Genomic DNA, 133,475 nt, shown 5'->3' with positions numbered 1-133,475 from the left:
CACCCAGTGACCTCCAAACACCTACAGAGGACATTATGGAGGCCATTTACATTCCTCCTCTGGAGGAGAGGGTACCGCTCATTGCAGAACTACACCAAAGCTTTTGCCAGTGTCACACTGGATGCAGTTCTGTATCTCCCTGGATTTCTATTAGAGCAAGGTGAGCACAATGGACCAGTTTACAGCCTCTGCATCTACTTCAGCACAAATCTACTTCAGCGGTGAATACCCCTACTCCCATGTCAAGCTGGAATTTTATTTTTAACGTAGCAGAGAATTTGGATTGTACCAGTCCCTCACAACACATCAGAAATGTTATGTTACAGTTCTCATTGCTCATGTTCTCATGGGCAAGCAAGGTGGAAAAATTCCTAAGTCAGATCCATCAATTATATTTTCAGTTCTTTTATCACAGGTGGATATACAAGTTGAGTTTCAGGAAAATTAGTAAAAACCCGCTTCCTGCAATTATGGCCTTGAGTTTAAAATTAAATTGTAAAAGTATTGCAGACATCTTCTGAGCTCTATAGCTCTTGCGGCTTCAACAGTATTATTGCAGATATAAAGAAATATTTTTCATCCAAATAGAAACCAACCATCTAAAAATTAATATAGAGCTTTCAGCTCTGGGGTCTTCCTGAGGCCATGAAAAAATATATACATAGTGCAGTATACAGATTAGATTGGATTAATTTCTTCCCTTGCCTAGGGATAACCCAGAAGCCAAAATATCTATTCCTCTTTTGGATTTATAACATAAAAATTGTCAAAATAAATCATTTGAAGGTTATTTTGAAATTATACGAGATATTTTCATAGGACCTGGAAAACGGACAAGCTGAATTCAAGAGGCTTAAGCAAAAGAATAGCAGCAAGGAAGAAAAAAAAAATAGGAATGGATCTGGAATTAAGGCTGAGCAATCTGTTTTTGGTTGTTCCATGTCTTTTTTCCAGACTACTAATCAACCATTGAATATTGGTCACTTCCCTGTTTACATTGGTCACTTCCCTGTTTATAACTTTCCTAGACTTGATAAAACACTTTATCTCAATCCCTACAAGAAACAATGTATTGGAGAACAGATTCTTTACATATGTTAAACAAAGTTTTATTTTATGTTATAATTAATTCAGTGCCCTAAAACATGTAAATATAATTTTCCCCAGTGTAACATCAATATGCTCAGTGCCAGTAAAATCCTTCTGGCTTGAATAACGAGTTTTTATTCCTTTGTGTTACTGTTATAATTCTTAAGCCAGATTTTCAAGGGTATTCATGTGCCAAAAAGCTGCAAACAGAGACCTAGTGGGATTTTCAAAATATCTAAGCAACCTAAGCATTCAGCTCCTATGGAAATCAATTTCTGGCTTTGAACCTAATGCAAAGAGATTTTCTCTAATAAACACAGTATAATATGAAAGTCTCTGCCAATGATGCAATTTTATTAAATGCACCTTCTAAAATTAACAGGATTTCCATATCCCAGATGAGTGAATTACTTACTCTCCTACAATATTATACCATAATATTTTTGACAGTACCACAGAAAGTAGAACATGCATTAGAGAGAAAGCAAATACAACAGAGAAAAGGCATGTCTCTTATTTATGACAAAGGAAAAGTATACTTCTACCTGAGCCATGGCACCACATATGATTCATGGCCTAAAAACACTGAAACTTGCAGAAATGTTCCATCTCAATCCAGCCTCATGGAGTTCAGAGTATTTCACATTCCTTGAGGGAAATCTGAACGAACTTCTATGTTCTTGCTATGGACCACTATTGAACACTATCAAAGGCAAAGATTAAGAATTCGACACAAATACTGATGGCCATTTAAGCAAACATTTTTCATCACTTGTGATGTGGGTGCCAACAACAGCATCCCAAACTCCTCTGAGGAGAAGAGTACTGATCAACTTCAAAGGGAGGTTCTTTGAGAGGAAGGAGTGCTGCAAAGTACAGCTCCACTGAATTTCACTATTCACGCTTTCATTGCACATTCTTGATTATTGTCAGTCTTTCAGTGCCCTGATATCATGTGAGCTGCATTGTAAATATTTTATAAAATAGTACTTGTCCATTCATGTCGCTTTCATGAGGAGAATTGTGAAATTTTCTTTTAACACATAGCTACAATTTGCTAACCTTCAGAGAAAACATCTCTCAAATACCAACAGTAAAAATGAGAGAAGTGACTGGATGCTTTCTTATTTCACATAGGCTTAACTACATCTCACACAGTATTGTTACACAATGATTAATTTTCCCTAGCTTTTTAATTTAGTAATTTTTCTTCCGTAATTCAGTATTTTCCAATTAACCAATTCATGGAAATTTTTTAATACTTCTCACATTTGTTTTTGTCTAGACATTCCCATTACTGTTATTCTGTTTGAATTCTGGCTTTCTTGGTTGCTAAGCATTTCCTTTGTCATTTACACCCATTATACCAATCTTTCAGTGCCTAAAAACCATACAGCAGGTGTTTTTCCTGTTTTAAAAATTGATTCTCCCACATTCTCCCACATTCCTTTTTATAGCCTCAATCTGCAGCTGGGGAGATTCAGGTTAGACATTAGGAGGAATTTCTTCACAGAAAGGGTGATTAGGCATAGGAATGAGAGCACAGGGAGGTGGTGGAGTCACCATCCCTAGAGGTGTTTAAGGAAACACTGGATGTGGCACTAGGTTGACAAGGTGGTGCTCAGTCAAAGGTGGGACTCAACGTTAGAGGTATTTTCCAGCCTAACTGATTCTGTGATGTTTTTATTCTTTGAACCACTGGAATATTTTTAGGGGGCAGTTCTGAGCTATACGTGCTTGAATTATTCCCATCAAAGGTGATAAACTCCATAAGAAGCCATATGACCAAGAATTTCAAGAAAACTTATTAAATGATGACATGCTTTGAATGTGCTTGCTTGGCTGTATGATGCTATTTGGCATATAAAGTAAAGTAGACTTAGAGAGGACACAAAATTCTGCAGCTGTTGTCACCAAATGTACAATATTACTGATATATATGGTCAATATATGGTCAAAAGAGCTGGTTGTCTTTTTTTTTGCTACCTAATTAAAATGAAAATCTGAATAAAAAGAATTTCTTTGACAACATCTCTCAAATCATATCAAGAGGTAACCGCTTGTTTAATTTACTGCATACATAGGGATTCTAGAAAGGTTGAGGTTTTTTTCTGAGCCCTTTCTGAAGAAACTAGGGAACAGCAATATCATAGCTCTGAATAATTAAATAGAGCAATAGGGTTCTCCCTTACAGCATAGAGAAAATGTAATTGGTGACAAATCCTGGCAGGAGCTGTTTCCTACTCACATCAATATTCCTATATTCCCTGGAAACTATTATTTTCACTCATCCTTCAGTCTCTCTGTTCAGTAACAAGGTTTACAATTGTTCTCTTTAGTTACTCTGCCTATCATAGTTGCTTCTCCTTGTTGTGATTGTTATTGGACTATTCTTTGATTTTTGTGCTGGTACATCAATGGTTTTCTTTATACTTTAGTCTCATGAGAGCCTTGTGAACCTTTAGCAACAAGCAGAGACGTATCTGCATAATCCCATCCCTATACATGGCCAGGCAGATCCTTTGACAGTTACACATCTCTTCCAAGCATAGTTTACAAAGGTAAATCTGCATGGATTTTGAGCAGGATTTAGCTGGTACCATTTATCTCACTGCTAGTGTTAAAGATATTTCCATTAGCTAAGAAATACCAAGCAACCTTCCAGAGATGAGGAGCTTCACAAACAGGGTTAACCAGTCTAAATTTAGGCAGCTGTAAATATTACTTACCTCAGCAATGTGGACATTTCAGAAACTTATATAACCATATAAGACTAGAAATAAACATTGTTAAATTATAATAAAATGATAACGCTGTTATAATAACAACTCCTATCATTTTTTATCTATAAAGAATATTTATGTCCTCTAGTAGGACTCTGCAAAACACCTAAATTGTTAATTTATCTTCTTTTAATTAGTTGTTGTAACAGTTACCAGGTGGTAGAATTGATGCACCTTGCAGTGACACTGCAGCATTTCCAGACCTACTTACATTACAGAACATACAAACAGCAGTATGTGTGAGATTTATGCCTTCTATATTTACAGGTAATAAAGTATGATGCATTTAATAAAGATAGATGTACCTAAGCCAAAGTAATGAAAACTGGGAAAAGGCTATTGCCATGATTCACAGAAATCTTTCAACTACATGTTCAATTTTTAGTAGTACAGGAAAGCTCCCACACCATCAAGCTGAGGAGATAATGTGATCAATTAATATAAAAGAGAGAATTAAGTAAGAATAAGTACCATAGGGAAAGGGAAGAAAAACTTATGAATAATATTATACAAAATGCCCCTCTCTTAAGAGTTTATGCAAGTCAAACCAAGATAAAATTTGGCTCTTGAGCAAAAGCAACAGGTACCACCTAACAGCACAGTGAGTCCTGACAGGGCTCCTTCTGCACACTCCACTGAAATTAACTGCAGGAAAAAGAGCCAGCATCAGAGAAGCTGAAGGAATTGCTGATGAGGATTACACACATCTTTGTGTTATCTACTGAGAGAAAACAAAGCAGATATTCATCCAAGTGATGTGTTGTTAATTTTGCAGGTGAAGGAAAAATCAATTAGAAGCCTTTATTTTAATCCTAGAAATCTGAACTGAAGGAAGCTGAAAAGCAGGGTGGAATGGAACAGAATTCTCACCTTTTTCATTTATTTAGGTGCAGCGTGCCACTAATGCAGAACTAATTACAGCAGAAGTGACCTAGCTGAGTAATTAATTCATAGCAGAAAATTTTAGAATCAGGCAGCAGGAATTTTTTAACACAAAATAGATTTTGACAGTTTCCACATAAAAGCATACTTTCCATTTCTTACTGACTTCACCTAATAATTTGGCAGCTGCCTGGAGTATCACAAAATATTTACACAGTTTTTATTTTGCAATGTGGATTTAATGGCTCTACCTTTAACTACAAAGAAGGTTAATTTATTCCCAACTGCATAAAAAATATTTCTCCAAGCTATGAGCCATTTTTCTTCCAGGCTATCTCAAGGTTTGCTTCCATTGTTTCATCTTGCAGAAAACTCAATATTACTGTCATTTTAAAGTTGCAGTAGCCCTTAGAAACTGTGCCCCAGTGTAGCACTCCATGTTTATTTAGCAGTGAGCATGTGCTGGTCAATCTTTATTAAAAAAGCACTATTTGTAGAACACTTTTGAAAAGGCAGCCCTTAGAGTCATCTGACTCTTTAAATGGCAGGTACAAGTCTCTTGCCATTATTTTATGATGCACACCTGCTTATTAGAAAATTCCATCACAAGCTACGACACATTTTTTATACTTTTCAAAGACACAGTACAATTGCACCTAGCTGACATAGTTACATTATGAGCTTTACTCCTCTTTCCTGTGTTTTCTGCTGCAGAGTGGATTCAGTTTTAAGAAACTGAAATTAATTTTCTTCCACATAAAAAGACTCAATATACTATCACTTCACTATTAATCAAGCTTGTAATTCAATATTTAAGTGACAAATCAAAAGAACACACCATAATAAAGAATTTCACCAGAAAACTTCCATGTCGTTCTTCCCATAAGGTTTCCTATGTCCTTCTGCTTTTTCTGCTCCGGTGCTAAACCAATTATTGTTATGTATTATGAAGTAGGACAGCAGGAAGGATATAAAGCAGGTAAGCATATTTGCAAATGCTGCTCTGTTACAATTTACTCAAATTTTACTAAAAGTACATGCTATTTTTAGTCACCTTGTACTTCGTGATGTTATTAAGGACACAATTCAATATCATAGTCCTCTTTTGCTGTTGGCAGATCATTATGAGGTTTGCAATGCACTAGAATTCAAAATGTCATCCATTTCAACATGAAAAACAAAATAGGGGCTAAATTTGTCTGCATAACAAAGATGTAAAATCAGGACAAGTTAGAGGAGAGAAAGGCCTAAATCCTGAGACTGTGCTGTGGTTATGGACAGCAGGTACCAGTAGATCCCAAAATTATTATATAGCCGAGAAATAATATTTTGACAAGTACATTCATGTTTTCAAAAAACAGCCCGCTCATTTCCTGATACTCTGGGCTGCTCTTCTGCAAGCTTGAGTCAAACACCAGAGCAATCACACCAACCTACCACTCAAGCTTTCCCTCTCCAAAGGAAATGAGTAAAATAGGAGAATTTTGAAATAATCTCCTGTATATATTTAGGGCAAACCACCAAGTAACTCACATGAGGCACTGAGGAAAATACTGCTTTTTTCTCTCTTATGATCTTACCCAACAATCTGTGCTCTACAGACTCATTACACAGAACACCTGAATATCTCAACATAATATTCACAGCTACAATGACCTTCAAAGAGCAAGGAAGCCAGAAGAACGTACACAGACTACACAGAGTGAATGTATATCAAAATCATGTCAAGAAGTCTGCAGAGGAAGATACTCAATACTACTGAACTACTAAAATAACAAAATGTAGTCATGATTTTTAATGTATGGGAAAGTAACCCAAGATGTCTCTTCTGAGTAATGAAATGTTATGTAAACAAAATGGGACATGATAAAGAAACTGTATAAGAAGTTTAATTAAAGAACTGTAAAGGGGGGGGTGTATGCATGTAAGTATCATAATCTGAACCATGCAGTTAACATCGATAAAATTATATTTTGCTAAGAGTATGGGTTTGAATCTACAGAAAATCTGACCATTCCATTATCTTGTGTAGGCATCTAATAAAGTACAAAATGTGCCATATTGCACAACCTGCAAAGGGAAAAGTCCATGCATACTTTCTTACTTCAATAAATCCAGAAAGTTCTTTGTCACAAGTAATTCTATGTATGCTGTATCTTTCCTTGTATACTGACTCAGTGGCTTCCTGGCTCCTTGTTTCACTTGTCTACAGGTTATGGAGTTAAAATGTCCTCTTGATCCCTTCCTACACATGGTACAAGTGTTAAAAACAAGGAGAGAGGGTCAGATATGAGACAACCAGGTGACAGGGGACAGAGAAGGCACACAATTGTGGGCAATTATGCTCAGCTTAGATAGCTGGGGAAAAAAGTTCAGATCAATTTTTCAAGAGCTGTGACTGCTCTGGTTTTCAACAGTGTGGTGAAAGGAACCAGACATAAACATTTTTTGATGAATAAGGGCAAAGGGATGTTAAAGAAACTACCTAAGAAGACTGTAAGAGTGGATGTCTCTGAGAGGGAATAAAAATAAACTCACATTTCAGGGAGAAAATATTACAGGAAGTAATATTCTTCAGTTTTAGCAACCATTTAAGACATATTCTCATCACTGCTCACTGGTCAAAATCATGAGACAACAAAACACAAACCCAGCAGCCTTTGTGGTATGATAGGAAGCCATCACACATGCTCCCTCTGCTTCACAGCAAACCACATCAGGATCACCTCACATTACCTCCACAGCTGCACTACCCACAAGCAGGTTACAGCACAACACCAGTGCAAACAAGCAGCAGCACAACTCAAAAGGGTAAAGGTGAGGGGCAGAAATTAAGGAAGACTCTTTCACAGGACTAAGCAGTAGACAATTGGCAATACTTCTTTAGACCAGTTCTACTTTATGTATTTGCATTCACAATGTGTTCTCAAAGCTATGTTAAACAGCTTGGCACAGGAATATAACACATTCATTAGGTAAAATCATTAGGAAAATAATGGAAAAGAAACTTGTAAAATAAAACTACTAAATACACAGTACACAACAGGTGGAGTTACAATTTATTACTACCTTTTCAGTCATGGTATTGTACATTTGACATCAAAACTTACAACTCAGCCCCTCTCCAAAATGTCTGAGCCAAAAGAAGTAAACTGATGCACCCGACTCTTTAAATCACCCAAGAAAATTTGAAAAACCTGCCCTTGCAAAGCCTGAGCAACCTGAGGTTAGGAGATCCAGCTGAGAAGACATTTCATATATAGTAGAGGCAGTCAATTTATTATTCACTTGTAAGAAAGGCTGTAGTGTCTCCTCAATTAACTCCAGAGCAAGCAAGAATGATCATTGTTTTCATGTATTGCGAAAATCTCTCAGGTTCTCTTCTTGTCAAGTTTGAGAGTATTTTTTCCTTACAGCAATGACCAAAGCTTTGTCCATTGCTGTATTTCCCAAGAAGCCACATTTAATTGACATCTATTTGAATGGATACATTAAAAACAGTCAACTTTGTTAAGATTGCTTCAGTAACACAAATAAACAAGACATACCTGAACAGTTATATATCACTTTGCACCGTTACTCATGCTGAACATGCCTGAAAAGCAGTCAATACCATTCCCTTCCCCCACATTTCAAAATAGGCACTTGTGTAAGCTTAAGCAGTGTACTTGGTGCTCTTCAGGCTTTTTATTTTCATAAGTGACTAGAAGCTCCAAACTTATCCACCTTCCATTTAGATCACTGCTTTTCAATCTTCTGCTGTGCGACACAAGATATCCATATTAACAATTAGACTAGGATAATCATTAGGGTCAAAGGAAACAAAGCTCATTTGTGTGTCTTTTAGACTAAGGCTAGGAATGAGAAAATTGACTGAGCACAGATGTGAGGAAGGGTCTGAAAACTGTGCTTAGATTTTGGCTAAAAGGAATCATTTTTGAACATTAATGAACAAGATAAATCTTTAGAGCTCCAAGTTCACTAGTGCTAAGCACTGAATTCAATAGGATCCTATGGCCTAAAAGTACTACAGGGCCAGCAATTTCAGGCCAATGGACAATGTCAGGGTAGCAGTGGTCAGGATTGCTGGGATTATAGATCCACATTACCCAATGAGTTTATGATCAATTAATTCCTGGGCAAGAAAAGAAACTTCCCTGTTCATAGAAGGGTGTTAGGTGTGGGGAGGCAACAGCTGGGTTTGGGCTGACAGTATTCAACAGACTGGAGTCAGACCTGATTCAGAGAAGCCACCTGGCCTGGGTTTGTGGTCGTACAGGAAATAATTTCCCTCTGCAGAACTCTAAGCCCAGCTTTTGCACCTTTTTTTCCACTTAATCTTCTCTCTATCCTATAAAGTGATCATACAAGGACCCTAATTGAATATAGTTCCTGGGCAATTTAGTGAACTCATGTGGGCAAGTGCTTCATACTGAATGCAGAGAAGCACACGGAGTAGGAGTGTGAGCAGGTAAACAAAGTGGACTTGGTTCATTTGCTGAACAATTGTTGAAAGGAATACTTGTTTGATTGGAAAAGGGAGGACACTGACAATAAAATGAAACCAAAATGTTTCTCTATGATTAAAAGTGTTCATTCAACCAAAAGTGAAACTCCTTGTATCAATTATCCAAAAACAGTCCACATTCAACTTAGGTTGAATAATGTGTTTCACTTGATGTGAAGTCAGGCAACATAAAACAATTTCAAAATACTTGTCATCTTAATTCCTTATTTTATTTTTAAATTTAGGGTTATTTTTATTTTAAATATCATTTTTGAATGAGAAGTGGAAAAAAAAAAGCCACCTTATTCTGCTGGTGACATTTACTGGTTTATCTAAGTTCTGTAAACACTGAGTCCTGTATGAGCATAAGCAAAATGAATCCCAGAGCAATCAGTTTAATATCTTATGTGTTGGATCTCTATCTTTTGTTAGATTTTGGTAACAGCACTGAACAATGTTTGGGGTGGGGGTTGACTATGGTTTGGGTTTTTTAAAATATATGCTCTTCTTTAAATAAGTTGCAGACGTTCCTTTAACTATGATCTTGGTTTTTAATAGTCATATTTTGACACATCAGGACAAGCCTAATGAGATATACTCAGACTTAGATATATTTAGACTGATACGATGCAACATGCAGCTATCTTGATATATTCAGGCTCTCACCAGAAACACATGGCAAATGTGATCCATTCACCTTCATCTATTTCTGTGCAGATACAATGGTGGCAAATTTTCAAACACCAGAAACTCCTCATCAAAACTGAATATTTTTATGAAGTATATTCTTTACTGCAATCACAGTCACAGGATATAAAACAGGCAGGTTTTCTTTCTCAATTTCTGTTAAGCTAAAGGTCACACTCTCTAAAGACTGTTAGTAATTTCCAACCTTAACACCTATGAATTTACAAATTTGTTTGAAGACTTCACAAAAAAGAAGACCAAAATGAGTGCTGTGATTTCTACACTGAGAAATAATTTCATTTTCATTCCCAGTTTAAGGCCAACTTCTGGATATTATTTCTGCTTCAGCTAGTATGACTGAAACCTGAATAGATGGCAAGAAAGAACTTGTGTTTCAATAACAGACTCTTCTGAGGTGTTCAGAAGCCTAAATAAGTAAACAAGTGTTCAGTAGGATCTAGGGAAGAGTGGTGCACTTTACAACTGGTGCAGAAGAAATGTGCTTTTAACTTGCATACTGGTGCATTCACACATACACAATTTTCACTTCTATGAATGTTAAAAACATTTTGTCTGTGTTGGGTAGGTCAAATGCTCAAAGTTGAAAACATTTATCATTCAGTTGGTACGACTCCATTGGGGACAGCAGTCATATATCAACAAAGATTCAGGACAGTGACTTTTCCTGAGGGATTCAGGGAGTGAGGGAATACATTAACCACAGGCACATTTTCTTGCTATTCAACTGCTTATTACTGTGCCATCCAGGAGAGCACATTATATCATAATATTTTGCATAATAGCTGAATATGATACAAGCCTTTTTAAGACATGACAAGTCCAGTCTCACTGCACATATGACCCTTATGACCCCTCACATAAACTTTGGTTCTATCCATAGAGGTTTAATTTCTTTCTTCATGTGATTTGTTCCAAATATAAATTCTTCTAACCTAATCTCATAAATTTAATTGAAACTTGTAAGCGGATAATACTGTCCATAAAATGGAAATTAATCATTTTTAAAGCCAGATTCCAGTGTTACATCCAGGAATATTTTATCCAGAAATATTTGAACAGGAAACTAAAATGGAGAAATTATACCTTAAGTTTTAGCTTTCATATTTTCCAGATTCTGTACTGCTATAGTATATAACTCTGTTCAAATTCCCTTCACAGTTTAGTTAGACAAAGCAATCCTTTTCCAGCCAGACAACCAAGGACACCATTGCAGCTTCAGGCCCAAAAACGTAAACAACAGCGAATTGAGGAGAGCAATCTGGGAGGATGGCACTTCATAACCTGGAGCTGTAATTGGACAGTTAACCCCAATATGTAAATGGACCAAAGTTTATGAAAATGTTAAAAACTTGTGACCAATTGTCCATCTTGGGTCCATCTTGGGTGGAGCCACAGTTGGGCTCTGCCAAGGTGTATCCTTTGAAAGCCTTTTTAATAAAAACCTACCTTATTCCTTTAACACTATCTAGTCTCTGTTCTAGGTAGCCTCAAAAGGCATCAGAAAGAATTGTTCAGTGAATAATTTAGATTAATTTCTTCAAAACAAAGGGATGATATTGCTACATGAGGACAATTCTATGCTGAGAACAGGTCAGCTAAAATTCCTTTTCCTGTGATCACTGTTTTTGCTGGGGAAAGGAAGGAACATCAAATACTTAAATAGTTCACCTGAAAAAGGAGCAGTAACTACTGCTCCAGAGTGAGAACACATTCCTTGTTTCCTCTAAACACAAACTTATTTCAAGTAAAAGTAATCCTTTCAAAAAATGAAACCATTATCTCTGGCTCATTAAGACAAATTTCAGTATTTTTGTCCATTTTCAGAGATGGTTTGATAAAGGTATTGTTTCCAATTACTGTTGACATATTTCTTGAACTTGGCTTACAAAAGCATAAAGGCATATGTGAAATGTCTGTGTTCAATATCACTTATTCCCATATGCCTAACTCAGAAATCACTGTTTAATCAATCCACAAGTGGAGACAAAATCCATTAGGCTTACAATCAATGACTGTAGATCATCTTCAAATAAAGTCTTCACTAAAGAGCTCTTTTCAAACTGAGCAAACATTAAGTCCTGAAGTTATATAATGAGCAAACATCTACTCACCAGAAAGTGTATCAAAGTCAGAACTTGGCATATCATAACACAGCTTTGATTTACAAGGTGATGTATGTTCATGGCAGACAAAAAAGAATCAGCCCTGGCAGACAAAAAAGAAGGTGAAACTTTAACACTTATCTCCTTTTCATATGCTAGTCACAATAAAAATGAATTTGAAAATGTTTTCTGGAGTTAGAACAATATTTTGCTTATGAAGGTTCAGTGAGAGGCTGTTGCACACTCATACAGTGCAAAATTCTGTATTCATTGTATTTTCACTGCTGACAAATAAGGAAACATTAAGAATTCCATCTAACTTTGGTAATTATGAATTACTTAGATTGTGTAAATATCATTTAACAAGAACATAGAGATTCGGAAACAAAAGGCAAAGTATAGCATTTTCTTTCCAAAGCATGGCTTTACTCTATTGTCTTGCACACAAAATTTCCAGGATAAATTAATAGTCAACTGTCATGTTAAGCCCCCTTGATACCAAGTGTCAGTTATCAAAAAAAAATATATATCCTATATCTTGTCATTAATCTGCACTGGGTTTTATCCACAGATCTCAAAACAAGCCAACGAGCTGCCAACCCTGACAGCCGCAAATGTCTCCTGCATAAACGTGTACTGTGGGCTAGATTCCTATCTCAGTTACAGCAGTAACAATAAAAGCTCCTTTTGTAAGCAACATGAAAGAAGTACATCAATTATCTATGGTAAAATTACAGGTAGAACCTGCATGAATATGGGAAAGAAAATGAAACAGTAATTTTGTATGTATAAATATTACAAATTTAACTCTTAATAAATTAACCATTCGATCAAATAAATGAGGAAACTACTCCAAGCAACAAAAAACTTCCCCCCCCTCCATTTTTGAAAATTGATTATACTGGTTCTGCACCAGTAAGACATTTGCTATTTGATTTTATGCTTACATGGGGTGAAAACTATTTCAAGTCTAAAGAACTGACAAACTCTTTTAGGATATTATTTTTTATTGTCAAGAGGAGATCAACCACCTTGCATTAGATCTCCCTCTTACTCTGCTCCTGAACTCTAAGGATTCAATGCAGTTGAATGCTCCCCCTTATGGGCTGCTACAACATGACATTATCGTGCTCTGTATTTCTCTGAACTAAATGCTACCACCTCCAACAGAGTTAAGATAGGTCTAGAGTGATACAGCCCATAGGAACTCTTTCATTTCACTACATCCCTGAAAGCAGATTTTTGCAGCTGTGAATTGTCATTCTTTGTTTTGCTTTTAAATGTGGTTTTGCTCATCATTATTAAATTTCAGAATAAATATATAGGAAGAGAATTTATTAAGTCAGGCTCTGCTGACTAGTGTTTTGTTCTTATTGGAATTTACCCTGGACAATAAATACAGCTAAGCATTGTTGTTAGCAGATTTGCCACTCCAGTGACTTGTTTGAAACCACGTTTATTAATCCGGTAGGAACGAAATGTAGAATAGTGAAACAAAATCTAATTAAAATGGCATTTACTATATTTTCCTGAAGAAGTGGAAAAAACTACAGTATATGTATGTAGCCACTAGCATCTACTCTCTGTGTAGATTTGGTGAGAATAACTTCCACCTCCAAGTTCACTACTCGTTCTTCAAATCAAGCAGTCTATTTCAAAATGGATTTGCAATTTCATTGTGCTAATCCTTTAGAAGAAAACTTTACTAGTTAGATCTTATATAAGATCTGCTGTCCTAGATTATAATTCACTCAACTTGAAATGCCTTAAAATTCAGAAAGTCTTTCCTGGGTTCTGTTTTCACCCTATTACTGACTGAAAACACACAGGGTCTCTCACCTGCTATATCTGACTGTAATAGCTCATTCCTCAGGGCAGTTTGTGTCAGTACACGTTCCCTGTTCTACTATGTCCTCACATGCTTGAGGAGGGGAAAGTGTGTTGATATTTTTAACCTGAAATGTTATTCAAACAGTAAAACACATAACTACATTGATCCTCTTCACTTCTTTTTAACACCAATTCATCTCCTCAAAATGTGCTGAAAAACATTCATTAACAGTGATATAATTTCACCTCCTTTGTGCTGAGTCAGTCCAGCAAAGTGCTCTGTTCTCTTGCAAAGTCTTCAAAATTCAGCTGGTAACTTCAAAGAACAGCAAGCCCCCAGCAGATCCTGAAACATAAAGCAAAGCACATTAAGGATTAAGATCCTCTCTGGAAATAAACAGAACTTCATTTGATTCAAATTCTTCTCCCTGAACTTTAACTGAGTGGTTTTGGGGTCATTCTAATAAAACAGTTCACTAAAAGGCATCCTTTCTGAAAGTGCTTTTATCTTTGCTTGTTCCGCTCATAAAAATAAAAATGAATGGGTTTATCTGCAATAGATTTGCAATTTAGATATCTAAACAAAATAATCAGATTAACAATGTTCTGCAGCATATTAATTCTGTAGGAGTTAATATTTTTAAAAAATTGTTTAGAACATTTATTAGAACACTCAAAGTGTACAAACAATACAAAGGATAAAAGCAACAACAGAACTTGGCAAAAACCTCCTAAAATCCCTCTAAAAAAAAAATAAGCTTCAATACTGGAACTCAGTATAACATTTGACAAATAGTTCCCAGTACTATTTTCATCTCCTCCTCTGTGAACAGCGGGGGTGGTGTCATCTCCATTCAAGAAGTTCACTTGATTCTGCTTTTCAAGTTTCCAAATAATATTAAATTCAAAAACCAAAATTCCTCTATTAGGCAAAAATTTTACAAGTCTTAAAGTCTTACCTTCTGAAACATGGAAAGTATTCAACATTTCTCCTAAATTCTATTATGAAGCTATCAAAAAGCACTGAAATTTTACATGAAATGTTAAATTTCAACTTTGCTCTTTCTGAGATTGATTGTATTTGAAAAAAATCTTCTTTTGGCTCTAGGATTCTTCTATATGCAGTTGCACAAAAAAGTTTTGAGGTTTTAAAACTGGAGTTCATAGTGAGAACTAATTGTAAATGTATTTTCTTACTAGTCATAGGTAGTAGAGGTAAGGATATTTTTCTTAGAAAACTAAACATCATAAATATGAAAGGTCTGTCTTTCAGACAGAGTGAACAGATACAGAAAGCTGCTTTTCCAAAACAGAATCACCTTGATTTTGAGATGCTTCTTTCAATCTTTCAAGAAGGGGGGAAACATCCCACTCCCACAGGCAGTTTGTAATCTAAAAGCACACACATTGACAGAAACTCACGGGGGAAAAAACAGGAGTCAGGAAGGAAATCCTTATGAATTAATAGATTGGCTCCCATCAAACAGAGGGGTCTGGTCTCCTCTTCAGTCTGATTTGAATCAGTAGCAGGGTGAAAGCCAGACTTTCAGACACACAGACAAAGTTGGTCACCATGTCCTTCCCAGGACCTTCTCAGAGATTCTTAACCACACTTCTGCAGGAGAGGAGTTTCAGCTTATTTAGTTTAACAAGCAAGTATCTTGTTTGTCACCAAAGGAGCTCTCAGGTTTCCTGAGATACAGATAAAAAATCTGAAGGAGATTGATAGAAGAAAACCCTCACAAAAATATTGCATTCTTTCTGGCCTTTTTCTCCTGCTGTTCTGCTCTTACACAAGGTGTTGACTCACAGGGCTTTGCATGCTGTGAGAAACAGCAAGAGTTAAGAGAGCTGAGTGCAATTCATCTGTTATAAGAACAAAAAGGAAAATGAAGATAATTATTTAGAGTATCATGAAGTTCCTGAGTTCAGTTCATCCAGGGCAGAACCTCAGTTCTTAAGACACTGAAATCATTCAATACCTCAATTCAAGCTTCCTTTTGGATCTGCAATTATTTATGAAGTCTTGATAGATAATTATGGAGGAAAGAGGTGAGCAAGATTCTCAGTAAAAAAATTCATTAATTAATGAGTCAGTGATTGTGAGGCTTTCCGGGTGCAACATGAAAATTACTTGATGGTTACTGTCCCTCACATGTTATTGATCTTACTTTAACGTCAGAAACAAAGACATGGCTGAGGCTGATGTAAGCACCCTGCAAACTGGCAGTAGAAATTCAAAAGCTGGACTGGCCAGTGGAGCAGCACTGATGGCCTCATGTCAGTGATGTGACAGGGACACTGGATCAGAGTGCGCGCAGCACACACTGTGACAAAATATTAACTCTAAACAATACAATTATTTCTGTGCCTGAAATTCCAGCTACAGGTCAGCCACCCAAATCAACAGGAAAGAGTGGAGATGAATACAGTTAAAAGCAACTTTTTTTTTAATAACTTCTAATCTGTTATAAGCTATGGGCCATTCCAATTCATTCTGATACAGATGTACCAGGGCCAGTGTCTGTTCCCACAGCTTTTGCACTCATATGTGCCAATCACAGATACAGCACAGTGTATGAAGCGTTATGAACTGGGGCACAGCTGACCAAAAGGAGAGAATTGCCAGGGAATTCAATGGTCTGCTGTAGTCTGCCAACAATGGAGAGATGCAAAATTACAAGCAGAAATAATAGATCATGCTCTGGACAGTGGAGAAGAGGTGACAAATGAGGCATGGGATATTATGCAGAACATGTACGTTCCAGAGGATGAAAGTCATCACTGCATCATCTGATTTCAAACTTCTGGCCTCAGTGGATAACCATAGCATAGTCAAATCTCATTGTTTTGAAGGTCACTGCTGAGGTTTTTATCAGCCTGACATTTGTTGTCAACTTTTTTTTTCCTAAGTTCTCATTTCATTTTAATAACAAAGGAATGAGGACATGAAGGTTATGCGCAAAAAAACTCCCACTGATTTTTCATAAAATACTTGAATCTAAACAGACTTCAATTTATCAGGAATGTAGGTAACATTACCAAGTCTTTATTCACATTATACCTCCAATCAGCTTTTGAAAACAGGCATGGAATTCTAAGGTAGGACTGCTTTTGAGGTGTTCAAAAACCTAAAAGAAGCATAAGAAAAACACCATACAGAGTTAACTTAGTGTTTGAGTTAACTTAATCTCTTTCTAACTTCCTATGGTTTATGGTTCACTTCTCTAGAAGTGCAGTTAATATTCACCGGTTCTAAAGAAAAGAATATTTCTAGAGAAGTGAAGCATTCATCACTGAGGGAAAACAGGAAGCTTCTGTTTCTACTACTGTTGAGTTTATTGTCTGGCAAATGCAGGTTTGCCCAATGCAGTGCAAGACAAAACAAAAGCAAGGGGAAATCTGCTTAACACCATAATTAAGACACTTCTTATCCCCCCAAACAGTAGCCTATTCTCCTTTACACTATCTGATAAAACAGCAATGTTAAATACATCAACATTAGGTAAATAATTTACACTGTACGCTGAAGTGGGAATTTTACAATAAAAATTCTTCTTGCAAATGCAGTTTAGCCAGTGTGTTTATTCCCCACATTGCTTCAAAGTATATTCATCATTTGAGATATATCATTCCCATGACAATGGGATCACAAGGAATCGTGGTATAACAATGCTAGACCAAACAGACAGAATGTCAGCAGTGTCAAACTGGCAAATACATCATTTAACCAGAGATCAAAAGAGAAAATCTGAAGGTCAGAAATGCAATATTTATAACGCTGTCAACAGATGGATGCATACCAAACACCTCATATCCAGACCCCTAAAAAGCTTAGCAGAGGAATGTTTACAACACACAAGAGAAGTGCTACTGGAGTGTCCTCCATTAGTTTCCAATATGAATGAACTCTGAGGCAAACATTTCCTAATACGCTCCTCAGGAACAGCAAAAAATCTTGAGATACACTTTCATGCCACCAACATAAGCAGCAGCCAACTACTACCCTCATTCCCACTAATTCCACCTGGTACAACAAAACCCGCCCAGCATTTTTCCAATAAGCAACACATTTCCTTGGAAAGAAACCAACATGATTAGGATGGCTGCTGGCTTTAGAAAAGAGGAGAGAATAAACAGAACCAACTCTGTATTGTCACTGATTCATACAAAGCACTTTGAACAGTGCAAAGAAAATACCTGTGAGAAAATTCATGGTTTGTCTTGAGTATCTCTGTGGCAATGGAACTGGAGATGCTAAAGCTATGGGAGGAAGGTTGACAAAAGCAAGCTCACAAAAAAAATGGAAAGGGAATTGTCATAAGCTCACCAAACTCTGGCTTTATTCAGCATATAACGATACAAGAATGCTCCGCATTCGGTGTGGGAAAAAATCTATCACTGTTTTTTCCTTTCATACCTCTACTGTAATCATGAGAGCATTTTACTCAGATGTAATTTCACTTAATACCATGGTGATAGATGTTCAACAACATTACCATTACCTAATGATAACCAAAATCAAGCTAATAAAAAGGATCCAGAATAAAAAGTTATGAAATTACTGAGTTTAAGTTTGTGAGTCAAATGAGAAAAAAATCAAAAGCTGTTTGTCATTTTCTTCTTGATAGCTTTTTCATTTACAATTTATTATCATAAACACAGTATCTCTTGAAATATCTTTTTGATATCTCCTCAAATACAGTCAGAATTCTAAAAAAATTAGATCTCTCAGTTTTCACGGTCCTTCTTATTGAGATTTTATCATATTCTCTGTGGACTGTCAAACTCTGCTCATTAAATTTTATCTATGTCAGCAAGCTAAGGACATAAGAAATGTAAAAGCCCTATTTATGAATCCAAAAACCTTGAGAAACATTCTCTATTTATACAGCTTGTCTCTTCTTTCCTTTTCTTTACTTTTTGTACCCTTCCACTTCTAAAACCCTCTCCCTTTTTCAATCTCTTCAATTTCTCTATCTTCGATTTCTCAATCTATCTTCAAGCTCTTTGGAATTCCTCCTTTTGTCTGCCTTTATTTAAGAGGCTTAGAAGTTCATTTTCCCAACTTCATTTTCAGGGATCTGCTGAGTGGAAGTAGAGAGGAGGTTTGCTTGTTTTTGGTCCAAACAATATCTGGATGCTGGCCAGCTGCCATGGACGCTCCGCCCCGTCCCTCTTGAATAGTGAATAGCATGCTTCCCTGAACCCTTTGGTCCTCCCAAAACAATCACTTCTTGCTCCTTTCCTTCCTTCCTTCCACATGCTGTCTTTGTGACAATAAGCAATAAATACCTTGCCCAAACAACTTTATATTGCAGCTTCTGTTCTCAGACTCTCCCTTCTCTCTCTAATATTTAGCCAGTTTCCCTCAGAACTCCTTCTCTCCCACAGAAAGGTCTTGGATTCTGAAGTGCCCTGTTCCCCTCACCCTGTTATTTATCCTTTCCAGTTTTATCTCAGTTGTTCTAAATAAGTAGAGGAACTGAAGTTCTGACCTTCAGAATTCACCTGGTACAAGTTTTTGAAGGAAACCTCCATGTCAGAATCACAGACACACTATAATGCAGTACCATAACATACCATGGCACTGGATGCACCAACAGGGTCAACTTTGCTGAGATCTTCCACTGTAAAATATCTGATGCCCACTGAGAGCTGAGGTATTACTTTGACATTTTTCCATTTATTTCATAGCAAGAGTCATGGGCATGGTAAAATACTTTCTACATACATCAGTGCTCAAGCCTCAAAAAGATCAATAGTGGTTGAAGAAGAATGCATTACACTAACAAAACCCATCAGAGAACATTTTAAAAAAATTAAAGCAAGCATCAGCCACAGCATTTCAAATTTAAGTTGCCTTATTTAAATAAAATTTCTAGGCAAGACCCTGAAATAATACTGAATTTCTGTTTTTAAATTTACTCACTTGGTTTTAGTGCATAAAAACGTTGCCAGATGGAAAGCTGTTTGTACACATTTTTCCATATATTATCAGAAGAGTCAACACAGACGAATTTCAAAAGAGAGGTTTTATAAAGAAACTATATGAAGTCTAAGCGCAAACTATACAAGGCAGCACATAAATCTAGAGAAACAGACAGCAAGTTTTACCAACATGTTCAAAAGAATAATAATCAAAAAAGTGGCTCAGTTAAACAGCAAAGAATACTGAGTACTGGCAAAGGATATCACAACCAAGCACTACAGCATCAATTCCAACCTTCAAAAAAATCAAAGAGAATTTTTAATGAACATTGTCATTTTTGTAGCAGGTTGTGATTTTATTACTGATATATTTTATTGTACTAGTTGAAAGCATGATTTTTTGAAAAGATAAAGAAAACTAGGTGCAAAATCCAGGCTACAAAGAAATACCTATGAGAATAAGTACATTTTTAATGCATGGTTCGTTGTAGTGAAGCTCTCTAGAATAACAGCTGAATGTATTGCTAGATCCAAAGAGAAGGTCAAACTAACAAAGAAAAGCCATATCAAAAGATTTCAGAAGGTTGAGTGAGAACACAAAGAGCAATTGTCCTTGAGACAATGGGGTTTATGTCATGTATCCAGCCTCTCTGACAAAACTTGCAAACAAAATCCCTCAGCATTCGGCAGTAATTAACATTCAGTTGAAACTACATGCCCCAGAAATGGATTAAAGAATTACTGAAATAAAGAAAAAGGGCATATTTATGCAGCAAATTGTATGTAGTGGAAGTGATTTAAAGGTTTCAAATCAGTGAATAGCCTTGAACGGTACTACCATTCTCAGCAAATTTTTGGGGATCTGAGGTTTGTCTTTGTATTTTTTCCATTTGAGGCTTCTTTGGCTTTCAGTCTTTTGTGATCCCAAGAAAAGCCATACACCAAAACTAGAACAATAGACATGGAAAAAACCCAGGTGCCCATTTCATAACATGAAGATTTTCATAACTTTTGGACAAACATGGATATATTATGTCCTGTGATTCTCCTTGCTACAGCACTGAATGCTCTCACAGAAACAAGGATGGAGGAAAACACTGTGACAGCAAACAAGGAGATTGGCAAAGATCCATGAAGTTCTTAGGCAGGTGTAGGTCTCTTTGGCCTCTGAAAAACTCCTTAATTGACTTATCAAAATCATTAAAAACAATCTACTTCAGTCACAAAGGGAACTCGAGACTCTGGAATGGGGTTTTCATACCTCCTATATCTACAGGGCAAATATCTCACCTTGAACATCACGGGGAAGGAGGAGAGCAAACTAGAGAGCAGTCCGCCCAACTTCAAACCTCACAAATATACAAAGCAAATGTTGGGCCTCAATATAGCTATAAATTTTTTCTGCAGTAAAAACTGACTTTTCAGGAACAAACTGTGTCAAACCAGTCTCATTTCCTTCCCCATTATGATAGCTACCTAGATAAGGGGCACAAAGCTCATATTAAAACTGATGCTTTTTATTAGGGTCCCACATAAAAATTATCACATACAAACTAGAGAAACATAATTAAAGCACTGTTTTTTGTAAGACAAACAGTGTCTGTCTGACTCTCATTGAGAATATATCCTGTGAATCACTACCAAACTCAAGGAGTATTTCAAGTAGAGTTACACAGAGGTTTGTCCTGGTCTTAACGGTACTCAGGATTTTGTTAATACCATGGGTGCTGCACAGTAAGCATTCCTAAAGTCTATCAGGATATTACTGAGCCAAAGTGGTTTCCATGAGCTAAAGAGTATACTGGGACCAGTTTAGACACCTCATTTTTCAGAAAGAGACAGCCAAATTGAAGAGTGTGCTGAAAGGGAAAAGACTTAAGAGTTTCCCACACCACTGCTTATGAACAAATGCTCCTGAAACTGGGTTGGCTCCTTCAGAATCAGCAGGATGTCTCAGTCAAGCCCATCTGGTGCTTAGACAGCAATTATCCTTACAAACAGACATTTCCTTTTGCTCCCTCCAGCAGCAGAGCAGAAAATTTATTCTAGATCTCCTTCATGCTGTTCCACTTAAGGACATGGTCAATCTGATGCATCCCCAACAACTCAGTTAAAAAAATGGGTTACTGAACTGTTTTCCAAGACTGACCCAGTTTCCTCTAGTTGTGTTTGATCCTGCCTCTCTGCTGAAGCCCTGCCAAGATCTCTCCAGGTCCCTTTCAGACTCTGTGATTTCTGTTGATTATGTTGCTTTTGTTATTTCCCGTTAAATGAAAAAAAATAAAACAAAACCAATTAGCAAGACTTTTATCAAACTTCTAGACAGATAACTGTAAGCAAGACTTCATTTTCCAACGTTCTTTATAGACTTATTTAGACTATGAGTATAATCTAGCCTTTTACTTTAAGAATGTTTTTCTCCCACCCACCATGAATGCCAAGCCTGTCAATCACACTAACAACAAGAAGATACATATGGGACAGTTTAGGAGGAAGAGCAGACATGAGAAACTGCTCCTTTAACTTACTTGGAATCAACTCCAACATGTGTGCCTGGGAGAAAAAAAAAAAAAAAGAGTATGTGGTAAGTCACGTTACTTTCATTATTTTTATATAAATTTGGGGAAAAAAAACAGGGACAACAGTTCATATTTTCTGTACTGTAATATTCCATTTGCTCAAGTGTATTTTCCTGGGGCAGTATTCCAATGTTACATCCAGTAAAACAAGTTGCTTGCTGCTGCTGAGGGGTTTTGCAAAGCCGAACTTTACTGTGGAAGTTTTGAGATACTTTTAACACATTTAGTGCTCATGCTCATGAATATACAGAGCAGTAAGAAATGCCAGTGGTATGACCTAGGAAACAGTTTTATACTGCTTTTTAGCTATGAAATCACAAATCTAGAACTTCATTTACAAAAAGCCAAGGAGTTGGAACCTGCAAAAACTTGGTTTTTATGTTGCTTGCACATTTCAGACTCTAGGAAATGAACTTTAGGCAATATAGAGTGTAAAGATGTGTTAACTCTGCTTGATACACACGTACTGTATGGGAATGAATTTCTCTTTAAAGAACAAAATACCTGGTGTATAAAATGCTCACAATTAGATTCCTCTGAAATTTGGTAGTTCTCAAGCACTAGATGTCCTTTTTTATTAGGAATCAGAAAACGAAATTTCTTAATATATAGAATCAGATTTCTACCTTTTTTTGGAGGAATAAAATTGTAAAACAGTGCAGATTAAAATTGTTAATGTCTCCAGTAAGACACAAGTTTCTAAAATAGCAGATTACTCTCTGCACACATACCAAATACATTTTTAAGCCTAACAGAGTTCACAGCAGATCAGGAGGCTCCAGGGAATTTTCAAGTAGCAAGCGAGCCTGATCTGCCCTAGGCTAGTACTGTTTCACATTCAGGTATCTAAATTCTGCTTCAAAATTTTATGTAAGCACCTGAAAGTTAGGAAAGAAACCATTTCGGTGGCCTGTCTTTATCTGGGGAACTCTGGAAGCCTCGGTATTCTGCTCAAGAACTCCTCCCTCTAGAGCCCTCACAGCCAACATGCGTCCAAGTGCACATATTTATTTGGGTTTATAACACCATGGAGGTGTGATACATTACACAGAGGAACTAGAAGTATGAGGGTACTAGGTAGAATCAGTAATGGAATTTGGGGTTCCCCAGACAACAATTCTTGAAATAATCCTCTTGAGGGTAATGGAAAGCAAGTGGAAGTGCATGACAATATTCTCCATTTCTGTCACACACGCTGAAGGACAGAGAACTACAGCACCAATTGAGCCAAGGGCAAAACCAGCATCAAGAGAGGAGATGCAGGAACCCAGATGAGCCTCCCCACGTCTCTGGTCTTTTTTTTTTTTTCTTTTTTTTTCCCTCTTGTCATTATGTTTAATCTGACTAAAACACTAATGGAAAAATATTTCCTGCAAGTCTTACAAGTCTCTTTGGTTGAAGCAAAGCCCCTTTGGGAGCAGAAAACTGAGCAGGACCTTCCCAAACAGATTCCTGCCTCATTCCGTGGACAGAGGCAGACTGCACTAACCCTGGCCTTTTAAGAGACTGTCCTAAGAGCCTAGAACACAAATTAAGGCAATGTCAACACAGAAGAACTAGCCACAATCTAGTGTTGAGGGAGAGCAGAGAGAAACAGGTAAGACAAGGAGGACACCTGGGCACAGCAAGGTGGGGCAGCTGGCAGGGCAGAGCTGCAGCTCACCCTGCACTGCAGGAAGGAGACAGCAACTGGCAACCAGGAGCAGTTCTCAGCACCTCAGTACTTCCAAAAACGCTCCCTGCCTGATGGGGAGGAGGAGGAGGAGCAGGTACCGCTGGCAGCACACACTGAACTGCAAAATTCTTAACGCACTATTTTTAATTGGCCTTTGAGATTTTCTGAACTAGGACTGCTAACACCTACTCGGTAAGCAAACAGCCTGCACTTCACATTATTAATGTTCCACACCTGATGCCATCTGTTATTTGGTTGTTTCGTGTAAGCAGCCATTAAACCTGTAACTCACACATCTCCTACCGAGCTGCTTCCCACCTTCACAACTCATGACAACTCTACAACAGACAAAATCACTCCTGCACTCAAACTAGGCAAGCAAACTGTCTTGTAAGGAATACATACACCTCTCTCTTCTGGTTCTGCATATAATGGAAGGAGTATTGCTGCCTCCTGACATCCAGGAAGATGGCACCCCCCTTGGAAAAACTCACAGCCAACTTTCTGAAACACTGAACAACAAAAAGCACTATGAAATTCAACATCATTTTTTCATAATATGCCAGCCAAGTACCTCTAAGGTTTTTCTGAGGAGGCCAAATTTAAGATGCAAGAGCTTCAATCATATTCCTGCAACTCTGGGAATGGAGTTCTGCCAAATTCAGTGTTCTGCCAAGTCAGAAAATAGGAAAAAGGTATTCACTGGCAACACCTGACCTGTCAGTCACTCTAACAGTAAAAAAACATGCAGGAAAATTTTAAGGATAGCAGATGAGACACTTGCACTTTTTCAGTAATGACAGGTATGTGCATATGTTGATATAACAACCAGTTCCTTATACTGGAGTCCCTCACATAAGAACATTGGGACTTCCTAAATCACCCTTTACAGGCGTTCACTTTAAGGGACCAAACAGGAAAAAAGTTGCAAAAAGGACTTCCCCTTCAGATTTCTACATCAGTAAAAAAAGAGTAAAGCAAGAGTTCAGTAGTACTCATGCAGATCAAGTTTTTTCTCCCTGGAGAGAAGAATGACCACAAAACTACCATCTCAAGAGGAGTGTGAGAACTGGACAGCTTTTCAAGTTGCAGATCTCTTAAGACAGGTACTGAATCTGTATGTAAGACTTTAGAGAGTTCAGTCTATATTCAGCTAGCAGAAACACTGGACTTATACTTGAAAACCAGATATCTTATCCTACATCTACCACAAATATTTAAAAGTGCTAAAAATAGTTTAGTCACCACTTATATTAATATATAACTTCAGTTTTCTGTAGAAATCTAATTCATGGTAGAAGCAAAGATCTCCAACATTACAAACCATACAAAAATGTTTTCTCACAGGAGTATTGCTTATAAGAGAAAAGACATTTCATGCCCAAATTTATTTCCTGCTGGGAAAAAATAATTATTTCAGAGAAAGTATGTCTAGTTTTATATGTGACTATAGCTTTAAAATTTACAGCATGTCAATAAGAATCTGCTCTTCATATTTTCTTCTCAATACATATATACACACAGTAGTTGCTAGATGTTGTTTAAGTTGTACTTGAACTTTTGGGGGGGGAATTGAGTCAGTCCTTTGTTGGCTTATATATTTCTTTGTTCTACAAGGTTGTTTCTAGTATATCAAAAATAACCTGAATTGCACAAAATATTCCAAGCTCATTTTCAGACATCTTTCACTATCTTACTCATCTCCTCTCAGATATATAAAATATATCCTCCATGATACAGCCTTTTTAAATCACATTTTTCCTTTTAACCTACTGAATACTATTATTCAGGTTTTAGATTTCTACCTGTAATTTCTAAAGCCCATTCATGAAATTGGATATATAACCTCATTTTATCTCTCTTTTGTTTGTTTCTATGCCAGTTACTCTATGTAATTTTATATATAGGAGGTTTTTTTCTTGTGTTAATTCTAATTCTACCTGTAAGAGCACCAGTCTTTTCCAGTACCTTCTTTACACCAACAGTGAGAATTCATGGTCATTAAGGTTTCTCATTTCTGTTCACAAAACTTGCCAATGCAGAGAAACCAGCACGTCTCTGTGTTATTCTATGCCATTACAGAAATTTTGAGGTGCTCAAAGCCAGGCCTGGCTGAAAACTAGAAAACAAATACATTGATTTAATTCTGCCTTGAAATATCAGATCCTGTTACTACCCCAGCACAACACTTTCACCTGAAGATATGCAAGTCACCCAGGAAAACATGACATTTCCCAAGTGTTTCACTTGCAGCAGTGGGAGGCAAGAGCTACAACCACAGTGGCAGCTCTGCTTAGAAGGTAAAAATGGCAAAATATTTACTATGCAGATATAAATGTATATCTCTTAGATCTAAGCAGTTGTAGTACCCAGTGGATATCGTGTGAATTTTATTTCTCATGCACATCAACTCCCCTTGCAAATGAAATTATCATGTCAGAGAGTGGTCTCAGAATAAAGAGTTATTAGTGAATCTGAAGCACTTGGACAATAAAGAGCGCTGTAGAACAGTTCAATTTTGAAAAAAGTCATTCTGAGTTCAGAGAAGGTTTTGAGTACAGTGCAGGACAGGTACACAAGATGGACAAGCAGCGAGCACTGAACAGAAAATAATACATTAACCTTCAGGAAAATAATATCAGCTTCCATGGTCTGTGACTGAGGCTGGGTTTTCTAGAAGAGGTATACTCATGTTGATGCCACAATACATACATATAATGGGTATGTACATGTGTACCATGCAATTTTAGAATCTTCTGAAATTTAAGCCTTAATGACATAGATTTTCCTGTGTCATAAATACAGAAGTTCTTGACTAGCCATTCTGCAAAGTGTTTCCAGCCTCATGAAAGGAATTTTGTATAAAATCAATACCTTAACTACTAAATAATAATTAACCACACAGATTTTGCATTTTCCCTCATAAGTAAGTGAAGATAGTAATGGAGACCTGTTAGCCATGTGGATGTACCTCAACGTCATCTTGCACCTATGCTGTAGTTGCAACACTGAAATATTCCATGTTGTGTTCAGAGATTATCTACTTGGCCTCCATTTGCCATATAGTCTGGTTCCTCTCCTAGTACTGATCTTAATGTACTTGTAAGAAAAGTTAATGCAATCTCAAGAAAATTAAAGGTTCCATGGTCATCACTAAACACCAGCAGCAATACACCCACTTGCCTAATGCATTAACCATGTAAAATGAACAAATTTTCCCTCACACATAAGCTTGATTAATAGCATAAGGCAAAGCTCAAAAGCAGCTCATCAAGCCAGTAACTGAAGATATTGGTAGAAACTAGAAATAGATGAGCAGCAGCCAAGAGAAGCAGAAAGTCCATAGCCTTGATTATTTGTCTCTCACCAACACCTATTCAACAGATGGCAAATTAACACAATGCACAAATGACACTAGTCCAACAACCACAGCAACCCTCTCCTTTGAATTGTGATCTATTCTGCATTGCAAACAAGCAGGACTCTCCCAATCATAGTAGAAAAAAATTTATAAACCAAGGCCTATCAGCTAACAGACAAAAAAAAAGAATATATATCTGAACAGGACATTTTCATATCAAAAAGTAGAAAAAATACACACTGAATATTTAAGTATGATCAGTTTTAAGTAGTCTAGAAATACAGAATTATCTTAGGAAGGCCACATAACTCTGTCTGTAAGAACTTATAGCCCTAATATTTCTCTGTTAGCATCTGATTTGGTCACTACTGATACTGACATTTACATCTAAGCATTACAAATACTAAAACTCAATTTGAGAGTGGTACATTCTTAAAGAAAATATTCCCAAATATTTTGCCACTTTCTATGCATAACAGTTAATTTCTTTCAAAAGCCACACTAAGCCATCTAACACACCATGAGATTTTTTTAGGACATCTTCAGCCTTGATGCATTCTTTTCCTCTCCTTAATAGAAAATCCAATGTGTCCATTTTTTCCAAACTACTATTCAGTAGTTAGTTCTATTTCAAGATGTAATATTTCTGGACATTCTGGTTTCATTTGAATTTATAATTAACATCAACTTTGTTAAAAAACACGATTACCACAGCCAAGCTACAGAAAAAAAACCCTGTTTCTGAGCCTGAGTTCTTTCCAGCAATGCCCATCAGCATGGTAAGTGCAAGACACAGCCCAAATAGCTGGTACCAAAGTCAAGCAGAGCAAACAGAGGCTGGTAAACAGCCATGTGGGATGATGGCATGGCTACTGCTTAGCTTTTTCCTCAGGTTACCTTTTAACCTGTTTCTAATTCTGGCTTCTTATCCCACAGCAATCCACAGTACTCCTGTTGGGCTCCTTGTTCCACTTATATGATATTTGCTGCTTGGAAATCTCTTTTTGTCTACTCCATCCACAATTTCATTAGCCCTTATCCCCTGTAATCTTTCTTCCTAAGAAAGAGGTAAAACTGTGTCTTATCTCTTACATGAAAGTCACTGCCTGAGCATTACAGTTACTCAATACTCTATTTCTAATTATCCTTGTCAAGTAGTATAACAATTTCCACAACCCTGAGTATTTGAGCATGGAAATATTAATTAGTTTGTTTACAAATGCCAAGTTTCACACTATTGTAATCTTGTCTTTTTCTCACCTCAGTTTGGAATGCCTGAATCTGCTGTGGTTGTAGAAAAACTGTGCATGAGTGGATCTCATTTCTTGGTAAGCAAATATTCCATAAGATCTCTCACTCAGGTGTATTTCAGCTTGGGGACTGTACTCCTTACAGCGCCAGGAAATAATGTGAAATGTTTCCTTCTCTATACACACTTCATCAATTGCTTTGATTTCGCATTTGAGTGGGTTGATTTCCACCTCTGACTCAAGGAATCCCTGTACACAAAAGAAATCCCAGTCAGCCTTCCCCCCTCCAGAGAAAGAGCAGATATAATCAGCCATCAGCACACAGGTGTGGCAGGGGACAGCTCATGAAATATGAGGAGGTTGTGGGGTTTTTTAACAATACAGATATTTTAAAGCCATCATTTATGTAAAAGCTTTTTGATAAAATTTGCATTATCAAGAACATTTACCAGCACAGAATTGTATATAAATTTTGTAGAAAAAGTTTAAAGAAACAATGCCTGAAAAATCTGATAATGTCCTTTCCTGACCTCTGTAGAATTTTTTGTATGAGCATGTTTAATTGATTGCAACTAATAAGGAGAGAAGACTAAAGTAACTCCTTGAACTGCAGCAATTCCTCTATCAATAATACCATCTGTGTAACTACTGAAGAAAGTTCCTTAAAATCTATTTAAAGGTAAAATTATTGTTATGGTGCATTTACGCACTGCAGAGATAATATATTTGCTTGGCAATTCATTGCTAAACAGAACTGTTTCCTGGGTGCATCAGGAGTTATATCTGCTGTTTACTCTAACAAGAGCTTCAGTGCTGCAACATGATTCATGAGACTGCAGGTGCTCCACGGCCACAGAGTAAAACTGGCTTTTACCAGCTCACACCAATGCAGTGGGGCTGACAAAGCTGCCAAGTCCACACTGATGCCTGTCCCATCCATCCATTACAAACTGGATCACTGAAGGTGCTGCAGTCCCCATCACTGGATGAGAGGCAGTGAAGTTAAAGTTAAGGGTGGATGTGGCAGCTTCCTGTGACTCTGTAAATAAAGCTGTAGAACAGCAGTGGACTGAGAAGTAATTTCAGATGTTAGTGGCAACCTATTCAAAACACAAGTGAAAAAAGCAAGGAGAACAATGGATGACCTTTGGACAGTCTACAATAGAAAAGTAGTATGAGTAAAAACAAAAGTATTTGCTAGTATGTTCTCCAAACTATGCAGTGTCTTCAAAATAGCTTTAAAGACTATTTTGCACTGCCGAAAACACGGCATCATACATGCAACACAATAAGCAACATACATTTTTTATGTCTGTATAGAAAAATTGAGACAGGTCTCACACACTGGTAGAAACTTTCTTCCACATTTTATATATTCTTTAATTGAATTGCTCAGTAGCATTGTCAACGTGATAAATCTGCATGCTTGAAACAGAATTAATTATGACAATACTAAAAAAATTCAAATACCTATATTTTTCTATCATTAACAGCCTTATTTGACTAATTGTAAGATGCTGTTCTTCTACGTACAAGCTAACACTTATATCAACTTAAAAGTAATTAAATCAACAGCCAAGATTTTATTCCAAGCTCCTAGCCCAATATACGAGAAATCTGTACTACACCAGAAATTAAATGTTCCTTATCTGCTACAAGGTGTGTTTAGAAAGCACAGTATCCAATGGAATAACCACATGTTGGTCATTGCCACTCAGAAAATCTGAGGTTTTCTACATAACATATAGCATGATTCCTTAACTGCATTTACTGTTCTGTAGAGATGTTCAGAATTCAAAAATCCTACAAGTCCTGAGGCTGTTATGTGCCTGTTAACTGTCTTTTGCAAGAACCTGAGGGTTTGCACTTCAGTTTATCCTTCAGTTATCAGAAGAATATTATTTCTTTCTACTCCTGTCTGCAAAGTCTAAACAGAAGCTCAATATCACCTTTAGACATTGAGATTAGAATCATTAGAGAAAAGCTGGCCATTTATCACTACACAGCAATGAACCAAAAAAACTAAGCCCAAAACCCTAAAAACACTTGAACAAGCCTGATGACACCTAGTAAATAGAAGTGACAGGTTTACCTTTGCATAATAATTTTTAAAAAGCAAATACAGGTTTGCTGCTGTGTGTGCATAGACACCCTGTGCACACATGGAGATCTCAAAATACACGTGCAGTGTTTCTGTGTGTCTAGCAAAAGTTAGATGAACATTTAGATACAGATCGGGTTTTGCTATGAGATCTGTTAGGAATCACTAAAAGTGAAAGTTCCTTTTAGCCTGGCAGATAAAGAAGAAAGCAACTCTGTGGTATCTGACATGAGAACACAGTGAGCACATTCAGAGGGGCCCAAGTTGCTGTTTTACCTTTGCATCAGCTGGAAGATTGTCTTCCATCCCAGCTGCAGAAGGCACATCCGAGTGCCTGGGAAGGCAGGCAGGGCACCCCAAGGGGAGCCACCCCAACACCAACCCATCCCAGCCTTCACAACTCCCAGCCAACCCCCTCTTCTCACAGTGTCACTCCTCCAGCCTGCCCCAAAGCCCTGCTATGGCACTGACCCCTAAGAACATGCTGTGCAGGGGTTTTGTGCCAGTGAGATATGCCAAAATCCAGAGGTCGTGCCAGCCCACTTCTGGGCAGCACTGGAGGGAAGCTTTCCTGGAAAGAAAGATCTGCAGCCAGCATACTGCACTTTTAGCAAAGATATAAACACCAACCCACCAGATGTGCCCTTATTTCCTGGTTTCCCAGTGAGGACACCCATCTTTTCAATTTTTCCAAAGAGGAATATTGTCAAATGTTGGGAGAATGCTGCAGAAAGTAATTATCCTATAGCCTGCCACTGAACTAACACGAAACAACTTAGGGAGCACAAAATCTTTCATGTCAAATGCAAACTGCATTTAATTTGAAAGTGAATCAAACATTTATCAACAGTAAGGTCTTTTTGAACTTTAAAGTGTTCAGAGTCATGCAGGCATTATAGCCACAAAATCTATGATGAGTTGGCCACAACACCTTAAATCAATTTGGCTGCCTTCAGAATAAAAATAATCAACCTTTATATGGTCATTTCTTTGAATATTTCTTCCCTTTGAGAGGCTAAAAAACAATCATTTTTATGGTAATATCATATTCTATTTTATAAACATACTGAGCATCCAACTGAACTTTTCTAGGAAAATAAATTACATGCGTTTCATAAAAATTTAGAAGTAATAGGTCTTCTTTTACACTTCTGTAGAATCTAAAAACACAAAAGATTGGTATATTAGATCTGAAGTGTACCATGCAGTTTCATTTTTCATCAATAGTACCATACTTTTGATAGTTACTCAATATGCAGGTCACATCTGAGTGATGCTAATCTAGTCCTAATGTGCAAATCAGCATTAAGCCACAGCTGCATTGCACAGAGCATATTATATTCTCTCTCTTGCTTTTTAATGTCTGAACTTGCTACAGTGTGCTCCTGGCTTTTCAGTTCCCTCTAAGTGTAGGTTGTTTGCTTGATTTTTTTTTTTAAATTCTGTTTTGAATTCCCAGTGACAGATTGAAAAATATATAAAAACAGGGAAGTTTTACTTGAACTTCAGAACTAAAAATAGGAGACTTTCTTATTAGATTTGTATATAGAAATTCACTAAAAGAAATCTAAACACAGCAAAAATGGTCAGGCATTGATTCTAAACTACTTTTATGTATTTCTCATCTTTTTTGCTCTTTCAAAATGTGTTTTGAATTGCATGGCTGGAATAGGAATGCCCTGGAGAAAACCAGAGTCATGTTATTCACAAATACTCTACTGGGGATTTTTGAATAATATTTTAAAAATGGAACTGGTGTCTTCCTGTGGGAGATTCCTGACTCCCTGCCGGTGCAAAACACTGCCAGAGCTTGTCAGGTTCAACTCACCGAGCCTGTCCTTTGACATCCATTTCTGTCAGCATTGCTACTGAGAAAAAGCAGCTCTTGTCCAGAAAAAGCAGCCCTGGTCTCACTTGGGTGCTCCCTCCCATCCCTGCAATGCAGAAGCAGCAGACAGGAAAGCACAGGAACCACATCTGCTTTCAATGGTGACCACAACAACCAAACACACCACACCTAGAGCTCCTCTGCTGCTATTTGAAATCTCCCACCTTCCCCAGTTTCAGCTAAAAGAGTATTTCCCAATGATGGGAGTGATATTTTCACAGCATGAGATATGGGAATAGGTAGAAAGACATTAAAATTGGTTTAGGTGACTTGGATATCTGCTTGGAAAAAAGATAATCAGCATCAGGTACTTTTCAGATTGATCTGACATCCACCCCTGTATACTTAGTTTTACAAATAAAATTCAGACCATGAATGCCTTGAGTTTCCAGAGAGGAGGGAAAGCTCTTTTCTAAGTCCTATATAAACAAAAGAAATTGAAGACTTACTAAGTACATTCTTATAAGTTAATTCTTCTGGGAAAGAGCGAAGAGTCTTGCAGTGTTTTCCCTGGGTGTCAAGCAAGCATGGCAAGCTTAGGTAAGGTTAGAGAAGCATGGTCCCAGGTGCAGGTACTGTTGAGTCCCACCCATGGGCTGGCTATTGACACCTTAATGCCCCAAGTGCACATCCAGGGTTTAATAATACACTGCATATCTCAGAAAGCCATAAAATAAGATTTTTGCAATGACACAAAACTTTAATATTAAAGTTTTGGCACACCCAATTGTTTTGGAAGTAGAAGTGATGTAGGCATTGTTTGTCCTGCCTTTGGCAAGCACACAAGGTTACCATGGCAAAAAAAAAAAAAAAGGATTGCTCACCACAGAAAACTGATGTTACAAAAATACACATCTTCAGCTACAAAACTAAATTAGACCAAATAACCGCATTAATTTAGTTGCATTTTTACACTATTTTTATTGCTCTGATGTTGCTTTCTCCTATTTATCTACCATCTGCCACCTTCCCCTTTGCATTTCACCACAACTGAGCCCCTCTTCACCCACTCCCTTTTAAACCTCCTTGCCTCCAGTGCCTTCCAACACCCAGTGCTTTGTTTCTGCTCCTCTTTTAGCCAGGGCCCTCCTTCCCTTTGCTCCTTTATTAGTTTCTATTGGTCATGGATTGAAATTTCTCCTACTGACATTCCTCATGGATTTACACTCCTTCAGGCTTGCCTCATTTCCATTCTTCACAGACGTAAAGGTTTCCTGTCAGAGGCAGCAGAAGTGCCTTAGATATCAAAAGTATTTTTTTCAGAAACACCTTAATTTCCAGGTATTTCTACAGGCTGTGATCACTTTCTCAGTGAAGAGTGGATAGTAGTAGGAGCTGTGCACCTTAAGAGCTGCATCTGTTTTGTGCAAAGAGAAGTGATCTTAGCACCTATCCCTTTAGCAAGTACCTCACAGACTTTGAAAACACATTTAAAATGAAGCTGTTCAAAATGCAAGTTTTCAGGGCAGGAAGAAACTGAAAATAGTTCCTTCTCCGGGGAGACAGATGCAAAGCATTAAAAGAGAAAGCAGAAAACATAACAAAGAGTAGAGCAGCGCAAGCTTTGCCCCCGAGCAGTTCTTACAGGGATGCAGTGGGGGGCAGAGCAAAGGGCCAGGTGAGAACAGCTCCCTGGGTCCCCTGAACATCAGCAGCTGCCAAGTCCAGAGGGCTTTGGTTCTGTTTCTTGCTGTTTCTAACCAAATAGGAAACTGTTTCTGAAAGCAGAATCAGTTACTCAGAGTCATTTCAAAAATAAGAAAATGGTAAGAGCATGTCCTAGAAAGAAGACAAATGTTGTTTAACTTATCCCATAACAAGAAGCAAAGAGTCACCTTAAAGAGGCATGGGCTAAAAGAAAGATATTTTACAGCTAAGCACCTCTGCTGCTTATCAATCATCTTCAACCAGATCACAAGGTACAAGGGTACTGCATAAGACAATTGTAAAGTAAAAGTAAAATCTGCATATTTATCCTTATTCTCAAAAGAAAAAAAAAAAAAGGCAAAAGAAATATGAAGCTGGATTACTGAATGTAGATACAATTTCTGAAATCCGGGGCACTGGGAAAATACACATCATTCTTGGCACACAAGAACACATGTCATTTTAGCAATCAAGTTATTAGTTAAACATATATGAATATTAGCAAATAAAACACTTAAAAGAAATTATTAGACTGAGATACAAAGTCAAACATCATTATTGCTGGATTCCCATGATAGTTAGCTTAGAAACTGAATTTTATCCAATAATTTTGAATTCTTTTTCTGCCAAGTATTTTCAAATATATCAAAAGCAACTTAATAAAACTGTCTAATGTCATAACCCAGCAATGGAATCCTGCAGTAAAAAATCCTGAGCCCATGCAAAAGTATTTATTGCAGGAGTGGCCCCTTATTTTTTTTCTGTGACAGAAGAGTATTTCTATTCATATTCCAAATGCTGCTGCCAGAAATTATTTTAACTTTTTTTGTTTGTTTTATGTAGTAGTTGCAAAGGATGTAAAGTGCTTGTCTGCTTTCCAGTCTTTAAGCTCCAGCCATAACAATTCAATTGAATTCTAAATGTCATGATAGTCATAATTACATTAAATATGGATTAAAGGAATATCTTTTGACACAGAATTCTTTGTTCTTAAAGTTTGCTGATAATTTTAAATGTTGAGCTTTGTGTACCTTTCAAGTTCAGGGAACATGAAAAAGAATGTGAGAAGTTGTAGAAATTAAGCCCCTGTGTCATAGTTTCTAACGTGGACTTTGTAAGCCCTTCACTGAAAAATAGGAAAACTCCAGAGAGTCTTGGGCTTTGTAATTTTCAATCTCCTCCTGTTTCTGGTTTTGTTCAAGCATCCTAGTTATAAAAGTGCACTCCTTCTTTAGAGAATTTGTGATTAGAAGAACCTTTATTTTGGTTGCTTTTGTACTTGTTCCTTCACGAAAGATCAGGAGATTTGACAATACACGTAAGTTGCTTCACAATACCAATGTGCAAAATCATTAGTAACAATTAAAAATTGAGCCAGAAACCATAGTCACTACCCCATTGTTAAATACCAGCTGCTAACCATTTCAGAAATCTTCTAGCATGCCTAATCAGAATTTAGTCCTTCTGCTTTCCTATTATCTGTTTCCAATACAATTCTTCATTCTCCACTCCTTACTTCATCCTTAAAGGGGTGGCTGAAGAGGGGCACCATAGTGCTCTTAACCTGAGAGATATTTCAAAAGGCTTCTGGCAAAGTACACTTTTCTGCATTAAAGACTAAAGCCAGCTGAATATTAGCAATTCTCATAAGAAAGCATGAACAAAGTTAAAAATTTATGTTGTAGAGGAGTTTTTCCAAGAAAGGGCCGACTCTTAGGGCTCTGTTGGTTTGGAAAGGCGAACACATGTACAATTCCATGGAAAACAAGAAAACCCTGTGAGAACCAGACAATAGAGCAGGAAGAAGGGACTCCTTGGGAATAGGCTGGAGAGAGTCTGAAGTTTTAAGTTGTCTGTTTCTACTGAGTTCAGAAAGAGAGAAATTCATCAGCCTTCTATGTCAAAACAGGATTGCATTATGTACAGATGACTTTAGTCTAAGTTTCTATTGCAAACAGAGGGAACCTGGCAAGGCCTTGAATATCAACATTTTATTTGAGGCAGTGGGTGATGTTAGTGCCAAAATGAGATAAATTTCCAAGGAGATACATTTCAAGCTGCTATTCTTAATCAAGGAACTAACTGGAGTCCTAAGTTCAGAAATTAAAAATAACTAGAAATTATTAAAAAAAAATATTAAAAGAACTTCAATTAAAAAAAAAAAGGCAGGAAAAGGAATACTCTTTTGTTGAAACCTGTCTGGATATTGCAACTACAAAGCTACTAATTGCAAAGTAACATGAATGAACCTAAAACAAGTACACTGTTACCCCCACAGGACATCCACATGATTATGCCAGGACAGTTCTGATGGTAGATTTTCACTTAGAAACCCTTGCAGCCTAAGATTTAGGTATAACCCACAATAACCTGAGCACTTTTTGCTAATGCTGACTGAGCTATTATGGCTGTATGAAAAAGCCTAAGGCATCTAAAATGAAAGTACATGAAGTCTGCAATGCAAAGTTAAAGAAACTAGAAGCATTGAGGAAGTTACCAAGAGTCAGGGAGTTTCCCTTAGTAAAAAGAAGCCATCCTGGGGTTTTTTTGCTTGATGACATCTGCTCTGAATAAGCATGATGATAAGGGGAAGGGGGAAAAAAAGCAAACACAACAGGAACACCAAGCCTATAGATTGCTACTAACGTAATGACTTCTGAATTTCAATGTAATATTGTCTTTAACTTAAAAAGATCAGCAGATGTCTTGCAAAAGCTGTCAGTTTTCAATATAGTGCTAAGAGCAAAAGCTTCCAGCCATTCTTAGAAGGTCTCAAAAGACACTATTAAATATTTATCAATCTTTCCAGATCTAAAAACTCATGGAATTTGCCTATATTAAAAAATAAAAACAGAACATACACAAATGCAATTGCAGAGATCTTTCATGAGTTTTCGCAGTGCCAATTTTGTGCAAAAGCACAGACCTTACCATTAGGGAATCTGGCCTGGAGTTTGGGTTGGACTGCTGGGAAACCACATCACACACTGGGGCTCAGGAGGAGGCATGCTGGAAAGAATTTAGAATTCCCAGAGGTCCTACAAAACCAGTGTTTGGAAGAATAAGAATTTCGATCATTTCATGTATTTTAGGCCCCAGGAATACTGAAGAGTAAATTCTATTCAAAATTCACATTAGTGTGTCAAATGCAGTAACACAGATTCTACTTGTAGGGTATTTGACTTTTTTTAGGCAGCATAGGAATTTGACTCCTACCTGCAGCATTTTACTTCACTTTAATAAGCAGATAGGCACAAAATTCCTACAAAATATATTTTAATTGTTTATTAATATTCTTTCAATATGCTATAGAAGTTTTTTACTTTGCTTTTCTATTTTTTTCTTCCAATGTTCCTGTGTAGCTGGGCTTTTTCCCTTAACAGTTAAACTATTTTGTCCCCTGCTACTTGAATGCAATTTACACTTTTAAAAGGTGTTATTATCTGCATCCATTGCAACAGAGTCCTTGAAAAGCATAAGACAGATGCCATGGGGTTCATTTCTCATGGTATGACCCTGATAGAGTAAAACTTGATTTTCTATCAAACTTACTTAAATGTCCCATTAGACATCTAGAACATCTAATCAGCATAATATGAGCAGGCAGGGTGCTTAACCTGAATGTAGGATGAGATAAAAACCACTTGAACAAGTCATACAATTTTTTGGTCAAAAAAAAAAAAAAAAAAAAAGAGGCATTAGACTACAAACATATGTTATCTATTTATAGCTGATGACCTATTTTACTCACTCAGAACCACTCAAGGCAAATGCTGACATTTGCCCTTAACCCCTAGTTTCCTGTGAAGGGGAAAATGCAACATTTCATTTGTGTTTTAGACTGTCTGGGTCCCACAGTACATAAAAAGCAGATTATAGAAATGTCTGTGCGCACCAGCATCACACTGTAAGTGAAAGAGACTCTTCACTGGAACAAACAAACAAACCAACCTCAAAACTTCACTCTTTTACCTGAATGTTTTTGATTCAGGTTATATCAGAGTATTGGAAATGCATCTGTACAAACACAGCACTGGATTTTAAAGAGGCAGCAGGAAAAAAGGGCAAATAAATTCTGTAATAGTATAATCCCCAAAGCCTGGAGTTTATTTGGTCATATATACACTTTCCAAACAGAAAGTCCTCCACTGACAAAATTTCAGTGTTTTTTAGAACTGTACCATGCATTATTTATGGTGTTATCGTTTCTTCCTTTTCCCTGTCCAATTAAGTATTCTTGAACTTTACAATGCAGAGCTACATTTTCTGTTGGGTCTTGAAGGACTTTTGTGACTCTGCTCATGAATAAATTCAGAAATATATAAAACTGAGGAACTCAACAATTAGGTCATAGGAGGTTTTTTATGTTGTCCTATGTTTTTCATGACAACACAAACCACCACTAGTTCCAAATGTGATAAATATCCATTTGGTCAGCACAGATAAAACTGGTATAATTTCATATTGGCAGACAATAGCTGAATTTCCACAATACAACTTTGCAACATCAAGAGTTTCTTGGATATGATTTTGCCTTTGTTGAGCTTCAGCTTGAAGTAACCTCAACTTGTGAATTTTAATCACCTAAAGCCAAATAGAGCCACTTTTATCATGTTAAGCAGCACCCAGATTCACTGACACTCTGCTAAAGCCTGGCTCTCAGTCAGGTCAACAACTCTTCCCACATCCAGCTCCTGTGCACCTCACACACATCTGAATGAGCTGCAGGTTCCCTCTCTCACACATGGATAATAGTGAGAAGCCATACTCATTTTACAAACATATTACAGTGGGAAATGCCAGGGTCACTTACTTGGCATATGATGCAAAAAAAAGGAAAAAAATATTTTGGTTTTCCTTATTTAAGTGTTCTAGAAGACATCTGGTAATACTATGCAACTATATTATTTGGCTGGGTAACTACAGTCACATGTAAAAAGCAGTAGAAAGTACTAAGTAAATAAAGTTTTACTTTTATTACTCAATGTTTTATTTTTCTGGACTAAAAACACAACGCTTCTGTTTAGTTTTATGTAAGAGGTACACACCACTATGGGTAATTTCTTTAAGTTATATGGACAAGTCTCTTAATTGATTTTGTTTTCTAAGTCTGCATGTCTGAAGTTTTAAATCTGTGCTTCCCTCCCCCCCCTCCAGAAAAATAAGTGATGGTAAAATACAGATTTAGCAACAGCACCCATCCATTTCATCACTATCTCACATTATTAGAGAGTTTGATTTTTTTTTTATTTTTTACTTTTATTGCATCAGAAATGGCTACAAGTAATTGGAACCTATAATTGAAGTAATATGGTCATGGCTAGCATCTTTGCTCACTAGAATGAATGTGGAAAGCCATGCTAAAAAATAGTACTTAGAGTATTTCTTGAACTATGAAGAAACTTAAGTAATCAAAATTGCCTAGTTTTATCCAAAAAAGTTTCTATTTTGCACGTGATCAATAAAAAAAAACTGATTCACATTGATATTGAACTCATTACAAACCTTTTGACACAGTGGGAGATTAACTTCTAATAAACAATTTGCCAGCAATTGATAATTGATGTATCAAAATTCAAATGCTCTCTCTTTTTGTTCTTCTCCTATTTTACAAGTGTATATGCCCAATTGTAAGGATGGTTGTTATGTGATATAATCATCCATTATTGCCTCTTGACTTTCACAAATCATCAAATCATTTAGAGAACAGCATATATGTTTTTGTAAATATTTAGTGTTCATACAATTCCTAGTTTGCCTCTGCATGCAAACACTACGTGATAGTCACCCTGCACAATAAAATTCTTTAAAACCTCACTTAAAGCATTTAAATGTAAGAAATGTAAATAGTCACTCCAAGCTAAATTTCAGTATTAGTCAATGGTTTGAGGGTGAGAAAGGGAGAGATAAAATTAACCAACAGTGACTTTTTCCTAAAAAGAAACTACTCCCACACACAAGGAAACTGGGGTTAAGAGAGTAATTTGAAGTTAACATGTTGGTCGCAGTCATCCCAGCATAAATATCACTGGCTTCCAGATACCATTATAAGGACAGGCTAATATTAGAACTGTTCAAAATATGTGTATTGTTTTCCTGGAACAAGCTTATTTTGGAAGCCATGTGAATCTTCAGAAATTACTAGGATGTGAAAGGACATTTGCATGCACAGTTCTGACCTCTTCTCTTGCTCTTTGCCTGTTAATATATCTCAGCAGGTTTGTCTTTTAACATCCCAAAACTTCCAGTAGCTTTCAAAGTGCAACCTTTCTAAAGAAAACATGCTGCTTTTCCTTTCTCCCCACACTCTGAACTCTGCACAAACTTGGTAATAGATTTAAAGACATATTGCTTCAAAATGGTGCAATGGCAGCATCCTGAAACTCAAGTGCTGCTTTATGAACTGCCAGGAAAAGAAAGAGTGTCTGTATGTCAGTGGAAATTTGGAATTTCTTGTAAGCATTTAACCTTGGCTGTCAACAACATGTTGGGTCATTGACTTATAAAGCTTTGAAGCAAAAATATTTATTTTTAGACACTTTAAATATATTTTCTGGTATTTATATCACTTCAGGAGCCATGCTTGCTAATGACTGTAATTTAAATTTCAAAAATTGGTAGAAGTAGTTTTTTTTTAAGAGGATTCATGTATATTTATATGCAGTGGAAGAGTCACTTCAATGACATTTGGCATCATTTTTAGAACCCATACAAATCGCCTTCCTCTCAAATTAACTTGGGTCACTTCAAGAATGGGCCAAAAGGAAGTCTGTTACACATGCATTCCTGAACAGTATCTAATGCTATAAAATATGAATATACTAGGAGCAAGATTATAAAATCTGAATACTTTGAAGGTTTGAGAACTTCAGATGTAGACAGACTTCACTGGCTACCGTGAAGTGTCAAAGAGAAAAAGATTGATATTTACATTTATGAAGATTCATCATGCTGAAAGGGAAGGGAAAGATTCACACGCTGGGTACCCCAGGACCTTGAGTAAATATGCAGATCCAGCATGAAATCCAAATAAATAAATGTTTGTGTGTACAGACCAAGCAGCTATTCAGAAGTATAAAAAACACAGATCACTTACATACTTGGCATGTGTGCTTCACAGTCTGTAGAGCAATATAAATATACACAGGAAGACCAAAACTTTCACCTAATATATTGAGTGAGAGTTTTCCTATACTTTTTCCTTTTGAAATCATCTAACAGTCTAACATCTGTTAGATAGACATGTCACTTCACAAGCAGGTCATTGTACTATTAAATTTCCACACAAAAACCAAGGAGGTGAAAAACTTTCAAAACACCTTTTCCTTTGCTTCTTTCTAACTGACACTAACTGTTCAGGTCTTGACAGCTAAAGTAAAAGGAAATCAAACCTCTCAAATTAAGTTACTCTCTACTTTGATAGCTATTCCACAACATCTATCATCCAGAAGCATCATTAGCACTAAACGTGTTGCACTGACAAAAGACATTGTTGATTGCATTAATTGCAGAAAATACTTTAATGAAACCATTTAAATACACTAACAAATCTATTGGCATGTCAGAAAGATGAGATAGTGGGGTATGAGGAAGGGAATGGTCTATCTACAGGCTGTCTTCAAATTTCCAAACTAAGAAAAATAAAGCAGATGTTTAAACCAAATACCCTTAAACACTTTGTAGCCAAGTACTTAAAAAGTTTGCAAAGCTCTTTGTGTCACTGGTACACATGGAGTAATACTGTACTAGCCTTTGGCTTTGCCCCTTCAAGATGTGGATCTCAAAATCTGGAGCTGTCCTAGCCATAAACCACTAAACAGCAACCTGTTCTCTATCACAGACCAGGGGAGAGGTGTCTAATCTGTGCTACAGCTGTCCTCCTCCCCACCTCAGAAGTCCTCATCCAGACTCACTTCAGCAATCCAACACAGATTTTGTTCATACTTTGAAGATATTTACAGACACAAGCATGTTTAGTTGTTTTTTCCAGGGGCAGAAACAGTTTCTCCTGTTTGAGCCAGGGCCACATATTGCATTCACTGTTGGCAGACAGTCTTTTCCACACACAAGAGTTGTTAAGGCTGAGTTTGTGCAGCAGCTTAGACCGGGCATAAGGTCTAACCTGTGTGTGCTTCACAGCAACAGGTCTTAATCATGCTCAGTCCTGATACCTCTGCTGCTTACCTAAATTATCACTATTTTGTGGTGTTTTGTCCTACTTGCAATGACTGCCAGCCAGCACTTAAGGCTGAACTTTTCACAAAGTTATTTCAGCCATTGAAATGCAGCAGTCGTGATCTTGCTGTTGAAGTCAGTGATTACTCACTATTAATGATGTTGCTTGCTGTGGCTGAGGTAATGTGAATCAAGCAAATCTGGTTCTCATTTTCAAGATGCCTACAGATATAAATACATGACATACTCATGACTGTGTGAATTAAAGAGTATCTATACAGGACAGCTGTAACCATTGTGATTATATATACATATACAGCTATAACCATATACAGCTATAACCGTTGCAATTATTCAAATCTAAACAGTGGAACTCAAGTACTACCTCAAAAACCTAAACCGGTATCAAAGTAGGTACAGCAAATCTATTCCACTATCCAGGGAATACTTTCCAAGTCAAATAGGCCAGCACATTTCTGTGTGGGTATTTGAAATTGTTTCTTCAATATAGATGCTCAAGGAGCTTATGAGGTGGTTTTTTTTCCAAAGAGAAGACAGGCAGCTATCAAAGTGTTTAGGGTAGACAAGCATGTACTAAGCCACATTTGGTTTCTTGATTCTGTAAGAGTATTTATTCTTATAATTAAGATTTGCTACTCCTAGTTCCCTTGATGAAATGTAATGTGCTTATAATTATGCAGATGTTCTCTCAATCTTTCAAGAACACATAGATTTTGCTTTTAAGACTGCTGTTACAGCTTAACTGTTGCTGACAGCTTCTGCCATAGTATTTGCTCTGAGTGGTAAGATGATTCTCATACTCCTTCTCTACAGCTTTTTTTGTCTCAGCTGTTTCCCAGCAGTTCTTGTTGTAATTGTTTTTGTCTAGATTCAGGAAAGCAGAAGGCAGCAGATTGTGCAGGCAGTGTCAGCAGGGAGCACATCTGCACAGTTCCCAGGCCCCTGGCCAGCAGGGGAGAGCTGAAGGTCCAATGTCACACACTGCCTGGGATTCTCCAAGACGGATCCCACAGTCTCCACAGCCTGACACACCTGGGGAGCTCCATATTTAGTTACTTGGCTTGTACAGCAGCAGTTAACTAAGATTATGACTTAACTTTCCCTAAGAAAGTAGAGTCCTTGCCAGTCTCAGCTACCAGTGACCTGAGAATTGATTCCTGATAGGCAATTTCCTGGTCATTTTCAGTGTCCCTCATGAGAGCAGGATGTGAAACAGTCAGCACTCAGAAAACTGAGTTTTGTATTTCAGTGCAATGCACAGAGCATCTTCCACCAACTCAGCCTCAGCCTTTGTTTACTGACATTACTCTTCCTACTAACTCAATATTCAAATACTGAAAATACCACCACCACAGTCATTTCAGCTCTTGCCTCCTTCCATTCCCTCAGTAAGCAAATTAGAAGAACTGAAGGGACTTTTTCATACCTGCAGAGATGTCTGTTCAATTAAGGAAATAACAAATAGCTAAACCAGATTGTTTAATAGGAAATATGAACTACAAAGAAACTGTGCAGAATCACCCAGCCAAGGGACAGTCTTTTGTTTAATAGGAAATATGAACTAGAAAGAAACTGTGCATAATCACCCAGCCAAGGGACAGTCTTTGTTTTCACAGCATAAACCAGACACTGAAGGGCACCACTTGACTGAAACCACCTGCATGCAGTTACTGGAACAGCACTCAGGTAACTGCTGGAAGCAGCAGCTGGCCTCAGACCTGCTTCAGCCCTGACAAAAGCAAGATTATTAACGGAGGCTGACAGTGTCAATTCTGCTGTATGTCACCATTAAACTGGGTCAACAGCTTACTGCACTCACCTTGGGCTGAGTCCTGAGGAAAAGTCTGTTCTTAAAGCACCAGGTCTGCTTCCAGCAGGACTCCCTGTACTGAGGACATTCCTGCAGCATATCCTGTTCTCAGGTGACTGGTATTTTGACTACAGACTAGAAATATTTTCCAGGCCTCAATTCTTAGATGTGGACAAAAATGGAGCTTTTGACACTTCAGTATTTCCCTCTGCTCTGATTCAGAAGGAACAGTTGCAAACTTCCCATAAAAGTAAAAATAAAGTGCCTTGGAATCACTAAGGCAGTAATGCTTACATGTCTCATTTGGGTCTTTTACCTTTTTTAAAAAAAACATGAAGATTAATTTATTCAACTTCACCAATTTTTTAATAGTCTTAATCATCAATGAAGTAAAAGAAACCCTGAAAAACAACTTGTTTTAATTGATGAAGTTTAATTGATGAATATATTTTTAGAGATAAATTGTTCTACTAGAAGAATTTCAGCTGGCCCTTTAGAATTCTCTTCTTCTCATAAAAAGAAGTCAGACTTCCTAATCTTGCAGCCTACATCAGCAGAGGCTCTGCTGCTTTTTTGCTGAGGCTAAATTTCTGGTGGACACAGTTATTTCTATATGTGGTAACTTCCTTCCTCTTTCAAACACTAAAACTCAATTTGCTTAAGCATATATTGGGTGCATTACTGCAAAGATTTGGGAAGTGGTTTTATTTTCTGTGTTCCAGTAAATGTCCTTTCAATAAGGACATGCAAATACAGACAGAGCTCAGCCCACAGAACATTACACTGTCAGTGAGGAAGATAGCATAATTTTTGAAAGAACCTTGGAAACCTCTCATCTCTCCATCAGGTCAGCCTAACACTAATGGGGACATCATGTTCTAGGAAAGATAACATGACCTTTCCCATTGAATGCACTATATAAATAGATTTATATTGCAAATCAAACCTTACTGTCTGTCTTAGAACAAGGCTATTTCTGCAGCCAGCTGTCAAGGAGAAGAACCATTCATTCCACACATGAGATTGAGTAAAACAGGTTCAAAAAGTCTTGGACAGTCAAGCCTGAGCAAACAGCTCCTGGGGTATACAACAGGATAGAAACACTAGGTCATAAACAAATAAATCATAGGTGAACCCACTCATGGCACATACAGCAATAAAGGGTCAACTAGTTTAAGGTTTCACTGAGCTCTTAACGTGAGATGGTACTACTGTAATAGTACCAGAACAATAGTATCAGAACAATGCAAACCACAGGGGTCCACTGAGCTAGTGTTGAAAGAAAACATCTTTCAGTCAAGCAAAAAACAGATTTCTACGATCTCAACAGCTAAAAAATGTGATAAGTGAGGCAGTACAGAATCCTCAGAGCCATACAGCTCAATGCATATTTCACTTCACCAAATAATTCCAAAACCCCCTTGGTTTTAATTTGAAGTGTTAGAGCAGCAATACCACAGTCTCCATCAATGTAATAAATTCCAGCTGCCCTAAAGGATGCAGAGTACTCTACTGTTCCTTCCAGTAAGGGAAACATCTAGATCTCAAACTCCCATTACATGTTGAACACAACTCTTAGTAACACAGTATTAGATTGGCAGGTTTTTAACTAAAAGCATGCCTGAGGAAAAAAATAACAGCAGCACTCCATGAGGGATGACAAATCCACAGCAGCCCAAGAAACCCAATCTCAGCAGTCCTATTTACAACAAGCACATCCTGAATATATTCCCTTGCTACCACCACTGCCAGCAACACAACTACATTTGTACTATGAAAGGTTTTATATAAACCAAACACAGAGGCACCTGCTCTGAAATCTTAGAGATCTCATGTATATTAACAATTCTGGCGCCACTAGCATGCTTCCACAACTTTGGAAAGGTCCCAGAGGTAAGAAGCAGCCCCAGGGAGTGCAGACAAAGTCAGAGTGACTTTGCACACAGCAATTGGCCTCATGTCATTGCAACAGCTCCCACTCAGACCCAAAAGGTCAGAAGCTTATTAGGGCTCTTAAGCACCTGCAGTGGATTACCAGGTTCAGGACAGACAAGATTGCATCTCCCAGCTCTGGCTGGCACAAGTGTTAACAACCAATCTCATCCTTAGAGAGGAGCTCTGCAGCAAACAGGATTGCTGCTCAGCTCTGCTTTCCACTAAAGCAGCAGGCTCGCCTATCTGAAATGACAGCTGCTGTTTCTTATACCACTTCTATAACTGTGACTCAAGTCTCACTGCAGAATGTCAACATTTGTGTTCAACAAATATGATTCACCATGTTTTGAAAGTAACAGAAATGGAATGTAGAGGCAGCATATGATTCACTCCAGCCTTGAAACTGCACAACTGCACAAACACACATTGAATTAGAATTATGCTACCAACATCTTTTATCTCTGAAATATTTGCAACAATTATTATGAAATGAGAAAACTGTAAAACAAACACAATCAGAAATAAATCAATATAGTTTGATAATTCTTGCCACAAACTGCTAACCCAGAAAAAATAATCTATGAATTTTTTCCTCCCACTTCTAATCACAATTTCACTGAAGCACACTTCCTTTCCTTCTTCCTTCAGATTTGTCTTTGTCTTCACCCAGTCTTCTAATGCTGATCTCTTTCATTTTATAATCTGGGAGATAGCTTTGAATTAAGCTTTTATATTTTTCCATGTTCATTTTAAATTGCACCATTTGACTGTAGGTATGGTGCCCCTAAGCCATGTTTTTAAAAATAATTGATATTTCATTTTTGCATATCTTTGCTTGTTATTAGTAATTTATTCATTATGTATATAATGGCACTGGAGGCAAAGATAAATTAAAGTCTCAGTGGGGCAGGCATGCAGAGTTTTACCAAGGGATTTTTTTCTTCAAAGACACAAGCCAGACAAAAGAGAAAAGCAAAATATTTTTGAATGCCCTTTGAACCAAAATGTGAATTAGAAATTAATATATTAACCATGATTTAGCAAATGAAAATGAGAATTATTTAAGCACATGTCTATGTGCTTTATTGATTCAGAGCCCACATGCCTTGCCTGAATTCAGGTGAGATCTCAGTTTTGGCCATAAATTCCTGCTTCCTCTCCCAGAGGAGCTTACACTCATGAGTAATGCCACACCTGAGAAGCACATCACAGCTCTGAGGCCAGAATTCCGTTCATTCACTGGAGGTCTAAGAATGGTATCTCCAAACAGTTTCCCAATTGACCCTGAAGTTCTGTAACCCTTACTGTCACCTTCTTTTTTTTAACCCTCATGCCCCTTTCAACCTTTTCTCCTCTAATGAATGTGTTCATCAGTTCTCTAGCATGAGGCCATGCATACACAAAGATGACTCACAACCTGGCATTATACAAGCAAGATATTACTAAAAGAAGCAAGATTTAGTTTGAATGCTCTGTAAAACCCAGCTAAAGTACAAAGTACTGCAATTTTAGTATGCAATATAGTTACAATCTGTTAATCTGCTCTGCAGACTGGTCTCACTGTAAAGCCATTTTGCACAAAGTGCTATTGCTACCACTAGATGTCAGTTTTACACACTTAAAAATGGCCAATTCCCTTAAAAATAGTAATTCTCCATTCACAATAGAAACAGCTCTATATTATGCAATTCTTTCTGAACTGACCTTTAATTTGAAGTGTCTCACATTTTATTTACCTTCTCTCCACTTCTTCCCCAGCCCCTCGGGGCATAGCTCTCCTTTATTAAAGAAAAAAAACTCCGCTATGCATTTATTCCATGATTTGCTCAGTCTGAGACACTGGCAGTTTTTGCCAGATGTCACTGACAAAAGTCTATATCTCAGATTGTGTCTCTAGAGGCCAGCACTGAAATCTTACTTTTATTCCCCAGAGATATTTTTATATTCCATAAGGACACTTCTACTAAGAAATGCCATTACATTTTTTTACTAAGAAATGCCAAAGTAATTACAGATAGGCTGCCATGCCAGATAATAAGGAATATCATTGATATGGTTTATTACAATTTTATGACTTTTCAGATTTTCAGTTATATTGACTGCCTAAATGCAGATAGATTTTATTTATACTTCAAATCTCTGTCTCTCAAGAGTCAAAACATAGCTGTACATTCCTCCAATCTCCTACAAGGGCTCTTTACAGGTGTTTTTCTTAAGAGGAGTTTTCATTAGCTAGCCTTAAAATAAACTTGGTCATACTGAATACAGAACTTCTATATTATGCATTTACTTTATCACAAAATGGAATTGCTTTTTGTCAAGTAGATCTGTCTTTACTTCCTTGTGCAAAAAAAAAATCATTGAAGAAAACTGGGATGAAGTCAAATTCATTATACATTATTACAGTCAAATATATGTATACTCCACAAAAAACAACAAAGCTCTCCAAAGCTCAGAACTGGCAAAGTTACAGAATGTAGCTCTGAATTTTTACAAAGTAATAACAAGACTGTTGCCTTTCATGAAGCTGTACTGTCCAGATACTGACAGTTTAGCTAGCAACACACTTTGTTTGTTTATCATAATGTCAAAGGAATGCCCCCACCCTCATTCACATCAAAATATGATGTTTTCAAGCTCCTACTGATCCTTCACAGCTCTCCTGGACTGCTCAAGGTATTCTTGGCACCTGCAGCCATAACCATCTCATACAAGTGCTTGCCTACCAGCAAGGGGAGGAAAGCAAGGAAGGGGAAAGGTGTGCATCAATGAACTTCAAAACAGAGTTGAAAACACTGTATCATGCAATCAACTCTATCAACAATCTTCTCCAAAGACATCCAAAAACTTTATTATACAGCATTGAAACCATCTCTTTGCACAGTCTCAGCAATGTAAAAGCATGGCAGAAAACCTCCGAGGCAAAGATGGAATCCGAAACACATCCAGTGCCATGGCTGCTGACAGAAATGTTCATGACTTCCTTAGAAAAGTGCCATGGCTGGAGCAGATGAGGGTGTTGTATGTGCTACATTTTGTGTTGCTACGTTCTGCCCCATTCCCTTTGCCTTCCTACCAGGCATCCCCAGGACTGCAAAATGCCCTAAATCCCACCCAGCCACAGCATGTGAGCCACCTGCACCCACACTGCTCCCTCCACAGAAGCAGAGCACCTCAGACACGCCAAACTGCTCTGCATGCACTGCACAGTCCACGGGCATGAGCCAGTCCAAAGCTCTCCAGGTGAAAATCCACAAAGCCCCCTGTGCACCCACAGCTCCAGACTGTACAGATCATCCCTGCTCTCTGCTTTTGATGCAAGGCAGCCTCTCTGTCAGCACCCATGGTGGCAGGTACCTACAGCAGGATGGGCTCTTTTTTATATACTAAATTATAAATTATATATTATATATTTTTAAATTATTGATTTCTAATATTATATATTTTAATATTATATATTTATACTATATATATTTATATGCTTTCTACATTATAATTACGCTTTAATATAAAATTGTAAACATAAAACCCAAAAAACAAACCAAACACACACAAAAAACCAACCAAACAAAAAAAAAAAAGAAAACAAAACAAAAAAAAACCCTTAAGAACAATCTGTCCCTTTATTTTCTCATTGTAGATTTGACAACACAAATCCCTCCAGGAAAAAAACGACTTTAACTTCTTCTTTATCATACTCATTTGCAACTTATTCCATTCATGCCAATATGAATCACTAACAATGTATATCATGAGCAACAACAGAAGCAATGGTTAATTAAAACCTGGAAGCATTAGTCATCTTCCTACAGAAGTTACCATGTAATTTCAAAAGTGTTGAGGTTTGCAAGATATTTTTGTACTCTTTCCTAGGACCAGAATTCTGCTGCTAAAGAGCAGCAGTAGTTCTTAGTTTCAATCAATCATGCATTTTACTGAAGAAGGAAAAAAGAAAAAGCTTTCAGCTGGACTCACAGATCTCAATCATCTCAAACCTCAGTGAGACACATTGCTTGATCCCTTCATTGAAGATTGTCCTGGGGAGGAGAAATAGGTTAAAATTCTCTCAATAAAACATTCTTCAATAAGGGAATGGCTCAGATCCATAGCTTCCTTCTCTACCAAGCTCCACTGCAAGTTCTAAAAGTGCCTGATCTAACCATACACACAGCACTTGCCTGTGTGGAAAGGCAGCTGTGCTTAGGCAGCACATTCCAAAAAACAGCATCTTGGAAGGACTGAAATTTACACAAGATAGTTCCCTGAAATCATCAAGCCCTTATACCCCAGCAATCTTTATACAAACAAGTAAAGGTTTAAATACTCTATTTTGCAAAGAAAAGGGAGTGAACAAGAATCAAACCTTTGCAACAAAAAGCATAGCTGCCTCCTCTTCTTACTTACAAAGTGCAAGAGGAGGTGAGGAAATGGCCCTGCTCTTGCTGGTCATTGATATGCAGAGGCAATTGGGTGAATCACTGCTACAGCTGATGAAGCCAAAGGAGCCCAGATGGGCCTGAATGGCAATCACACAGTTCAATGCAGCTTTAAATTTCCTCAGGAATTTGGTGATTTCTAGATCTGCTGGATCATCTGCTAATTACCATATCCACTACATGTAGATATGCAGCTGCTTTTTGTTACAGTATAATTACAGGCTAAGTATTAAATGTAGGGGCTTCTCTACTGTCTGAAATGGCATATTTTCCCAACAAATATGTCAAAGAAATGCAGAGATTCACTGGGATTGAAATATAGACTGAGGAAATATGTTTTCTCTGGGAATGTGCATGTCCTCCACTTGATCTTCTCTCATTCACTTATTAGTGTCTCCACTGGTATGCCTGATACAAACCCATCTATCATGCTGATGAGATGGTGAGAGAAAAGGCAAAATAGCTTGGTTTGGGACTGATGGCTGGGACATTATTCAGAAAAAAGATCTAGGCAAACACCAGTCATACCACAGTGAACTCACTATCACTGAGTTTACTGGAAAGTATCTGTTTCAGAGATTTCACATCCACTATAGGTACACCTAGAAAGTGTCAGGAAATACACAAATCAATTTGCTTTTCCCAAGACAAAAACAGGTGGAGGGTTAGAATTGCATCTATTAAATGGACATGTTTTCAGCCTGACCTATCCTCTGCTGAAATCTATGCTGGAAAAGGGGGCATTTTAGCATTAGGTTTCTTGACTGAAAGTGTGCAATCCCACCCCTGGTCTTAGTACAATCCAGAGACTGCACTGGAAGTTTTGCACTAAAGAAAAACCCACAGATATAAAAAGGTTTTACTTAGACTAACTTAAAACTCTGACTTGAGAAGTTTGCCTGCAAGTTGTGCACTAGCTTGAACATCAAAAGAACTGCATGAACTCCTTGTTCACATTGAGGTGAGAGGTATATAGAGTTACACAAACTATTGAAATCATTTGGGGAAACTCTTTCCAGTACCTGCATTAGCTAGTTCAGCATTAGAATGGGCACTTTTTGTGCCAAGGTAGTACTCTACAAATTCTATTTCTTTTTCATCACCAGCTCTTCATGGGTTGAGAAGTCATGCAGAACTTTAGAACAAGAAGAGAGCAAACATGAGGTTAATAATATCCCAGCAATTGTTAAAGTATCTTCCACTCAGCCATTGTTATACTAATCTGCTGATTTGAGTGAAAAAAATACAAAGAAATTCTGTGATGAAGTGACCATATTAAATAGCTTGCTTATTGAATGATTCATTAACCCACCTAATTTAATCTGCCACATGCCTGGTAAAATTCCAGTTTAGCAATGTAGTCTCTACTACCAGCTTTCTAGAAATGTTACAACAGGCTAATAACAAAAAGTTAAGCATTAACCAAGATGGGACAAGCATGTAGCTACTGAACTAAAAACTGTTTTTTCAGGTCTTTCCTTTGTTCATTTTTTAAAATACCATGTATTTCACTTCTTGAATTGCTCTTGATTAAAATGATCTCCATTTAATTTAAAAAACTTGTTTTCTGTCTTTTCAGAATGCATCAGAATATGAGCTGAGCAGATTCAAAACAATGCACCAGCCGTAAGTTTCTCATTATTTTCCACTTCCCCATTGAATGACTAATACACTTCTACCCTGACAGTTGCTCTGTTAATAAATCAGGAAAAATGAGAATTGAAACCTCCTGATTACGTGAACTTTAACATTGACAGGGTGGGACTTCCTCAGGATTAGGATCCTGGAATATTTACAAGAGCTATGGTTCAGATCAGCTGATGGGAAAGTCTCTTCTGCACCTCTCTGCAGATGCTGGATGTTATTCTTCCTCAGAGCAGAAAGGGGCAAACATGATATTAGTAAAAGTACAAGTTCAACCTATTCCAGAACATAAAGGCTCTTTGCTTGTATTGTGTTTGAGGTCAAATTTTCATCTGCTACTTAGGGATTAATTTAAGCGATCAGTTCAACAAAGTGCTATGTTGAAAGTAATTTAAATAGAACTTAAATATAGTACTGAATAAGCAAATATAGACATAACAGATGAGAAATGCCTTCATATAACTTGTGACAAATCAAGTCTGTTTCAAAGGATATCCTTAATGTTCAAACATATTATTTCTCTTGTAGTACTACACAGAAATAATATTAGGGAATTTTCTCTATGAGCCAGTGAAACCAAGAAGACATCAGTTTAATATAATGTGTTGCTGTTCTTCACCTAATGGTTGTTACTATTCCATGTAGTTTTCCCCTCCATCACTAGCTGGGAAAACATTGATCAATTTGCAAATTGTTTTCTGAATTCCACTCTATTGGTAAGAAACTGGATAAGTTTGAAGGCATTTTTACCCAATAAATTCCTATTCCTATTGATAGGAATTCATTGAGAGCATAGGTAAATATTCTTCTGGGTTTAATTTAATAATTTACTAGGTAAGTAAAAAAATGAATGGACTTTCTTGCAAAGCACTTTAGTCTAACAGGACATCATTTTGAGAGAAAATGTAGAGAGAAAGTCAACCAAGGATACATTTTCTGTTTCTGACATACATGAATCTGATCTGCTAAAATATTGGGGCAAACATTGAACTTAGGCCAAGAGTTGCACTTCTATTGATGTGAGCATTCAAGCTTTGAATCCTCAAATTGTATATTGGAATAATAAAAGTGTTTTGCCATTTGAATTCCACGGTCCAAAGCATTAAAATTCCTTAAATGCACAGTGTGGATGTCATATCCTCAGTACCAACTTCCAATCTAAAATGTGTTACTCTTACATCGTACTACTGGCTATTGCAAAAACTGCCTGAGTTTCCAGCACTCTCAGTTTAACTGGAGACATTGAGTCTACATTGATACACCTAACACAGATCAGCTGGCCTGTTCCAACATGTTCACACAGCAGGTAATTCCCAATGGACCAAGACACTGAGGACAGACAAACAGAAAATTAATAATTGCCAGACACAGTGGGACTGAGATCCTGTGTTTCTCCTGGCTGTGGCCAGAGCTTCAGGTCTCTGCCTTGATGAAAGTTTCTTCATGGGGATTCATCAGGCAGGAGTTAAGCTCTCTGACCACCAGCAAAAGCTCTTTGCCTTTCCTATTCCAGTTCAACACTTGATATTCTTGTTTTCCACAAGATTTTGAGTCCACAAGGCTGTGAGTGCTCTTTGAGCTAAAACACAGAGTTATTCCCCATTCTGCTGGGACATCTCATGACAGAGATACCAGGAGCAATCTGCAGCCATGCTTGGGTGTGCTTCCCTGCCCTCTGCACCAAACACCTTCAACAACTTAATGCAAGGCTCTTTTCCCTCCAGCCAGTACCATGCTTGTTCTCTAAGGGGAAAAAAATTGTCTAGGCAAAAAAGACAAAATGGTTTATCTGGAAAGAGTTTATCATAGTAATTCTGTTTTGATACCCTTAAGTAAACATTGTTTGCTCTACACTGCTCATGAAATTTCTTGCCATATTCTTTTGAGTTTACTGTGTCAATGTTGGCTTTGACAGCCTAATGAAAGCCCCATATAAACTAGTTCCCACCTACACTTGAAGCCACAGGTGTACCTAGATTGTTTCTGAGCAACTACTGGATGTTAAGGTGAAATTACCAAGGTGCAGTCTCTACTAGTGTCTTGCCCTACCTCTGAAATTCAATAATGAAATATTTTCCTCCCCACTTGCTAAACTGTATCAGAAGAGAGGCGCTGCTTTAAAACACAGGACAGCAGAGCACTGAGTCACTAGTCCAAACCCTCTCTGGAGCTGCCAGGGTTGTGCAACAAACTGCTCTCACAGGTTTACATGTTTGCAGCAATCCCAACAGCATGTTGAAATCTCGAGCTTTGCTTAAAGCCTTTCCTCCTGCACAAGCACCATTGTACTTTTCACTCCACACAGCAGACTCAGCTGATAAACTCTCACCCTGAAAGCCTGAGATCACCCAAAGCACTGAACCAGCTCACTCTCAAGAATGCCAGTACAACTGCACTTTCCAGATACTTCCCCTGAGAGCAGTTTCAAACATCCCACTGATTCCAGTCCTGGGCCCCTTTAGTCAGTGCTAACATTTATGCCAGGGAGAACACTCTATAGAAAAACATCAAGCTACATTCAGGAGCACTTTTTAAGAGAGTGCAGGTACCATAATCAACCTTATACCACAGATATACAAGAATCCTGGAACTTAAGGCCCTTCCAAACACACTGTCTTGCTGTGCAAATAAGATTGGTACTTATAACTGTATCCAGCCAAACCCAGCATATAGGCTATAACTCAATTACAAACATCCAAAATTTGGAAGCATATCTCAGAAAGAAATGTAATTACAGCTTCATCACCTCAGTGTAGATATTCCAAGACTTACAGTATCAGATGTTTATGCAGAAGTTTTTTCATAATGCTTTCAGTCTACCCAAGTTTCATTTTCCCAGGGACCGTGAAATTAAAAGGCTGCCTTTATAGCTAATGTGATTAGAAATTCATCCCAGATCAAACTCAGAATAAATTTTGCTCTCAGCTTGGGAGCTCTGGGGGCTACTTTACAAAATCAGGATTGAAATCTTTCATCACAAAATCAGTACTTTCTATCACATGCTAATTCAGAAGCCTGTTCTGGCTGAGACAGATTGCCAGGTAAATGAGAAATCCTCACCTGCAAATCAGGTCTGAGGTGTCAAGTCTTGAGTTTACCATTTGTATATAGCAACATGCAGTTATGGAAGATCCTGGGTAATAAGTGAGCTGAGTTGCAGAACACATAATTACAAGTTCTGTGTAATTATGGTATGGGCAGCATTTGATCTTCTTTGCTTGAAATAAACATCTATCAATTTTCACTTCTGTGAAAAATGTTAATACTTTATTCCACCAGGAATTTATAGCATATGCAGAAAAAATAGCTGGTTTTAAATCATGTAAGTATTCTATAATTGATTTCTAGATGAGTTTCTAACATCTTTTTTATTTGATTTGATCATAATTTTTAAGAACTCCAAACAGAAATTTTCCATCCTTGCCTTCCAAGAACAGGCAATGTCTTTTCCTGAATCATATGAATAAATTCTCAATTGTAAGAGCTGTTACATACCAGGAAAGTACCTTTCTAGTAATGCTGAGGTGTTCCACTTGAGATGTCTGAACTTGCATAGTTCAAACTACAAGAACTAGAAATGTTACACATTAACATCTTTTTCTGTTCTCCCCTCTCCGCTCACATTTTTTATTTCTTTACTATTAAGGTAAACAACTTAATGTGGAAAATTAACTTTTCAGCTTTGACACAGACATCAACACTTACATACACTTAATCAAAGACAATTCCTAACAAAAATATGAATAAAACTAATGAGATTTCTATGACAACTAGGGTGTTTCCTTAAAAAAATAATAAAGAGCTTTTGCTGTCTCTTTAAGTAAGATCCATCAGCACAGATATCTTGTCTTGTTCAGACAATCTGCATTTGGAACTTTCCCCAGTCCATAGAAAGCTTTCAACTGAAAAACAAAGGAAGTAGATTACTTCTATTCCAATACTTAGTAAGCAGGAAAGATTTTCCCCTATCCTTGGGATAATCATAATGTTTTCTTATTATAATATATCCTTCAAATACCACTACACATTAAAATTAATGTTCAGGACAATTTATAAATTAGAAAATTATAGAGTTAGTGAACCTTGCCCAATCACTTTTCATGCTACCCTACCATGCTCAGCCATCTATGGAATGTCATTAGAGGGGATGAGGGTAAAATTTTTAAGTGTTTCTTTAATATTGAAACTATGCTCATTTTTAGGGACCTTCAGTAAGATAGATCAGAGGTACACTTCAATAACAGTGAGAGACTAAAGATCTGTCAGCCCTCTTTGAAGAGCAAGAGTGGATCAGCCTCTGAGAACAAAGCCCATGCTGGTCCAGGCAGAGGGACTGTAACACCCAGCTTCATCTCACTAAGTTTTTGTGAAAGTAGATATCTTTCCCTTTTTTAATACCCTAAACCAGCCTAAACAGCAATGCAGTATCAGTCACACAGCAACTCAATTTGGGTACCAAAATTCAAATAAATGGGTCATCTGTTTGGGGCATGTATGCAAATGACCTGCTTAGGTTTCCACACAAAGGCAGAAATGGAAGCTGTTGCCCAAACCACTTCTTCACCATCATATTTCTGGACAGGATCCCTTTCCTCCACCCTGTCAGTTGATGTGCTTTCCTTTTCTCTATTACATATCTGTACTCAGACCACAGAGAAGAGGCTGTTGTAGTTTCAAATCATTGGTCTTTCTTCCCTTTTAGAGAATCATATTTGTTAGTCAGAAAGTGCTGCACCTGGGACTCAAAACCAGAAGAAAATAACTTCTGGCTCATTCAAGCAATGAAGTGTGAAGGGCCATTAATTTATAATCTCATTTTACCAGGATTCCACATGTGCCCCAGCTCAAGTACACACTGGGCAGAAAAAAGAACAGATGTCTGGGCTCATTTTGCTCCAAGTGTCCAAACTGGAGTCCTCTCAGTTTTTGGAAGAAATAAAATATTTAATTTACAGCATGTTATCAACATATATTTAGGCTCTCTGCAGGAGGGACATGTCATTCTTCTTGCTTTAGACTAGCCTCTGTGAAAATGAGTGAAAACACAACCTCTTTTTGCTTTTGTATAAGCATGTGGAGAGCCTCATTCATTAGTTCATAAGTTTATGCTGTGATGTCAGGGGGTCTACACACTATTGCTAAGATAGTGGAGGAAAGTATTAAACCAAATAATGTAAACTTTTTTCAGTTCAGAAATTAGAAAATGACAGGTTGAGATAATACTAAGCAATGAAAACAGCAGTACTTAAAAATGGGGTCATCAAGACAAGCAAAGTAGAGAAGGTACAAGATAAGCTGCAAGGAGAAGTTAAGGGACCATGGCAGGAGGGTCAGATGCAGCTGCAAGCCAGACAGTTGGGGCTGCAGCAACCAGACACTTGAAACAGCTTCAGAGGAGGCTGCTCAGTGCAGCTGGGCTGGAAAAGATGAAGTGCACTTGGTAGGAATGCCACAGCAGCCCCTTGTGCAACAGAATTCAAGACCTGAAACCCAACTGTCTGAAACCCATAGAATTAACAAGTTTGCCAAAAATACATATTTCAAAGATTTCTCCCCAAAAAATGCAGAAATTGGTTCAGCATGCAAATAAATACCTTTTTACTAGCACCTTCCTTAAAAAGTTCCTTTCCAAGATCAAACAGTGGGAGGAATGTAGGATTGCCTGAGTAACAGCACAGAACTGACATGGCAGCACTCGTGCATAACTGCATGCAGATGCACTGACCCTCATCAACACATGACTCAGGGCATCACAGAGCCTCTCTGGATGGATCACCTGCAACCACCCAAATACAGACAGTACCATAATGTACATATTTACTAAATTATGAGTCATGAGCACCTTCATGCTGGCCTTCTCATTGTCAATGCTTCAGAGCACCTGTGTGCTTGCAGTGGGTGCAGGAGGGACTGAGAAGTTGCCATCCAGCACAGGAGCTGCTCAGCTGCCAGAAGCAGGGACACTGCTCCAATGGATGCTGCACACGACCAGAACAGCAGCTTTCCTGCAGGATGACACAGTTCAGGACTACTCACACCATGTCTGCCCAGTTATTTTGTCAAGCTCCTGGAGGACAGAGGCATTAAAGAACATTCTCCATAGTAGGGAAAGAGGTCAGTCTCCCTGCCCAAATCTGTTTTGGTCTGGACTGAGACTGCTGCTAAAAATGATAATGGAACAGTGTTACATAATCTGTCTTTAAAAATATTTTATTTTATTTTATTCTTCCACAAGCCATGCCTAATTTTTCAAACCCTGACTATCTCCTTCTGTTTCTAATAGCCAAGAATTCTGGGAAGAAAAACAAAAGGAGATTTCATGTATTTTACAGTTCTTATACTAGCTTTTCTACCTACTGCCATGCCATTGCACATTTTAGGTACTCTATCCAATGATATCCTTGACAGAACATTGGGTCTCAGTTTCTTCTTCACAATTCTGGCACTGAGTTTGACAGACACCTGCTACCACAATTCTATCATTTCTCCTATTTAGTTCCTCACTGCACAGTTTAATGGCTTTTTATTATTTTACCAAGCTCTCAGAATACAGACTAAAGCTAAAAATATGTTACCATTTCAATTAACATACCTTACCATGCATTTCACAAGTGGAATCAATCCTTTTTCCTAAATCACTGATCTGGCTGATATCATTAATTACCTTTATCAGTATATTAGTTCCTCATTTCATTCCTCTGGCTCAGGGAATAATCTGAAGAAATACACAAGAATATTAGACATTTCCATACTGTTGCTTCCATTAACAGATACTACAGCTGAAGAACATAAAAGTAAAAGAATTATTTGTATTGCTTGGAATGTCAACATGAATTACCAGCTATATTCCTTTTATGTTACTGGTACAAATATTGTTCACATATAGCCTACAAACTGACTTAAATACACTCTGAAAAGACATTCCAAAGTCAATTATTTCTTAGTATTAATTTTTATTTTTAATGAAATAGAAGTATGATTCACATGTATAGTTTTAGAGGTAATCTCTGCTAGATTGTCCCTTTCCAGGGATTAATTCTAAATTACAGACAAACCAACAAATTTCAACAATTTCAGCTTTTAACCAAAAGCAGTACTATTTATGTATCATATACCTCCATGCATTGGTATTTCATTGGGTTTTCTCTTAAAAACAAAAAAAGGCAGCTAAGTAAATACTGAAAAATAACAACTGTAGCTAATTTCTGATCACAGACCTTACAGATAATGTCTTTCAAGCAACACTTTTCTATCATCACCAAGATGACTATAGCTTCAGATCCTCTGTTAATCACAGTGAATAGTGGGAATAAATCCATCAGGATTAAAGAATTCAATGCTCCTGAACCAGCCTAAGACAAAACCAACACATCTGTATACATCTATACCTGTCATGTACCTTTTAGAGTCCACAGGATGGAGCACCACTTTCTGGACAGATTTAAAGTGCTGTTCTGTCACAACCAATGCCCCAAGAACATTTTGAAGCACAGCCCCAGGGAATAGCTCCAGCAGACACCCAGGCTTAGGCTTAGAACTCATTCTACACCAAGCTAAAAATGTCCTTCCTTTATCAGCATTTCTTTCTACTCTGACATCCTTGTGCATCAGCTTCCTTAAAGCAAAGCAGTTCTGGGCCAGCTCCAAGGTGGGTGCCAGGTGACATTTGTGACACCCGGTGCTCGAGGAAGGAAAGGAGGAGGGGATGGATTTGGGTGGGCACCTCCACACCGGTGTGTGAACTGTCACTGCTGGGCTGCAGTGACACCCCACTCACCACCTGAAGCAAACAAAATTGCACAGTGCACTACTACTCAGGTAATATCAGTTCCACCAGGAATCAGCATAGTAATAGAAATCTATCATTTCTTTAGAAGCCTCATGATACTCTGAGTAGTTTTTTTCAAGGAGCAATTCTCCTGTGAACAAAACAATGAAAGTTAACTGACATCAAGGAAAGGTTAAGCTTGAAAGAAATCACAATGCCTAAGGAAAAGGTACCTTAAAAACCAATAACTTCTCTTTGGAACACTCTACTGTATCAGTATTGTCTTCCTATTTGCTAACTAATACAAATATTTTCTATCAAAAGCTATACAAAGACCATACATCTTGTGAGTAGTTTCAAATTACAATCAGTGCAGTCTAGTCTGCACTCATCAGTCTGCTTATAAACACAATTCTGACTCAACACCATTATGACAAAATGAACAGGACTGTTTCAAATGTATGACATAACCCTAGATAGCTACAATACAGAGAAAGGTGTTAAATATCTGGAGATGTTGATAAAATTCACTAACAACCAGACATTAAAAATCTTGTAGAGCTATCACCTATGCATATTATTCCTAAACTAATAGTCAGAAACTTTCTTCCATCACAAAATACTTTAGTTGGTAATTTCCTCAATGCAGAGACCTTCTTGTTCTCTATTATAACACTATATAAAAAAGGGAAGATTGTTTATAAATAATACAATGGAGTATAATGGATATTCAAATTCCAATGTGTGTTTATGTGTGTTTCTTTACATGTAGACTTCTGTCATATTTTCTTTCTTCTTTCCTTCCTGAATATTGCATTTTACCTTTGTATTTTAAAACTGAAGGGAAGTTATTCTGAAATCCAGTGTTTGATAGTAAACATAGACTTTTTGTCCCAATATACTGTGGGAGGGGAAAGATGAAGAATCATATGACCACAAACTTGTAAAGTAACTCTTTTAAATTATGTACTATGGCAATAAATGCTTCACATTAGGATCTATAAAAATAATAACCCTCTCTGATATAGTGTTGGACTCCAATTCATCTGCTACATTTTTGTGGTCTTAATGCAATTAAAGTTACCAACTGTGTAAACATATCCTTAGCAACAATCCACAAAATTTGCAGCTGTAGACAACAGAAAAAATTCATGGCTGTAGTTACAAGTCTGAACAATTTTTCTCAACAGAAGAGAGTATTCCATTAAAGTGTATCTCTTTGGTCATAAAATGTTCTCTTGCTAATATTTCAAAGAGTAATTTGATACTTATTAAGACAATAATTTCTTTCTTTAAAAAGTCTCCCATCTCCCTGATCATTTTACTGGGGTTTATTTAGGGTGGGGGTTTTTTGTTTGTTTTTTGTTTGTTTTTTGGGGTTTTTTTGGAAGGTGGTATTTCAAATCCACTACATTTTTGTGTGAAAAAAATTTTTGAAACTTTTTCTGTTCAGTGACATCTCTGCTTCCAGAACACAGTGGCAGGCAATTCCAATTATCCAGGAAACAGGAGAGAGCAGTCTTAAGCAGATGGAAACGCATGAGAATAGAAAAGACTATAGATAAAATAATTTTTCCTGTTCTTAAGCTGGAATAGGAAAACGCTCAGACAGCATAATTATGGTCAGTGAAGTGCAGATTACCAAACTATGCCACCCACCAACCCTTTCCCTTTGGTTGTATGTATTACAGGCCAGTGCAGGAAAGAAGTGGTTTTAAAATTGTTAGTTTTTAAGCATTTTTCAGATACTGAAGGTATCCTGGTATGTGTAACAGCACTATACAAAAATGACCTTATTTCAAGACATTCCTTTCACTTTGAAATTTTAAAAATTTGTGCAGCCTTTTGTCTGTGTGAGCAAAGAGCCCTGTGTCCCTGCAGCCTCCCTCCCGTGGTTAGGCTCACAGTGGGACAAGCCGGACACTCAGGGGCATCTCCATGGCAGCCACTCGTGACTGCTGGCAGGGGATCAGGTTTGCAGCACTTGCAGAGCTGCTCCCGAGAGTCCCTGTGGGTGTCAGCTGCTCCAAGACAGGTCACTGCCTCTGAGACAATCTGATCTCAAATGCTTTGAGTTTGACGTTAAGTAATTAGTGTGTCTGTAGGAGCAATACTTGTGTTTCTGTATGCACATGAAACAGATGACAGTAAAACTGAAAAGCAGAAGTGCAGCTTTTTGCACAGTCCCCAGAGAAAGAAAACACATATTCTCAGCAGGTGCTAAAATGTGTTTGCTCAGAAGACTCTTCATGAGAAAATCCTACTAAATTTACTGTTTTCACATCTTTGCCTGCAGTACATGCCTACATGTATGACCTGTTTCCTCCAGTGAGCCTAATGACAAACCCAAATCCCATTCAATAAAATTTAGAGTTGCATTTTCAACTGCATCTTCTATTACTAGTACTGTAAGATCAGCTTTGAGCATGCCATTGGTAGCCAAAATGATAAAGGATTAAAGTTTTAAGATTTCTAGGGCAGCTGATAGGAATCTTCCAAAATCAACACTGTGACATTGAGCTATTTGACCCACAGTGAGAAGACCAAAACTCCTGAAAATCAGTATTATGTAAAAACACTTGGGACAGAAATGTACTCTCTTCTCATCACATGTAATTCTCCCTGTACAAGAAGTGTTTCCTAGTTTAAAATGGCATATAAGCATCCTGGGAAAGGAGAAAATTCCATTGAACTAGATACTAGATTGGAAAAAAACAGAGATGTATTATTTTAAATAAAAAGCAGAACTATTTCACCTGTTTGTAGCAATCAGTAAGTAGCAAATATAGATAATATTACGAGCAATCATGTTCCATAAACTCATGTTTTCCAAATACCAGCTATGAGACACTGAATACTAAGTTACGTAGGCAGTGTGTTGACCAAAATAGAAATTGAGGGGGCAAAAACTACATCTAAATTGACATAGTTTTAAACAATAGAGTTTGAGTGCATTTCTGGCCTGGTATGAAGTACCACAAATTTGCATTCAGATCCATATGATCAAGCACAGAACCCTCACAGGCAGCATGTGACTGTCTACTGCTAATTTTCTGTTTCCCCTGCACTCTTCACTACCACAGCCCATTGCTAGCATATCTTCCTACAGATATTCTGAAAGTAGAAGAAATCAAATACATACAAAATATTATCAAACAGCACTTTTCTTTTAGGAAAAAAAAAAGAGTTTGCAGCACAACTACAGATTCCAGTTCAGATTCACATGGTTTGTACTTGGGCTGTCTTCCGATGCAGATGGCACCAGTTTGGGCTATTTTCACTCCACAGCCATGAAAAAGAGAACTGTGGCAATCATTTCCTAACTTTCATGTGAACACAGACTGATCAAGCCAAATTCCTGTTACTGACCAGTTATATTTACATTCACATTACAGTGCTTCTATGGCTGGAGCTCTCTTTAGTGCTAATCTAGTAGCTCAGAGCTCAAGCAGTAGATGCCTCTTTTAAATAGAGTCCTTCATGTTTGAACACATACTGTCTTTGAAGCAATTATCAATCTAAGATTAAAGACAGCCTGTAGATATGGGCAGGGAGAAGTACCTCTGAGCTAGGTGAAACACTATGACCTCAAGGGAGTAAAATCAGACAGATATTTTGAAGTGAATTATCAATCATTTTACATACTGCTCAGGAGAGCTTATAGTGGAGCTCTGTTGCTGGGATTTCCTAAAAGAAAAGCCAAGCAAAAGCTCACAAAGCTGTCTTTTAAAGAGCAAATTGTGCAATATCCTGTGATTCTCCACATTCTCCAGAAGTAGGGAAGTCAAAATCAAAGAACACACTTAGCAGAGAAGGTTGCACATTAAATTATCTCCATTAATTCTTTCCTATAAAGAACAGTTGGATCCTTCACTCCTGAGTACTTCTAAGAAAAAAAATTGGCCCAATCACCTCTAATAATGTTGGAGAGAAAGCTTCGTTAATAGAGAAGGAGTTAAGAAATGGGTTTCCTAACATGACTGAGAGATAAAGTCATATATGGTCATGTCATGAATAAAAATGAAACCTGGTAATCCAACTGATTACTTACTTCAAATCAGGTTTCTTGGCAGTTTCATAGACATTGAAGGCACTAGACTGTATCTATGAGCATTAATGTAATCTGTAAAAAGTAGCTTCCTCTTGAATAGTCATGCATAGCTTGAGATCCTTTGACGCAGCACTGTCTCCTCAAAGCATCAAAAATAAGCATTAAAGAGATTCACTGGAAATCATTTGAATCTACCTGCAGTTCTTTTTATTCAGCTTCTTATTGCTAAATGTGAGTTTACAATTAAAGCTTTTATCTCAACTGTGTGAAACCCTAGAGGTTCAGAAATGGCAATGAGAGCCAAGGCTGCACCTGTACCCTGGCTTGGACTTTTCTCCCTTTCCTGCAGTTTGCTTGTCCATCTCTCCTGTGTGCCAGAGCTCCTGCCTGGGACACCTTCCTAGGGCTTCTTGCTGTGCAGAAGTTGCTAAGGGGAGATGCTGCTGCACCACTGAGCCCCACCCCAGCAGCAGTCAGGATGTGGCTTCAGGCATCAACCCAGAGCAAGAGCTCAAACAGGCCCCCAGGTTCCCCAGACTAATTAGTTCCCTAGACTAATATGTCACACAGCCATACTCTGTAACTTGCATTAAGAAAATGGCAAAAATGGTCTCCATAAAAAGCTGTTAGCATCAAAACTTGAGAGTCTTAAAGGAAGATACGCATAGCTGTTATATTATATTTAAATTTAATAGCTTCAGCAGGAACCCCTGACAAACCCAAAATCAGCATACAAACCATGTATTAAACTAGGGAGCATTAATTTCAGTGGAAATAAGAAAAGGCAAAGGAGTCAGAGAAAAACCTTCAGGCAAGAAAATACACCCATCTTGTCAGTGATAGCAGCCAAACCCTGGACTTTGTTTATTTCTCTACAATTGACTCTCTATGGAGATGCTTTTTCTGATCTAGGGACATCACTTAACAAGAACTAAAATGCTTTAGAAAAGTCATCTGATCCTTTGTTTCTATGCTACAGGAGTCTTTTATCTACTTACAGATCCAAAGTAAAACCAAAAATTATTCTAACAATATTCTAACAATAGGATATAGAAAACTGGAGCCCTGAAACATGACATACCTGGCAATTCACAGTTTTGACCAAATGAAGGTGGGATGCTCACAGTCTTTGTCACAGAGTTTGTTTCAGCAAGTCTGGTTTTGACCATGCCTCAATGGCCCCACAGCTCTGAAACAGAAACCAGAACATGCCACCATAACGAGGCAGCATGTGGAAGGAAAGAGCTGGTTGGAAATTAACAGCAGAAGATAGCAGAGGGGATAAAAAACACATTCTGTTTCTGAACATGTTTATCAACATGCTTTATCAAATGCTAAAGAAGTTGCTTTTAAAAATCAATCTATTTATGAGCATAAATGGGGAATTATGCAGTCATATTGGGAGAGGATGAGAGAGACCAACACAGACGGAGCCACAGCACTTGCAAAGAAGAGAAAATTATGTTACAACAGACAGTGGCATTTATAAAATCTATTCAAGCATTTAGAAGGCCTTTTTCAAAATTACAATGGCATTTTGAGCATCAAAAATTTAAAACAGAAATGCGTGTATATTCTGTAAGCCATCCTGCCAAAGGACTTAACTGGCAAATCCTGCATACCTGCACTAGGGAATAGTGCCAGGAATCCATCCTCTATCCTTTGTAGCCAAATAAAGGAAAATAAAGTTAGTGCCTATCTACATAATCACAAGAGTGACAGTCTGTGTGGATGCAGGTTCTTAAAACATTAGATAGGAAAATACAATTTAGGCAAAAGGGTTCAGTGATGTCGCTCCAGAGAAGCAGTACTGTGGGAACACCTCTGCAAAACACCTCATCCAAGACTTCGAGATACATTCTTCTGGGACACCATTATGCCCCACAGCCCTTCCAGGCCATGTCTCAGCAGGCAGCAGCACAATCCCCACTGGCCCCAGATGTGCCAGGGAGCAGGGAGGTGACACAGGCATCCCTCAAAACAAATCCCCATCTACCCAAAACAGTCCCTGAGTCCCTGTGGCTGGGGAGGAGAGTTTCCTGTTAACCATCACTATGGTCAAGATGCCACCCACGTGGTAAAAAAATCCCAGTTCCTCTTTGGCCTTATCCAAATGAGCATATAATGTCAAAGAGGGAGAGTTGCTGGGGTTACAGCTACAGAAATAGCACACATTATGTTTGCTGTGTGGCTCAACCCGACCACCGCCTCCAGGCTCTCCCAGGGCTCCTGAAGAGGAAGGCAGGGTATTTCCTGCACTGGGGGTCAGTCAGGCCCTGCCCTCAGCTCCAGCCTGGGCCCCAGAGACACCATTTTGGGGTGGCAAGTAAGGCTGTAGTGATGGAGAAACTCTTGTTCCTTGCCCTGTCCCTCGTGCAGGTCTGCAGGGCCACCCTGCCAGCTGGACAGTTACATGTCCCTGTCCATATGGGCTGTACAAATCCTCCTGACCACAGACAGGATCAGTCTTAACATAGGCCCAGAGTTCAGACTCTGCAAACACCTGCTGGGCAAAAAGGAGAGGCCTGGGGCTGTTTGGAGGGATTGGCCATGCCCTTCTTCATTTAAGGTTTTTCTCCAGTGGTTTTTCTATGTTGGGGTACACAAACCAGCCGTTTCAGCACTGGAGCAGATAGCCCAAGGCTGACTTGGAGGCAGACCAGAGAGAGCTAAGCAGGTGCCACAGAATCTCATGAACAAGTCCTGTATAATGAAGACTTTTTTAGGAGTAACTTCTTGGCACCAGTACCAGTCTAAAAAGTCGCACACCCTATTCTGCTCATCCTGCACTGCACACTCACAAACATCTGTGCACCAAATCAAACCAAAGAATTGTTGCAGCTAAAAACCCCAATTTTTGTGACTTTTTGCTTGATTGTTTGTAGTGGACTCCTTTCCCAGTCCACGTAGCACAGCTACACAAACACAGGGGCCAGCAGATGACCGGGATGAGAAATCCTGTGTGAGTCAAAGTGTCACTGAGCCCTGAGTGCACGGGACTGAGGGACTGCCCTGAGCATGACACATCAGCAGCCACCCCTTCCTGGGACCAGGGAGGTGACAGCACTGCAAGGACAGGCGACAAAACTCGGCACTGGCACTGCAGAGTTTTAAATCTGTAGCCTTGGTTGAGTCAGGAAGAAACAAGGTTAAATCAGCACAGTATTGCAGATGACAGATCTCAGAGATCCCAGAGGAAAAAAGCTCAGGATTTCTGCGACAGCCAGGCAAGAGGAGTTGTTGTATAAGGGAAACCCTGCAGGAACCTACTGAGCAAATCTCTTATTCTGATATGTGTTCAGATAAGTGGGAAGATTATATAAGCAAAAGGGAATATATTCTTATCTACAGCAATATATTCCTATCTACTTCTTCACACTGTCAATGTGAACTTTAACTAATTCAAAATTAATTTAATTTTCAAAATAACTTTTAGGGAGTAAAATTGCAAAGCTGACCGGTCCACAACCAGATACAACGCAACATGGAGTTCCAGTTTTGTGTATTACGTGACAGTCAACATTGTATTATTCCTTAAAGTCCACAAACTTTCTAAGATACCCCAAAAAAAAGCAATTTGTACACTATCGGCCCAGCCTAGAAAATACTGTATTCAAACATCAAGCAATTCCTATGCTGAAAGCTCAGAGACCAAAACCAGCAGCCTGCCAAGATCACAACAATACTTCTATCAAAGACAAAAACCTCATGGCAGGCTATTTCCCCAGAGTCACCTGCACTAACCAGGAAACTCTGTTTTGCTCCTTCAGTTTCACAAGAAAAAAAACTTCAGTCAGTACTCTCTGGGGAGAAGAATTCCATGGGAAAACCTAGCCAAGTGGCAATAAGAATCCCACCAAGAAATACCTTTGTGTGTCCCCAAAGCATATTGTACGTATCAAAACATATTAACATGATGTAGATGCACACTGAAAAAAATAACTACTAGGTCTCTTCTCTAGAACAGCCTTAGGTTAGAAACTAAGCTGCAGAGAGGCCAAAGATACAGAAGGGGAGCAACAAGAGCCATCCTCCAAAGGCGCAGAATTCAAATTAATAATAATAATAATAATAATAATAATAATAATAATAATAATAATAATAATAATAATAATAATAATCTGGATGTGAACAACTGCCTACACTGCCCCTTAGAAGCAACTGGCTGCCTCCAAAGTTCAGCTTTATAGAGGAAAATATGGTTGAGCTTAAGACTGAGCAAAAAGTCCCAAGCTCAGAGATACCAGAGCCATAAAACACACCTTGGGCGGGAACAGCCTTGCTGTGTCTCTGGAAGGATCAGAGTTTTAAATAGTTTTAAAATAGGGTAAGAAACTTTTTTTTCTTTACAGTTACATTCAAAAGAATGGGGATAAGATGGTGATTTTTTCTCTCTTTCACTGGGCAACCTCGGGAAAGGCAAAGTTCCCACGCAGCATGTTCCCACCTGGCACAAATTCACCAGGAGCGGGGAGGAGGAGAGGAACCAGGCCCTGCATCTCTCCCCGCAGCCGCTGAAACCCCTGGGCTGGGCAGGTGACAGCGAGCGGCTCACCGGCCCCGGTACGGCCCGCTGGGCTCGCCCTCAGCCGCTGCTCAGCTCCCCGGAGCCAGCGCGGCCGGGCCGCCCTTCAGCTCCCCCGAACCAGCGCGGCCGGGCCGCTCCGGCAGCTCCGGGAGCAGAGGCGGATCAGGGGGCCCCCGTTCCCGAAGGCTCCTCCTCGGTTCCCGGCTCCGCAGCCACCTGTGCGCGCCCCGGGCGGGGCGGAGCCGGCCGAGCCCCGGGTCCCTCCTCTGCCGGTGCCTGCAGGCGGGACGGGTCGGGGAGAGGCTCCGGCAGCGCGGCGGGACCCGGCGGAAGGAGAGTCCGGCCCGGGCAAGCGGCGGCGCCGGCAGGTGCCGGGCCGAGGGCAGCGCGTCCCGGGGGGCAGCGTTCACGGGCATGGACAAGCTCAACAGGCTGACGGTGCCGGCCGGAGAGAAGTTCAGGTAGGGGCTGGTCCGCTCCCGGCTCCTGCGGGAACGGCGCTGCCGCGGGACTGAGGGCAGCGGTGGGAAGGCAGCGGGGGACGAGGCGCTTCCCGCAGCGCAGCGCGGGGGGATCGGGAGCTGCCGAGGCACGAGGAAGTTGGCAGAGGTTTTAGAGTACAAGGGAGTTTTACCCGTTCTGACCCGCTGGCCAGGGCGCCGCAAGGAAGTGCGAGAGGTAAACACGGGTTTGGAGTGGGTAACGCAGATTTAGAAGTAAAATATGTGTCGGTTTCACCTGCAGCGCAAAGAGGAATATTTTCAAAGTGTCTATTTTCAAAGTTGTAAGGAAATAGTGTGTGACTCATTATGATGTATGACTCTTATGCAAATTAGAAAAACTTAATTAATTGCTTAATGCTTTAATGTCTTATGAAGATGGCTTTTGTAGTTAAGTTTTGTAATGTTTCCTAATCTTCGAAAGAACTGGCGGAATGGAGGGAACTGGAAAACGGGAAATGTTCCTAAGTGAAGGAGAACAATGTTAAATACAGGGTTTGAGAGGAAAAAAGCAGAAGCTGGCCATTACTGAAGTATTTTTAGTGTGTCTCGCTTCTTGTGCTGCTACAGTTGGCACTTCGAGGCTCTTTCATCATGACTTTTTGTATTTCTGAATACTTAAAAGAAGTTCTGTTTCAGATTAAGGTAACATGGAATTCTTTTCCTCCTCTGAAAAAATAAGAATGAAATACTGAAAAATATTTTTTCCTAAAATAAGTCATACTTAAGCACTCAATACTAACTTATAAACCCTTCTCAAGTCTCTCTCCCTCTCCCCAGAAACCTTCGTGCAAACTGGAATAATCTTTTGTAAAGCTAATTTTGATGGAATGCAGTTTATTGATGCCTACTCTCTCCATACTGTGGCAGTGTTGTTGGGGAGGTGTGTACTGGCAGAGCTGCAGTGACACTGATGCTCCTCAGCCAGGCACAGCTAATGAAAGCCAAGCCGGCTGCATCCTAACCTGTGGAAGCCTCAATGGACAGGGGGAAGAACGCAGAGAATTTCCTCATTGCCTGCAATTTACCACCTTAAGTCGTCTGAACTGGTTTAAATGGTGTTGGTCTAAACTAGCTATCTTTAAATAACAAGTTGAGGAACAAGTTGGAAAGCTTGATTCCATCCATTACTGGTACATAAAAAAATACAGTACACACCTTCTGCTGTCATAAAATTATAGCTGGGATTCTCCTTCTGCACTTTTGCAAACAATTAGAGCAGGATTACCTTCAAGTATCTAAAGTGGGTCTATGTGTGAGGGTTATAATGGCCCACAACTTTTTGGTGAACTGATTCAAAAGCCCTAAACCCAAAAGGCAGCACCACCCCTCTGCTGCACCTTCACATAGACTGCACTCTACATCTCATCTGAGGTTTTAATATTGTTGTAAAATAGGGAAGAGAAAGAAGTAGCTCTGCTTTCCTGTATTAATCTGAAGTATTACAAGCTACTCTTTCTCTCCTCCTCATGGCCAATTCAGCCGATTTGTGCAGGGATAGGAGGAGCACCTGTTTCTCAGGTGTGTGAGCGTTCTCACCACACACAGTGGACATGCATACTTTGACTTGAGCGTGTTGAAATACTCCTTAGAAACCTGGATATGTGGCTACAAAATCTTACTGTGGTGTCAGGATTTTAAAACCTGAAGGCGGAGCTTTCCATGAGTAAATATTCACAGGATAAATTTAAGAGAGATATGCAAATACAAGAAGAAATCAGCGTAATGTGGTGGGAGCCTTTTCCTTTATCTTTGAAACACCTGGGTACCCCCTCGTGCTCTGTGACCTGTTGACAGTGCAGTTGACTTCCTAATTCCACCCCTGTTTGCATGGAACACACACAGGTGGTTCAGAGTTTGTATTGAATGTTACATGATCTAAATGTTTATGGCAAAATTGTACTTTTCTTCATATGCTAAGATGCGATGCCAAGAAACATTCCTGCCAAACATAGTTTCAATTTATGTGATTATAGTTTGCATTTTTAAAGACAACTTTCTTAAAATTTCTGCTTTGAAGCAGCAAAAGTTTAAAAAGCGCTACTGTTGAGTCTGAGAGCGACTCTTTTTATTTTTTTAAGTGCAGACCTGAAAAGCTAGATATTATGTGGTTTTGCTAAGCTCAGCTATTCTCCATGGGTGTAGTTGAGCCCACCAGACCTAGCTTTTTGTTGCATTAGCAAATCTTAGATCAGATCTGATCTAACAAATGTTCCATTTGTTAAGTTTATTGCAGCAATAGGAACTTTAAATGTTCTTATATGTCTGTCTGCCTGACATGTTGTGGTATGTACATTGTTTGCAGTTAAGCCACTCAACTAACTTCAGTAATAGTTGGACAGGAATGCTGGAACTTCATGGAATTCTGGTATTAATTTCTATATAGTGTTTCTTATAAGGCATGCACAGTATTATACAAATATTCCCTCAGTGTGTTCTAACTGCTTCCTTATAGTCAGGAAAAATTAATTCAAAGGCTTGGTTATTTATTGTGAGATAAACTAATCTGTGGTTCATAGAAATAATTTGGTACTTTGAATGGTTTCCCAAAGAGTGGAGTGAATACATGAGCAATACCCATACTGCCATGGCAAGCTCTAGCGTGCCTGGATTTCAGACTGAACTTCAGGGAAAAAAAATTGTGCTGCAAACATACAGAAATAGATGCACTCATGATCAGGGACAGTAGGCAGCATGGGTAATGGGAAGTTAGAAGCTCAGAAGAAAAGTCTGCACTAACCTTGCAAACTCTTTTGTGGTTTAACTTCCCTGGACTATAAGCCTACGATTCCTATTATTTAAATAATTTCTAGCTACTATATGTAGCTGTGTCACAGCATCTCTTCAGACTTGCTGCATTTTTTTATTATGACCACAAACCTTAATGATGACCCTCTGCCCATAGCTGGCTTTGCTGTGTGGCACTAAGTCCTTTTGAAGGCATCATCGCCTCTGTGGTGATGGGCAAACCATGGCACAAACCAGAGTGTGCCACATGCTTTCACTTGCCTAAGGTCGTGCAGCCAGGGAGTTCCAGATTGCACACAACCTTTTCCAAGGGCACAGTTGCATGTTAATTTTACATGACTTCTTTAATTTGCAGCACTCCATCTCTGCCCCCAGCAAAAACAAAGGTTTAAAATCCCTATCTCCAAGCATAATGTCCATTTAAAAGGAAGTGGAAATAAACTGACAATTTGCTTTTCTTAGGTTGAACAAGTGTGTCTGGGTTTGTTTTTTTTTTTGCAGGATTTTGTATTAGTCCTCGTTAAACAGAAGGGTTTAAATCCTAATTCCATGAAAATCAAGAGGGATTTCCTTGAAGCCAGAATTTCTGTTGTCTGTCAAACCAGGAGGTGTTTATAGTGTTCACTAATTTTCTACTGGTAGCTTGGCTGTAACTGCTAGGCCTTTTTCTTTAACAGAGGATCTTCTGGCAATGTGTCTTCTTGAAAGTGTATAGTAGGAAAAAATAATTCATTTGGCATTGAAATTTTATTCATTATCTCAAATTTCATCCTATGTATAGGATGCTTTACCATAGGGAGCATTTACTTTTGGAGAAAGTGTTTGGGGAATATCTGGATATGAGTTTTGTACTGTAAGAAAATATTTTATTGTAGTAGTTCTACAAATTCCTCTTAGTGGTAGCAAACAGTTTTAGAAATTGAATCTGTTTTTTCAAGGCAAATTTTAACTTAGTTTTTTACCTCGGTGAACTTGAACAGGACAAAAGAACAAAAACAAACTCAAGCAAGAAATTAACTGGAAGTAACCTATAGAATGTTCTCCATCACAGAATTAGCCATCAAAGCCCACATCCAACTGTAACATCTCAACCTGTCATTAGTTACATAGAGTCCAGAGGAAAGGCTCTGAAAATGATAGAATCGTTCAGTGGTTTGGGTTGAAAGGGACCATCCTGTTCCCATCCCTCTGCCATGGGCAGGGAAACCTTCCACTAGATCAGGTTGCTCAACCTGGCCTTGAACACTTCCAGGGATGGGACAGCCACAAGTTCTCAAGCCAGCCTGTTCCAGTGCCTCCCCACCTCCACAGTAAAGAATTTCTTTCTAATATCCAAACTGCTCTGTTTGATGCTATTCCCCTTGTCCTGTTACTGCACACCCTTGTAATCAGCTCCTCTCCAGCTTTCTTGTAGACCCCTGCAGTTACTAAAAGGCTGCAGTAAGATCACCCCAGAGCTTTGCCTTTTCCAGGCTGAACAATCCCAATTCTCTCAGCCTCACTTCTGCTCTTCCACCTGCTCTGGAGATCTCCCCTTTCTAGCAAAAGTCTAATCTGCCCTAAGGAGATAACAGCTGGGAAGGTCTTCTGCTCTTCAGCACCCATTGCCACCCACAGCCACCCCTGTCTCGGCTTCCAGTGTCTCCTGACAGCTTCCCACTGCACAGTACCACTCTGTGGTGGCAGCAGCTTCTGTGGCACACCCTGTTTTAGCCCAGCAACGTGTAGGCTGAACATAAAAGGTCACATGAAATCCCACTTCAGTGATTTGCAGTCTTCAAAGCTGAGTTTCACAGGCACAGGGAAAGGAGGACACCAGCTGCATTTGCTGCGCTGATGAGCACAAACAAAAGTTTTTGCTGTAGGATTGTTAGGTCCTGTTTGCCATACAAAGCACAGTTTATGTCAGCTTAAATAGTTCATAAATTCTCTCTCATCTCTGGACTTTGGAATGAAATGAGATAGGAAATGCAAACTTCCCCAAATACCACTGCAAAAGTCCATTCTTTCACTCAGTGTGACTTCTCCAGTCAAATCCTCTTGCTTCTTCCTCTGACCTTGCTTCAGCACAGCATAGCCTCCATCCCATCTATATTTGTCCTTCTTTATTCCCTTCTCTCTGCACAACCACTTCATTCTACCAATCCCTTTAAAGCTTCTTTTCTTCCTTCCAGCTATGTCATCCACCTGGACTACTCCCCAGGCTAAAAAAAACAACCAACCTACCAAAACAACCAAACCTGAAACACACTAATTTTTATTAAAAACAGAAAGCCAAAAAAAAAAACATCCACCCACAAACTGAAGGGGGGAAAACACCCAAACTAAACCACCACATAGGATTTATTCTCAGACAGAATTTCCTCCCTATAATGCTGTTTATAGAAAGGATGTTTAAGTGTGACTGTGATCTATATGTGTTTTAAATAAATATATTTAAAGAAATATGGTAATGTGGACAAAAGGATGCAGTATAATATTGAAACTATCAAGAGATGCCCTGCTTTGGTCTCTGCAGGTAGACAGCAGTGTAAGGGTGTAATGTGTTCACAAGATCAGCTATGCTTATGTAGTACCTATAGCTGCTTTCTTCTTGTGCTGGCAAAATTATTAAGTCATTGGCAAATAAAATATGTTCAAAATAAAATAGGGCCTTGTAGTGACACTAAAGGCCTGCTAAAATAACTGTCCAGAGTAGGAGCATTTGTCAGCCATAGCAATGACAAGCGACACCATCCTTGGCCTGCAACTGTCAGTGACTCAGCAGAAGCGAAAAATTTAGATTTGATCTAATGACATAGGGTGGGTTTTTTTGTTTTTTAGTAAAATAATAAATTATTAAAAGCCAAGCAAAGAACCCAATAAATTAATGTTCATGCCCATGGGGAAAAAACAACATTCTAGCAAATGTGGCAAAACTCTTTTTTTTACCATTAGTTTATAAATGTGCCCCACACAGCTGTGTAGAGAGCTAGATATTAAATCATAATTTGATATTGGAGGTACTCAGTGATATGTTGATTCCAGAACAAACAGTTTTGTGTTTTACAGAATCATTCAAAATCTATGTACTGCACAGGACATTAAAATGTGATAGATGCTTTGCTTTTGGAAGGCAAATATGGCAATCATAAATCATTACGAAAAAGCCCCACTGGAAAACCATATTAGTTTATATGCTCAGCAGACAAGAGAATTGAAAAATTGATGGAAAACAGTGGCTGAAAGGGACAGTACTTTCCCATTTGGCTTTAGGGTATCATCTTAGATTTTTGGTAAACGGTAAGAGGATGCAATGTAGATATGTCTGGTTTTGCCAGCTGTAATAAATTACTGAAGAGTGACAGAAGCTTGAAAATTCTATTAACATCTTTATCCTAATTGGTTAGTATATACATTTTGAACAAGTTTATTTTCCAGACATAAGCAAAGGCAGATGTGCAATGCTACAAGTTTATGACCTCAACATAAATTACTACATAGTAAATGCTTTAGAAATAATTGAAATAAGGTATTTTATATGTAAATGTGAAATCTATGTTATAATGACTACATAATGTACTCATATGTATTTATGAGGCAGTAATATGAAAAACATGAGTATATGTTTTTCAAGCTTAATTCAAGGGGAAACCAGGTGAAGTAAGCTATTAATAGAAGAGGCTAAACTATGTGTCTTAATGTTTCCTTCCTATGTTAAAATATGGATGCTGTGGGCATCTCTGCAGGATGCACAGAGGCAGCAAAGTGCTACTGGAGCTGTAGCCACATGGCCAGTTGAATTTGGCACAAGTCTGAGCAGCTGCCAAAAGAGCAGGTCCCTTTCTCCACCCTCCCAAGGCCCCTGCTCACCCTGCCCCTCTCTGCCCTCTCGCTGGCACCAGGGTTCCAGTGACCACGTGGCAGAGCTGGGTCTGATCCTGCTGATATCTAAATTGGCAAAAGAAAAAAGAAGTTCGTTTCCCAGCTAGAATTCCCATGATTCATCATAGTTGGGGAAGCACCGAGGGCAGAGAGGAGTGGAATTTCCCCTTTCAGTGGCAGCCCACGTGGGCTCCATTAAAGTGACATAGGGACCAGCCAGGGAATTTCTCCAGAGTTGAACAAAATTTGATTGGCTTCAGAACAAAACAAACAAAACTGATCCATGAGGAGCCTCTGTTAGGTCTCTGTTAGTGCCACCCCACATCTATGATGGGTATAATGCTTCTGTAGCTTGAGCAAGAACACTTTCAGCCCAAGCACAGCAGTGTTTGTTAGTGGGAATATTCTGGGTCCGTACCAGATCCTGTCTTTATTCATCTCCCTACAATGTCTTTCTGCTTCTTCTTCTTGTTGAACTATAAAAGCCACTTAAATGTTGTAAATTTCTGTCCTTGTTCTCCTTCAGTGACCAGGCTGTAGGGTACTAATCCTTCAGGGAGGTACAGCACTCGCTGAGTTTTAACTGGAACTGCATTTTAGAGTAGCCTAATGGCTTGAACTTCCTTCTGCTGCTTGAAAACCTTCAGGAAAAGTGGAGTAAGTCTTGTGAATGTGGTTTCTGTGTGGGGGTTGGTTTTTTTTGTTTTGTGTTTTAAAACATTAACTTACATCCAGAGAGCTGGTGCAAAAAAGATCAGCAAACCAAAAAATGGCTCAAAACAGAGCAGGTCAGTTACAGAACAGAAAACATAGCTTATCTTTTTATGTCAAGGAGTGACATGTAATATTCACTTACATATTGTACTACCTCATTTTCTGTATTCCCTACAGTGTCAATGTTACTCAGTTGGGATAAAGGGAAGAGCAATCTGCATAAGAGGGGAGAGATGTCCAAAACTTGGAAGTTTTGTTTGTTTGCTTGCTTGTTTGTTTGTTTCCAGGCAAATTCAAATCCTTAGCATTGGAAACCTAGAATGGGTTCTTTCAATATGCAGAGCTCCCAGTCACCCCAAAGTATTTACACTTTTTACTTTCATGTCAGGCATGATTTCTGTCAAGAATGTATTATTCCTTTGCATGCTACATTTTTTATTAACTCAGTGAATATTAGTACTTAACCAGTGCAAGGAGGACTGACAGCTTTTTTTGTAAAGATTATGTAGAGGACAAATGAAGATGAAAAATACAATCAGTATTTAGCCTTTCTGTGCCTCTGTGTGTACCATGTAAACACACACCTGCTCTAACTATGGGGGTTGCCTTTAGGCAAAACAGTGGATGATACAAAAGTGAGCAGAACAGGATGTTTCTGAGACTTTAGGAAATCAACACTCTTGTCAAAATGAATATAAACTATTGTCATTTCCCTTTGTGCATCTCCCAAATATGGGTGAGAACAATTCCTTGTTTCTTCTTCCTCTCAGATAGGTAGCTGTAATTGACTTCTCCCAATAAGCAAACCTCTTTGAACTTTTCTTGTCAGCTTTGAGATAGCTTTACAGATAAAGATCAAAGGCTCAGTGCCTTGAATGGATGGTTTGGTGCCACAGGTTACCACCTCCAGTTCCAAACTTCCTCTTCTCCCACCAAGAAAGGCATTGCAGGGGGTGGATAAAACCCCAGACTAGATGAGGGGCTCTAAGACCCTATCTTAGACCAGTAGCTGCTGAAGTGGTTTATCTGACTGCACCTCAAGGATTCATCTGTCTCTCTTACACATTTTTATGCATTTTACACAAATCTCAGCCATTGAAAACAACAACTGTGACCCAGGTGGCTGATTCAACCCGGCATTTCCTTGCAAAGGACTCCCACTCTTTCTGTTCCAGGTAGAATAGGATGTAAGGGTATGCACATGTAGCGATCTGAAGCACCTGAAGGAGGTCTAGTTAGGAATTAGATGCTTTCTTTATTTGGTATTTCTTTTTGCTTTCTACCTGAGGAATTAGAAGTGAAGATGAAGGAGGTAGAGTTGTTTCATAACATTTAATTGCATTGTCTTTGAGGCACAAAAGTGACAAGTAATAGGAAAATACATCTTAGGAACACACCCAGTTCACCAAAATCCATGTTCTTCCGCAAAGACCATGGTAGGAGCATTGCTTTTATGGAAGCCTGGCATAGGAAAGGTGGTCCTTTTCTGGTTTGTTAATTCAGTTTGAGAAGATATTTCAACATAAGAGCTTAATGCTTTTCAAAATCTCAAGTGGCAGTTTTACAAATCCCCTTCTAGGTAAGCAGTTTCTCCCCCCAAAAAGAAGCAGGAGTCTTCCCTTTGTCCAGAAACAATAACTTTCTTTCTTGATTTGGTCACCTGCATAGCTATTTATGAAACTGAAGGATAACAGAAACACAAAACAAAGACCAGCTGGGGAGAAGGTGCTGGGATAATTGTGCTGTGAGAAGCCATAAAGGAGGGTCTGGACACGCTGTTCTTTCTTCAGTTTCAGATTCTAATGTGGGTTTTTTTTTAATTACCAGAAGTAGCTGTTATAATTTTTAGATTTCTGGTCTTTGAGTTTTGGTTTGTATCTTCTAATAACTTAGCTTTTATTTTCCAAATTTCGTTGCTTTCTGTTTTGTGGTTCTTATACCTGAGGCAAGTGGGTATTTTTGGAGACTTTTTGTTTTAAGTCTAAATTTGCACTTACTAAATACCATGCGAGTTTTCTAATGCCAAGTATTTAAATTTGCCTGAAAAACAACCCCAAACAAACAAACAAACATTTGAAAAACATTTTTTTGTTTTAATGTGATCTGCCTTTCTTAAGCCAAAAGTGAGTGCTGCACCTACCCACAGTCTTACTTAAAGTGAATGGACAATTTAATCTTCAGAAAATGGGACTTTCTAGGCACAGAGCTACAGGCTGTCCTATCAGTGAGGAACAGATATACCCAAAAACGTATAAGAACATGCACTTGGCATTCAAATTGTCTATTTTACTGTGTGTTTATTTTTTAAATTATTTTTACTATTTTAAAACCAATTCAGCTTCATCAGTTAACGACCTAACTGATGTGAGAAGGAGAAGAAACATACAGGTCCCTTAATGTTGAATGAATCAATATTGCTTGTAAAGCAATTACAGATTTGTAATACCCATAAATACAGTTTCTCAAAAACTAGTCTAAATGGTGGGAGAATTCCATATTACACAAATCTGTCTGAAAGCAAGACAGACTTCTCTTTCTCAAGTCTAGAGACTCTGTACCTCATCTCACATCTGAGTTAAAACTCGTTACACACTTTATTCTTCTTCATTTTTCTCTTAAAAACAAATTTTACCATTGGAAAGCTTTTGTAGGATAGTGTGCATGCAAAAGAGCCAAAGGCTTCCAGGTGATGTTTGAAGGTGGGGATGTGTCTCAGGCCAGGTCCACCCATCATCCTCACTTCATCATCACATATTCCTCATAAGCTGAGCTGTGACCAGATCAAAGAGAGGGTGGGTTTGTTTCATTTTGTTTTATCTTGAGGCAGCTCTGACAGTCCTTGAGTGCAGCAAGCACACAACAAATCCTTCTTTCAGGATGTGTGGTATTTATAATGGGAAAACTTTGCACCTTCCTTCAAGTACTTACACAGCTTATGACCCCTTTGTCATTTGATCTGATAATTCTGAATTACTGGAGTTTTTAGCTACAAAATCAGCAACACAGGGCTAAAAAGGGTTTTGAGTTAGGTTTCTGTCTTTTTTTTTTATTCCTTCCAACATGTAAGAATTTCTAATGTACTTGTAAGAAACCTAAAACTTTTATTAGCACCTATAGCCAAGACTTCCAAACTTGGTGTCTGCAGAACTTTGAAAATCTATTGTGTGCCATGAGATCCTGATCAAAGGGTCCCATCCAGTCTATGCAAGATACAATTAAAGTGGATCTCAAAGTATCTATTGCTGAAATGTGTTTTCAAAGATTAGCAGTAACACAGACTGCAACAGACTGCGCTTTTATCTGCCAACCTGATTTTAAAGATCCCAAGCAGGTTTAATGAAGAGTTGGAGCTTGTAGTTAAAGAATTAACTTTAAGTTTTACCTCTTGATTATCTTTAATTATATGCAATGCCAAGTAAGACAAGCATTACTCATTATTTTTATTTACAGTACTAGCTGTAGTCAGGAGGTCCTTGAGTGTTTCTAGTATCTGCTCATCCCAAAAGAGCACCAGAGAATAGACATTAGCTGGTGACAAGGTCCTGACTCAGGTGTTGTGAAGGAGGAGGTTGTAGTTCTGTACCTGGCACAAGGGCTGCCTGCACTGGGCCATGGCAGCCCCCATTGCCTGGGTGCTGCTCTGGTGAGGCCCTCTCTCAACAAACCCCTTTTCTTGGAGTGCAATCTCAAGTATTTGAGAGCCATACAAGTATTTTAGTACTAGTCAGATACGTAGATTCAGTCTACATACGTGTATGTGTATAAATACCCTTCTGGGCTTCACTTTCCTCATCACTCTGGAATGGCCTTTGGGCCTGGGATTGGGTGCTTGAAGATTTGGAGAACCCTCTTGCCATAGACTTTTCAATCTGCCTCTCTTCTTCTGTCCCTCCAAGATCACAAATCAGACAGACAGCTCTTCCTAAAACTTTTCAGTTGTTGCCTTTTATATGGCCTGGCACTTCAAGAAATGTCAGCCTCCAGCTGACTGGACAGACTGGTTTTTGCAGCTCATTCAGCTCTATGGTGGAAGGGGATTCCACTTGCACAGGAGATCAGCTGTGCTTGATGGCTTCCTACACTTCCCACTTAGTGCACTGGTTATCTGCTTACTCTCACAGGCTTCAGACAAGTTGAATTCTCCAGGGGCAACAAACAAGGATTTTAGCAACTCCTACAAGAGCTATGTAACTTTAATAGCTGAAAAAATTCACACTAATGCATATTAGGTACTCTTTAGTTTATCAAAGTTGGAATTAGAAATCTAAATGCCTCCATTTAGAGGCATTTAGAATAGAATAAGGCATAAGAGGCATAGATTTTAAAGAAATTTGACTATGCAAAAAATGGGAATGTTTTCATTTCAGTCCATCTGCTTGGAAAAAATATCATAATAGCACCAGTGCATGTGATTTCCTAATTTAAATGCATCTTTTAAAATAGAAATATGTAATAAAATGATCTTTTAAACTGTAGCCTTACTCAAGGCTCATGGAATATCCATGATGCTCTAATCAATTCACCTAAATGTGATCAAATGAAAAGCAGACTAATTCAGGTGCTTGTACTTAGCAGTTTTGTGTTGGGTCTTATTTGCATGTGTGTGTGAAGGATTTTTTAGCAAATAAATGACAATATAGAATAAAACCAGTAAAATGAAAAAAGCACACCTTTTTTTAAAATAAGTAATAGTTTTACTAATGTAAAATATTAGTGTCAGTAAAGAGCAACAAGCAATATTCAGATAGAAATCTACAATTAGATTTTTGTGGGTGAGTTCTATTTCTGACAAACAACAAAGGAAATGTAACTGATGCTGACATCCATCCCTAATTGAAGTCTGGCAAGCCTTTTTGAAAGAAACACAAACACTTACAAGCTTTCTGCCCAAACTAGAACTAAACCATTTAGATCTCCTCTCATTCTTTTCATTCCTCATTACTTTTCATTTATAGACATTGCCGGGTGCCAGCTGGGGCACAGCACAGAAACAGCAAACTGCAGATGATGGCTATTTCTGATGTTTCAAGCAGAACCAGAAGCTGAATCTGTTAAGAAAAAAACCCCAGCAGATAAAACAGAAAAGCAGAAGTTCTTCTGAGCTTTTCACCTCACATTTAATGTATCTGGTTAGTTTAGACAATAATCCAAGCTGCTTTTATAGGTGTAGTACATTGTTGTTAGAAACTTTGGATCATTTTGCTGTACACCTGTTTCTCACATCTATAAGTAATGCATTTCTTTAAATTAGCATGTAACACTGTATCATTTTGCTGTAAATGACCAGTTTGAGTTTTCAGCAGGAGGTAAAGATGTGCTTGTGAATTATTTGTCCATTATTCTCATTATATTTAAGTGTCCCATGTATGGCTAGAAATCAGAGGGCATCACCATTATAACCTTGCAGAGTTTTGAAGTCAGTTCTAGATAAAATGTCAACATTTAAATATTCAAAACTATTAATTTAGGCAAGGATTTTTCCGGATGCGCTTACTCTTAAATTGATTGTTTATACCATATTTAATTGTATTTAGAAGGATAACACAAATAATGCTAAAGAGCTCCTTAAAAAGAAGGAAAACTTCATGCACAAATGATTTAACAATTAAACTACTTATTGAAGATATACTGAGCATATTTTTCTTAATTTATATTAATGTTGAACCACTTGGTAAATTAATGCTGGCTTTGTTTATTATCTTACAGGAAGCTTCAAAAGATGGTGCATGACATCAAGAAAAATGAAAGTGGGATAATAAACAAGTTCAAAAAGTAAGTTTGCCATGCCAATCCCTAGTTTTATCAATGTGGGGAAGTTTGGATTATGGCCAGAGTGGTGTGTGGTACTTCAGTGATGGGACCATTGTCATTCCAGAGGGATGCACTTCCATGCATGGAAGGAGCTTTGGTTCGGACTGCAACCTGCAGAATGGTCATCAGTATTAAGATTATCATAAAGGAGTTGCAGAACTGGAGTCCAATGATAGCTTGTGTTTGTAGCCTTGAAAAAAAACAGTATTTGAGTGAAGAGCCTTTTTTTTGAATGTTTGCTGGGAATGGTCATTGCTTGTTGTTTGCATTGTCTGCCTTTCTCCTTAGGCAACTGTTTAGGCTTCCTGCTGCAATTAAGTTGAATTTGAGCTCCACCTTGAACCAACTGGTCAGACATCATACTTAAAATTCCCATAAAAATGCACAGTCCTCCTGTGTTTCAGTCTCATAAAACAAAATGCAGAATTACCTAGCGCCCTTATTCTAGTAAGACATACTGAACAACATGCAGATTGTGTCACGTGCATGAAAGTATTATAAAATATTCATATGTATTTATACATAGAAAGAAATTCCAGTAATTTTGCATCCTTGTCAAATGAATACTCTATTCACTATTTCCAGACAAACATCTATTTAAAGCAATTAGCTATTTAGCACGCTTTTCTTAATGCAACAGTTCATTTGCATTGAAATTCCATTTGGATGTGATTTTCTCATTCAGATGTGTTTCTTTACGTGGGTCATTGGCAACAAAAGTATTAAGTACTTTTAGAAGTTAATTACAACACCTATCTGCAGTGTTTCCAGGACAACCGTGTTAAATTCTAGAAATACAACTCTTGTACATGAAAGACACGTGGAAGCATTGTTTTAAATTGTTTTTAAAGAGGGATCATGATGGCAGAGTTGAGGGGAAGCAGCTAATTCTGGGTGTAGCTGCAGTGTTCAGCCAGCTGCTGGCCGGCGTGGCTGTGCAGGAGCTCAGGAGAGCCAGGCTGGCTCAGCTGCTGGCCCTGCTGCCAGCCCGGGCTGGTGTTTGTGGGGAGCTGCCAGAGGAGGGGATGCACTCCCAGGAGCAGCAGGACTGCCCAGCTCTCCTGTTCCCCCGGCAGGAGGGGTGATCTTGGCCTCCTTTGTGCTCTCATTTCCACAGCTGTGTTTTCTGCCCACAGACCCTGAGCATGCTCTGATGGTAAAGCTCCTGATCTATCAGATAGATTGTGGAGATAATTTTTTTCATGTTTTCATCCTCTTTCACGCTAAGATTGCTGCAATTCACAGTTAATCACCGTCACTTGCTATACTTATTTCCATGCAAGCACAAAAGAGAGTTTCCCATAAAATGGCCCTCTTTCAACTACTTGGGGTTTTAAGTAAATTTGTGGGTTTTTTTTAGCGTGGTGACCACTGTGTTCACCACCCATCTACAAAAGACTCATTTTCACCTGGGACCTGCTCACAGGGAAGAGCTACTAGGCTGTCCAAGGCTTTTTGTGGGGTTTTGGAGGGGAGAGGGTTAGAGCTTTCTTATAGTTGTTGCTTTTTAATAAAGGGTGGCTTCCTACTTCTCAGTAGTTGTTTAACTCCAATTAATAATGTTCCAGTGGACTCAGTTCAAAAGCCTCGGAGAGGAAAGATGACAAAAACAACAGAAGCATCTAAGGTTTATCATTTTGAGGCTACAAAGTGTCTCCTATAGTAGCCTGAACGTGAATTCTGATGTTAATCAGTTGCTCTGAAGCTGGGAAAGTCATCATTAAGTGTCAAAGATCGCTCCTATAGCACTGTAATTCTTTGATTCACTCAAGATAAAATATATATATATATAAAAGAGCAGACTCATAAAAACTCAAAGTATGACTGCAGCACAAAACTCACATGTCAACTCTCCCAGTTATAAGAACACAAAGAACACGAGGTATAAAAGCATAATAATCTTTCCGATGTTACTGTGATTCATCTGAGTCATAATAATCGTTTTTGCAGCTATGAAGACCAGAAATTTAATTTTTAAAAATTGAAGAATTTCTGATATTTGCGCATGACTTCAGAGTTCAAATCTTGAACCCAGCACATAATGAGACTTGCAATAAAAGCATGAGCTGACAGCACTGATAAGGATATGTACAAGAGGTGCTAAGCTTTACAGGATTAGAGCTTGCTGTGTTCCTTACTGTGCAATCTTTGGGGGCTTTTTGTTTGTAAAAACAAACAAAACATGGCTATCCAGATGATCACTACTTCCATTTCAGTAAAGGATTATTTTATTAAATGTCAAAGTTCTAAACATGACTGAAGCAGGAAGAAATTTGTTTAATATGGATTTTGTGTAGCATAGATTCATCCAAATGTTGGGAAATAAAATCAAAATGAAACCTATTATAAGTAGAAATAATTTTAGAGAATTCAAATAGTGTACTTGCATATCTGAAGCCTAAAGTTGTCACCCAGATGTATGCTGTAACCCTCTGCTACACAAATTGAAAGAATTATCAAATATTTGTGAAATGCAGGTGACTAACTAATGACTTATTAGCAGTATTTGTTAAAACACTTCTAAAATCTGGACTGGCTCCTGATTATGCAGAAATTTAAAAGGCCTTGCATCAAAACCTTTGCTATCCAGTCTAGTTCATCTGTGGGGTGCAGGTGGGGAGGAATTAATCTACTATCCATGTATGTCTTAAAGGTGTGTGGAAAGCAGGCTGAGCAGTCCTGGTAGCAGGAAAGAAATAGAAAGGTTGTTTTTTCATTGCTTAAAAGTTCCTGTTTGTTCCCCATTCCGACTCAGCGTTTTCTGGCAGTAAAAATATTGGCCACTGCAGGGTAGCTGTCACCTGCTTGCCCTTAATCACATGCAAAGCTGTTTACAGCCCTGAGTCCCAGCTGCTGTGCAGATCACAGTGTCGGGGAGGATTATGTACTCAGGTGTAGAAGCAATGAGTGCAGCCAGCATTGGATAAACAATGAGAGCTGGGGGCATTTTTTTCGTACTCACATCCTTGGTAATACAGGACAGGGAAGCAGAGCAATCATAGGTTTCAGGATGGAGGATGGTGGCCTGTGCTTGAAACACACTGTAAAGACAGAGCATTCATCTGTGCATCATCAGCTTTCAGCCTCAAGGCTTTCTTCAGTGGAATCCTGGCTCCACTGAAGTTGAGTCTTAAAAGTAACACTGCATGCACAGCAAAGTCAGGACTTCACCTGAAGTTTTGCATGTGCTGACCTACTGTGTTGAATAAGAAACAAGAAGTTCAGTTTATTCTCCATGTTGTAATATCCCATCCTTCACAAAGCCATCAGAAATCATGCACTTGTACTCATGTTTCTGACTGCACACTATCCAAATGGGTCCATTTCTTGAACATTTGCCGTGTGACCTGGAAAATGGAACAAAGATGCTTTACCCAGCTTTTTAGTTGGGTAAGTCTTTGCTTCAGATTTGTGTTGTCCATTTTTCTATGTCATTTTTAATTTAAGCAGTAAAATAGTTGTGTCACTATTCAGGCAGAAAAATAGTTGTGTCACTAAATATCTCTACAACTAAAAGGCATTCATGATCAAACCCTTGGCAGAGGGAAAAGCAGTATTTTATCAACCAAACAGTGAGAGAAAGTACCAAAATCAAGCTGTACCACACTTATAAAAAAAACCAGGAAAATGTATAATACCTGATTTTAACTGTTACACTGAAGGAACATGAAAATTACTGTGTAACTGAATAGAATGTTTTGAGTGTCGGGATTTTTATTACTAAAACTGCCACATCATATTGTAAGAACATGTGTGAAAGAGTCATAATAACAATTTCAAAAAAAAACCCTTTCAGTTTAATTTTGTCTTGTACAACTTCTGCATAATTCCACATGTATAACAAACTCTTCCACGAGGAATACGCAGTTCAGGAAAAGTTTATCTGTTCTCATCACACCTTTTGGACCTCTGAAAATGTTTCTGGCAAAGTCCAATTAATTTATTGTGTAATCACAAGTGTGATGTTCTAGTGCATGTGAAGCTAATACATACTATAAATACTCAGGTCAGAAAAGATGCCAATACAATTTTTGTAAAAACTGTTATGTTAAAATGGTTCCTAACAAGGGAGTAGAATTTGTACAGACTTAACAATACAAAAAAGCAAGGGACTTCTGAAAACAGTGAGTTTTCAGACATATCTTAAATGCTGGGGGACTGAGCAGAAACACTAGTAGGGGAATGCACCTGTGGGAAAATTTAAGTGCTACATGTAAAGGTCTACTAATATGTGTGTTTGATTGTTTTTCTGGGTGTAGCCTGTAAAAACAAGTGTTGCTAGAACAAAACACCCAGATCTCTGCTGCAGTTTATTTTAAAATTCTTCACTCAAAACAGAAAACACAAATGTGCTACAAATTCTAAGTAATATATTTGCAGGTCCTACAGGACCATATATTAAGTACATGCCTAAATGTTTTGTTGGATCAAGCTCAGCATATTATAGGGGGAAATCTTGGAATATATTGTTTTAAAATTGAATAATTTATTCCTTAAAAGCTATTCTGAATTTCTGTACCCTGCATTATATTCTTATGTGAGAAGCATCTCTAACATATGAAGTGTCTCAAGCGCTCCCTGGTTATTTGTTGAAGCTCCAGTATATGTGCTAGGATTAAATACATTTAAATATGCATGGTCAGTTGGATGGCATTTGATTCTTGCAGTCCCTCCTCAGTAACTTCAGGGAACAGGACAGAGTCCGTTGCCATTCTGCAAGGATCTGTGTGGACAGTGAGGTCAGAGCCTGCAATAGCTGGGTAACCACGCCTTGGTGTAGGGTTGTGTCTTTTGAACTTGTGTTGTGGTTTGCACATTGGGTAGAGCTCTGGCTCCTGTAAAGTGAATCTGCAGCTGACTTCAAAAGAGCTTGGATTCCAGTTCTGGCACTCGTAAAATCATACCAGTACAATGAAAACGTCTTTTTAAGTGGATTTGAATTTTAGAATAAATAACATATTTGAAAAGATTCTAGCAAATATAGATGTGGCCATGAACTGTTTCAGCTCTGTGACAGAAACATTATTTCTTTTCTTCTGTTGATATTCAGGTTCCAAAATGAACAAGTGGCCTTAATTTGCAAAACTGGGAAAGATACTTGGGATCGGTATGCTATTCCATAGCTGCACATGGCATGATAGGCTGCTTAGACACAGACCTCTGTTCTTCCCTTGTGTGCTTTCGTTATAACGTATTTACACTTTCTGCCAGGGCCACTGCCAGGATTTACAGGGCCTGGTACCGAGTGTGGATGATTTCTCTTTAGCAGCTTAGAAATGTGTGATATTGCTTAGCCATGTACTTTATACCATGACCCAGAGAGCCTCTTACTGTTGCCTCAGTTCCACTATTTTCCAAGTCTCCACCGTTTCCAAACAACTCGTGGCAGATATGTTGTAAAATACATCAAGAGATCTTGGTCTCCCCTTCCTAAGATGTGAGATGAGCCCTGGCAGTGGCCCTGGGATTTTCTATCTAACATGGCTGTGCTAACAGAGGACCAGAGCGGAGCTGTTGAGAATGCTTTTTAGTTTACTGTTTGTACACTGAGTTACATTATGCTTCAGGAAGTTAAAACCTCTGAGGAGTCAGCTATCCACCATTAGTGTCGTTAGCCATGAACAAAGCAGGCTAACGTTGCAAAAATTATCTTCCTGGTCTGGTTTCTGTTTCGTTTGGGGGATTGGTCTTTTTTGAGTTTTAGCAATACCTGCACCATTTATTCATTGATCGATTCATGTATATGGGGTTTTTGGCGACTGTCTGAGCAACAGAATTCCATTAATTCAACCCATTAATTTGTCAAAACAGACAGGAAAATTTGTAAGTTGATGTGGTAGTGCCAGCCTGCCACCACCCTGAGTAAAAGTGGCGCCTGAACAATGATACCTAGGCAGCAACCCTAAATAGGACCTAAATATTGAGTGTCAAATTCTTGTGGTAAAGCAACATTTGTTAACACTATTGCTCAGAGATCCAAAAAAACATTTTCAATTCTTTTTGTGTTTTTTTTTAATTATTTGCTTATTTTTGCAAATTAATTTGTTAGGACCTGACTGAAGAATGAGTGATGTCATCAGTTTAGTAGACAAAGCTTCAGGTCCACAGTGAGATCTCATCAGTGCTACAAGGAAGCTGTCAGACAATGTTCAAAAGTCGCTTCAAAGAACAATTTTAATGTCATTATGTTAATGTTTTATCTGGCTACTAAAAACAAAGGATTGTTGTTTTTTCCTTCTGCAGAGGCATCAGTCTTACCTGTGATGCCACACATGCACCATTCATCTTGACTTTAAACCCAAATTCTTCTCTTTCATTACAGGGTACTGAAATAATTCAACTGACTGTAATTCAGTGTATTCTTTGGACAACTGCAAGTTAGTAAGGAGGAGTATACATGAATACACACATATATACATATATATGTATGTGTGTATGTGTTTACACATATGTGTACTTCTGCCTCCTAGATATATATATATATGTGCACATACTTATGAACCTTCCTGTATAGCCAAAAAGATCCTTTCAGTATTTCTACAAATCAGTCATCTTTTGATTCACTTGGTATGTGATGCCATTGTAACAGTTTTTACCAAAAAAGGGACATAACATCATAAAATAATAAAAAGTAGAATCTTTCACTGAGAGACCTGGTATATATTTAAATATTAACCATCAAAAAAAGTGCATGCAAAATTATTTCGTTCTAAAAATACAAATGGAGAGTGCTTACACCACTTTCTTATACCATAGTCTTAATAAAGCCTCTGTGAACCTGAACAGATTTTCATCTTCTGATAGATCATCATTTATTTCTGCCCCCTATTTTATCTCGTTCTGGAAATGAAGAAGACGTGGGGTGAGCAAAGAAGCTGTCCTTTCAACATATGTTCTTAGTGAAAAAAATATATTCTCAGATTCTATTTTATTATTTTATCAGTTTCTAGCTTTTGAAAGCATTCTTCTACAGCTGTTTGCTAAGTATCTGTGATGGTAATCTGTATTTCTTTAGCTGCGGGTATCTTTAGTTATCAGCTTTTTAATGTGTCTGGCTAATACTCCTTTCTAGTGAATGTTACTGATGAGATCATAAATGTAATAATTATAATTTACAGCCTTAAAAAAAAGCCACCGCCAAGTCTGCCACAAAGGGATTATGCTTCAGGTAAGGCTGTATTAATGTAAATTTAAACTGCATGTCTGTGTTAATTTGCTATCTATATGCCTAACAGTATATCAGCTATGCAGTGCCTCATAATTTGTTTTTAATGAGAGAACAAGATACCATTATCAACAACTCTGAAGGTAGTTCACACCTCTGAAATGAAAGGCAAGAAAGAAATGATTAATTGTGCCAGCATAAAGAGTAGCAAGTAACCACTCTTTCAAAATCAGTCTTAATCAGAGTTCTGTATCAAGGCTGCTGTAAAAATGGAGGAGAATTTGCATGCAGCCCCTCTTTACAGAAACTGTGAAAGTAAATACAAAAGAAATTGAACAAATATATCATTACAGATGTAAAATCTTAATGCTATTAATGTAATGATGACATCATGAATTATCTTAAAGGTAGAATCATCATGAATTATCTTAAAGGTAGACCTTTACTTGCTTATCATAACAGTGCTGCCCACAAACTAGTTCATGGCTGTTTTTACAAGTTAACAGCCATCTTGTTAAGATAAGAATAGAAGAAAGCAGGACAGAGTTTGGAACTTATCAGGTAACTGTTCCCTGTTTAATATAAACACAGCTGACTTTAACCAGGGCCCAGAGGTCAAGCCAGAGTTCCATTATCTAGAAATTGGCACCCCTACTTAAAAATGAGATGCATTAGCAGGACATTGTGAGTAAAGTGCATGCTCTGCTGTTCAGACTATGCACACTTTGTCATTTTCTAATGCTTTTCCAACAGTTCTGAAATAAGATGTCAAAAATAAGCAAAAAGGCATTTAATTTACTGTCCAAACAGATGTGTTGCTCAGAACTGTTTGGAAATTTTGCTTGCTCTTTTTTAACTGAATATCATATCTATAGATTGAAAAACCAGCCTAAGACAAACATTGATATTCATTATTACATCTCCTTAAATAACTCTAATGTTTGGTTTAGAACACGCAGACAATGAAGAGGAACAATGGTCAGATGATTTTGTAAGTACATATTTTGGGCTAGTAGGGTGTTACTGTGGCAACAAGTTAGCTCAAGAAATAATAATAAAAGTTTCTTTTAAAATCATCTACTTGTGGTTGAACTAAATACTATTGAAATGTTGTTATTTTTTACCTCAGTTTAATTCACAAGTAGCCACTGATTTTTAGCTACCTCAATTTTTTTACATTCAGCTTAGAAGTACTTTCAGAAGCACAGTCAATGATTGCCATGAACACTAAGGTTTTTGGATAAGTAAGCACATGGCATCAATTTGAGGGACTTCCTAAACTGAACAATAATTTCAGAAATCAGAAGGTTTTATGTGGGGCAGGAAGGGTAGGAGGGGTGAGGAGAGGAAGGCCACTTCTTACTAAAAATGAAAACTTTGCTAAGATTTTAGAAAACATTCGAATGAAGCAATTCACGGCTGTCAGCCGTGTAAAGTAGTGGTGCAGCTGTCAGCCTGAAGTGACCAGTCTTCTTCTGGAGTCAGATCTTCAGTACCCCTTTAACTGGAAAGGGAGAGGAAGTGACAACACACCCTGAGATCCATCTGGCTGGATCTAGAAATGCACTGTTGTGGGAAAGGAAAGAAGCAATTGGTCCATAATTTGAAGACTAAGCTCTTCAAGTGAAAGGACTGCTTGGAGATAGCAAAACGACAGGGAGCTCCTGTGAGGAGCAGAAGGGCAGGAGGCAGGAGTGCCTCTTTGCAAGAGGAAGCACAAAAAGGGAAGATGATGTGTCTGTTCAAGGGTACATTGTTGTAATTTTGTGTTGTAGAATGCTATGAGATGAGAAATGGGGAGTTGTGTCTTTCTAGGACAGTGATTATGAAAATCCAGATGACCACTCTGACTCTGAGATGTATGTGGTCCCCAGTGAAGAGAATCCTGATGACAGCTATGAGCCACCTCCAAGTGAGAAGGAGAAAAAGAAGATTCCCTCTGCATTCCCTATTTCTAGGGGTGAATATGCAGGTAGATATGGAATAGTTAACTATGTCACCTTGATAATTGCTTTTTGATCAGTACCAGAAGAGAAGAGGCCCCAAATGCACTTATCTGTCCTTTCCTCAAGAGTTTGCTTTTAATTCTCTTACTCAGATCTTAAGCATTCAGGGGTATGATTTTTTTTTTTAATTACAGCATGAAACAGGTTAGTATTGCCAGTAGTGATGTTTATAATTTTAATATAATGTGTCCTAGAGACTGCGATAGACGTCTACTAATGACAAAATTCAAGCAGAGGTCTGGGAGATACTGTTAAGTTTGGGCTCCAAATTAATACACATATATTGATGCAGCAATTACTCTTAAGATGAAGCACATAAGACTAGACAGGTCCCTTCTTAAACTTCTCTGTTTCTCCAATCATTATTCCCAAAGCAGTAAAAGAAGTAGCCCAAATATTCACTCCTTCAAAATAGGTACTAAGGATGATAAATATCCTAAAAAACAGGAGAGAATCAAGATTTTATTTTCATCAGTCCAGTATAAAGGGATTTTTTTTCTTTCTGATTTGATTCTTTTCAACCATGGATATGTTGCATTGAAGTGAATGAAAGTTAGCTTCAATTAATGAAGATTTGAGACATGGAGAAAAGAAACATTGACATGATGCCTGCTTTCATTTTTGTATGACACCAGACTGTTACTGGTTGTAGACTATTCATCAAAGTGTTAAAATACCACATATGTACTCACAGAAGTTTATCAGCCCTTCACCTGTGTGTTCTTTGAAAAGGGAAGGACCTGACCCCTCAGAGAACCTGGCATAATTAATGTTCCAGTCCCACCCAGTGTGATTTTTCTCATGTCTCATTTGCACTACCCCACCCAGGCAGCACCTTTTCCCCAGGGAGTTGAACAGTTGTTCATACAGCAGCCAGTGCCTGGGCACCCACTGCACTCGTACAGGCTGCTGCCCTGGGCAAGGGAGCAGGACCTGTTCACACACAAATCTCAACATCAGGTCCAGCTGTGCCCAGGTGTGCCATTTGACCTGTGCTGCAGCCACAGCAAAGACTTCTGCACAAGCAGTAGAAGAAAGTGCAGAGACTAATGTGTAATTTTTACTAAAATTGTTGTTTTCTACTAATTAAAAGACAATCGCCCCAGTCAGCAGAAGCTTCCTCCCATGAACAAACCTCTCCCAAGCACACCCAGTCCAGCCATGTCCAGACCAAAGAAACCATGTGTGCCATCCATGCCACTGCCATCTCCTGCTGCAAAACCAAAAGTGCCACCTAAGCCTAAGGAGTGCAGTGATGATGAGGTAAAGTTTACAGATATATTTGTTATAACTGTGTAAATGTCATAGCAATGCCATGGGCTGGTCTCATCTTACCCTTTGTAGTACAAATCATTTTGTACATCACTAACAGTGACCTTATCTGCCTGCCTTGAGCATCAGGGAGGCTCTTTAGACCATGCAATAGCTCCTGATCATCCATGACAAGCTGCAGGCAGTGGGGAGAGAGTAACCTCAAAGGCTCCAGGACTGGAGGGAAGGGAGGGCTTCCATGCACCAGTGGAATAATTCAATAAAGGGATTTCAGTCTTTGGGATTCCCTTCCACACAGATGATAAATGTCTGAAATAGGAGTCACTGTGAAATGGCAACTATTGTAAACTGCTGCCAGGGCTTCAATCCAAACAGTTTGATGGCATGATGGAGGTTTAACTGAGAGATTTTTTTCCTGAATTTCTCATAGGATAACTACATTGTGCCAGTGGACAATGATGATGATAACTATATTCAACCCACAGAAGGCAGCACGTCACTACCTACAAGATGTGAGTTTTAGTCATTTAAGCTTATAATTATTGCTTTATTAGGACTAATAGTGGAAAAATATGGGTCAAATTAATGGGTCTGTTTCTAGGGTTCAAAGAGTGGAGATGCAGCTATTAAAGAGATCACAGCCTGCAAAAAGGCACTTGGCTCCTTTGGCTTATGACAAGGCCAAGGAAAATTATTTTTTAACTATGGAAAGACATGTTTAATTTTTGCCTCTCTCAGCTGTTTCAAAGTCCAGCCCTTGTACAACCAGGAGGCTTCTCATATGACCTGCCTTCTTAACCAAGGGAGCAGTAGCATTAAAATTCTCTGTTTGCTGAAGTGCTTCAGGAGAAGAACAAGCATTTTTAGATATTTAGTAGATAAACACACTTTGCTTTTTTTTTATCTCACTTTATATATAAATATATTTAGCTAGAAAATGAAACTACTACAGCCCAAAGGTGAAAAGTAAACAGAGAAGAGACTGTAGTTCTGCTGTCTGACATTACTGACAGTATCAAACCTCTTCAGAAAGGCTGAAATACTGAATAATCCTTCATTTTTAAAATGAGAGCTGCTTTCTGACTCAGTTGATCTGTTCAAGGTCACACAAAAGGTTGTAATTTGGACCTACTTAATATTCATTCTTATTGTATAAATGTTACATTGTTAGTTTGTAAACAGATATATATAAATATATGTCTATATATACACACATGCACGAATATATATATATATGTACATTAATAAAATATGTTTTTAGCACCTGTGAACAGATTTATGAAGACAACAAAGCCAGCCCCCCCTATTTCTCCAAAGCCTTCTCTTACTTCTGTTATGCAAGGTATGTGAAGCTTGCATTGCTGTTAGAATAAAAGAATGTAAAACTGTGAAATATTAAATTATGCCTGATGTATTCACACCACTAACCCTGTGACATACTAAAGTAAAACAAAAATATGTTCCCCTTTAGCTTTTCTGTGTTGTAGCAGTTGCTTTGTCTAGCTTGGACAGTAAATCCATTTTAAGCATGAATAAAACTAGAACAAGCTATTTGCCCCAAATTAATTTATTTTTAGTCTTCTGCTCTAGTGGAGGAACACAAATTGATCAATACAGCAAAAAGAATTATAGGACTCAGTATGTCAGTAATCCCATTTCACCATAGGAATCAAGAGCCAATACTTCAGACTTAACCATATAGAAATTCTCTACAGGCTGATGTCTTGCATGGCCTTTTATAACAGTGTTCCCATTGAGGTTCTGTAAAGAGCAGTTTATTTGGAAAAGAAACAAAAGCAGAAGCAAATAAGAGGAATCCTACTTGCTTTTGTAAATTCAGATATTTTTGTTAATCTCTCTCTTCCAACTTAGACTTGTTTTGCATCCTCAGTCTCATTAATTGCTTGGATGTATCCTTTCCAGACATGACACAGTTCTTTAAAAAGCTTTGCATATTCATTAGCAATGTGTTTAGCTTTAAAGTCACAAACTACAAGTCATAAACTAACATTTGTTATGAATTGCTTAAGACTTCGTGAGTTATTTTGCAGACATTTTAAAATGCCCTTTTCAATCTCAGCCTTTCTGTAAATCAGTGTCAAGCAACAACGAGTTCCTGACAGATGTTACTGCAGAATAAAACATCTCCCCCTGGTGGGAGCTGGGACACTTGAGTGCAGTAAAGTGATGAAACCAGACATGAAATTTACTGAAATAGGATTCTGTTTGCATCGAAGAAACTGGGCATAGATAAAGATGCTGGTGGTTTTTTCTTCCAAGATCTATGAACTAAAATGTAGTTGTGGGTCAGAACTCAGGGAGGGATGTTGGCCATGCAAATGAGCCAGCTTGTATTTATGACTGACCTGATTTCTTCCTCCCTGAGTCAAGGAAAAGCTAAATGCTACTCCAGGTGTGATAACACATTTCTTACAAACTGACCCAGGTTTGCACAACACAAGCATTCATCTTGCTTGCAGCAGGGAAGGAATGAGAAGAAAAACAAAACAATAAAAAGGTTTTGCAATGGGAGGAAACTTGATTAATATAGTGACTGTATATCAGAATTCCTTCAGATTTCACCTGAAGTTTTCCCTACAAGACAGGGGTTGTTGCTGCTCCAGGGTGGCAGATCCAAATTCTGAGCAGATTCTTCAAGTTATTTTTCCAGAGTCAGAAGCATGACTGATAGAAATTCAGATCAGCTTTTATGGTAACATGCAGTATGGTTTTGCTACACTAAAGAATGCTTTTTATTTCTTCCCTGTCCTGTAGAAGTCTACGAGGTTCCTGAAGAAGAGGTGAGGCCTTTCTACAGTATCAATCCCGTTGCCCTCAGGCAGGGTACAGATGTGACTGAGAGAAAAGATTATCAGCCTTTCAAAAGGGAAAACTGGGAACATAACTCTTCCTGCACTTAAAGCTTTCTGACACTCCCTTTTCAGAAAAGCTGGCAAACCATTTCAAAAGAGTAAATGGGAAGGGGAAAGTTTCCCAGTCCTCTGTGATAGTGATCCAATCTGTGAAGCAGCAGCCTAAGGGAATGTTTTGCAGAAGAACTGCAGCAGAGGAGCAGTGACAGTTCTGACACAGTAATTTTTTTCCCATTTGCTGGTACTGACATAACATATGGCCAAAGCAGATTTACTGATGTTGAGTTCTTGCCTGTCCCATCCTAATGTAGATTACCAGACAGAGCTGTAGTAGAAATCTGTATCACAATGCAAAAATAATATCTTGATGTGATAACATAAATAGGATCATAATATCTATTTTATGAAATTAAAAAGTGACTAAAAAACAATTCAGTGCATTTTCTCTTACAGGAAAAACCATCACCACCACCAGTAACCAGGTAACCCATTGCTGTCAATGTTTGTGCATTATTTAAAACTGTCAGAAAATATTTTTTCTCATCTAGATACTACATGTCTGGTAATTCTTTCTCTAGAAGAAATACAGTAACAGAAGTAAGAAATACATTCAGTAAATTGTATGTATTGAGGTTACTTATTAGAATTTTGAGGGGGTAAGGGAGAAGAAAGAGAGGTTTTGTTTGTATTCACTGTTGTTAAATGTAATTTTCCTTTATTAATTCATGTTTAATTACTAGGTTCACCAAGCCACTCATGTTCATGCCTGCTCAGAGTACAGAGCACTCCCACATGCACAGCATGACCAGAGAGTCACCTAAGCAGGATAATTCCAGGTAAGTTAACAGCAGCTTAGATCAATAGGAAATATTAGCAGAGAAAAAAAATCTTCTCTCTAATGTGTAGACTTCAAACAATAAACAGTTGTCAGGCCACTCAAATAGCTAGGGATGCTAGGACAAGGTGAGAACCAAAAGCTCTCCTTGCTTTGTGAACTTCTGTGTTGAAGGCAGTTTGCCATTTAGATAGGATTTTCTTAAATAACCCTTCAGGGATCCAGTACAGGGATAAAATATCTCTGCCAGCCAGTTTAAGGTCCTATTAGCCATCTCTGAACCCTTGCAAATTAGATGTTTTTGCAGTTGTATAAAATTGCTTGTCAAGAAACTGGGCTCAGTAAATCCATTGTTTATATCCCAAGTCTCTGTCAGAAAAGGGCAAAATCATACTTGAGTGTGCAGCCTACTTCACTCCTGTGTCCCCAGAAGCATAGAAAGCTGCATCATAAGCCCTGCCTCCTCTCTAGGTCATTATTTTACAGAGGATGTTATGTGCCCCCAGAAGGAGGCATCCACAGTACTCTGTGTGTGAGGGTGTCTGGTGAGGTCCTGTGCAGTCACAGGGGACCCAAGGTCCAGGACAGGAGCTGTTCCAGAGTAGTTCCACACCAAGGGCACAGCATCCACACAAGTACTGTAGCTGTGTAGAGCTGCAATCAAATCCATTTACTGCAGACCTCCTTCCCTCTAGATCTTAAAAAGCCTATCAGGGCCAATTAAATAAATAAATCCTATACATTATAACTTACTGTGTGTATTTTTCAGAAATATTTTGCCTCTCCCCAGAAGTCGTCTTCATCCAAAACCAGTGAGTAGTTAATGGGCCACTCTAAAAGAATGTGTTACATTTAGTCCTGTGTTTCATATCTAAAGAGATGGATTATCTATTTATTATCTGGATTAAATAACAGAAACAGATGACTGAATGCCAGATTCATCTAATATTGTGATTGTTGCTATTAATCCTTTGGGCAAAAGAGCACTGGACATCTGTATTGATCCAAGAAAAAGTTCAAATGTTTTTTGGGATATAAGGGATATATATATATATATATGTTTCAGTCCGCAAAAACAATTTCTTGTACCAGTTGTACTTCAGGAACTTTACTTTAAGCAGCAGAGGATTATTCTGCCCAATCTGAAGCACTTTCCCTTGAGCCTCATTCCTCTCAGATGGTGAATGATTATTGCTTTCTGAAAATGGAAACCTTCTAAAATGTCAGACTGGATAGTGTGAATAACCAGTGTCACTAGAAAATGCAGTCCTTGAAGGACTCATTACAAGCCTTGGGTCCTAAGGCTGTGTTTCAGACAGTCCTTATCTCCCTCTGCCTCCCTCTGCTCTTATGCCATCTGTCCCTTCCACTGTGCTAAGTTGTTTTAAGCAAACTATTTGGAAACTTGTCCAGCTGCAGAAAGGAGCAAAAGCAAATCTTTTTCAGCCAGATTAGCTCCATTAACTGATCTACACCATAGCTCTACTCACAGCTGTGCTAGTTTGAGAGGGTCCTCCTGAGGAGCCAACCATCCAGAACAGAGCAGTGTGTCAATTGTGTCAGCATCTGTGCCAAAAGCTGCATGCTCAGACCCTGTCCCAGCCCTGAATTGTCCCTAGGAAATAATCAGTCTACCAATAACTATATAGAGAAATTAGACACTTGAAACCAGGAATTTGGGGTCATATAACAGGATTAGAAGTTATGGTAACAGTGCAGATGGTATATGAGTATCTTATAGTCTTCAGTCTTTAAATTTCTAGACGTGCCAAGCAGTTTGTATGTACAACAGCATTTTAGTTTCCCTTCCACCTGATCACAAAGTTCTTCCCATTTAGATCTGTATCCTGTGGGATTCTGAACAAATCCAAAGCAGTGCCAAATTTGGGATTTCTCTTTTAGGAAATAGTTTGATTTCTCAGCTTTTCTTACCAATACAATATAAGAAAAAATCTCACATCTCAAGGGAGGATATTTGACAGAAATTCCACTATCTGATCAGCACTAAGAATACTCCTGCTTCAGAACAGACTCACATGCCACATTGCTGCTGAAACCTCTCCATTAATGCATTTTCAAAGCTTGCATTTGAGATGGTATCATACTAGCTTTGCAGAGAATAAAAAGAAACTATCCTTTAGCTGGAGCCACACACTGAGTGAGTTACAGCTCCAAGATGAAGCTCCCAGACAAACACTCATTGGTACCATGAGTATATTCAGCTCCTGGGTGCTTGCAGCTCACGAGTTTGTCACAAGAGTCAGCCTAGGAAAGAGTTATCCAGTGCAATCCCAATCCTGGGATCTTTGCTTGTCTTGTAAGTGGCAGCCTTTACAATTTTATACAAATACAGGGTAATGAGCATGATGTTTGTCAGGTTCTCTGTTGTTCCTTTCCATCCCTGCCTACAGCACACTGACAAAGCCCAAACAAAAACGAAAACATCTGTTAACTGCTCCCATTCAGTCTGCTGGCAGCACTAACCAGCACTGCTCATGTGCACAGAACTGTAACCCTTGTTCCTCTCAAAGGCCTGAGCTGACTGGGAGAAAAAATTTGCCATGTCTCATTTCCCCAGCTGGTGGGTGATGGATTACACCTCTCCAGCAAGAGAATGGAGGCATTTGTCACTAACATTAGTGAAAAGCCATTAGCTGGGTAGATGAAGACGGACAAATTAATAACTGGTGCTTCTTTGAAAGATACTTATCAGATGGGAGTCTTGCTTCCCTAAAAGTCAAGAAATGGGAGTCAAAATTAAGCATCTCCCAAAGAAGCCAGGAAATTAGGTGGATTGCTTCAATTCTAGCATGGTTATAAGAGGGTCTACTCAGTTTTCTCCATTCAGTGGAAGATGTGGTTTTGGTATGTTCAAATCTGCTGCAAAATTTCTGTCTTCCAGGTCAGAAATTAAACGTGAACCAAAAGCTATCACTGCAAAACTAAGGCTAGATTTTCTCAATACTTACTACAAGCAATCTCAAGATTATTAGAAAGTTCAAAATTTGATGGTTGCTTAAAATTTTTCAAATAACATCATGAAAGTATTCTGGATACTATATGCCTTCTGTACAAATATTTCTTTAAAAATTACTACAGATACCAAAACCATATTGATTATTCATGCAGTTCTCATTTAATAATCAAAGAATCATTCAGGCTGAGAAAGACGTCTAAGATCAAGTTCCAGCTGTTAATCCAACACCACCATATTCACCAGTAAACCATGTCCATAAGTGCCACGTCCACATGGCCTTGAACACCTCCAAGGATGGTGATTCCACCACTTCCCTTGGCAGCCCATTCCATGCCTGACCACCCTTTCAGTGAAAACATTTTTTCTAATATCTAATCTAAACCTCTCCTGGTGCAGCATTAGGCCATTTCCTCTTGTCCTGTCACTTGTTATCTGGGAGAAAAGTCTGATATACTCCTTTCAGGTACTTGTAGAGAGCATTAAGGCCCCCCTGAGCCTCCTTTTCTCCAGGCTAAACATGCCCAGCTCCCTCAACCACTCCACATAGGACTTGTGCTTCAGTCCTTTCACTAGCCTTGTTCCCCTTCTCTGCTCCATTACCTCTGTGTCCTTCTGGTAAAACTGAACACAGTAATTCCTTTCTTAATTCCTTCATATCAAATCTAACCTATTTTTCCATTGCAGGACCATGAAGCAAACAATAATGATGAAAGTAAGTATTCAGATGAAAATACAGCAATATGAGAGGAACTGAACATTTCTCAACTGAAAATGTTGAGAAAAAAATTAAAGCAGTGGATATTTTTTACCTCTATTACTAAAATGGCAATGAGGAAAATCCACTGTTCAGATACAGCTCATATAGGATACTAAATGTATTGCTTGCATCTCTAGGTCAGAGGTTCAATAACACACAGGAATCCAGATTTCCTACTGGAGCAGCTCCATCTCCGTTACCAAGGGGCCTGTGAGTAAAAAATTATAAAAGTACTTCTTTGATGGGGATGGGTTTAATAGGTGTATTAGGAGCTAACTCCTGTCCTTGCCTGTAACAATTAGAATTCAGGAATAATATTTATTCCTATTTGTGAAAGATATCCTGACTAGCTAAAGGCAAGCTGTTACTTTGCTGTTTCTGGAGGAACACTCTTTGTATGCCAAGTGGCCTTGCCCTTCACTGCCTGCCACTGATGGCAGATGCTGGCTGCCCTGGCTGTTTTAGTCCCATACTGCAGCACATGCAAGCCTGGAGGTGCAGAAAGCTTTCACTAAGTTCTCCTGCCCTCCTAACTCATGTTAAGTATTGGACAGAGCTGTAGCTTCCTTGTGTAAGTACCTTCAGTGAGTGCCCACATTGCATCTGATAATACCCTTACTCCTTTTTTATTCTTCTTTGTTTCTAACTGGTACAAGTATCCAGTGAATCCCATCTTAGACAGAAATACCCTAAGAACCAATGAAACTGATGTTTAGTTGCTAAATGAATCCATGTATCTGCTAAGTAACCATATTCTTTTTCTTTTTCCTCCATACTTCAGCAAGAAAACTTCTAATGCAGTAATTTCACCAGTAAGTTGACTTGTAATTGTATAATCACCCAAAACTTCTATTATATTTTTAATTTATTGTAAAACTTAGTTTTACCATGAGTTTGGTTACAAGATAAATGTAAAAAAATGCTAGGGGAAAGAGTTACAAAGACAGGAAATATTTGGGTGCTATTACACAAGTGAAGATCAGTGATCTTTCTGCTCAAGCAGAAAAATATTTTGATCAAAGCAACATTTCAATTCAATGCCCTGGGATGTAACAATAAAAACAATGCATGAACTGAATAAATGAGAAATAGATAGGAACACAGACAATTCAGAAGTATTCCCAGAATGTACAGGGCTGCCTATGGAGAACATGAGTTCATTGAAAGTGATAGCTCAAGAAATATGCAGGATTTTACCAGAATTTGTCTGAGGTTTTTCAGTAATTCAAAAAATATCCAAAAACTTCTTGTGGCAGAAAGTAAGAGGACTGGTTGAAATTTTCAAAGAAATTAATTTAAAAAATGTTTCAAAACTGGCAGTTTATTATCATTGTTTCAAAATGAAAGCAAAAAAAAAAAAAGTGGAAGATTGGTTCCAGTTTTACTGTGAGCTAAACCGACAGTTTAACTTCCAGTAAACAGAAGAAAATGTGTTCAGATATTGGTGTGCATAGTTCAGTACGGATGAGAATCCAATTTTCATTTTCAGGTACTTGGGATAGACTTCTGATTTTAGCTCCTGAGATAAGAATGAACCATCTAGATTTTAGTTTTTCTCCATTTATTTATATCCACAAGCTGGGATTCTTTCCAAATCTCCTTTGCAAAATTGCAAACTTCAAGGTCATACAACTAGAGACTCTTCACAGAATGGCTATGTCCGTGCCTCCTAATTCTTCTGGGATGTTGTCAATTCTAAACTGTTTCACAAAAAGTATAAATGATAAACATTTGCTGTACAAGTGCCAGTTAATACTTGGTTGTCCTTCTCTTTTACTGCAGAAACCATGTTTACCTTCCAGAGAGACCTTAACTGCAAATGAAGGTAAATTATACCCACTAATGTGAAAAGTTGACATTTATCTGATTATTTTTTTACTAAAAACATGAAACAAACAGCACCACATTCAAGTTACTGTAGGTTTTTGAGGGGTGTTTGGTTTTAGCAGTTTCAAACTGGATCTGGGCAGCCTTAGTTGCAGTGAGTATCATTGTTCTCTGACAGCAGTCCCAGTAAAGCTGCTGAGGTTCCTGGCAGGGTAATGTAGCACAGTGATGGACCAGCAGTGTGCCCATGGAGCCCTGGAAGTGGAGAAGGGGGAAGGGAGGGACAGGCTCTGAACTCAGCCAGAAGCATCCCTCACAGAGCCGACTCCTGGCAAGAGGCAGTCCCTGGCACGGGCAGGGAATCCATCCTGGCTGTGTCTGTGTGGGCAGGGAATCCATCCCATCCTGGCTGTGTCTGTGTGGGCAGGGAATCCATCCTGGCTGTGTCTGTGTGGGCAGGGAATCCATCCCGTCCTGGCTGTGTCTGTGTGGGCAGGGAATCCATCCCATCCTGGCTGTGTCTGTGGCTCTGTTTGTGTCTGGGCGAGGGGGCTCCAGCAGGAGCTGCTGCCTCCTCAGGGCTGGCTGCCCTCCTCCCCATGTCACAGAGTCCCACCCAGCCCCGCAGGCATCCACAGCACAGGTATTGCCTAGAATTAGTTAACAGCAGCGCAATGGCAGGCTGCCTTGTCAGATAAAACCCCAAATTTATAGTAAAAGAAACCCTCCCTCACCTACTGGGACTCCCTAATCTGGGATAATATACTTCTGAAGAAATCTTGACTCTACCGTTTGTTTTCCCAAACTCCAGAAAAACCCACGGTACCAGACCGACGGCGCAATTCCAGCCAGGAACTTCCACTTCCCCCCCTTCCAAGTGGTGCCCAAAAGTAAGGTCCCTTTCCATCCTCTTGGGAATATTGCAGTGCACCAGCTCTGAGAGGCTCAAAGGGGAGCACTCTTTTCACTGGAGCCTCCTTGTTCCTTTCTCAGAACTGAGATTTCTGAAGCCTCACAGTGGCAAAAAATAAAACATGGCAAATGAATGCATGCAAATACTTTAACCATCACCAAAAAGCATGAGGGGATATAATCTGTAATAAAGTAATCAAGATTTAAAACATATGTTTAAATTCCTCCTAGTGGGATATCATTTTTTTTAAATACCTGTATCAGGCCCATGTTTCTCAATGAACACATGGGTGAGATAGAACACATTCTACCACTGCATATTTTCAGTTTTCATATTATCAGGACTGGGTACATCCCCTCAGACCTTTCTGTAATCTCTCAACATTTATTTCAGGCCTCTGCTCCAAAAGCCCTCAATTCTGCCAAGTAAGTATAATTCAGTTTTTGAATTAAAATATTATTAACATGTTATTTCAAATTAATCTTTGAACTAAAATTATTTCAAAGTACTGTGCATATTAATTAGTTTGCAATTAATGTATCTGTAATGCATACAAAGAGGAGGTCAAGTATCCAAGACCTTAGTTCAGCTAGTAAAATTAAGGGAGTATCTCAGGATTATTGATGGAAAATGAGTGCTTCATTTATATTTAGGAATACTGGAAATCTCTAGCAAAGGCAATTTAGGTCATTTCCCATCATAATGAAGATTCCATCAATCTTCCTTGTCATAGAAGAATCCTAAATATGACATTTTTGGGCTGCTCCAGGCTTCTGTTGCCTACAAGACAGACATTATTATTACATTCAATTTATTCTTTTTCTACAGAAGGAAAAAAGAAAGTACTTTTATAATAGCAATTGCTGAAGGTCTTTTCTAAGTAGTGCTTTCCAAGATGGATTTTGTTTCAGTTCTCAGCTAAAAACAAATTAGGTAATGTGTATATAAACCCACTTTGTACAGAAGTGTAAATTAGATTTAACATTTTTCTAGTTGCTTGTTAGCAGACACTTGTCTGACCTTCCTGTAAGCCCTTTACTGTACATATTCAGTCTGAACATATCTTTCATATTGTAAACAGATGGTGAGAATGGCACATATAAATCTGCATTTGGTGTAGCTTAAACTGACATGCTGTTATTAGTGTATTTCTTTCCTGGAAACATTTGCTTGATGCATGTTGCAATTATATCTCCTGTGCTGAGGAAGTTCACATTAATACATGGTTCACATCAATGCTCTTGACTGATGCACTCAAGTTTGTCTGCTCCCATCACACAACTGATGTGCTTCAACTGGAAGCATAAATTCTGACTACTCCTGGAACTGTAACTCTTCTTCAAGACCATCTGATGCTAAATGATGCTCTGATTAGTAAACTTTCTTTAGCATAATCTTATTCAGTGCCAGGTCCAATAACAACTTTATAATACAAACCACTGGTCCCATAATCACTGATGTCCCTTGAGCATGACCTGCCATCTCTTCTTCGTACACAAGCCTAGAGCTAACTTCTGTCTTCATCATTGCAAGTACTTTTTTCCCATATGGCACAGTGTCAAATGCTCTTCTGAAGTCCAGATTAAGTACACTGCCACATCCCCTCCTTGGAGAACACTGTTATTCTATGAAAGAGCTGTAACATTTTATCTACTTGGCTAAAATTCAGATTTTCTCTTGCTAGTTGTACCTTTGCTTCCAAATCGTGATGTTATTTCTTTCAAATTCTCTCCTAGGGCCTTGTGTTCTGTGGAATCAGGCAAAAAGCCCTGTAGATGCTCAAGTCACTTTTTCCACTTTAGGTATAGCAATTATGTTTGGTATTCTTTAATTATTTGGTACCATCCTGACTTGAAAATTATGTAAAATAACTGTTACCACCCCTGAATTACATGTGCCAGTTTTTAAAATTTCATAGGTAAAGATAATCTGGGCCCATCAGTTTAATTGTAATGTTATTTAAGCTCTGCTTCCAATTTGATTGTGGAAATTTCTATTTCTGTGCCAGAACTACTATTTGTTTAGTTCCTAGATTATCTTTAAAATCAATAAAATTCTTATTGCATAAAGCCCCATCTCTCTTTACTTTTTTACAAACAGCCAAGGCATCTTTCATTACTTATTTTAATATCCTTTTGTCAAGTCTAATTCACTAATCTGACTTCTCTCAGTTCTTGCTTTATTAATACAATCTACTTTCAGATGTAGCTTTAACAGCCAGTCAGTCAAAATTTGCCTGAAAAACCAAAATCCATAATATTGAACAGCCTTCTTCAGGTGATTATTAATTCATTGAGAGCTGGAACTGCTCTCTATAATGTCTCCCCTCCACTTGGGATGCAGCTTCCAGACAGTTGCATCTTTACTGCAAAAGAAGTTCTAAATGTACTTCACACAATTGTCTTTGTCCCCAGTCCAACTGCATTTTTTTAGTTCTGGTCACTGTATGGTCTTCTCTATAACATTCTATTGCTTTCTAAACCAATATCTAAATCAGAATTTTATTAGTGAAGATTTAACATTACAAGCTGCAGAGTACCATATCCAGAAAGGGAAGCATTTGTTTTCCCTAATAAGTAAAGCACACAGGAAAAAAAGCCTCCCATAACAACAAAATAAGGATCACTCAACTTTCTACAATGATCTTCTCTAGTATATTGATTGCATCCAGCTGTGTTCACAAGTACCCATAGCAGACACCTACACTGTTGGGCTAAATTATTTTTTACCAGAAAGCAATAATCCATACTTCTTTCATCATATCATTACTATGCAACACTACTCAAGTATTTCACTACTGATTTCTTAAACTCTTACATCTGTATTTCAGCCCTAGTAACTATTTTCAACTATGCTTTGTTATTCCAATTAAGCATCGTAATGTTTTCTGTTAATTCTGCTTCTCCATTTTGCTGCCTGGACTTCTTGAACATGTATACAAACAATTCAGGCAGTCTAAATTGGTGAAAAATTATCTCTGAAATAAATTCATTTTCCTGACTTGCTCACCTGTAAGACTGCTTCTCACAGGACTGAAAATTACTTGCATCGAGTTCCTGCATTTTCTCATCTACTGCTACATTCATTCACTTTGGTGGTGGAAGAGGTTTTTTCCTGTACTCTGAGTGTAGTTCTGCTAGTAACCAAATTGTTATCCAGACTGGTTTTTCCTTCTCAAGCAAGGCTACCCTTTGGGCAAGCAAGTGTGCCAGCACTTACATAGGCCCCATCTATTTCCAGTAGAAAACTTTCCTGACTGATATCAAAGGTCAAATGTTTCCAGATCTTCCAAACAATTCAATTGTTGTAACAATTCAGTTTCTTACATCATAACAAACATACTTTGAAAACTTATACATGTTGTTCTTTCTCTTTTCTAGAAGTCCCAGAAGCTGTAAACCGATCTTTGGGTACTTCACCTCCCAGCAGCATTTCATCTGTTTCAAGTTCTGCAGACCAGGTATAGTATTAGCTAAATTCATATTACAGAAATATCCTTTACTTCAAAATAGTATTTCCACCTCCTTTCAGTAGAAAATTACATTCCTGGAGGGCTTCTATGCCTCCTTTTGCAATGAGGCTTTTCTGTAGTACAAATAATCTGAATGTTAGCTTTCATTAAAATATGCACAGAACAGGTAGCATAGGAGAGGTTTAACAAACTGTAGAAAAATATGTAAACAGTATTATATTAAATCTTGGCACCCTACCAATCACAAAAAGCTTTGGTTTCATGTCTTCCTGACTCTCCAGTTCATACTTCCAACATCATTGTAACAAGGAAATTTGTGGTGATATACTTAAGTCTAGTCTTTGATACAGATTGCTAAAAGAGTTTTTAATCACATACTTTTTTATAACTATAGCTGTACAAATTGTGTACAGGGTAAAAAAGGTGCAGTGAGCAAATACAATGATGCTGTGATGCCTCCCCTCTGTGTTTTAGTCTCTCCCAAGTCCAGCTCCTTTCTGTTCCTTTAAACAGATCTCTTCTCATTACAGTTCACACTGTCAGTTTTATGGCCAATTCTCTTTTTTATGTTTTTATGTGTTTTGTTGCAACATTAAGCTTTGAATGATCTAAGCAAATGCAAGGTTATTTTCATTTCACTGCTATTCCCCTTACTCTCATTTTGGATGAAGGGAGACTAAAAAATGCAGAAACCCATTCTTATAAACCTAGTAGTCACAAACAAGGTAAAAATAGTTCTGTTGAGTGTAAACCAAAGGCTCTGTCATGCAGAGCCCGTAACAGTAAGTGTTCTAAACTCTGACATGACAAAGATAATACAACAGTGAAGAACACAAAGGATTTGAAGTTCTGGAAAATTTTTAACTGTATGTAATACTAGATATTTATTATAAAAATTACTTTCAAATAAGCAATCCAGAAGACTCTACATAAACAGCTTATAGCAATTACATTTGCAATTTTTATGCAACAGCCATGGGCAGAAACAGAACTTAATCAAAGATCCATTTTGTTTAAAAAAAATTAGCTGTTAGTGTTATTTTCCCAGCAATTATATACAGTGGTATCCTTTGCTGTAGCATCCTCCACAATACAGGTGCTCACAGATTAATGACAATTAATTATGTCATTAATTCCCACAACATTCACTGTTTGCTTGGTTCCCATCCAAGCTTTGGCAGCAGCTCTCTGCTTCTACATTATAGGCCACAGATAATGGTAGAAGAAAAGTCTGGAGGCCATTAATTCCTTCTTTTGTTGAACAAAGATTTGTTCACTGGACTCGTTTTCTATGTGGGCAAGTACCTTTCATATTTGCAATTCCTCTCAGCATTTCTTTTTCCAATGAATAGTGTGAGTGGAGAAATAAATGGAAAAATTTTGAAGGTAAAATTATATGTTATGGCTTGAGCCAGTCTAAGAATTTAGTACAGTGCCTCCAAAATTGAGGCTCTGCTCTTTCCTCATTGTCAGCTCCCCTCCCAGCTTGTGTGGTGTTCCTTCCTGATCCTGCAGTGGGTTGAGCCAAGTCATTAAACTGACAGAAAATCAGCTTGGCAGTCAAACACAAAAAAAGGCAAAACAAAAAAGGAAAGTTTTTTGGTTTTTTTTCTGCAAGTTTAATAAAGTGAATTATCTCACCATGGGATCAGATGAGCAACAAAATGAGCATAAAAGAGAAGCCAAGACATTCCCTTTCTGGCAGCTCAGTTATAATGTGCAGCCTTTAATCTGTTTTGTACAGAGGTGACAAAGGTTGTGTGAAAATTAATTTTATCACTAAACTTGTTACTGAAAAGCTGGAGCAAAACTTATCCAGGCATCATGCTGTCCATGTGGAGTCAGGCATGATTGTGTTCACAAAGAGCATTATTCCTCAACATTCCTCGACAATTTGTTCCTCTTTAAATTCTACTGGAATAGCTTTTGTCTTTAGAAGGATCCTACAGTTGAACCTGACTGTTTTCCTCAGGGCATCTCTCTTTTGTCATTTATCAGCCTGCTATCACAAATCTGTTACCGCTGTTGTGACACTCCCAGTTTTTCTTTGCCCTCCCTCTACTCAACTAAAACTGTGAACTCCTGGCAAAGACTTTTTTAAACTCTTGAATTTTCTGCATTTTAGTTCTTCATAGCTGTCACTGTTTAGCAATAACTCCCCTACAGGCCGTATTCTTTATTATTATTATTATTTTACAGGTGAAACACTGTTCCTCTCTTTTTAGGATGCTGGTGTTCACAGAAAAGCATGGTATGCTGCTACCTGTGATAGGAAAATGGCAGAAGATGCATTGTACCGATCAAACAAGGTGGGTCACTTTTAAAGAATATCTATTTTATGGGGGAAAACCCCAGAACTTCAAATACAAAAATTTTTAAAAGACAACCAGAAGTATTCAAAGAGCATCAGTTGCCTTCTGAACAGGTCAGAACTGCTGTGCCATGCAAGTACTGTCCAACCTGGAGTTATTGTGGTGACATTTAATTAAGCCAGTTAATGCTGGCTTTCATTGCAACACAAAGTTGCATTAGTGCAACTCAAAGACCAAACCACTACAGAGAAAGCTGCTAGAGAGCTGAGGAAGATCTTACAGCTCATGCACACCCCCTTAAAAGAAATGCAAAGCCCAGTGGCTTTTAAGTGGTCTCCACCACTGTCCAGTGGCTCATGTGGAAACAGCTGTTTGGAAAGGCTGGTGTTGCTATGCCTTTTGAAATAGCAACACTGTGCATTTAGGTATTTGGACAATTTGAATTATCTCAACTATTCTTTGTGCAAAATCTAGTGCCACAGGAGGAAAGAGGAGCATGTAGAGTTGCATCCTCAGCATCAAGTACATTTCCACTCTTGCCTAAGTCCACAGAGGATAAAGGGGCAGAGCATGGGGGCTGTCACCAGGTGAAGGCTGCTGTGAGTTAGTGAGCACTGGGCTACATAGTCAGGAGTGCAGGTGCTTGACTGTGGTGAGCTCCTTTCTACAGCTCTGGAGAAATGGTGTCACCACCTCTCCCTGCTTCCTTCCCTGCCTACTGACACTGATAGAAACTATTCCCTAACAGTCTGTGGATCCCAACAGATGGCTGCCACTGTGTATTTATTTCTTCATTTTCTCTCTTGTTGAGAGAGAGAACAGGCAGCAACAAAGCTGATTCCTAAATGACACCTTCGCAAGCTACTGTTAGCAGGAATACATGCTACTTCTCATCTGCTGCTATTATTTTTCTAATGGGAAAAAAGGGTTCAATGTAAATATAAATCAAAATAAAAGCCAAAAGCAGACTAAGTTGTTGGAAAGAAATGAGCCAAATACACTGACTGCTTTTCTCTCTTTAGGATGGATCTTTTCTAATAAGGAAGAGTTCTGGGCAGGACTCGCGGCAGCCGTATACACTGGTGGTGTTTTACAACAGAAGAGTGTACAACATCCCAATACGATTCATTGAATCAACAAGGCAATATGCACTGGGCAGAGAAAAAAGTGGTGAAGAGGTGAGATGATGTGGGGGTATTTTTCCTAACAGTTTTCAGTTATATACCTTTAATAAGCAAGGACTAAGATACATTGCACTATGACCACAAAGATTCCTCATGTATGAAAATAAAAATATACCCTTCCTAATGACCAATCTGTCAAGCTAGAGAAACCAGTGTTATAACAGCTCCTGTACACTGTAACTAAAACCACAGACCAAATCTGAAACATACTCATAGAGCTGTTTAAATAAAGTTAAAAGGATAAGAGCTGCAGCCACTAGATAAATTTTCTGACTGTTTAGTCCTCCACTTACCTTCTGTCTAAAACTGTAGTTATGCTTCTTGGAAAACTGCAAAGAAGAACAGACGTGCTCAAAAAAACAAAACCCTGCAACACTACTAAAAATGAGAATGACATTACTGTTAGTACTGTTTTCACATAAAGAAAATATTAAACTTTAGCTCTGGAGTGAAAAGATCACTGGTTATCTACTCTGCCACAGAGATAATTACTCTGATAGGAAAACAGAAACTTGGAACACAAATAGCAATGAAAACAGTTCATCACTGCATAGAGTAGGCTTTTCAGCAGTGTGGAAGTAGGCTTGACATAGCCTAATTATCTGCCTCCCAGGCACCAGTTTTGAGATCAGAGGAAATATAATAGCCTGGAGTTCACCTGATCTTCAGCAAAGGGTGAAAAATGACCTCAGGATAAATAGATAGTCCAAAGTTTTTATTTGACCAAAGTCCAAAAAGAAAAGCAACAGCCCTGGCAGATTCTGGATACTAATTTACAGTGACAAACATTAAAACTGTGTAACTAGAACAGGCCTCATAGATGGTTGCCTGTACATGTTACTCCTGGACACAGTCTTCCCTCTGAAGTGGCTGAACCACACCTGCCACAGCTGCTGAGCAGCCAGGCTGCAGCCTACTATACATTAAGGGAAAATGAAATGTCAGTTCACTATGGCCCACAGCAAACCCAGTGGTTCAGTTTCTGCAGGTGGCAGTCACAAATGGAAGGGAGGGGACAGCTGGTGTCTGTAATATCTTCAGCTGTCTAAATCTAATCTGTTTATGACTAAAATCAGAACTAAGTGAAGGATCAGTGCTCTCACTAAAAGGCAAAGCATCTAACTTGGTGACAGGTAGCTTAATTCTCTTCAATTAGATGAGAAGCAAAGATAAAAAGATGCAGTGATTTCTTGCCAATATTATAGCATAAAGGAAGCCAGCACTAATTATTTTTTGTTTTCTTTTTCCAGCGCTTTGACAGTGTTGCTGAAATAGTAGAGAATCATCAGCGCACCTCCCTGGTTCTAATTGACAGCCAAAACAACACAAAAGACTCAACAAAACTGAAATATATTGTAAGAGTTTCTTAATCAAACTGAACTGCTGAAATGAAGACCTCTTTAATCATTTCTTTCAACATACTGAGATGTGGACAAAGTATTAAAAGAAGAAAATCCAAAATTATGGGAAACACTCTTCAAGAGCACCTACAGAGTAGTAAGAAATGCATTTCATAGAGTTCAACCCCACGTCACTTTTATCAGGAAAGTTTAACACAAGAAGCCAAAGCAGACACACTGTCATCTGTGACAACATGGGTATCGAGTCATGGGAAGAACAACTGCATACCACAGCCTCTGACTGCTGTTTGGAGACAGATTTCTTGAAGGACATTTTCATTTTAAAAATGAGAATACCCACAGTGATCTATTCTTTCAATTTATATTTACCACATATCACTGCTTTCAGCAACTTCTTTGTAAAGTGCACAGCCCCAGAAATTAGAGCAACTTGACCTATTGTACCACTGTGCACAAGTTGAAAATAGGACTGGACTTTGATTAGTGGCAATAAATCCACCTGAATGTTTTAGATTTATGGACGTGTTGTACTTTCCGTCAGCTTCACCCTGTTTCACTGATATTTTTGTTTGTATTTTCAAATGTAAAAATAAAATTTAAATATACTGTAAACTCAGTAGTGTATGGAGACTGCTGGACTGCATTTCTGGCACCCTTCCAGCAAGAAAGCATCACTAGTGTTGATTTTTAATGTATATATTTGTATGTGCTCCTTCACAATGTTATGAAAAAGCATCACTTTTTACAACTTTATCTCGTATATATATATATATATTACACACACACACAATTTGGCTTAATGACTTTCAAATCTTTTGTCTTCAAATTGCCTACTGCTGATGACCCAGGCACACTGCATCATTGCTAAATTACTCCTTGCTGAATTACTCTTCATGGAGACACACACAGGAAAAAAAACCACTTTTTTATGTGATAGCCTGTTCTATTCACAGTGGTTATTGTGATTACTGGATACTGTGATTACTGTAATTTTGTGGAAAAAGTAAAATTCCACCAATATTCAAGTGGTAAAAATTAATTTGATGAATGTAGAAATTGCATCAATGAAAAACTTTTAGGAGCAATCGTTAACTAGTTCTAGCAGTGTTTGATTTCACTGGACCTGAAGACTGATCCATCTTAAAGGTATTTTCCAAAACTGACATATAATACACACTTAGTTCATTCTTTTTGTTCCATATAAAGCAGTGTTCTCTAGGATTATATTCAAGGCATTAAAAGCGAGACTGAGTCAAGACCTACAAAGTCTCAGCAAGTCACTTAGCACCATAGGGTGGCTGAATTCTGCAAATACTTTCTTGTGCTTTTGATCAGATACTTCTAAAAGTCATGCAGCTGTCTCCTAGAAAGAACTGTATGCCAGCAGGATTCTCAGCGCATGGCTACCTACATACCTTGAGGCAAGTCAGCTTCTTCCCTCTGCAACACAAGCAACGCTTACCCAAATGTGATGGGATAACACACTGGCAAGTAAGAAACAATGTATACAGACTACACACAGTACTACCTAAGGGCTATGTTTAGTATATTGTTCAGTTGGTATTTTATATTTAACACTATGCCTAATACTACTGAAATGTTTAGAACGTTAAGATTACCAAGTCAAGGTGTAAAAACACAAGGTAGTAGTGTCTGCAAGCTTCATTTACTCTTTCTATATGTGTACTATTATATTATTTAGCTGCTTTAAGTATCACTTTAGAAGCTATTTCAAGCAATACTCACAATGGAAGTACTCTGAAAAAGTAGCCACTGAGTATTTAACTTCCTTTGCATTCATGTAGTCCTTGCCTTTCAATCATGTACTGCACAGTATTTCAACTTGGTACTGTCTGCCAACCTTTCTGTCTTGCTCCTCAAAATCTCTAGATTCTTCATTCTTTCCAAGTTAAGTGTGCACTTTCTCCATCATTCTAGGACCGAGGGGGAAAAAACAGCATGAACAAGGGAAGTTCAAGTGTGTATATTTCATAACAGGGACTAAGTATCACTTTTTTAAAAGGCAATTAGCACTGAGCACTTTAAAACACCGCTGTTCCTGCCCCTCAGCTCTTAAGTGCTCAGCACTACATAGAATATTGTGGTTGACCTACAAATAACAAATTGCTCTAGATAAAGGGGCCAGTTACCTTCATCCTCAAACCTTACTTTAATTTTTATCCATGTTCTACACGATTATAGGGCTACCTTATAGTTTGGACAACAAAACAAGGCAGGGAGCTGATAGGTAACACAACCTTCCACAAAATAATCCAATCAGCCTGAAATGAGAACTTTTTAGGCACTATTTAGGCAAAATAAGGCTCGTTGGGGGAGCCTCCCCCAACAAACACACAAAACACACCAGTACATTATCACCTACTTCACTACACTTGGTGTTTTGTACAGGAACAAAGGCACCAGACTGGTTACTCTGTTTTCCATACTCCAGCTAGATCTGTTCTAGTTTGGCAGGACTTTGGTGCAGACATACCACGAAACAAAGTTTTATCTGGAGAAGGTTTAAGCAAGTTTCAGGTATTGCACCAAGCTACCATTTCCTACATTCCGGACATAGAATAAATTGGCACTCAGGATGAAGCCTGCTGAGTTAAAAATCCCAGTGCTGTGGGCTGAAAAGCCATTACAGAATGCAGGAAATGGTGACTTGGTGTGGCTGTTGCAGTGCCAGCAGTCATCTCCAGGTAAGAGGTATATCAAGTCTGACCTGACAAACACAGCAACACACCCCTCCCCTCATCTTTCTTTGATATTGTGATACTGTTTGCTAATTTCCCTTCCATATATCATTCACTGAATAGTTAAAACAAAACAAACAAAAACCAAAAAACTCCCAAAACCTCACACCAAAAAACCACACACCCACAAACAACCCGTAAACCAAGAACTAAAAATGAATTCTTTTGTCTGAGAACTCAGGGCAAGTGTCATATTTAATAATACACAAAGGAGAAGTGTTGTCTGCCTACCTGATACAGAGAGTACAATGAGTACTGCATATCATTCCTGACAATGTTGCTCCATGAAAGGAATAAGAACCTGCATTCTCAAAAATCCAAGTGTTCAAAGACACAAGGTACAAAACTCCATTCTTCCTTCAATCAAAAGCAGCAGCAGCAAAAAGAGATTATTAGGAAGCATTGTTAGGAAAAAAAAGCGTGTCACATAACAACATAAAGGTGTGTCACGTAATAACAGCTCTGTAACAAATTTTTATTAAAACACTGGAATTACTGAGGAGGGGCACCATGACTTACTGATGAATGCACATCTTGCCAAGAACACATAATGGGATCGATTTTAGGCCTCTTCAAGTTTGTACAAATAGTTGATAACCTTGTGCTTGCACCTCTCTTTGTATGTCCCAAAACAATAACATCAATTTAAGGTTTATCTTGCTATTTGCAATGTTACAAACTATTAAAATGTTATGGTTGCATAGTGAAGCACTCAAAATCAAGATAATTCAAGTTACCTGTGCAACCTTGCCACATCAGTTATGTCCATTACAATACAAGCATTAGATATACAATCAGTGAATATTTTTCCACATGGACTTTTCACTTGGTTCATGCAATACTTCAAGGATAAATCGTAGCTGTATAATGAAAAACTGTGGTTTGTAGGATATTTGTAGAATACCTTTCCCCAGTTACTGAAAATGCTGAGAAATGCACCAACATTGCAGAAGTCAGCCAGTAAAAAGGTGGCTTCATACAATTAAAGTAGTTGAACTGAAGAACTGAACATATCTTCCCCGCATCTTCTACCACACCATATACTGCAACACAGGTCAGATCACTTCAATCTAATTTTCTCCTGATGGTAATTAATTGTGATCTTAATTTCAGTGAAGGCCCACCTGAGTTTTTCTGAAACCTGATCTGCAGAAATGCCAAACTCTAAGAACCTCAAACAATGCACTATGAAAAAGGTCGTAAGAATAAAATTATATATTTGGAACAGTACTTGAGCAACCTGTACTAAATAATATGAGGACTTAATTAAGGGTGGAGAAACAAAATACTGAATTGCTACCCAGGAGGAAGCAAAAATTCTCTGCACTGAATGAGATGGATGTCCATGGAAAAAGTGACACATGACAATTAATTAAGATTGTATAAAGCAACCTTATTTCAACATTTCCTAGCTTTACAATGTTTTCACAGTACCATTTAAGGTCAATTCATACAAAAATAAACAAGTTAGAAAAATATTCCAGTGACAGTTGTCACTCTCATGCTTCATCAATACAGAGAAAACCCCCTAATGCTACAGCAGAACTTCCACCTCAATGCTAAGTAATTGTTAATAAAGACTGGTCATCCTCACTGAAATTGCACCAAGTAGGTTTAGAAAAAACTTCACGTATATTTTTTCCAAAGGCGGCAAAGGCAATGTCCAAAATTTGCGAGTTCAATTTCAGAGTTTACAGAAGAGCAAGCAGAAGCAGACAATAGATCCTTGTAGACAAAAAAGCTTAACATGTTTTTGTCCTTTCCTAACACTGTTTCTTTCCAACCTGCTTCCTCACCACTACACTGGTCTTCTTCAAAGTTCCTAGCTAAATTAACATCAGAGCTCAAGTCCATTGTGCAGCGCAAAATGATTCAGTTTAGGCACACAACACATGCCAACTGTGGATTAATTCACCCAAAGGATGCTGCCTTGACTGCTTCACTTGTCTTCCATATACAACTCACCAGATGCAAGGCTAGTGTGCATCTTCCTGCCAACACACAAATCAGGAAAGAAAAATTTATCTAATCACTGAAGCAATTGTTTTTAAGCAATTTGAACACTTTTTAAAACATAAGTTGAATTCAGGTTAGTGGTGACATGCCTGTGACATCCATGACTTCCTACTGTTTCATTGGTAGCAAGCAACCTTCATTTTCATCAGTAACAGAAAACTACTTGGGCTTGCATACAATCTAAACCCCAGGATTTAAATGCCCCAGTCCTCTCCAAGCCTACTGTTCAATTTTGACAGCTTTTCCATCAATACTTTATGAAGCTGGCTTACACCTTCATACTTGGGCAAAAGGTGCCAGCCATATGGTAAGAGCAGTCCCACATTAGACTGAAACTTCGAGCCTACAGAGGTTCATGAAGAACCTGGAGCACAAAGCCTCAAGACATTATTACTGCAGATAATAACAACCTTCATCTCTATATGCTCAGTCACTATGGTTAAGAGGTCTTTTGCTGACATGCCCTTGTATAAAGACTAAAAACTGTAATGCATAGACTCTTCCTTCATTATCTCTAAAACTGAAAGTAGAAAGCAAGCAGGCTGCTAAGAACATTACACTTCCAGCTGATAAAATATGGGATTAACAACTCGAGCCTTGGTTTAGCCAAATCCCTGGTGCCCCAAAAGGCAGTATATCTGAATAAGCAATAGCAGAAAACATTAAATCATTATGGGGACAAATTACATCCACCTGAAATAAAGCTATGAAGCAATTACAAGCCTAAAATGGTGCTCTGCACCTCCCCACATCCTGACCATCCCTATAAGGTTTGTGGCAGACATAACAAGATAGGAACATTTTCTATAAATGCTCAGTCATATGCTGTAAACACAAGTTATAGCAAATTTAATAGTGACAAAATCAATACAGATTAGGAATGTTCACCATTCTTAAACACCACATACATTATGAATATATATACTGTATATTTTCAATTGATTTCATTCTGACTCACCGTATTAACACAATCATAATATGTTTTATTAATTTATATGAAAAATACTTCACTAAGAAAGTAGACAAACTGCACAGAAATAGTACAAGTGTCATGTGCATAGCAATATAGCTTAAAGCATTCACATATGGCTTTGTTTAAATGAAACTGGGGGGGAATGGCCCTATACAGACCCAAGGTTACACAGTCAACATAATGTAAACTGCTTCACATCTTTGAGGCACTTGCTAATAATAGTGTTCAATCCCTGAAAAACAAAATCAAGAGCTAATAAGTGAAAATAACAAAAATCCCAGGATAACAGCTGTGTATTTTTGAAAATATTTAAAAAATTGGTTTTAGTAGTGCATGCACAGAACTGAAAAACTGGGGGGAAGGATGTAATTTCTGTGCAAGAATTATACCAAGTAACTTGAAAAGTATAAAAATATTTACATGTTTAGGGATTTTAAGTATGTACAGAACAAGGGCCCTGAAGACTTATTCTATAGAATAAAAATATAGCACATGATAGCAGTAATAAAAATAATATATATTTTCATGGAATTGTATTTGCAGTTAGTTACAAGTTATTTAAACCACAACGTTCTTTGATCTTTCTCCAATCTGATGGCAATAAGGAATACACTCTTTCTTGTATAACACAAGAACTTTGCATACTTTTTCAACCTCAGTTACAATACTGACATAGAAAACAGAATGACTTGTGTATCCTAATCCAGCTGGGGTGCTTTTTTAAACTTTAATGACTATTTTCTTCACTGGTCATCACTTCATTAATGAATTCCAATCTCGAGTAGCCTCCATCAGATGCCTCTGTCCATGTCCGACCCAATTATCCTGATTGTCAAATATTCTACCACAAAACCAGCAGCTAAACTTAGCTTTCAAGGTATTATTTGAGGTAGTTTTCACAATCTGGTAATTGTTTTTGCTAGTCTTTTTCAGTGTCAATTTTAAGACAAATCTTTCTTTTACAGGGTTAAGGGGTTTTATTGTCCTGTATCTTTTCTGAGAAAAATTATCAGTAGTTACATCCGAAGGATTGCGAAAGTCTGGTTGCAGAAGAGCTTCAACGGTTCTTTTTGACAATAAAACCTTAAGAACATGTCCCTTAAATTTAGCAATAGTTTTCATTACATTTACAACTTCTGGAACATCTGCATCAGGATGGTTTAGCACAACAACTGGTTGATTTCTCCGAGGGCATTTTACAAGCTGGTTAGAATTAAAAGGAAGCAATTTCAAAGTCCTTACAGTTTTTTTTGATGCCCTTGGTTTGTAAGGGCTACCTGATTCACTAACAATTTCATCTTGATTCTTTTCTTTACACTTTCTGTGCAACATTGCTTTCTTTCTAGGAGGTTCTGGGCAACTAGCCTTCCGTTTACGTTTGAAATTCTTGTTTCTTTGCCCACCCACAGTTCCCGAACTTTTAGATCCAGCTTGTTTTAAACCAGGTTTTATTTTTGCAGTTCTGTTTTGGGTGCTCCATGTGGACTTTTGAGAACCAGAGTTATTCCTCTTGTTAGCAGCTATTACTTGCATACTCTCGATAGAACATTTCTGCAAACGCATCCCTGCAGATTTAGCAGAATAAACAGGTTCTACAGGAGGAACATGACATGCTGGATTAGAGCTTGCCAAAGAGGCATTTGCTGGCATTAACCCACTTGGTAAGTTTAAGGCATCATTAAAACTAAGATTAGTTTGTTTCTGTGCTAGTGCAGGAGTAAGGGACTGCAAGTTATCCACCTGTAGTGAGGGCACCGAGTTCCTTACTGACTGAGTGTTATCAGACAGTGTATCTGAAGTACGAGTTCTTATTTTCAGCAAAGGCTGTTGTTGCATGGCTCCAGTTTTCTTTGGTTGACAATTCCAATGAGCATTATCCTGAAAAAAAATTGGTTTATGAACTACAGGCTTGTTTGGTGTCAAACATTGCAGAAAATCTCCCTGCTGTCCATCAGGCGAAAGTGCATAAACGTGTTGTTCCTGTTTAATTTCCTGTTGTCTTACTGACTCCAAAGACCCAAAGGCAGCATCCTGGTGCTCTGGTAACACCTTCACAGAAGAAGTTGCCTTCACAGACGACTCTGATGAGTTTGGAACTACAAGAGCTGCTTTGAATGGCATACAGTCATTTATTGTACCACATACTTCCTCATGACAGGAACTTCTTAAATTTCTAAAATGGCCATTTTTCCCCTTCACTTCTGAAGGCGGTATTTTCCCAAATTCTCTGGACGCAACTCCCCCTAAAACCTGAGAACTATCATTAGCGGCATTTGCAACTGTTCCAACTGCCCCACTAAAAGTCAAAATCATTCCAGGTCCTTTATTTGAAACACAAGATGCAGGTACACCTTTAGTAACATCTGATGAACTGGTTGATGGAAGAGATTTTCCTGACACCATCTGCTGCCTAGATTGGTTAGAAAGGTGGAAAGGAACGAAAAATCGTGACGGAAGGGACTGAACAAAAAGGGCTTTCTTTTGTTCCTGAAGAACAGGCAAAACTGGTGAAAAGCTGTTTTGAGGATTTTGAGTTGCAGACAGTACTTTATCTTTTACTACCTGCTGTGTAAACTCATCTGTAGGAGTTTTTAGCAATGTACCAACACCTGGAGTTCTGGATAATTTGTCCACATCCTGTGAATCAAGTGATGTTTTGGGTGTCTGTCTTTCTCTCCCACAACATGTACCTTCATTTGTGCTACATCTTGTGTTGAACTCTCTCCTACATAAAGGGAAGCGTACATTAGGTGGAGGCCTCTGAAAACCACACACAGTTGCAGAGCTTTTTAAACACACACAGGCTGCACTCCCAGTCTCAGGACCAGAAAGCAGCTTATCAGAACAAAGTTGGACACAGTTAGTCTTGCTGTGAAACTCCTGCTGAGAGGCTGTTTTTACTTTTAACACATCTTGCAGTAATTGGTTTATCTCAGGCGATAAATAATTAGCTGCCTGCTCACTTTGCAATGAGAAAACAGATGTGATTTTAGGCATTAAGAAAGAGTTAACACCATCAGAGGCATTTTCCTGGAATTTCTCAGCTACGTTCTGAAAGCCTTGCTCTAGGTTAGTGTCCAAATACTGTCGGCCATTATGCTTGTCCTCTGTAAAAAACGCGCTGTCAACACCACATTGAGATTGGCTTTTAAAAGACACAGAGTTATTCTTAGTGTTTATGTGTTTGTAAGTTTTATTAATATTTGATTGGGCTGACACAACTTTCTCTGCTTTCAAACCTTTCATTGACTCTGAATGTGAAGATGGAAGTTCATTTCCAGAGTTTTGATAAGAACCGCTTTTGCTAAATTCTCTGTACCTGTCATCTGTTGACGTCCAAATGCTACATGGATTATCCAAAGAGTCCACTTTGGAATAGTTGTGAAAAGACAACAACCCTTCATTAGATGAATCCACTGAGGTTGAATAACAGAGATTATTAGTTCCATTGCTATTATTCAGGCCACCATTTTGCATTTTCAGTTCAGGAAAGTAGGGCATTTTCATAGGGTCATAATGAAGGGTATTTGTAATAGCGGGTGATAATACCTGAGGATGACTTGAAGGACGAAAGCTTCCCCATGAGATACCAGTTTGAGCTCCAACTTTTGTTACTGCTTCATGTGGAGGTACAGTTGAGTCCAGCTTCACTGGCAAACAATTTGGACCTTTTCCTTCAGCTATATTAGAAGGTGCTACAGTTTCAGAAACACTCCTACCATATGACAAGTAGTTATTTTGTTTTTCCACTTTTGTTTTTCCTGAATGAGGAGCAGGACAGGAAAACGGAGGGGAAGTTAATGGATGAACACAATTGTTCTTTAAAGTCGACTGATCACTTACATGTGGTATAGCACCTGAAGACAAGCCACAGGGATCAGCAGTCTGTAGCAAAGGAGTTGCAGAACCATCTTTAACAGGATCAACTTTATGACCCAACAAACAGTCATTTTGCTTACTTGTAGGTAGTAATTTTATAACAATATGTTGTTTTCCATCTACCATTTTAAAGCCCATAAATTTCGCACTGTAATTTGCTGGTACAGATATTTTATTGTTTTTAAACATCAATACTGTTGGCCCATGAACAGCACTTTTCAATAATCCCAGGCCATAACTTGTGCCATCATCTGCCTTATTGTATTGTGCAGTAGTAGCAGAGAGCATTCCACCCATGAAATGACGCTTTTCCGTGTATTTACCTTGATGTTTCTCTTCACTTGTTTCCACGTCTCTCACACACTGATTCAGCTCCTCAGCATTTGGCTGAATTTTATTTACACTTCTTAGCACTTGTGTATTTTCTTCTCCAGCACTGTCACTTCCACTGCTTATCTTCTTCCGTCTCCAGAGTGGTTTTTTTGATGCTCCCATTTTATACCTCCTTAACACAAGCTTCAGTCCTGCTGGAGTCTTTACTATTCTTTTTTCATATTTATCCTTTTCCAGTTTTTCTTTTGCAATTAAGTGGTCTCTGTGTAAAGCTATGATGTGTTTTAAAAGATAATCTTTCCGTGATGTGCTGTAACTGCAGTAAGGACAACCAAAAGAAAACATACTGGTATGAACAAGCAGATGATTTTGGAGCTCCTCTTCTGTAAAGTTTTCTTGATGGCATTTTCCACATTTATAGGGAATCTCCTTATGTTTGTGAATGTGCTGAACAAACGTACCCACATCATAGGTAGAAAACCCACATTTTTCACACTGGAAGTGTCCATTTACACAATGCTTTGATATGAAGTGTTTTGTCAAAGCCAACAAAGTGTATATCTGCTCATCATTACAGAGCTCACATTTTACTAAAGTGCTACGATGGATGCGTCTGTGCTGTTTAAACGACTGAAAGTCATTAGCTGAGAAGCTGCACATCTCACAAGGATACAGAGGCAACTCACCATAGTGTAACAGCTGAAAATGTTTCTGTAGGTCATTTGGGCTGTATCTAATGTTATCCTTGCACTTCGTACAAGTGAAATTCAGTATTTTTGCTGCAGTTTTAAATCCTTCTTCAAATTGCACTTCTGGTTTAATTTGCAAGTGGCTTCCTTCTGAACAACTGAGATTGCTTCCACTAATTTTCTCAAGACTTAAGGATTTCCTAGCAGTTCGCTGCTTACACTGAAAGAGTTTTCTAAACCTATCAACTTCATGTTTCATTAATACTTCATTTGGAATGTTCACCTTGGGCAATTCAATCTTCACGTTTTTTAGTCCATAAGTGAGATTGATATCTAAAATTGCTGGTTGAATTGTCATACTTGAAGGATCACTCACCAGTTCTTTCTTCAAAGTAATGTCTGTAGAAAAATTCTTCATAGCATTGTGTTGTAAGACACTGATTTGCTTTCTGTCGCAAAAGAAGTGTTCCTGTTCAGATGACATGATTTTAGGCTCTACTTTTCTTTACATGAATTCTTGAGATTTAGTCTTACTTCCGGCAGCAAATGAGACAACTGCACCAAGTTACTCTCAAAGCTCTACAACTTCCCCATTTCATTCTCCTGAAATTAAAAAACAAACAAAGCAAATAATTACTCTTAAAACTAATGCAATTAGAACACCTATTACAATTCACTAACAAATATATGCCAATCTCTGAAGTTGTTAATTTTTATAATATTACTCAAGGGGTGAAAAAAAAAAAGATGAGGAAAAAAACCTATTACAGTATAACCTCTGTTTGTTTGTGTTGGGGGTGTTTGTTGGTTTGTTACTTGGTGGGTTTTTTTAAAAAAATAAATAAAATATGAAAAATATGTTTTAAAGAACATCTACTGAAAGATACATGTCATCAAATTTTGGGTTTCTCCCACCCTGTAGGCATAAAGTCCGAAGACCTACTTTTTTTAAATGAAGCCTGTGTTTATTACTTATTTGATTTCATGCAAATAAATCAAATAAGTAATAAATCAGTTGGGATTTCATGCAAATAAAACCACTCCTTTGTGACATGCCACTAACTGAAGTATTAAAAAGAAGTCAAAATCTACAGAATTTTACATTTTTATTACTCAAGTGCGCTACTCTATTAGTTACTATTGTGCTTAAAAAGGAAAGAAAGTAAAATCAGAATCTGACAAAAGATCCACTTCACCAATGGAGATATGACCTTTACCAACATTAAAAACCAATCAAACTGACCTACAATGAATTTTTCACATGCCTACCTTTAGTACCACACAAGTCTGAATCAGTCAACAGATACAAGTTCTCAGGTTTCTCATTGCATGTTCCTGGGTACATGTTAATATTTTCAGTGCATGACTGACCACAGTACCCCTCTATGGATTAAAAGGCTCAAACAGTTATGGTCAGCATCACTGTCTCACTACAGATTTCATGTCACTGTTTCCATAACAATTTATATCAGCTCAAGTCTATGTCTGAACAACACTCCTGCACAGAATGTGGACACAGAATCAGCAGAATTGGAACAGCAGCAAAATTAACGTAAATTCTGAAAAGCAACACTGGAAAGGAAGAACTGTTTCTTTACTAGTATAACACTTTTTACTAAAAAACTTTTTTTTGCAGTACAAGTCCCAAAGTCACTTTCTTCTTTCCTAACAAAAGTTAGTAAATCGTTAGCTGAAGTCTGATTAGTGAATTTCTCCCCACTCCTCAGGGGCTCGCCCTGAAGCAGCACAGACTTGCAACTCATTAGATCATCGTATCTACTCACATTCAAACTGAAAGAATGATCACACCCTCACTGTGAATAAATGCAAGGGCTGCTTCTAGATCTCCAAGCCATCATAAGCATTGGCCCTAAGATCTTTCAAATATTTTCCCACAGTCCTGGGAGAAGGAAGTATCTAGCATTAGACATGCAAATACCTGACAAAGAAAATGGAGATTGAAAATTTTCAACTCCATGTTCTTGTATCATGTAGCAAGAAAAGCAACCTTTTAAAGCACATCCTTTAATGCCTTTCTTTAGAGAAGATACTAGCACTTCAGCACAATTCTTGAAAATAATAAATACAACAGACTTCAACACTAGACACGGACTCTAATATCAAGTAAATTCACCTAACTGTGTTCTCCAGCTATGAGACCACCAAGACTTCAATTACACATCTGACATCCAAAAAAAAAAAAAAACCAAACCCAAAAAACACCCCAAAACAACAAACCACAGAGACAGACACTCCCTCCTCAGAATCTCTCCAAATGGAAACACTTTGGGTACAGGACTTTAGGACTTTTATTCTTCTTTTAACTCAACGACACACTCCCCATCTTCCACACAGATGATTAATATTTGGGATATTACCCAGCTTTGAGCCCTGAGAAAAGAACACCTCATGTGCATATTATTCCATTTTCACCAAAAGAGTACTGCATTAAAATGCGTTCTCTTGCCAATGGTATATCCCTTATTTGAATAGAAGCAAGCTGAACTTCCTCATAAAGAATAAGTAACTAAAAATTATTTGGATTTGTTTGCTTGAACAACATTTTAAGACACGGGCGCAACACAAAGATTACAGCTTGCATGATGCAATACATCATCCTGCTGGTAGCTGCCCATCCCTCAGGTCAGAAGGTTACACTGCCAGACACTGAAACCTGGAGTATGTTTACAATAAAAACTATAGAAATCAGAAGTGGGTAAAGTGCTGCAGAGAACAAGGCTCAGGCTTTCAATACCAAGCCAATGTGGTCCTCAACTGGGCAACACAGATCTAAGATCCCCTTTAATTAACAAACCTTATACTTAATTTTATTATTTTTGGGTAGTATGCAACAATCAACAAGCTCCTGGAGCATGACAAATAAAAATATTTACTTGAAACAATCCTTAAAAAAAAAGGGCTTTCTCTTATCCCAGGGATCTCTAAAGGAATATTTTCAAAGCAGTCTGACTTACGTGTTAAGAAAATACTTGACTTCAATTCTCCAACAGCTGGGTATTTTCCACACACACAGAAGAGGTAAGATTGCAAGACTCAGACAAGGCCACAGTCAGGAGAAATACTAGAAAAAGTTCGGGAAACATAAGAAAAGGTATTTTAAATGGTGTAAATACAAGCAATAACTGAAAGAATAAGCTGAAAAGCCCATGTCCCTCAGAAATTTACATTATGTGGATTTTTACCACATTGAAGACAAGAATATACACCAACTTTTCTCTCACAGAGCACCATCAAATGCAATACCAATACTGTATATATACACAATATAACAATGCCTATTTTACCTTAGATTTGCCACTACAACTCAGGCATTTATAGCTGGGAAACATAAGCACATGATAACTTAAAAACAGTACAGAAAGAAGTGACTGGTATCTCAGTCCATCAGATTTTAACCTGAACTTAAAAGGCACTTACCTTTTTTCAAGCAAAAAATTTAATGGCAAAGACCTAACCATAGATTTCTATAAAGTTGCTCAAAAGCCTGGGAAAGAGGCAGAATATTACATTCACAGTATCTGAAACCAGTACGTAGATTTAAATGCAGTTAAAATGAGTACCAACATTGAAAATACATAAGCATGTGCCACAGCTAACTCTCAGTCAAAAAATTCCCCAAACCACTAATAACAAGGATAAGCAACCACTTGAGGCTCTCAGCCACAATTTTCTTCCCTCAAAAATGCTGCAATTTGTCCATATTTCGTTTTAAAAAGTACAGATAAGAAGTTTAAGGTATATATTTTGATCTAGAAAGAAATTGCAGATAGCAGTTGGACACTGCTAAATTAGGTAACTTTTACAGTTTTTCCATTTCAAACTACATTCAAAATAGGTATCCCAGCAGGCAGGATCTTCAAGATTTCTGAAGAATTTTCGGCTTATTTAAATTCTATTAAATAAATAAATAAATAAAATTATACTGAAGTATATCCCATGCCCAGTTCCATTCTGTGTGTCTGCAAATTTAGAGTGGCGCCTTAATCTCTCCCCAGACCGGGACACAGGCAGGAACTCACAAAACTGGATCTTATGAAACGCACAGAGCTGGAGCAGTCAGACACAACCCGAACAGCAATGTTTTAGTAAAAAAAAAAAAAAAAAAAAAAAAAGAAAAAAAAATCACCGAAGCGCTCTCAGAGTTCACACACACAGACTGCCCGTGCCACAGGGCGAACCTGCCTTTTACAAACACAGAAGCCGAACGCGGCGGCGACACGCGGCCAGCGCCGGCCCCGGGCGGGCTGACACTGCCCCCGCCCGCCGGGGCAGCAGCGGTGCCCAGGAGCAGGCAGGGGCTGCGGCGGGACAAAGCGCGGGGCCGAGCGACGAGGCGGCAGCAGCTCGGGAGCTCCGTCTGACCGCGGGCACGGCAGCGGGCGCTGGGGCACGGACGAGCGAGGCGCGTCCCTGCCCGGCTCCTCCTCGGGAGCCCCGCGGCAGCGCCGCCCCCGCCCGCACGGCCCCGGGGCGGCCGCAACTCTCGGCGCGCAGCCCGGCGGAGGGATACGGTCCCACAGCCGGCCCGGCGGCTGCACACGAGGCCATTTGTGCCCGGTCCCGCCGCCCCGGGCGCGCCCCGCGGTCCCGCCCGCCCCCAGCCCCGGCTGCCCCGCGAGGCTCCCGCTGCCGGCGAGCGCGGACTATTTAATGTCTCAGCCGCACCACGGGGCACAGTCCCGTCCCGTGCCGCCGCGGCCACTCGCGCCCCCTGCCTGCTCCGAGCCGCTCCGGACCGTCCCTCTCGCCCCGCGCGGGGCCTCCTCGCTCCCCGCCCGACAACCCCCGCGGAGTTACCTCGGGTACCGCCACCGTCCGGCGAGGCGCTGCCGGCCGCCATCACAGTTTCCATCCGGGGACTGCCGGGTGCGAGCCCGGATGAGGGGCGGCCGCGGCGGAGGGATACGCGTTCACCTGAGGGATGGGCGGACGGCGGCCGACGAGGCCCAAGGGGGAGGAGCGGGCGGGGCGGTCCCGGCAGGTCCGGCTGCGTTCCGCCGGCTCGTCCCACTCCCCGTCCTCCTTCTCCTCCTGGGATGGGGGCCTTGGGCACATGGCACGGCCGGGGAACGGCCCGCCCGCTCCGCCCGTCGGTACCTTCATTGGCTGTGCGCCCATGGGCGTGTTTCGGCCAATGGCAGTGGCAGGGAGAGCCGCTGCCCCTCACAAAACGCTCCCAGGCAAAAGCCTGGCCCGCGATGATCGTACTGCGCTCGTGGGCTCGCTGAGCTGCACAGACACAAGAGTAGGCACAATAAATAAAGGACTGTCTGTAGGAGATGTCAGCAATTGAAGCATTCAGGAAAATATACGTGCGTTAGAGCGGTTAATTTGTTTTAACATGCTGAAAATAACAAAAATCAAAGCTGATAATCACTACAAAGTGCTTGTCGTGTTAGACACAGTACCATTTCTGCTGAGGAGGGGCACCAGCAGTGGGTAGGAGCTGCTCCTCACGTTTGTGCAGGTTTGGAGGCACACGGAGACCACCCGGAGTGAGGTCACCGCAGGGAACGACGGCACGGGAGAAGCAGGAATTGGAGCTGCACCATGGCCAGAAAAGGGCGAATGCCCATGGCAGAAATAGACTGTAAAGATGAATTCTAAACGAAGAGGTCATGGCAAAGGAAATCCATTCTCCACTTGGGAAACAGTGATCAAAATTTGAAAGCAAAGAGGAGAAAGCTTGAGCTTTTTCCTTTGGGAAATCTGACTAATGAACAATTTAGCCTAGCAATTCAGCTAAACATTTCTCCACAAATCTTATGGTATCTTACTAGTTATAACAAAGTTTAATAAGTGCAATATTTGCTCATTATTAAATATGAGGACAAAGAGGAGTGTTGATGTCTTTGAGTGTGCGTGCGTACACTAAGGGTACATTGAACATGAACATATTTTTAATTTCTCGTTCCAGCTGACATCACTTATTTCCCTTGTGTCCTAGACTGTAAAAGAAAATTTATAGAAGCCATTTTGGGGTGGGTTCCTTGGCCCTAAAAAATATCTTCAAGGAAAGAATTATATAATTGTTCTACTACACCCAAATGAATAAATCTGTGCCAAAAGCAAGCAGAAAAAAGTATTCTTGTGCTTTCTGAAAGGGGGGATTGTACACATCCATGGTGTCTTTTATATATGAATACTTAACTACAACTGAAGAAAAAGAAAGAAAAACAGCATAGTTCTGACTGAAACCCTAAAGTCAGAAAAGATAACAGAAAAGAATGATCCATGAAAATCATTAGTCTAACAAGCAGCTACAGTATCAAATTGGTGTATTCCAGATGTCAAATTAAAATATACATCATATTGTCAATTATTAATCCCAATGAATTTACATGTAAGATGGGAACAAATATTTTATCTGTATTTTATTACTTTGTAATTCAAATTTAGAACACATATGAGTGTTGAAATTCTGAGTGTTCATCTATTGGCTGTATGGGTTTTCTGGAAGAATTCCTGTTTCTGATAGTTTTCTTATGATGTGGACTAAACATTTCATAATTATAGCAGATAAAATTCTGAATCACTTTGTGGCTTTTAGTGACAGTAAATAAAACAATCTCATGCATTCTTCTATGTCAGCATTTAATAAATATATTAAATACACACTTTATAAAATATAATTAATTGGTATTTCTTTCTTGCTTTGTATATAATGAGATTATAAACCATATTCTTATGTACTGCTTGGCAGCTAGAGCTTCTACTCAGTGTCACCAGAACAGCTGCAATGATTACGTGTTTCTCCAAAAGACAGCAAGTTCTGAATATGTCCATGAAAAATTATTTTAAAAAATATGTCTGTCTTCATGGTACAACTGGGGGGCAATATTACAGGTAGCAGAGGCTGGAAACTCGTGGAAGAAGGAACCTGGGGCTAAACATACTCAGATGTAGGAAGATTATGTTTAGGAATTGACAGGTAGAGTACCTTGTAGGCAGAGTACCCAGCAGGACAGTGATAAGCAAGAAAGAATTAAGATTCTATTTCTATTTAAGAATATCAAGTTCACAGGAGTTAGAAATATCTGTTGTGATAGTAACAATAAGTCTGAGTCAAGTAATCTTACTGCTAGGTGGTTGTTTCAAATTCTTGTAATGACTATAAATAGAAAGTGTAATCTTACAGGTAAACAGCACACTACAAATGGAGGGTTCAAAGAAAATACATCCATTCTTTTCTGTTCTGTGCCACTTCACTCTTGAAAGGTGCTAACTTGATTTTCTGTATTAAACATTTTACTGCTGAATTCTTACATAAAAGCCTTTGAGGTGGGGCCTTTGAGTTCATTCTTCAAGTCTAGTATTTTATACTGATCTGCTTACAAAAATCTCCAAACTGTGCTTGTCACTTAAATAAATAATACATTGGCTAGACAGAGCTCACAAAGTACAGTGTACTTCAAACAATGCTTATATGAATAAGCTGTAGGGCTGTAAGAGAAGCTCCATATTTCTAAGATGAAGCACCAGTACACAGAGAAAATAAGAAAATTGCCTTTTTAAGCAGCTCCTAATACACTACATCATTGATTTTGACGATGAAGTATTGAGCAATGGATGGTTGCCTATATGTTACTGTCAGTGACAAATGTCACTATAATTTTTGACTCTGTATTTCTTATGATAAATAGCCTACTTTTGTTTAGGGCAAAACAGCAGGGAAACATAATGTTAAGCCTTCCTTTTCTACATATATTATCTCATAAACATAACAGCCTTCATGATGACAGCTAAAGGTGTCATTATTAATATCAGAACATTTATGCACTCTTTTCATTTCTCCACCTGCACAGCTAAAGCAATATTGCAACAATGAAAGAAGTCAACAATTAAGTTTTCTTTGTGGATTTCGTGGCAGAAATCAGTCTTGGAGTTATCTGAGCCATAATTGTTAAAACTTTAGGAATAAAAGTACAAACGATAACGACAGCATTCAATCTAACAAGGATTTAAATTAATTTATCTTTCTACAGGAAGAAGAGTGAAATAGAACCATGCCAAAAATTTGATGACAGTAAGTTTCTTAAGCCAGCTTGGGAAATTGCAGCCTTTGCCATCATCTAGAGCTCTGTTGGAATCTGCTTTTGGCCAAATGATGCTCTGCTAAATAGACCCTGTACATCAGTTTCCCCTGTTAATTATTTTAATACAGCCACCAGATGGACACATCCAGTTAAGAGGCCCTGTTATAATGAATATCCTTATTCACACTCTTATTCTCAGCATAGCTTTTTCAAGTACAATTTCTGATCACTTGCATACAAAGGGTCTGTTGTACAATTGAGAAAACATTCTTAGCAACTTATTGAATCTTCTTTGGAAACTTGTGGAAAAAGCATCTCTCTGCCTTCACAATATGTGAAATGGGTAAGAGATTTTTATGGTTATAATTTGTGAATGGGGAAGTGTTGCCAAACAGCAAAAGGAAGAAGCACTCTTAGAAATGGGTAAACAATTTTTTTTTAAGTTTATCACTTTATTTATAGTTCTACCATGTGTAAATCAATTCATGATAATCTGCTGAAAGATGTGATACACCTTCACGAATAGCTTGAACTAGAATTTCTACAGATCTTATATCTTGATTAGACTATCACTGTCTAATCACTGTCACTGTCCTTGGAAAAATGCTTTAATCTCATGAAAACTGAGGCTTGCATGGTTAAGTGAAGATCCCATTTGGCTCATTATAGTTTTAGTCTCAATGTTTGCAAGTGTCTTCACCATCATGAGCAGTCTACACTGCAGCAAGTTCAGGCGAGTTAATTTAAAGCAGAAACTGGAGCTAGAAAAGAAAGAGGCAAGATCTAGGAACCAGGGCTGAACACATGAAGGGCAGATTAGGATCGAGCACTCAGTAGGAGGAACTAGGACAAGATCTAGGTCTAGAAAGCAGGAAATTGGATCAGGATTTTAGACAGGAAGTAACGCTCAAGCTTAAGATTCTAGAGCACAATTACAAGTAAGAGGCATTAAGCTTTCCAGAGTACCTGGTCCTATTTCATGTGCACCAAGACAGGCTATACCAGCCTCTCAGAGGTGAATTACCCTTTGGAAAACTAGTGATGGCCAGATGAGTAATAAACAGGTGTCTGAGCTGCCTGTGGGAGATACCTTGACTTCACAATTTTCAGTGGCAGCTGAGCAAGCAGGATATCTTGAGTGACACAAGCATCTTCCTCATAGTCAGACAGTCATGACCTCAACACTTTTCATCAGCAGTCAAGTGACATGCGAGCAGTGAGCTGGATCATGATTGCCCAGGTGAGACAAGAGAGACTGGCAAACTGCAATAATGTTCATGTTCATAAATGCGATTAACCTCATGCCTTTCTGAAAATGGGGAAGATTTTACTCTTGGTAGCAATCAAACTAGAAACCACACACCATTGCACATACTGTCCTGATGCAACATTGCAAAATACATCCTGGATACTGGGCTGTGTTCTTTAGCAAGGGAGGTACTCATTTCCCTTTTGGAAGGTGCAGATAAACGGAAATATCTAAACCAACAAGTTGTTCTGTGCCATAACATAAGACATGGCATTATATATATCATAACACTATAACTTCTGTCCATTTTTGCATTTCTAGTAGTTATGAGTATCTGTCAGTAGAGCCCTCTCATGAGTTTTTACCATCTGGATGCTCATGTCCACACCTGCACGCTTCAGGTGAGGCTGTTTACCCACTCTGCTTCAGTGTATCCATCAGTGGGAGTGAAGGTGTGCACTCCTAAAGAATTAGTTATTTTAAGATTAATTTGTTTTTCTGACCAATAGCTTTGTACATTCTTTGATATCAGTTAGGAAATTCTTGAGTTTCTTTTTCAAGAACTAGGTGACATTTCTCATACAACCTATTTTTCTCATGAGTATTGACAGGAGTTTCTGCATTTTAACTGGAGATAACACACATACTCTTCACACCAAATTAAAACTGGAGAAGTAAACCACATTCAGGCATGAATGTTTGATTCCTGCTGAATTCTGTGGAAATTGCAGAAGTATCTCCATGCATAATAAGACAGGACTTGTTTTCCTCTGCTGCTTGAACAACAACTTCCATTCCAGTCACTGCTGATAAACCTTTCCTAACAAAATACACACCGACTTTAAACACAATGGGAAACTAAATTCCTTTCTTTTCCTCACATACCTTTGTGCTTTTTTGTACTTTTGTTGTATCACCACATATTGAATTTTATCTGGATCTTCCAGAAGTTGATTTGAAAATGTCTCATCATGGTCTCAAGTTAGATATTGGCAGAAATCTTTCCCAGTTTATCCAATTTTCATCTGTTTAATTGGCTCCCTACAAAGTTTCAAATTGATTTTAAATTATTATTTTTAAACTAAAATCTAGCAATCTTTTGGTTTAATATAGTTTTCAGTTCTTAAATTTTGTGTCATCTTGCATCTTAGTCTAGCAGATCCTTCTGCACTGCAGGTCTGACAAAGGCAGCAGCACAAGAGAGTTTCTTTGCATAGCCCCACAACTAAGTAATTGCATTTAATCATCTGTAATTACACTGCAAACAAGTCCCACTCCCATATTCATTCATCTGATGCACTTTTGCTGAGATTACTAATATCAAGTTGTAACTTTTGAAGAGTGGAGATAGAGACTGGACTCCCTTTATGTAAGAGTCCAAGCTTTTAGCACTGGATAAATTTAAAGTAGGAACCTACCATGGATAATCCTTCATATACCATCCTCAGCCTCTTGATAAGCTGCATATTCTCTTTCTCCTATTTTAAAAGGTTTATTGGAGACTGCAGGTGTCAGATTGCCTTTTAATTGTGCTCAGTGTCTTCGGGTTTCACTGCCTAATGGCAGGAGATCAGTTACACTGTGATGATGTAGTTTAGCAACAGGCTAAATAAAACCATTTTTGTTTTTCTGGCTCCTTAATTCATGTGTGAGCTATTATTTTAGTTCTGTGCACCACAAGGCTTTCCAAGCAGTTTTCCAGACTTGTACATTGTACCCATTCCTCTTTACAGAAACAGGCAGACTGCTGGTGTGAACATGTTCATTGGTTTGTAATGAAGTGTCTTTGTGTTGGAGAAACTAAGCCTTTAATTAGAACCAGCTGGCACTTATAAACTGTTTGGTGCTCCATAATACTGACCAGGGGTTTCAGTTAGATATAGAGAAAATGAGAGAAAATACCTAAAAACTGTGGTTGCTGATTTTCCTCTTAGACTATTCCATCCCACACAAGAGATGAGTAAAACAACTGCATTGTAACAGTTTTGTATCCAAAATGCTGCAGTTTTTGCATCACAGAGTGTTTTACAAAAGGATAAATAAACCATGTGACAACCACCAAATACTGCTTCTGCATTTCCAGTCAGCCAATTTCCTTGAGTTACAGTAAAGATAAATAAATGCAGAGTCCAAAAATTTCAGCAAATATCGTGCTCTCAACAGCATTCAACAATTGATAGGGGAGAGTGGCCGGATGTGCACAGCTTTGAAACATAAGAGATCAAGAA

At 38.5% G+C, this 133,475-nt stretch overlaps 2 protein-coding genes across 7 annotated transcripts; one reads left to right on the top strand and one right to left on the bottom strand.

Moving 5' to 3' along the window:
• Positions 1–22,249: 22,249 nt before the first annotated feature.
• Positions 22,250–111,904, top strand: BLNK (B cell linker). Of its 6 annotated transcripts, none has more exons than XM_058029098.1 (26): positions 22,262–22,413; positions 28,713–28,775; positions 52,290–52,336; positions 82,234–82,299; positions 87,389–87,445; positions 89,457–89,506; positions 90,454–90,494; positions 91,319–91,475; positions 92,603–92,772; positions 93,212–93,293; positions 94,043–94,123; positions 95,557–95,582; positions 96,108–96,136; positions 96,395–96,490; positions 97,259–97,301; positions 100,151–100,178; positions 100,361–100,433; positions 101,005–101,035; positions 102,006–102,048; positions 102,862–102,940; positions 103,357–103,388; positions 104,700–104,765; positions 106,344–106,423; positions 108,661–108,744; positions 109,770–109,925; positions 111,182–111,904. In XM_058029098.1, exons 1-26 carry the CDS (start codon positions 22,267–22,269, stop codon positions 111,299–111,301), a joined length of 1,947 nt encoding a protein of 648 aa, XP_057885081.1. In that variant the 5' UTR covers positions 22,262–22,266; the 3' UTR covers positions 111,302–111,904. The 6 variants fall into 6 exon arrangements, with proteins under 6 accessions (XP_057885086.1, XP_057885081.1, XP_057885080.1 ...); XM_058029097.1 differs by having other exon boundaries at positions 22,263–22,416; XM_058029102.1 differs by lacking the exon at positions 22,262–22,413 and adding an exon at positions 28,445–28,515.
• Positions 111,905–116,546: 4,642 nt separating this feature from the next.
• Positions 116,547–126,846, bottom strand: ZNF518A (zinc finger protein 518A). The gene is made up of 3 exons (XM_058029588.1): positions 126,760–126,846; positions 124,917–125,023; positions 116,547–122,544 (listed from the first exon to the last, which is right to left on the bottom strand). Exon 3 carries the CDS (start codon positions 122,423–122,425, stop codon positions 117,794–117,796), a length of 4,632 nt encoding a protein of 1,543 aa, XP_057885571.1. The 5' UTR covers positions 122,426–122,544; positions 124,917–125,023; positions 126,760–126,846; the 3' UTR covers positions 116,547–117,793.
• Positions 126,847–133,475: the final 6,629 nt, after the last annotated feature.

The sequence above is a fragment of the Melospiza georgiana genome, chromosome 8, assembly GCF_028018845.1.
Source record: "Melospiza georgiana isolate bMelGeo1 chromosome 8, bMelGeo1.pri, whole genome shotgun sequence".
In the NCBI taxonomy this organism is placed as follows: domain Eukaryota; kingdom Metazoa; phylum Chordata; class Aves; order Passeriformes; family Passerellidae; genus Melospiza; species Melospiza georgiana.
Note: the sequence above shows the minus strand (reverse complement) of the source record. Positions and strands in the feature narration are given on the sequence as shown.

Bases quoted from the DNA above. Each gene is read 5' to 3' on its own strand.
- BLNK (XM_058029097.1), top strand. From the start codon at position 22,267: ATGCCAAGCCTGTCAATCACACTAACAACAAGAAGATACATATGGGAC. The intron at 108,745-109,769 runs GTGGGTCACTTT...TTCTCTCTTTAG, and splicing joins CATTGTACCGATCAAACAAG to GATGGATCTTTTCTAATAAG. The intron at 109,926-111,181 runs GTGAGATGATGT...TTCTTTTTCCAG, and splicing joins GAGAAAAAAGTGGTGAAGAG to CGCTTTGACAGTGTTGCTGA.
- ZNF518A (XM_058029588.1), bottom strand. From the start codon at position 122,425: ATGTCATCTGAACAGGAACACTTCTTTTGCGACAGAAAGCAAATCAGT.